Source organism: Lithobates pipiens, unplaced genomic scaffold (assembly GCF_037356315.1).
Source record: "Lithobates pipiens isolate NorthernLeopardFrog02 unplaced genomic scaffold, aLitPip1_a1.2 Scaffold_25, whole genome shotgun sequence".
Classification (NCBI taxonomy): Eukaryota; Metazoa; Chordata; class Amphibia; order Anura; family Ranidae; genus Lithobates; species Lithobates pipiens.
In genome coordinates, this window is record NW_027507787.1 from 144168611 (window position 1) to 144296223 (window position 127613).

The following is a 127613-nucleotide window of genomic DNA, read 5'->3' on the forward strand; positions in this document are numbered from 1 at the left end:
CCCCCCTTACCCTTGAGGGCAACCCCACACCCTCAAAGCAGTTTGAATGCCCCCTTGCAAACCCAGGGACCATAAGTCGATGCCGACATCCGTGAGATGTACCCATCCCGTTTCAAATATAAGCCCACATTAGACTCCAGCTCCCTGTGTCTAATCACCAACCCTCCATTCTTGACCACGAACCTTCCCACCACCTTATTCACCCTGATCCGTGTCTTCTGGATACTTGCCACCGATCTAGCCCACCTCCACTTCGTCCGGGCCACAATGTCTGACCAGAGCAAAATCGTGTTCGGGAACCTCTCTCGGAGCCGCAGAAAATCCGCCTTTATGTCCACGAGCAGGTCCCGGACCTTACGCAACCCCAGGTCATTCCCCCCAGCATGGAGCACCAACACATCCGGGGGCCCGTCTAAAAGCACATACCTGTCCACCACACCCATCACCCCGTCCCACTGCATGCCCGGGATTCCCAACCAATGCAACTCCGCTGCTCTCCTGGAAATCCCCAGCTGCCTCCCATCCAGCCTCATGTCACCTCTCCTGGCCCCCCAACATACATAAGAATGGCCCACGATCCAAACGAGGCGTGGTGCACCTCCATCTGAAACGAAAAACCACACACACGGACACTGAAACGGAGAGAAAACAAAACAAAACACATCAACCACCCAACCGTGCCGTCCCACAAGACACCAATCCCTCTGTAACCAAGTTGTCGTTTTACCCTTTTTTTTTTATTTAGCTGTTATCCGCTCCCTGTATGGGGAACCCCACGCCAAACCAACCACCCCACCGCTATCACCCTACCGCCAACTGCGGCCTAATGTAGGACCTGAACCTACGTGACTCCCACCGACCTATCTTGCGCACAGATGCTTCGTCCAACCCGCACCGGGCCGCTTCCGTGGCCGCCCCGATGCGGAAGGAGTGTGAAGCATACTCCGCCTCCACTAAACCTCGATTCCGCAAACACCGCCGAAAAACCGACACAAACTGGAACCTCGACAAGAAGGACCCATCCTCGTGCATAAGGAACGGGCCCTCCCAGCCCGGCCTGACCCCCAGATACCCCTGAACAGCAGCAACCGGGCAAACCGGGGACCCAGGTAACTGAAACAACGAAACCTCCACACCCCGACCCCGCTGGTCAGTTTTCGATCGTCGGATAAGCAAACAAACCTTATCCCTTGCCACCTGCACGTCCTGATCCAACAGCCCTCCCGGTAGTTTTTTGGATGGGCTGACCAACTCACCCACCCTAAACGCCCTGTAAAACGCTAACGAAAAAGCCGCAGTAAACAGTCGCACCTCAAAACTAGACGTACAAACCGACCCCAATTCCGCGCATATGGCCACCAAAAGGTTGAACGTCACCGGACGCCGTCCGTCCCCCCGCTTAATCTGTTTACGAAAACACCGCAGCATCTGTCGCACCCAAAAGTCTTTAGTCCAATCCTCCGAACCCAACAGTTTAAAAAGAAACGACAAACCTGCCATTTTCTTGTCAATCGCGGCCGCTGAGCGCCCGCCCTCCATATTCCGGACCACAAACTACAGCACCAGTAAACGCCAGTCTCCGGCATCCCCGTCCGAGGACACCTCCTCCACCAACCCTTGCCATTCCCGCCATACCCTTTCGTATGCTGACCAGGTAGTCCCACTCACGGACCGCCGTATCCATCCCGCGGCGATTCCAAGGGCAGCGCCCACATCCACTCTGGGCAAGGGAGTCCGTCCACCGCCGCTCCAGGCGCCAGTTCCCTGAACTTGTCCCACTGGAAACGAGACAGTGAGTCAGCCAAGGAATTATCCACCCCTGGGATGTGAACGGCATATATGAACACGTTTAAACGCAGGCACCGAAAGACTAAATGACGCAAAACTCGAATAACCGGGGGGGAAGACGCCGACATGCGATTTACCACCTGCACCACCCCCATGTTATCACAGTTAATTCGCAATTTCAAATCCCTGCACCTCTCCCCCCACAGCTCCAATGCGAGCACTATCGGGAAGAGTTCCAGTAACACCAAATTGCCCAGGAAACCTGCCTCCTTCCAGGAGCTCGGCCAAGGTGCCGCGCTCCATTCGCCCCGAAAAAACGCACCATAACCCGTTGACCTGGCCGCGTCGGTGACCAACTCCAGGTCGAAATTGCTCACCGGCCCGGCCATCCAGACTGCCCGGCCATTGTAAGAGGACAGGAAGTCATGCCACGCGCCCAAATCGTCCCTGTGTTCCTTCGTCAATCGAATGAAGTGCGTCGGTGCTTTTGCCCCGGCCGTCGCAGCCGACAGCCGTCGGCAAAACACCCTCCCCATAGGGATAATATGGCACGCAAAATTCAGTTTTCCAAGCAAGGACTGCAAGCTCTTCAACTGCACTTTCCGGCGACCCTGAACCTCCCGAATCTCCCTCTGCAGGCCCTCTAGTTTGTCCAATGGCAGCCTGCATTCCATGGCCTCCGAATCGATCACTATGCCCAAAAAGCTCAACACCTGCACAGGACCCTCCGTTTTTTCAGCCGCCAAAGGCACCCCAAAAATGCTCGCGATGTGCTGCAACGTGGAAAGAAGAATCGCACACACAGCCGAAGCCCGGGGGCCAATGCAGAGAAAATCGTTCAAATAATGAATGATCGATTTGAGGCCAGAGACATCCCTCACCACCCATTCCAAAAACGAGCTAAACTGTTCGAACACCGCACACGAAACGGAGCAGCCCATGGGCAAACACTTGTCCACGTAAAACTGCTCCCTCCAATGACAACCCAACAGTGGAAAACTGTCCGGGTGCACCGGAAGCAACCGGAACGCCGACTCGACGTCCGCCTTCGCCATAAGCGCCCCCCCGGCCGTACTTCCGCACCCACCGGACCGCCGCGTCAAATGACGTATAAGACACCGTGCAGAACTCCGGATCAATGAAGTCATTGACTGAACCCCCCTTCGGGAAGGACAAGTGGTGAATGAGCCGGAACTTGTTCGGCTCCTTCTTGGGGACAACCCCCAGTGGAGACACCACAAGACACCCCCAAGGTTTTTTCTCAAAAGGACCCCCCATGCGACCCAGCGCAACCTCCTTACCCAACTTGTCATCCACTACCGACAGATGCAGTAGGGCCGACTTGAGGTTCCGTGCCAACGGCGGCACCACCTGCAGGTCACAAGGAATCCGGAAACCCACTCGGAAACCCCCTGCCAGCAGACGCGCCGCCTCCCCGTCCGGATACTTATTTAGGAAAGGAAGCATCCTTTCCACCTTCACCGGCGTCCTCCCTCTTGTTAGAAGCATCTCCGGCGCGTTTTCCTTTCTTAAAGCACCGAGACAACGCGTGGGCCCCCTCGCAACCAGAAAATTCGTGCTTGAATCTGCAGGCATCCCTGAACTTGCACGCACCCTCGTTGAACTGCCAGCAAACTCCCCACTTCTTTCCGGCCGACAGTCCTGAGGAGGTTGTACCCCCGGCCCCCCCCTGAAAAAACGAAGGCGGGGCCCGGGCCGAGGACATCAGCCGCATCCAGAGGCTGATGTCCTTGTGATCCCACCGCAGTTCCTGACGCACCGCCTTTCGCTGCCGGAACTGTTCATCATACCGCAGCCACGCAACACCCCCGTACACCCTGTGGGCCTCTCCGATGGCGTCCATGTAGCAAGACAACGCCGAGCAGTGCTCGGGGTTCTTTTCCCCAATGACGCTCGCCAATATCGCGAATGCCTGCAACCAATTTGCAAACGTCCGCGGTATCAACCGGTAACGCCTCTTTTCCTCGTCATCCTTCTTGGTGTCATTAGGCTTGACCCGATCCAAATTGAACTTCTCTAACGGGAGCAGCGAGAATATCTCCACGTACTCACCTTTTGTAATCTTCTCCCGGACCTCCGGCTTCAGGTGCGCTCCAAGCGGGCCCTCGAAGCAGACGTACACCTCGCACCGTGCCGCATCCCAAATTCTGGCCACGTCCGACCGACCCGTCGCCACCTCCGCGACCTTGTCACCACTGGCCCCCCCACTCGATGCCGGCCCCTCCACCCCGGGTACCGCGGGTTCAACCACCGCCGCAGGCATGGCCGCGGCCGCCCCCGGAATCGCACCCGACCCCCACGGTGCCGCCAGAGCAGGCGTGCCCGGAGCCCCCCCAAACCTCTCCACCAATGCCCGCAGGCCGTCCAGAAGCCCCTGCAGCTGCGGTGCGGGCGCCGGCATAGCCGAGCCAGGCCCCACCCCCCGCTGCTCCCCCCCCACCGGCACCATCGGTGCCGGAGACCCCGTTGGCACCCCTTGAACCACCCCCAGCAACCCCTGCAAAGCATCAGTCAAAACATTATGCATGGACTTACCGGGCCGACCAGGAACAGCTCCCACAGCCGCACTGCCGCTCTCCACCGCCGGATCTGCCACCTCGTCTTCCGTGGACAGCTCTCCTTCTGACCGCTCCGCCACGTCCGCTTCTGCTTGCGAAGGGAGCCCCCTGGGCGATCTCCCCCCAGAGGCCGCATCACTCCGGCGGCTGGAAAGGTGTGTCTCCACAGGGTGCGCACTCTGAGACCGGCGGTGAGGACCGGACCTGGGGTGCCCCCCCGTACCGCCCTTCGCCTCCACGTGTCCCCCGCGGCTCCCCGCTTGGCCATCCGCCGGTCTGCGTCCCTTCCCCCCTGTCTCCAGCTTCCTCGCGACACTCCTGACGCCGTCTTCCGCCCCTGGCACCTCTTCCACCCGAACTCCGCTCGTGCTGGGGCCCCCCCCGAGCTCCCCCACGCGACTGGTTGCCGGGCTGCGAGACGGGGAACCAGCGCAGGTACTGCCTGTGGCCCCGCTCCCCGGGGCGGGCCGGCGGCGTGTCGACCGCCCTGAGCCCCGACACTCCTGTTGTCTCTTCTTCGCCGGGGGGACCGAGCCGTCCCTCCCCGGGCTCCGCCGGTCACGAGGTGGCCGAGGGGCGGGGCCTGGCGAAAATCGCACCGGCGGCCGAGACCGCCGGGCCCGCTGTACAGTCCCTCCGCCGCCCCCGCCTCAGCACTATCCCCCAGCAGCTCCTGCACCTGCCTGGTCAGCCATTCCGGTCCCCTCACTGCTGCCTGCGCCCTCAATCTCGCCAGCGCCGCCTCGATCGCCGCCATTTTGAGTGTGGAGGAGCAGTGAGAAAAGCTGCCTCCTCCTGTGAACTCTCCACGTGTACTGGCCCAGTCTAAGCTCCGCCCCCTTTTTATATGGCTCCGCCCCCTCGCTTCTCTCAGTTAATTCCAAACTCCCTTGCTTCTGTTGGCTCCTAGGCACCAGGTCATGCCCGCCCCTCATTACCCCTCCCCTTGGGGGTCGGATCATTCCGTGGCTCCCTTTCTTTAAAGTTGTGAATGTGACTTTCACCACACATTAACTGGCAGTGGCTTAATCACTGCCATTTACAACACATGCATCTGGATGTGCCACCTGCAGTGAATGTCAGACTACCTGCTTTACAAATATACTTCTAGTGTCCGTACGCTAAACTGAGAAATAACTGACAGCAATCCTTAGCACACCATACACTATCCATCATAAAGCAATCCTATCACCTGCAAAGTCCATAGGGAGTTGTTTAATTGGTGTCTGGCATATTGTCCTGGTGCCACTCAGGCTTCAATTAGGGCAGGATGTTCTTTTTACAACCTTCAGTGCCTTTTGCAGATAGGTGCTGCAGTGAAACATTGACCCACAGCACCCCTCACTCCAGGTAAGAATAATAGACATGTCTTGTCCATCTAGAAAGTGGATAAAGTGGAAGTCCAGTCATATACTAACAATACTTAAACCCGCTCCCACCCCCATTTAGCCATTGCCGGTGATCTCCCCTCTTCACTGAAACTGACCTCTGGAAAGATCACATGACCAGACCAGAGCACCCTCAGAATAGGTAAATATAGATATCTTAGCTTTACAGGGTAGTTAGAATAGGTTTAGACTGGGGGTGAGAGCAGGTTTAAGTACAGTTAGTATTTGAGTGGACTTCTACTTTAAGTCAGGAAGTAGTACTTACTATCAGGGAGCTGTGTGGCATGTGGTCAATGGTAAGTACAATTTACATTTCTATTCCTAATGACTTTGTGATAATAGCATGGTATTTTATTTAGTATTGTAGATAGATTCGTTTAGGGGGCAGCAACTTATTGATCGCGGTCTACATGTTGACCATGGGCAGGTGACAGGTAGACCACCAACAGATTCCTGCGCCGCCGATCCCGCCTTCTAGGTGCCAGTCCTTTTCTCTCCACCCAGCCTCCAGCCTCCTCTGTCATGCCATCTATGTCCTGTTCTTTCTCTCTCCCTCTAGCCCCCTCCACTCCTGTCATCAGTGAATAGTGGAGACCAGGAGATGGCACAGCTCAGGATGGAGGGTGGGTGGAGGAGCTGGCCAAATTAAGTTTTTATGTTAAACCACAGGAGATTGGTTGCTAGGACACAGGGCGGTCTTAAGCAACCAATCACAGCTTGCTAATATGAGAAGTCACTCTGCCCGCTCCCGCTGCTGCCCTCTGTTCAGAAATGTGCTGCTTCCCGGACTCTGCTGTCTACACAGGTGGGGCACTACTATGGGAGGGAAGGGGGCCGGGGTTACTGCTATAGGGGAAAGGGGGGCAGAGGACACCACTGTGTGTGTGTGTGTGGGTGGGGTGATTTGAAGGGGGCAGAGGACACTGTTATGGGCAGAGTCACCCCCATAGCAGTGTCCTCTACCACCCTTCACATCACCCCCCACCCCCCTGAACCCTGCATTCTGAGCCTAACGCGCACCTTAACCTAGCATTCTGAGCCTAATGCACTCCTGATCCCTGCATTCTGAACATAGCACACTCCTGAACCCTGCATGCTGAGCACAACGCACTCCTGAACACTGCATCCTGAGTGCAACGCACTCCTAAACCCTGCATTCTGAGAGAATTGCACTCCTGATCCTTGCATTCTGAGCACAAAACACTCCTGATCCCTGCATTCTCTGCATAATGCACTCCGAAACCCTGCACTCTCTTGTAATACTTATTTTATTTTTGTTCTGAGTAAAAATATTTTATCTAGAAAAGAAATTCCCTGCCTATAGTCTCCTGAGATGTAAATCTGGCCCTGCCTGCAAATCACAGCAGACAGTGCGTGCACTACTTTAAAAAAGGCACTGTGCCAAACTGCATGATAGTGCAAAACCATGCGATCTTGTGTCCACAAATACACTGATTTTGCAATCTATGTTTGAGGTTAACAATGTATTATCACCCACAGTAGATCACAAAGGCAGTGCGTTTTGAACATGGTGTAGGAAACACACAGAACATGCCTTTCTGGCACCGTGTTCTGGTGTGAACCGTCCCTAACAATAGGACACTGTGCCCGGTGAGCTTTGACTTCATCAGTGTTGTTCAAGTAGATCTCCATCTCTCAAAGGTTACCTAACCCTGAATTCGTTTATTTAATTTTCTCACAGCAGCAGTAGCCTTGTCCAGATTATAAAGGACTCTCTTTTACTGTACAATTAATGTCTTACAATCCCTCTTATAAAATATATATGTGTTATAATAAACCATGTTCTTCAATGAGACACCCACCTTTCACCATAGCCACCAATCACTGTGGCACAATGGCACACTTTTTTCAGACCACCGGAAACTGTTCCTTCCATGGGTCAGCTGATTGTGTTTGCCCTCTGGGCCAAATGTCCAAGTCCTCCCCTGGTCTATTACCTTCTCTGTTTGCTTTGTTAAGATAGAAGTTTAATTTTCTTACATTTTGCCTTTTCTGGTTCCTCTTCACCTTCACTATCTAATAAAATGCTAATACACTTTTTAAATACAACCTTTGTGTATTCAATACACACCTTATTTGAACCTAATGATGTCATCAATGGGTCTCTGTGCTTTTCTATGCAATGTGGGCAGACCAAGGCTGGTAGAAGGGGCCAACAGGGTGCTGTCCAAATGTCTTCCTGAAATCATCACAGCAGCACTTTGCCTCATTACTCCTCTCAAGAGTCCTCAGCCCTAATACAAGTTGTGGGCTGACTCTTTGGAAGGTTTAAGTAAATATCTGATTTCCCTGATTGGATACATACCAATCTGAAGGACTGGGCATTCCTAAGAAGGCTGTGTTTTTGCTTGAAAACTGTACCCATTTAGTGTTTAAATGAATAGAGGTGTGTATCTATCACAGGGTGGTGTCTGTGGATACACTAAAAAAATTAATCAAATGCCACGTCCTGGTTATCACTTTACAGATATAAACACTTTTTAGGAAATAGGGAATTGGGGATAAAAAACAAAAAATGCAAATAAGAGAACCTTCACATAAAAGACCTCAAAAGAAAAAATGTGGGTTCAATTGGACTTTTTAGGCATAAAAGGAGTTGTAGAGACAACCGATATATTCAAGAGAAATTATCTCTATTTATTATCAAAACAGATTATGTATAAAATATAAACAATCAAAATTTAAAATACAAACAAAAAAGTTTTTTCCCCTTATAAAGGCACATTTAAGTCCTAATTGATATCCTATCAAAGATAGTATAATCCACTTAAAATTTCCAAAAAGGAAAAAAGAAATACACATTTATATAAATATAAAGTAGAGGATATCAGGTATACAGTCGAAACTTAAATATGTTCTGGTGCTCTACATGTTTCGCGTTTATTGAGTAAGGCCCCTTTCACACTGACGTCCCGTTCAGGCCCGCCTGTCAGTTTTTCAGGCGGACCTGAACGGGTGCTCCATAGAGCTCTATGGAGCGTCGGATGTCAGCGGTGACATGTCCGCTGACATCCGACCCGCTCCGATCCGAAAAAGTGTAACGGAGGAAAAAGCTATTTTTCCATCCATCTGCGGATCGGATCGGGTGACGACGGGCACTGCGGTCCGTCGTCATCCGATCTCCCATAGGGGAGAGCGGCGCTGTGACAGGTCCGTCCTTGCGCAGTGTGCAGAGACAGACCTGTCATCTCCCTGCTCAGCGGGGATCGGCGGAGTGATCCCCGCTGAGCAAGCGGATATCCACGGGGCAGATCAGAACTGATCCGCCCCGTGTGAAAGGACCCTAACGCTTCTTCAGGAGCTGATAACAGTATTCTATATTGTAAGGAGAAAACAAAAGGAAAAGATATATGTATATATATGCAATACTAAAAGACAAAAACATAAATTATATATATCTAGGTAAACATTACATATTTCGTTCTGCCACCTGTCAAAATGCTAAGGTGTTTCATAGGGTTGGAGGGAGAGGGAAAGAGGGGGAAAAAAAAAAAAACCCACACGTAATGGGAGGAACACAGTGTGGGAACGGATATAACATTCTTATTTTGTTTCTTCTATTGTTCGTATGCAATTACTTACATTCCTTCGTTAGTGTGTCCCAGGCGGGGAAACCAAGCCACAGAAAAAAGCAGGAAGGTTGACGAAGTTTCAAAAGGTAATTTTTTCCAAAAGAAGGTAAAAATTAAAAAATAAATAAAAATGTAGGTTTAAAGTTGGTGGGATCACTTCACATTGTGCTGAGCCCTAGGGCTTCAAACATACGATTTTGGTAGGTATTAGTATATGTGGGTGGCCGAGAGGCGTATGGTGGTAGATACTCTAGGTATCCCCTGAACTGTGTGGAAAAGCATAGTAAAAATGTTTTAGAATTTGATATTGGAAAAATCCAAGTGAAGAATTGTATATAAAGTGAAACGGGATTACACTTATTTGGTCAAGTGAAACGTTAATTATTTAAACATAACCAAGAGGGAGGAAAGGGAGAGCTTAGGTGGAGCATATATAAAAGTAATCAGAAGTAAAGATACCAGCACAAATCGGACATTCAGTGAAACTATAGAACACTTTTTTTGGGAACCAGTGACATTAATACTGTGATCAGTGCTAAAAATTATGCACTATCATTGTGCTAATGACACTGGCAGGGAAGGGGTTAACCTCAGGGGGCGATCAAGGGGTGAAATGTGTTCCTGGGAGTGCTTACTAACTGTGAGTGGGCTTTGACATGGGGAAGACAGAGATCCGTGTTCCTGCTTAGCAGAAACACAGGATCTCCATCTTCCCCTCTGACAGCCTGCCGTTCTGCCTCTCTCGGGAACGACTGCGGGGTCCCGGCAAACATTGGGTCCTTCTGACCCTTTGATTGGCTCTTGCTGTGTCCATCGCAGTGGGTGTGGGTCGCTAGCCAGCATCCCAGACCCGGAAAAGGAAATTACATATAGGTATTTATATGTATCTATATATATATATATATATATATATATATATATATATAGGTACGTGGGGCAGTCCAAAAGCAGTTAAAAGATCCAGAAATCCATGGCTATGAAAAGCTCACAGTGTGCAGTGAAATCAGTGTAAGTAGAGGAGAGAGCATGTACAACTGTGCAAGAGTGAAAGTAAGGCTGAAGTTCCGCTTTAAAGATTCCACAAAAAACTATCACTTTCCTGAGATGTGCAGCACAGGGCAGTCAGCTGACATACAATGGACTTGCGTAATCCTTTTATATAAATCATTAGCTGTTTCTGGTCAAGTTATGTTTATACTGAAGCTGCGAACAGGTTGAGCAGACACCATGCAGAGCATAGTCATTATTTCTATTGCACTTATTTACTTCCAAGCAACACTCAATGCTGCAAGTAAGTGTTAATCTGTATGCTTTTCTAATGTTTTAATAGTTCATTGATGTAAGAAATGATCTGTAAAATACAAATGAAATGTGTATTTACTATCTTGCATTTGTATTCTGAATAGTCTAAAAGATTAAATGTAATCTTTAATTTAAGATTAAAGATGAAAGATTTAAGATTAAAGTGGGAGTCTGCCGGGAGTTCCGCCGTTTTTTTTTTTTTTTTAAAGTCAGCAGCTACAAATACTGCAGCTGCTGACTTTTAAAATAATGACACTTACCCGCCCAGCGCGTCTGTGTCTCTCGATCGTCTCTCGGGTGCTGCCGCCCCTATCTTGGGTATGGGAATCAGGAAGTGGAGCCTTTCGGCTTCATTTCCCGATTCCCTACTGCGCATGTGCGATTCGCGCTGCGCAATAAGGATGGTCCCCGCTGTCTCTGGGATCCATGTGTTTACCAGCAGGCAGCGGGGGACTTTCGGAAAGGGGCGTAGATTCTGCGGAAAGGGGCGTATCTTCTGCAGAATCTACGCCGGAAGTGGGTGCAGATACCTGTACTGTACAGGTACCTGCACCCCCTCCCCCCTGAAAGGTGCCAATTGTGGCACCGGAGGGGGGAGGATTCCAATGAGCGGAAGGTCCACTTTAGGGTGGACCTCCGCTTTAAGTCTAAAAGAAAAAGATTACTTTTACAACAGACAAACATTTATCAAGGCAGCGCTACTTACACAAACAGATTTGTGCTATCCCGGGTATGTTAACATAGTTGCAACTATTATTCTGTGGACTTTACTCTTATATGTGTTCTATCTTAACATACCTGGGATAGCTGGAATCTGTGTATGTAGCGCTGCCTTGATAAATGTTTTTTGTTGTGAACTGAATCTGCTTGCCATCGGCAGGCATATGTGGTTGCAGCTTCAGCCTCAAATGGGATATTTTTGTGTGTGTGTGCGAGCGCGTGCGTGTGCATGCGTTTGTGTGCGCGTTCGTGTGTCAGACTTTCATCTAACCCATAAGTGGTGAATTTGTTGGAGAGGGTCAGTTTGTCTTTCAAGTAACTGATGATGATGATGATGACGACGACGTCCAAAGCTTTTACACTACATAGAAGGTAATATACCAAAACGTGCGGATTGTTCCCGATTGGTGTGCTATTACTTTGAGGAACGTTTTGCCGAATGGTTCACGAAATATCGTCGTTTTTTTAAATTTGTCCCATATGAATTTATGGCGAAATGTTCAAAACTAGAGTGGGAGGTGACAAAAGTTGACAACCCCATGATCAGCCAAAACATTATGACCCCCACCCCCCCAGTTACTCCGCCAACTCCAGTAGGTGGAGGCAACAACACTTCACACAATTTCCCCAGAAATTGTAGCTTTTCTAGTTACTATTATACTTTTAAAAGAAGTTCTTATTTTACAAATTAGTGTACTTAGTATTAAAGTGTTACTAAACCCACAACATTAAAATCAGCCTGTATATGCAGTAAAGCATGCTTGTTATACTCACTGTGGAACCTAAGGGGTTAATTTTCTGCCTTGTGTTAAAAAAAGGCTATTTGATCATGTCTTCTCTGATCCTCCCCTTCTTTTACTGTCCCCAATCCATCTGCTGCTAGTATAGAACCTCGGAGGCATTCTGCACATGCTCAGTATAGTGTGTATTGCGAAAGAGGTTTTTGTTTTGTTTTTGTTTTTTGGGGAGTGTGCATGTGATCAGCACTGTCTAGACAGAGGGTCAGGGGTCCTGCAGCTTCATAGAACAGTCAGAGGAGAATGAAAAATCCTTCTACAAGCTTTAACCAGGCACTGATGGAAGTCATAAAACTGCTATATGCTGTTGATGAGAGAAAAGGCATTTCGACGTTTATTTACTAAAATAATTGTATGTTCTGCATACCGTGGGAGACCAGATATAGTGAATGCAGGGTCCTGGGTTTTGTAACACTTTAAAGAGGATGTAAACCCTGATGGGTTTACTTCCTCTTTTTTTCCCTGCAAAGGTAAAGCATAATGGACTACTATGCATCGCATAGTAGCTCATTATGTGTCACTTACCTGACACAGGAGCCAGCGAAGTCGCCGCTGTCCCCTGTAGTCCGCCGCATCCATGTTGCTTGTGGCGTCTCGCAGCTCCGACGAATCACAGCGGCGCAACCGCGATGACGTCACTCCCGCGCATGCGCACGGGAGTCGCGCCTCGCAGCTCCGCCGCTGTCATACAGCGAAGCCGCGATGACGTCACTCCCGCGCATGCGCACGGGAGTCGACAAATTTGGCAAATCCATTCTTGGATTTGCCGCATTTAGTGCGCATGCGCGCCGCTGTCTACGGCGCATGCGCCGTAGACAGCGGTGCCCATTTTCGGGCAAATATCTCCTAAACCATATAGGTTTAGGAGATATTGCTTGGACCTACAGGTAAGCCTTAATTTAGGCTTACCTATAGGTCCAAGTTGTTTGGAAGGGTTTACTTCCTCTTTAAGATGAACAGACATGACAACACAATTTAATGAAATTGTATGTAGCAAGGTCTCTGGCCTCCTTCAGTCTAATGAGAACTTTAGATAGCTGACATCCTTCTGTATGTCGTGGGTTGTAAGGTATAGTGGGTGCAAGGTGGACAAAGTTATTGGGTGCCAGACACTACTTGGATATAAAAGAGGTTTTATTTCTCTTAACTAGGGATGGCCGAACAGTTCGCCCGGCGGTCATTTCGTGGCGAATTTCGGCTGTTCGCCATCCGCCCGATCGGCGGACTATTGCCGCCGTTCGCCCGGCGGACTTCCGTGTTTACTGTGTAAAAGAACTTTGACCTATGATGACACATTCATCATGGGGTACAGGACAGCCAATTGAGACATTACAGCACATGGACACTTGGACATTCCCCCTAACTTATAAATAGACCCGATCCGGCGGCCATTTTACATCCTTTCTTCTGTCACTATAGGGAGAGGTTGCTGTGTGGAGCAGGGAGAGATTGCAGTGACCCAAATCGCTAGCTATTTGGCCCACAAAAGTTCTTTTCAGGACTGGTATAGGTGTTAGGTGTAGCTCAGGATATAGGTTTGAGGCACTGCTGTGCTACTGATTGTTGCAGCAGCCTGTCTCTTGTCAGTGTAGAGAAAGGGACAGGACGCTGTGTGCTGCAGGGACAGTCAGTTTAATCATTAGCTGTTACTATTAGGTCCACAAAAGTGCTATTCAAGTTATTGTTCCAGCAGCCTCTGTTTTGTCAGTTTAAATAGGGACAGGCAGGAAGCTGTGTGTGAGGCAGTGAGGGACAGTCTGTTTAATCAGTAGCTGTTACTATTAGGTCCACAAAGATTCTTTTCAGGACTGGTATGGTAATAGGCTTGTACACGTATAAAATTCTTTCTTCCAAATATAGAAAAAATATTATACTTGACTGCTGCCCTTCTGCTGCAGTAGTCCTTTATGAGTATAGGGACTGAGGTACAGTCTGCTAATCATTCACAACCTACTTGTTCCAGAAAGGTCCTTATAAGGACTGGTAAGGTCTAGGGTGCTACAGTACATAGGGTTGAGTGAGGTACAGTCTGCTATTCCTTAAGGACTGGTATAGGTCCACAATACATAGGGTTGAGGTGCACTACTGCTGAGTCCATGGGCGTCCGCAGGTAGGGGCAAGGGGGGTCAAGTGCCCCCCCCCCCGGAATCAGGGATGAGATCTTAAATTCAACACAGTTCCATCCCTATCGGGGTGCGGGCAGCCCACACCCATGTGCAACCCGCCAGTGGGGTGACACCATCAAGGTTCTGTCAAGCCCCCCTATCAGTGTAGCGTGACTGCAGGCTCTTTTCCATGCTCAGTCCAGCAGAGAACTCAGCAGCGGTGCTATCAGGTTTACCCTGGTCACCCCCTCCTTTCTCCTGTCAGGGAGAAGAGACGACGGCTCTCACCAGGTTCCTCGCCCAGGTTCCTGCCCGCTCTGTTCCTTCCCTATTGGCCATAACTGTTCCTGCCCGCTCTGTTCCTTCCCTATTGGCCATAACTGAGGGCCAATCAAAAGAGACTAGGAGAGGAAAGAATCATAGGACATGTAGTCCCAAAGATTGGTGGCCCCATTTTCCACAGGGAGGAGGATACAGCTTGATCGAGAGATTGAGAGACTCTAGCCTGGGAAAAAAGCTGAGGGAGAGGGTGCTACAGGAAAAAGAACAAGGATTGTGCTGGGCAGAAGCCAGAGAGAGAGAGCCACGCTGCCCAGCACCACCAGAGAGAGAACTACACTGCCCCATGCCACCAGAGAGAGCCATGCTGTCCAGCACCACCAGAGAGAGCCATGCTGCCCAGCACCACCAGAGAGAGAAAGACTGAGTCACTGCCAGGGTACATACATGCTACACTACTGACCAGAGTCGCCACCGGGGCGCGTGAGCGATCTTCCAGCCGGGGGGATCACTGGTGTTGTTTCGCTGGGTCTGGTAAGAGGGCCTGTTGGCCATTATCCATTACCTATCCTAGGGATTGTTCTAAGTCTGCAGTCTCTGACCATGATAATCTGATAATGACATTGTCGAAAAGGGGCGGCGCATGGGTGACCCTAAAATTATGCCCCCCCCGAAAAAAGTTCTGTGGACGCCCATGGCTGCTGCCCTATACTGCAGCAGTCCTTTATGAGTATAGGGACTGAGGTACAGTCTTCTAATCATTCACAATCTACTTGTTCCACAAAGGTCCTTATAAGGACTGGTAAGGTCTAGGGTGCTACAGTACATAGGGTTGAGTGAGGTACAGTCTGCTATTCCTTAAGGACTGGTATAGGTCCACAACACATAGGGTTGAGGTGCACTACTACTGAGTCTGACTGCTGCCCTATACTGCAGCAGTCCTTTATGAGTATAGGGACTGAGGTACAGTCTGCTAATCATTCACAACCTACTTGTACAAAAAAGGTCTTTATAAGGACTGGTAAGGTCTAGGGTGCTACAGTACATAGGGTTGAGTGAGGTACAGTCTGCTATTCCTTAAGGACTGGTATAGGTCCACAACACATAGGGTTGAGGTGCACTACTGCTGAGTCTGACTGCTGCCCTATACTGCAGCAGTCCTTTATGAGTATAGGGACTGAGGTACAGTCTGCTAATCATTCACAACCTACTTGTTCCACAAAGGTCCTTATAAGGACTGGTAAGGTCTAGGGTGCTACAGTATATAGAGTTGAGTGAGGTACAGTCTGCTATTCCTTAAGGACTGGTATAGGTCCACAATACATAGGGTTGAGGCGCACTACATTTGAGTCTGACTGCTGCCCTATACTGCAGCAGTCCTTTATCAGTATAGGGACTGAGAGTTTTGTCACGGGGTCATTTAAAAAATGACAGGCAGAGGAAGAGGCATGCCCTTCCGCAGGGGTGGTAGGGGTAGGGCAGGAGCAACAGGCTTGAGCCAAAGTGGGAAGTTGCAGAAGGTGCGTTCAATTACTTTAAAGGACGCACCAGACTTGGTTGAGTGGCTCACTCAGCCTTACTCTTCTGCACCCTCCTCATCCTCTCGATCTGCACCCTCTTCTTCACTCACTGCTATGTGCACCCCCAAAGACACTACCACCAACAACACCAACACCACCACCAACAACACCACCACCGCCACCACCACCACATACCTTCCGCTTGAGTCACAGGAATTATTTTCCGATCCATATCAAGACATTTCTGATGCGCAGCCACTTTTGGTATTGGATCAGGAAGAGGAGGTAGCAACAACCGCTACTCAGCAGTCTGACGACAGTACCCAGATCGGCCCAAGGAGGAGGTTGGTCCCCGGTGTTGCTGCCTACTCCGAGATCTCTACTTATAGCGGTGGGGAAGGTGACGTCGATGATGACGTGTCTAGTGATGTCACGTGGGTGCCCACAAGAGAGGAAGAGGAGGGGAGTTCAGAGGGAGATATGGACCAGCAGATAGTGAGGAGACGCAGGAATAACTTACATTGCACAGGAGGGACAAAGCAGACTGCAAATGTATCAGGAGCGAGTCATCGACCATGTACGGTCACATCTGGTGCTCCCAGGACACCGGCACATGGCTCCGCAGTGTGGGCTTTTTTTAACGTGTCCGCTGCTGACAATAGCGTTGCCATCTGCAATCTTTGCAGTCAACGCATTAGTCGCGTTAAGCCCAACACTCACCTAGGGACGACTGCCTTAAGAAGGCACATGAGCAGCCATCACCGAGCCCAGCGGGAGCAACGGAACACACAAAGCCACACTCCAGGCTCTCACCGTCCAGCCTCGTCTTCTACTTCTCCTTCTCCTCTCTCCTCACAATTGTCCTCCACTCCACCTTCCATCACGCCAAGCTCACGTTTTTCTGCAAAAAGGCAGGCTTCCGTGGGTCTAATGTTCGAGCGTAAAAAAATGATGACGCCGGATAACCCTCTTGCCCAACGGTTGACGGCTGGACGTCAGAACTGATAGCCCGCCAACTACTGCCATATAAACTGGTGGACTCAGAGGCCTTTCGAAAATTTGTGGCCATTGGAACACCACAATGGAAGGTTCCAGGAAGGAAGTATTTCTCAGAGAAGGGCATCCCAGAGCTATATGGCCATGTTCAGCGGCAAGTGAATGTATCTCTGGCACACAGTGTCGGTGCCAAGATACATCTGACCACAGACACGTGGTCTAGCAAACACGGGCAGGGAAGGTATATCACTTTTACTGCCCACTGGGTGAACCTTCTGACGGCCGTCAAGCATGTAACCCATGGCAACCGTGTAGATTTGGTTTTACCGCCACGGATTGAATGCAGGCCTGGCTCTTCTTCTCCTCCTCCTCCTCCTACTCCATCCTCCTCCCTCTCCTCCTCGGCTGACTCCTCCTTTTCCGCTGCTAGCGTCTCTTCCGCTGCGCCGCCCAAGCTCCCCAGAACCTATTCGACATGCCAGGTGAGACGTTTCCATGCCGTGCTGCGTCTGTTGTGCCTTGAAGCCAAGAACCACACTGGCCCGGCATTCCTTTCAGCTTTGCGTTCACAGGCAGATCAGTGGCTAACACCGCTCAATTTGACAGTTGGTAAAGTGGTGTGTGACAACGGTGCCAATCTGCTTAGCGCATTGAAACAGGGCAAAATCATGCACGTGCCATGCATGGCACACGTCTTAAACTTGGTCGTGCAGCGATTCATTGTCAAATACCCTGGGGTCCAGGACATCTTGCGGCAGGCAAGGAAAATCTCGGCCCATTTCAGAAGATCTTACACGGCCCTTTGCTCGCCTTGCTGACATTCAGCAGCGACACAATCTGCCGGTCAGACGTCTTATTTGCGATTGCCCGACGCGATGGAACTCAACCTTCTATATGCTTGATAGGCTGCTCCAGCAGAAACGTGCAGTTAACGTCTACCTGTATGAACTCTGCGGCAGAACAGGTTCTGGGGAGCTGGGATTTTTTTCACTGCGCCAATGGCTGCTCATGCGCGACGCATGCAGACTTCTGCGCCCATTTGAGGAGATCACCAAACTGGTCAGTCGCAGCCATGGCGCCATCAGAGATATGGTACCTTATGCCTTTGCATTGCGTCGTGTCATTGATCAAGCTGTGGAGGAGCAGGAGCAGGAAGATGAGGAAGTCGCAATGCTGGATGAATTCCCAGGGGGGGCTACTCTATCTGAGACAAGTCAACAACAGGAGTCTGAAGAGGAGTCAGAGGAGGATGGTGCCGGGGCGGATGAGGAGGAGCAAGAAGAGCATGCTTTAAACCTTTCTGGGACCCCTGTTGTTGTGCGTGGATGGGGAGAGGAGAATGAAGAGGACGACATTATCCTGGATGATGAGCAGGAGCCAGGCCACCACACCGCTTCCAGTTTAGTGCAAATGGGGGCCTTCATGCTCCAGTGTTTTAATAGGGACCCCCGTATAAAAAGCATAAGGGTCAAGGACCAGTACTGGGTGGCAACGTACTTAGACCCCCGGTACAAACACAAAATGGCGGAAATGTTACCGCCGTCACAGAGGGCTGGCAGAATGGAGCACTTCCAGGCCTTGCTTCGAGAAATGCTGCATTCTGCTTTTGCGTGCGCTGGCAGAGGAGCAATTCCCACTCCCAGAGAAGGAGTTGCGGGTAACAATCCAACAGCGCCTGCAAGAATAGGCCGGTTTGAAGATGTGTTGGTGACTTCGGATATGAGGTCATTCTTTCAGCCGACCCATCGACAGGTGTCATCCGGATCCAGCATCAGGGAACGCCTAGACCGTCAGGTGTCCGACTACATCGGGTTAACGGTCGATGTGGATGCTCTGAGGAGTGATGAACCCCTGGACTACTGGGTGGGCAGGCTTGACCTCTGGCCAGAGCTTGCCCAATTTTGCAATCGAACTGTTGGCTTGCCCCTTGTCCAGTGTCCTGTCCGAAAGGACGTTCAGCGCAGCAGGGGGGATTGTGACCGATAAGCGTACTCGCCTAGCTCACGACAGTGTTAACTACCTCACATTTCTAAAAATGAATGAGGCATGGATCTCGGAGGAATTCAACACATGTGACCAGTAGACCATGTATATGTCTAGAAACTATGTTTTTAATCGAGCACACAGACCTTCTTTCTTCTTTTGGCTCACTTCCTTGTCCAAAAAAAGCACACCGTACTATATGCCCGTACCCTCCTGTTTGAAGAGGTTGAGCGGTGTCCTATTTCTACTGGGGCTGCTTATTATGAGGGGCTCCCACCATCCCTGTGCTGTGCTGACATCTTCCTGGGGCTGCTTATTATGAGGGGCTCCCACCATCCCTGTGCTGTGCTGACTTCCTCCTGGGGCTTTACCTCTGCTGTGCATATTATGAGGGGCTCCCACCATCCCTGTGCTGTGCTGACTTCCTCCTGGGGCTGCTTATTATGAGGGGCTCCCACCATCCCTGTGCTGTGCTGACTTCCTCTTGGGGCTGGTACCTCTGCTGTGCATATTATGAGGGGCTCCCACCATCCCTGTGCTATGCTCATTATGAGGGGCTCCCACCATCCCTGTGCTATGCTCATTATGAGGGGCTCCCACCATCCCTGTGCTATGCTGACATCCTCCTGGGGCTGCTTATTATGAGGGGCTCCCACCATCCCTGTGCTGTGCTGACTTCCTCCTGGGGCTGTGCCGTTGCTGTGCATATTATGAGGGGCTCCCACCATCCCTGTGCTATGCTCATTATGAGGGGCTCCCACCATCCCTGTGCTATGCTGACTTCCTCCTGGGGCTGCTTACGGTGCAGGTGTCAGTGCTCTCTATCACGGTGCTGGTGTCAGATCACTCTATCACGGTGCAGGTGTCATTGCTGTATGTCACGCTGCTGATGTCAGTGCTCTCTATCACGGTGCTGGTGTCAGTGCTGTATATCACATTGCTGGTGTCAGTGCTTTATGTCACGCTGCTGATGTCAGTGCTCTCTATCACGGTGCTGGTGTCAGATCACTCTATCACGGTGCAGGTGTCATTGCTGTATGTCACGCTGCTGATGTCAGTGCTCTCTATCACGGTGCTGCTGTCAGTGCTGTATATCACGGTGCAGGTGTTAGTGCTTTATGTCACGCTGCTGATGTCAGTGCTCTCTATCACGGTGCATGTGTCATTGCTGTATTTCACGCTGCTGATGTCAGTGCTCTCTATCATGGTGCTGCTGTCAGTGCTGTATATCACGGTGCTGGTGTTAGTGCTTTATGTCACGCTGCTGATGTCAGTGCTCTCTATCACGGTGCAGGTGTCATTGCTGTATGTCACGCTGCTGATGTCAGTGCTCTCTATCACGGTGCTGCTGTCAGTGCTGTATATCACGGTGCTGGTGTCAGTGCTTTATGTCACGCTGCTGATGTCAGTGCTCTCTATCACAGTGCTGGTGTCAGATCACTCTATCACGGTGCAGGTGTCATTGCTGTATGTCACGCTGCTGATGTCAGTGCTCTCTATCACGGTGCTGGTGTCAGATGACTCTATCACGGTGCAGGTGTCATTGATGTATGTCACGCTGCTGGTGATCACCCTCTTCTTTGCCTACCCTGACCTTCCCTCTCCTCCATTGCCTTCATGCGCTCCACAGTCCTGAATTGTAACAACAATTTCCCATATAAAGAAAAAATGTTTGTAGTTGTCAATCCCAGATTCACCTCATACATGTGTTATGTCATTGGCCATGTGGTGGGACTATGTTTGCACAGCTATTAATTATTTTGTGGCTGCAAATTTGACCTGTAGGTTTGCAAAGTTCGCCTCCCATTGAAGTCAATGGGGCCCACCGCGAACGTTATGGTTCGCGAACTATCGGCCGCGTTCGTGGTCCGCGTTCGCAAAACGTCCCGTGGGAAGTTCGTCCATCACTACTCTTAACAGTCATTTTTGTATTTTTTGAGGAATGAGGGTTAGGGCCAGGACACCCTTAAGCAGTTGTAAATTTAATTGGCAGACTCCAACTTCAATAGGAAGATAGCTGTGCAGGGAAAGGTGCCACATCTGCACATGCAGAAATGCTGTCTACTATGGCAACAGTCTTTAACAGTTCCTAACTCAAACGTAACAGTTCCTTCAGCTTCTACAACTGCCTGTTGTAGTTCTCTAACACTGAGCTACTGGTCTTTTACTAGACCCTCTGATTCACTGACTCTGAATCCCTTGAGCTCCTCTAATCTTTGCAGTGGTTAGGGATGAGCTTCGTGTTCGAGTCGAACGTACGTTCGACTCGAACATTGGCTGTTCGGCCGTTCGGCGAATTCCGAACGTTTGGGCCGTTCACGTCAAAATTCGAGTGACGCGCGCGCGGACCACAATGCACTGCGGTGGCGCAGTGCATTGCTGCCCCATGATTGGCCAAGCATGCACTGTGACCCCGCATGCTTGGCCAATCGCAGCGCCGGCAGCGAGGAGAGCCATGATTGGCCACAGGCATCCTGCCTGTGGCCAATCATAGCTCAGGCTGTGTAGTGCACGCCCCACGCTATATAAGGCCGCCTTTGAGGCGGCCTCGTGTAGTGTGTTACTTAGCATCTGAAGCAGTGGGTGTTCTGTGTACCTTCAACACAGTACACACCAATAGTTTTTGGCTGATTTCCTATCTTGCTGCTGTGTAGTGGTTGTTGTCTGTGCCCTGACTGCAGTATACACCACTATATTCACCTCACCTATATAGCTAGTGATCTAGCTTTAACCACTTAACAACTGCCCATTGCCGATTAACGGCTTCAGGGGGGTTGTTTAACTCTGAGAGGCCGTTAATTAACGGCCTCCCAGAATTCTGCTCTCGTGTGCCCCGAGGTGTGCGCACTCGAGAGCATCCGTGACCGCCGGGTCGCATCGCGGATCACGGTAAACGGCCGCTCATAGTGGCCGTTTACCACGTGATTGCTCCGTCAAATGACGGAGTGATCACTTGGAAACAAACCGGCGTCATGTTATGACGCCTGTTCCTCCCTCCCCTCTCTGTACCGATCGGTACAGCGGAGGGGAAAGAGATCGGTGTCAGCAGCGATGTGGGCTGCATCTGCAGTGCCCACATCGCTGCTCACCGAATTTAACCCCTCAATTCCCTGCCAATACTCTGCAATACCAGTGCATACTCTGCAGTACCCTGCCATTACTCTGCAGTACCCCGCCATTACTCTGCAGTGCAGTACCCTGCCATTACTCTGCAGTGCAGTACCCTGCCATTACTCTGCAGTACCCCCCATTACTCTGCAGTAACCCCCATTACTCTGCAGTACCCCCCAATACTCTGCAGTACCCGCCATTACTCTGCAGTACCCGCCATTACTCTGCAGTACCCCCAATACTCTGCAGTACCCCCAATACTCTGCAGTACCCTGCCATTACTCTGTAGTACCCCCCAATACTCTGCAGTACCCTGCTATTACTCTGTAGTACCCCGCCAATACCCCGCCAATACTCTGTAATACCCTGCCATAAATTGCCATACCCAGCCATACTCAGAGATACCCAGCCATACTCGGTGATACCCTGAAATACCCAGCCATAGACGCCCCCCACCCCTCACCGCCCTCCGGTGCTTCTACCAACTCGCCAGTACGATCAAAGCCAGAATCTTTTTTTTATTTTTTATTTCAGGCTTCCCAGCCTAGAGGTGAGATGTGGGGTCATATTGACCCCCCAGATTTCACTGTAAAGAGGACCTGTCACCCCATATTCCTATTACAAGGGATGTTTACATTTCTTGTAATAGGAATAAAAGTGATCAAAAATATATTTTTGGGGAAAAAAATGTCAAACTAACATAAATAAAGTAAAATGAACAATAAAAAAATAAAATAAAAATTAAAGCGCCCATGTCCCCATGTGCTCGCATGAGCCACACATGTGAGGTATCGCCGAGAATGTTAGAGCGAGAGCAATAATTCTAGTCCTAGACCTCCTCTGCAACTCAAAACATGTAACCAGTAAAAAAAAAATTAAAGCGTCGCCTATGGGGATTTTTTAAGTAGCGACGTTTGGCGACATTCCACGGGCATGTGCAATTTTGAAGAGTGACATGTTTGATATCTATTTACTCAGCATAACTTTATCTTTCACTTTATGCAAACATTGGGCTAACAAGTGGTTAATAATAGAGCTTGCAGTCAGTAGTGTTAGGAGATAGTGCGTGCTGTCTGCGTGCTCTGTACCCAGTACATACCGCTATAATATAGGGCAGGCCCCTACTTTCAAACATCCAACTTACAAACATCTCCTACTTGCAAACGCAAGGAGACAGCAGCAAGTGAGATGAAAAAAGATGGACAACAAAACAAATTATACAGGGGTGATAACCCTTCCCTATGTTTTCCAAAAAGCTTAAAGATAGTTTTTTTGACTGGAGCTACACTTTAAAAATGTACCGGTTGAAAATGACAAACAGATTCAACTTAACACAACAAACCTACACAGTCCCTGTCTTGTTTGCACCGCCTGTATACTGCTGTTCTGAGTATATAGGGCCTGGGGGCCACACGCATTTCCTTTTTTTAATATGGGTGCGGGGTTCCCCTTAATATGCGTACAAGACCCAAATAGGCTGGTAATGGGCAGGGAGGGCTACCCATGCCATGTTTCTCAATGATTTTCAACCATATTGCAGGAACCAGATATAACATTAAAACCGCAAGCAGTTTTAAATGGTGTTATTTCCGTTTAATGTCATTTTGTGCAGGGACTGTTCTAAACACGGGAAACACGTGGCACTTCACAGGCATACTACAGACACCCCCCAGGCACCATATTTAAAGGAATATTTCACTTTTTTTTTTTCACTTTAATCGTCATTAAAATCAGTGCTCCCGCGAAAACGGTAGTTTTTAAAACTTTTTTTTGCAGTGACCCATGTCCCCTGAGGCAGGAGGCAGGTCCCCAAACCCTTTTTAGGACATTATCTTGCATATTAGCCGTTAAAATTAGCACTTTTCAATTCGAACGTTCGAGTCCCATAGACTTCAATGGGGTTCTAACGTTCGTACCGAACGCGGGGGTCGTTCGCAAGTTCTGGTGCGAACCGAACCGGGGGGTGTTCGGCTCATCCCTAGCAGTGGTATCTCCCTCGAGCGTCACCCCCGCTTCGTTGCTGAGTCCCTAGCTTGGCACAAGATACTTCTCAAGTTTCCCTGCTGACCGACTCAGTCCTTGGCTTGACATACAAGGCTGTTCTGCAAGCGTCTCACCTCCGCTGGTTGGGTCAGTGACTTGATCACTGCCTGAAGTTTCTCGATTCTCCACCGTGCCTGTTTGGTGAGAATGTTGCTCTGGTACTTGCTTCAGTTACTCACTGGTAATAAGGTGGTTGGTCCCCGACAGCTGTGGCCACAGCTTTCCTTCTATCTCCGACCACTGACTGGTTCTCTGGCCGGCAGAACCGTCACTTCTAGTTGGACTGCAAGCCGCAATCCCAACCCTGCACTGCTCTCTTACTTCTGGATAGGTCCTCACACAGCCTAGCAGCCAGATGCCCCTGGGAGAGGCCCAATCTCCGGCCTAGCAGCCCAGGGCACATGACACACATCCACCCAGACAGCCGTCTAGGTGGCACAGAACATAGATATCCTGAATATATTGTTTTTTCCAGCAGGCCAAGGGATTCAAGAAAACCCCTGCCCATTGGCTGAGATACCCCATATACCCATAACCTGACCTTGGGTTGCCCTTCTCATATCTAGTACCACCAAGTATCTCGCCACCTAGTGGTAGAAATTAAAAGTGCAACAAGGCCAAACTTAGGGAGAAATCAATAGATCTCTATCAATCAACCAGGATAACTACTCCTTGCAAGAAAATTTGTGAGGAGCTCCCTGTCTAAACTACAGGGTGCCACATGTATATTTCTTGAAAAATAATAAAATTAGGGTTGCACTGATACAGAGTGCGAGTACCAATACTTTCTATCAAGTACTCACTGATACAGAGTACCGATACATTTTTGGTATGATTTGAGCCCATACAAATTGAATGGGTCTTAATTGCATACGATATGAACAGGAATGCGGTGCGATTTATGTCTGAATCGCATGCATTTTTCCCCACTGCTTCTTTGTGAACCTGTGTTTAAATCCCTATGACAAACCTGGGTTCACACATGAGCAGTGGAGGAAACTGCATGCGATTCGGATAGGAATTGCACCATTTTCCTGTTCAAATGCTATTCTTTGACGTGCGATTTGGGCCCATTCATTTTGTATGGTATCAGTTCTGGGTATCAAAACATTTTCACGAGTATAAGTGCTCATGAAAATACTCGGTATCGGTGCAACCTTAAATAAAATAGATTTTTACAGACAACTAGCATATGTCTTGATATGGGCCTCTTGCTCTGCTCGACACATCAGGCCTAAGACTCGGAAAGGGAGGGGTAGTTCTACTGATGGCAGAGGCTGATGCTGATGGCAGAAGAGAGCTGACTTATCTACTTTTTTTTTTTCCTAAAAACTTTATTTGCTGCATCAACAAAAACCATACAGATGGGCGCATGCGCAGCTTCTGAGCATGGCGGATGTGTAGGCTTGGCGCTCCTTCCCCCGCTGCCTCTCTGGGACTACCGCTGACCAATCCGTAGCTTTGCCAGCCACGGGAGTCACCTCCATAAGCCCCTGAGATGGTCGCGCACCCCATGGGAAAGATTGGAGACCAGAGGAAGAACTACGCAGCAGTCTTTAACCCTCAGGCTTCCTGCACAGGCCCTCATCCACGGCCTTGAGTGATAGGGACAGCATGCTGGACCATCCAGAGCGCTCTGAACATGAGACAGATATGCTCACTGATCTCACCCACACTCCGGTACAGGGGACAGGTGCAATATGTCCAAGTCCTAGAAGAAGACAATGCTGCCATTGAACACTCCGTCACTCAGCTTCAGGCACAAGAGGATCTTGAAAACCGAGAACGCTGGCAGAACCTGTGGATCAGAGGCATCCCTGAGGCAGTAGAAGACAGAGACCTCCGTTCCTACCTCCTGAGCCTGTTTAATATGATTGCACTTAAAATCCCTTATATTGACTGGTTCTTAGACAGGGCTCACAGATCCTTGGTCCCCAAACCCCCAGCTGAAGCTAACCCAAGAGAAGTAATTGTCAGATTTCACTACTATGACAGCAAAGAGGCTTTAACTATCGCCACCCGCAATCAATTTAGGCTTGACTTCAAAGGGGCCAGGATTCAGATTTTCAGCGACCTCTCGCTTATCACCCTGGCAAGACGCAAAAACCATCTCCCGCTGACACTGCACCTCCAGATGCACAAAGTCACGTACCAATGGGGGTTTCCTTTCCGCCTCTCTGCTTCTCGAGAAGTCTTATCTACGCAACTTGGGCCTACCACCTCTCCCTGATGTGGACCCTGTGCCACTCCCCTCCACTCCCAAACCTTCAACAGCTTCAGGCCGTATTTGGACCCCAGTGAGGCAGAAATCTTTCAAGTCCAACTTCACTCCTCAGAGATTATCCAAATTTCCAACCTGAAGACCCCTCCACCTGGCCACATCTTTGATTACCTTCTCTCGTTTGGCCTCCTAATGTTCCTGTTTGGCCAACTACCCCTTAGGGGGCCTGTTAATGCACCTACTTTCCTTATGGGGTGCGATGCCTGGTGCTCTTTAAAGTTACCCTGGTTCGCTAGTTCTGTTTTTTAGTATGGTTTCTAAATTTTGTCACTCAGGCCTTTCCATTCCGGAAGACGGTGGGGGGCCCCTCGCCTCCCCCTATATCTGGTGGTCCTCATGCTCCCCTTCCTAGACCGAAGTTTAGACCTGGGCTTCCTGGAGGCACCCGGCCTTCCAGGTTTCTCTATGGATGACTTTTGGACTCTCCTTTTTACTTTTTTCTTCTTTTTGATATTTTTTATTTTTATTTGTGCCCCTACTTTCAATCCCATTTGCATTTTTATTTTTACACCGTTTTTTTTCCTCTGGTCTTTTCTTGACCTGAGGTTGCTACACCCTATGGATGGTTATGCTCATGCCACAATGCTGCTACTGTTTTATATGTTGATATATTGTCTTTTCTTCAATATACAACCCTTGCACCATGGAATCCTCCACCTACTATATACTATGCTACTCCTATCACTGGTGCCTGAATTCCCTTTAAATATCTAGGAATCAATCTAACCTCCTCATGTTCAACCCTTTACCAGGCCAACTTCCCTCCTCTTTTCTGTGACGTTGACCGTCTCTCTTGCAACAGTGGGATACCTATCCCATCTCTCTCCTGGGCCGCATCAATGTCCTGAAGATGCCTATTATGACTCCTTTATCTTTTCGAAACCTTACCGATCTCCATCCCAATGTCACAGCTCAAAGCTACTCAGAGGTCTCTCCTTAACTTTATCTGGCACTATAAGGCACATCGTATAGCTAGCTTGGTTGTATTATTACCTAGGTCCAGAGGTGGGTTGGGAGCCCCAGATCTTATTAAATATTTCCCTACCCATCTAAAACCAATCATTGTTTGGTGTTCCAGAATGGCATCCAGCATTTGGTTGGAAATTAAAATGAGCATTACTAGTCTGGACCACACCTGTTCTATGATTTGGACAGATCTAAACACCTCCATAACCCAGCGTAGGAGCCTTTGCTTACACCCTATGATATTCACTCTTTCAATATGGAGGAAATGCTCTCAACAATTATCCCTCTCATCCCCATGTCCACCTTTGTTAAATGTGCTATTTAATCCTGATATGCCGGATAGTTTAGCCTACATCCAAATGCTCCCTTGGACACAAGCTGGAATCTTCCAGTTCCGAAGCCTTGTACACCCACTCACCCATACACTCCTGCCTTTTGATTAACTTCAGCGAAAACATCAGATTCCTAAACAAATATTTGACTCCTATCTTCAAATCAAACACTACTTCCACTCCAAATCTCCCACTCACCCTGGATAAGCCCACCCCTTTGAACTCCTTTGTTCTCAGGGCCCGTACCAAACCCACCTTATTTAAAACATCTATCGATACTTACATGAAGCCTCCTCACTCACTGACATGTACCACTCCCACATGGAAAAATGGTCCCGGATTGTCGATTGTCTATATATGTCCCTCAATAGCAAAAGATATGGGAAACTGCCTCCAAATCTTCATGCTGCATGGAGCAAAGGGGGAGAACCTATAAAATACTGATGTTTTGGCACAGAACCCCAGAGATATTGCACAAATATGATCCCAAGGTTCCTTGGGTGTGCTGGAGATGCTGGAAGGACATTGGATCCCATTTTCATATATCTTGGGAATGTCCCACTATTCAACTTTTTTGGTCCTTTCTTACAAAATAAAATAAACCCAATTCAAATTCTCCTAGGCCTCCCATTTTCCGGCATCTCCAAGCATACTCAGACTGGCTAGTTTTATTTTTTTGGCTGCAAAACAGGCTATACCCCTAAGATGGTTGTCTCCCTCTCTACCCACCCTTTCACAGGTATTACAAATATTGGAACAGATCCGCAGAATGGACCACCTTTCAGCAACTGCTCATGACACGCTTCCTCAATTTTCGAAAGTTTGTGGAGTGACTGACTGGTCTGGGAATTAGGCATAGTCTGTCCAGTCGTGGGTCTAAAACATTATTGAAGTCCCCCAGAGTGAGGGCTGGTACATTGGGGTATAGGGCCATGAACTGGGCCAGTTTCTTAAGGGGGTCTGAGGAGTATGGGGGAGGGACATGCATGGCAGAAATAATAGACAAAAAATTGTTGAGCTTACATAATAAAAACACATCTGCCTTCCCTATCTTCTGTTGCAAGCACTCAAAAGAGATCCTTCCAGAGACCAGCACACTAACTCCCCTAGAGTAGGAGTGCATTGAATGGAATTACGAGGGATATTTGCGTGACCGCAACAGACGGATTGAATCAGGCCATAAGTGTGTCTCCTGGAGACAGATTAAATGGAGTTGCAGCCTAGAAAAATATTTAAACATTGCACAACTCTTGGTTTTGTCCCCTTATATTCCAGGAGAGGAGCATTAGCTCCTTATCACCACTATTCCCCATTTGCATGCATATTAAATGTAGAGAAGAGGGCCGGGGGCCCCAACATAAGCTATTATCATCATGTCATTTCAGGTATATAATAGTAGCCTTTGTACATAGTATGGATCCCAGCCTGGCCATTTAATCTTGGATATAAATCCCAGCTCTATATGCCATCTTGTGGAAGTACGGGTAATAGCATCAGTAAGTATTCACATAAATGTCCCACTGTAGGAAGAAGAGGGTTATACTTGGAGAAGGAAAAAGAAAACGTGTATCCTTAATGTTAGCAGAGTGTCTGGCCAACTGAGCTGCACATAACCAAAGTAATCCCCAACAAACAGGGGGATTCAGTCCTTTCAGGACTCTTTTCAGAGGGCTCGTGTGTAGCCCTGGGGCATGAAGCCCTTTCAAACTTTGTACTTGTAGAAGGAACATCAGCATCTCCTTGATGTCAGGGTACAGGAGTGCAAAGGTGATGTGCAGGGGGATAAACGAATAGTATGGAAAACCATCCCTACATGGTGAAAAGAGATTTTATCTCAACAAGGCACCAGTGAATCAAAGTGTAGTAAAGGAAGCAGAATATTTTGCCTGCACAGGGCGTTGAGCTAGGGCTCTCTCCTCTCTATCCAGCCAATGCATAGCCGCAGAAACATTTTCAAAGAAATGCGAGGTGCCATTGGCAATCACTTTCAGCTTTGCATGAAATATTGAACATTAAGGGCCCTCAGCCTTTTCTTGATATTGCTGCACCCCTGCAGAAAAATCCAGAAATAATGATACCTTGGCATTGTCCACCTTTAGGGTTCGAGCTGTCCTAGTTTTACTTAGGATGACATCCCAGTCTTTGTAGTTCAGCAGGCGGAATAAGAAAGGTCACGGTGGGTCACCCTGTTATGGTGGCCGTGAGGGGACTCGATGCACCCTTTCCACCGCGAACATAGGGGAGAATACATCATTGCCAAATGTGTCAATTAGCCAGGCATCAATGAAAGCCACCGGATTTTTACCCTCTGCTCTTTCAGGGATGCCCACTGTCCGCACATTATTTCTGCGCAGGCGATACTCCGTGTCCTCTAAACGGGCTGTGTTAGTGGATGCCACCGAATTTACATGCCTGACATCTCTCTGAAGGGGCTGCCATCCGTCCTCCCAAGGTACTTAATTGGCCTTCTAGGGCAGAAGTACGCTTCTGCAGCTTCTGCATGTCATTTCATATGAGAGACATCTCTCCTTTCATGCCCTTCACTTCCCCAGTCAGTGCTGCTATGGAGGAGCTGCATGATGTAACTGCAGCAAGAATGTCTCTCAGTGTGGGCTTAGGGTCAGTGTCATGCTGCTGTGATATGGCCGCCATATTAGTGGTATGTGGGAGATTACTCACGTTTGAGGAGGCCGCAGTACCTGCCAGCTGAGGGGGAATCCCATCCAGTGATCCCTTGGCTTCCTCCATTAGTGTTTCATCCAGGTCAGGCATCAGGGGTGGTGGGGGATCCTTTTGGGATAGATTCTTGCCAAAGAGGAGTTGCGCTGCCTCTTTTGCTGTGTGGGTGGGCAAGCAGCCATCATGGCCGGGGGTGCCCAGTGCCATTTCTGGAGCTGGCCTGTGCCTAGACATCGTGGGTCTGGAAATATCCTCCACTGGGGATGGTCGGTAAGTATGAGAATGCAATGCCCTCGGTCCCGGGTCTCGGCGAGGCAGCATGGCGGTACTGTGAGCAGGATTATGCAGGCTAGCTGCTGCACGTCTTACTCCATGCCTTGCTTGGCCACGCCCCACTTATCTGCAATTTGCCGCTCCTACATTGTCCAATTAGCAGGCAGGCATCTCTAACAGAGAAAGTGGTAGTTGTGCTGTCCAGCTAAGGTGTATTAGTAAAATTAGTTGGACAAAATTACAAATCCTTTGCTGTACAAGACAGTCCACACATATGTTTTGCAACTGTGTGTGTGTGTGGCTGTTTGGCCAGAGTTCAGATTTAAATTCCAACTGAACTTTCAAAGGTAAGTTCATCTTTACCAAAAAAAACTAACTATGCAGGTAACGGGTGCCTGTAGGTAACAAACACTGTATGGATATGACCAAAGTTGAATAATGCCCTTCCCATAGGTGTAGGCCATCTACATACCTCCTAAATCTGGCAAAAGAAAACTGCCAGAGATGGCATCAATGTGTCCTGCCTTGTTTCTAGGACGTTGCTAAGATACTTCCAACCATTACTGCTCACCCCCACCATCACTGGAGCAGGCTCTTTTTCTGATTCAAACCCCCTTATATGCACTCCCTTTTCCCTCTCGCAGTAGCTCTGAGCTCAGCAATGCTCCAATGGAGGAGATAGTGAACTGTGCAAGGTAGACATGTGTACTGCCGAGAAATGCGTTATTTTTCATTTCAGATTTTTTTTCCTTTTTTGGGCCATTCGTTATGATCGAAAATTAAAAAATCTGAAAATTGAAAAAAAAAATAAGAACGAAAATTCAAAATAACTGATGTTTAAATTAGAGATATTGGATTTTCCTTTCAAATTTGTCTGTTAGTGAACGTAACGAATACAAATTAATTTGGTTACAAATTATCCAAAATGACAAATTCTGCATCTAAATGAATGAAATATAACTAATTTTAATTATTTTTTATTAATTTGTTATGTTCCATTCATTTTATTGCGGCATTTTGTTATTTTATAATTCTTAACTTCGGATAAATTTGTATTAGTTTTGTTCACTAACAGCCAAATTTGAAAGAAAATTCCAATACCTATAATTTAATAGTTAGTAATAGTTATTAAATCAGATTTTCGTTCTTTAGAATTTTCGGATTTTCATTCTATTGGGATTTTCGAATTTCCGAATTTATGAAATTTCCAAAAAAATTTGTTAAACGGGTTTTTGTTAATTCAAATATTTACAAATTAACAAATTTGTCGAATCTTGTCAAAACGAATTGCGCATGTCTAGTGATAGGGTTTGAGAGCTCACTCCTGTGAGGTGAGCAGTAACAGTTGGGAGTGCCTTAGCAACATCCTAGCAACAAGACAGGACAAGGAGGGAGTCATCTCTGGGATTCTTTAAAGCCAGGCTTTGGGAAGTAGGTGGATGGCCTACACCTATAGCACAGACTTTATTCAACCTTGGTCAAAGCTGCACAGTTTGTTTTTATCCACAGACTCCCCTTACTTGCATAGGTAGCTTTATGGTAATGCTAATCTAACCCTTTAAATTAACTAAATACATCTCAGGTACATAAACTGCAAAAGATGTTTGAAGGCTTACAATATTTTTTTTTTTTTTCAGGAAGCAGACATGTAGAAAATCCTGTCCCCTGCCAGCATGTTGCAGGGAAGAACCCACTGTGGGAGCAATGGTCCCACTGCAGGGGTCAGACACATCACCTGTTAAGTCAGAGATAAGGTTTTTTTTCAATAAGCAAAATTGTTTAGATGAGATGACAATTTTGTCTCCGCTCTAAAGCCAGACCTGCCCTTTTGCTTTAGCTCTAACTCAGCAGGAAGTATGATGGACCTCTGCAGAAAGACAACCTTGTCTACACAGAGAGCAAGGTTTCTTTCCTGCAGCATGCTTTCAGGGGACAAGATTTTTCCCACTAAGGCTGTGGCTACTTTCTACAGAAAACAAACTAATTTTGCAAACCTTTTGTTTTTGATGCTCCTGTAATGTTTTTAGCTGATTTAAACTTAAAGTTAAGTGTAGTCAGTTCTAATTAGGTTACTATAGTCATTATATCATGATTGCATTAACCGCTATCTTATTAATAAATTCAGGGTATTTGCATTAAATGTTGTGTCTAGTGATGGCAGAACGGTTCGCCCGGCGGTCGTTTTGCGGCGAATTTCGGCTGTTCGCGGTCCGCCCGATCGGCGGACTATTGCCGCCGTTCACCCGGCGGACTTCCTTGCTTACTGTGTAAAAGAACTTTGACCTATGATGACACATCCATCATGGGGTACAGGACAGCCAATTGAGACATTACAGCACATGGACACTTGGACATTCCTCCTAACTTATAAATACACCCGATCCGGCGGCCATTTTACATTCTTTCTTCTGTCACTATAGGGAGAGGTTGCTGTGTGGAGCAGGGAGAGATTGCAGTGACCCAAATCGCTAGCTATTTGGTACACAAAAGTTCTTTTCAGGACTGGTATAGGTGTTAGGTGTAGTTCAGGATATAGGTTTGAGGCAGTGCTGTGCTAGTGATTGTTGCAGCAGCCTGAGTGTCTTTTGTCAGTGTAGAGAAAGGGACAGGACAGTGTGTGCTGCAGGGACAGTCAGTTTAATCATTAGCTGTTACTATCAGGTCCACAAAAGTGCTATTCCAGTTATTGTTCCAGCAGCCTCTGTTTTGTCAGTTTATATAGGGACAGGCAGGAAGCAGTGTGTGAGGCAGTGAGGGTCAGTTTAATCAGTAGCTGTTACTATATTAGGTCCACAAAGGTTCTTTTCAGGACTGGTATCAGTGGTATGGTAATAGGCTTGTACAAGTATAATATTCTTTCTTCCAAATATAGAAAGAATATTATACTTGACTACTGCCCTTCTGCTGCAGTCTGCTAATCAGTCACAACCTACTTGTTCCACAAAGGTCCCTATAAGGACTGGTAACCTGGTGTAGGGTGCTACAGTACATAGGGTTGAGTGAGGTAAAGTCTGCTATTCCGTAAGGACTGGTATAGGTCCACAATACATAGGGTTGAGGTGCAGTACTGCTGACCGCTGCCCTATACTGCAGCAGTCCTTCATCAGTATAGGGACTGACGTACAGTCTGCTAATCAGTCACACACAACCTACTTGTTCCACAAAGGTCCTTATAAGGACTGGTAACCTGGTGTAGGGTGCTACAGTACATAGGGTTGAGTGAGGTACAGTCTGCTATTCTGTAAGGACTGGTATAGGTCCACAATACATAGGGTTGAGATGCACTACTGCTGACCGCTGCCCTATACTGCAGCAGTCCTTCATCAGTATAGGGACTGACGTACAGTCTGCTAATCAGTCACACACAACCTACTTGTTCCACAAAGGTCCTTATAAGGACTGGTAACCTGGTGTAGGGTGCTACAGTACATAGGGTTGAGTGAGGTACAGTCTGCTATTCTGTAAGGACTGGTATAGGTCCACAATACATAGGGTTGAGGTGCACTACTGCTGACCGCTGCCCTATACTGCAGCAGTCCTTCATCAGTATAGGGACTGACGTACAGTCTGCTAATCAGTCACAACCTACTTGTTCCACAAAGGTCCTTATAAGGACTGGTAACTTGGTCTAGGGTGCTACAGTACATAGGGTTGAGTGAGGTACAGTCTGCTATTCTATAAGGACTGGTATAGGTCCACAATACATAGAGTTGAGGTGCACTACTGCTGACCGCTGCCCTATACTGCAGCAGTCCTTCATCAGTATAGGGACTGACGTACAGTCTGCTAATCAGTCACAACCTACTTGTTCCACAAAGGTCCTTATAAGGACTGGTAACTTGGTCTAGGGTGCTACAGTACATAGGGTTGAGTGAGGTACAGTCTGCTATTCTATAAGGACTGGTATAGGTCCACAATACATAGGGTTGAGGTGCACTACTGCTGACTGCTGCCCTATACTGCAGCAGTCCTTCATCAGTATAGGGACTGATGTACAGTCTGCTAATCAGTCACACACAACCTACTTGTTCCACAAAGGTCCTTATAAGGACTGGTAACTTGGTCTAGGGTGCTACAGTACATAGGGTTGAGTGAGGTACAGTCTGCTATTCTATAAGGACTGGTATAGGTCCACAATACATATAGTTGAGGTGCACTACTGCTGACCGCTGCCCTATACTGCAGCAGTCCTTCATCAGTATAGGGACTGACGTACAGTCTGCTAATCAGTCACAACCTACTTGTTCCACAAAGGTCCTTATAAGGACTGGTAAGGTATAGGGTACTACAGTACATAGGGTTGAGTGAGGTACAGTCTGCTATTCCTTAAGGACTGGTATAGGTCCACAAAATATAGGGTTGAGGTTATCCTGGCTGACATTATCCTGGATGATGAGCAGGAGCCAGGCCACCACACCGCTTTCAGTTTAGTGCAAATGGGGGCCTTCATGCTCCAGTGTTTTAGGGACCCCCGTATAAAAAGCATAAGGGTTAAGGACCAGTACTGGGTGGCAATGTACTTAGACCCCCGGTACAAACACAAAATGGCAGAAATGTTACCGCCGTCACAGAGGGCTGTCAGAATGCAGCACTTCCAGGCCTTGCTTCGAGAAATGCTGCATTCTGCTTTTGCGTGCGCTGGCAGAGGAGCAATTCCCACTCCCAGAGAAGGAGTTGCGGGTACCAATCCAACAGCGCCTGCAAGAAGAGGCCGGTTTGAAGATGTGTTGGTGACTTCGGATATGAGGTCATTCTTTCAGCCGACCCATCGACAGGTGTCACCCGGATCCAGCATCAGGGAATGCCTAGACCGTCAGGTGTCCGACTACATCGGGTTAATGGCCGATGTGGACGCTCTGAGGAGTGATGAACCCCTGGACTACTGGGTGGGCAGGCTTGACCTCTGGCCAGAGCTTGCCCAATTTGCAATCGAACTGTTGGCTTTACCCTCGTCCAGTGTCCTGTCCGAAAGGACGTTCAGCGCAGCAGGGGGGATCGTGACCGATAAGCGTACTCGCCTAGCTCACGACAGTGTTAACTACCTCACATTTCTAAAAATGAATGAGGCATGGATCTCGGAGGAATTCAACACATGTGACCAGTAGACCATGTATATGTCTATAAACAATTTTTTAAATCGAGCACACAGACCTTCTTTCTTCATTTGGCTCACTTCCTTGTCCAAAAAAAGCACACCGTACTATATGCCCGTACCCTCCTCTTTGAAGAGGTTGAGCGGTGTCATATTTCTACTGGGGCAGCTTAATATGAGGGGCTCGCACCATCCCTGTGCTGTGCTGACTTCCTCCTGGGGCTGCTTATTATAAGGGGCTCCCACCATCCCTGTGCTGTGCTGACTTCCTCCTGGGGCTGTACCTCTGCTGTGCATATTATGAGGGGCTCCCACCATCCCTGTGCTATGCTTATTATGAGGGGCTCCCACAATCCCTGTGCTGACTTCCTCCTGGGGCTGTACCTCTGCTGTGCATATTATGAGGGGCTCCCACCATCCCTGTGCTATGCTTATTATGAGGGGCTCCCACCATCCCTGTGCTGTGCTGACTTCCTCCTGGGGCTGCCTATTATGAGGGGCTCCCACCATCCCTGTGCTGTGCTGACTTCCTCCTGGGGCTGCTTATTATGAGGGGCTCCCACCATCCCTGTGCTATGCTGACATCCTCCTGGGGCTGCTTATTATGAGGGGCTCCCACCATCCCTGTGCTATGCTGACATCCTCCTGGGGCTGCTTATTATGAGGGGCTCCCACCATCCCTGTGCTGTGCTGACTTCCTCCTGGGGCTGTACCTCTGCTGTGCATATTATGAGGGGCTCCCACCATCCCTGTGCTATGCTCATTATGAGGGGCTCCCACCATCCCTGTGCTATGCTCATTATGAGGGGCTCCCACCATCCCTGTGCTATGCTGACTTCCTCCTGGGGCTGCTTACGGTGCAGGTGTCAGTGCTGATTATCATGGTGCTGATGTCAGTACTCTCTATAACGGTGCTGCTGCCAGTGCTGTATATCACGATGCTGGTGTTAGTGCTTTATGTCACGCTGCTGATGTCAGTGCTCTCTATCACGGTGCTGGTGTCAGATGACTCTATCATGGTGCAGGTGTCATTGCTGTATGTCACGCTGCTGATGTCAGTGCTCTCTATCACTGTGCTGCTGTCAGTGCTGTATATCACGGTGCTGGTGTTAGTGCTTTATGTCACGCTGCTGATGTCAGTGCTCTCTATCACGGTGCTGGTGTCAGATGACTCTATCACGGTGCAGGTATCATTGCTGTATGTCACGCTTCTGATGTCAGTGCTCTCTATCATGGTGCTGCTGTCAGTGCTGTATATCACGGTGCTGGTGTTAGTGCTTTAGGTCACGCTGCTGATGTCAGTGCTCTCTATCACGGTGCTGTTGTCAGATCACTCTATCACGGTGCAGGTGTCATTGCTGTATGTCACGCTGCTGATGTCAGTGCTCTCTATCACGGTGCTGCTGTCAGTGCTGTATATCACGGTGCTGGTGTTAGTGCTTTATGTCACGCTGCTGATGTCAGTGCTCTCTGTCACGGTGCTGGTGTCAGATGACTCTATCACGGTGCAGGTGTCATTGCTGTATGTCACGCTGCTGGTGATCATCTCCTGCACCCTCTTCTTTGCCTACCCTGACCTTCCCTCTCCTCCATTGCCTTCATGCGCTCCACAGTCCTGAATTGTCACAACATTTTCCCATATAAAAAAAGAATGCTTGTAGTTGTCGATCCAAGATTCACCTCATACATGTGTTATGTCATTGGCCATGTAGTTCGACTATGTTTGCACAGCTATTAATTATTTTGTGGCTGCAAATTTGACCTGTAGGTTTGAAAAGTTCACCTCCCATTGAAGTCAATGGGGCCCGCCGCGAACGTTTCCGGTTCGCGAACTATCGGCCGCGTTCGCGGTCCGCGTTCGCGAAACGTCCCGTCGGAAGTTCGTCCATCACTAGTTGTGTCTAAAGAAAAGTGTTTTCCTTTGTGAACATGACTTACATTTCCCTTGCCATTGTACAAATTGCTGGCTGGGACCAGCACATTTATTCTGTATGCTCATATGTTATTATAATAACTTATTTTCTGTCAAATAATCATACGTGTAGGAGTTCTAGGATGTTTAAAAAGCTGTATAAATTAACATGCATAAATGGGGAGATCTGGAAAATTATACCAAATCTTTAAAAAACATTACAAGTGTTCCTTAAAATTGAACTCCAAATTAATTCAACGCTGTATTCATTAATGTACGCAAAATTTACAGTTGTCACCAAAACAGAAGGGGAGGATAAATCACCCAATGTGATCATCTGTTTTGCAAGATATAAAATCTCTCCAAAGTGAAGTGAATTTCTTTTCTTTTTTTTTTCACAATAAGGTTTATTGAAAATATGAAACAAGAACAGGACGATAGTATTCAGTATTTAAGATACATACACTGAAAATTGTTAGACAAAAAATATATCCACATGAACTATCAGAAATGAAATAGTGAAATATGATATACAAGATGCACTCAAAGTCATTTATCGTAACATATTTAGAGCTAGAAATCTCTTTATGTCAATTTATATGTTCGTAGACTGGGTTATAATTTCTCTTATTCATGTAAAATAAGCTTTGAATTGAACCTTGCCATGAGAGGTGATCAATCACTTATATAGCCTCCCATTGTTCTTTAAACATTTAATGTTTTAAATATTTCTGAGTTTATGAAGGTAAACCAAGGCTTCCACCTTTGTTGAAATTGTTCAGTATTTTCCCCTTTGGTAGCAATAATTTCTTCCATACAGTAAATGTAATGTAATGTAACTTTTGCAAGCCAATCCTTGATTGACAGAACTACCTGTGAGTTCCAGTAAAGAGGGATAAAGCTCTTTGCTGCGTTGAGCAAGTGTCTGATAAGGGATCTTTTGTAGGCTCTATATGATAGGTTGTTTATGTGAAGGAGACACCATGCAACTCCGAGCTCTTTTTTGTAGCCAGTAATGTGTTGTGTCCAGTGCCTCACCTGGGACCAAAAAGATTGAATTTGTGGGCAGCTCCACCATATGTGTAAAAAGGAACCAACCTCCGATCTACATCTCCAGCATATGTCAGACCCCCCAGATGACCAATTTCTCTTCCTTGTTGGAGTGATATACCATTGTGAGCGAATTTTATATGCTGTCTCCTGCATGCGAGTACTCAAGGAGCATTTGTGGGCAAAAACATTTGCCTTTTCCCAGTGTGTCTCCGAGATCTGCTCTCCCAGGTCTCTTTCCCAAATCAGCTTGTATCTATCCGGGGTGTCTGACAATGGCCGGTTTAACCAGCTATATATCAGAGATGTGGTTTTCCTGAGCGTCTTTCCAGTAGCACAAATTCGTTCAAAGTGTGTTAGAGGCCTAAAGAGGGTGTCTCTATTTTTGTTATGTAAAATAAAGTTTCTTATCTGTAGATAAGACCAATAATCTAATGAATGCAATTCTGACTCACCACTCAGTTCCGAGAATAGTTTGAAACTATTGTTTTGTATGCAGTTAAGGACCAAGATAGGATCTGTAGGATAGGTTTTAAACATTTTTCTATTCTTAAGGCCTGGGGTCACGGATATCCCATGTCTGGATGCTATTTTGTGAAAGATTTTCAATGTTGTATTAATAATGGGGTGTTTTTTTATATTAAATGGTAAGGCAGTGTAACTGGTCCAGGGAAGGTGCGTGATGTTAAGGTCTGAACTTGCTCTCTCTAAGCCAACCCAGTCCTTGCAAGATTCATGACAATGCCAGTCTAAGATTCTAGATATGTGCGATGCTTAATAATACTTCCTGAAGTCTGGTAGGCCTATACCTTTTCTGCTTAGGTCTGTGTAGATAATTGAGTCGCATGCGCGGGTTTCTTGTTTGCCCACAGGAAGTTCCTTTGTAGTATGGTTAGTCGCTTAAAAAAGGGATCTGGGATGTCTATAGGCAGGGTGTGAAACAGATACAGCAGCCTTGGCAATAGGGCCATCTTTAGAATGGCCGCCCTGCCAAACCAAGAGAACCTCGCCTTGGTCCAGCTTTGTATGTCCGCCTCAATTTTTTTGAGCAAGGGTTGAAAGTTGAGTGAGTATAAAGAATCTAGATTAGATGAGATGTGTACCCCCAGGTAACTTAATGATATGTGTTCCCATTTGAATGGACAATTGGAGCGGGTTAGTCGTTCTGTATTTTGTGTAAGGTGAAGTCCCATGGCTTCACATTTCTTCTGATTGATTTTAAAATTTGATAAATGATGGAATTCTTGGAATGCTTTAATAAGATTGGGAATCGATATGTGTGGTTGGGTAATACAGAAAAGCAAGTCATCAGCATATGCAGCTGTCTTAAATTTCCGCCCACCCACCTCGAAGCCATGAATTGCTTTTTGTAAGTTAATTGATCTGATCAGTGGTTCAATGGATAATATAAAAAGTAGAGGCGACAAAGGACAACCTTATCTTGTTCCGTTTTTAATCGTTACTGGGTTAGAGAGAGTCCCATTTATCTTAATTCTAGTGCTTGGGTTTGCATAGATTGATTTGATCCATTTCGTTAAGTTTGGCCCAAAACCCACATGCTCGCAAACTCCGAACATGTAATCCCATGCGACCCGGTCGAAAGGCCTTCTCTGCGTCAGTTGACAGCAGGAGGCCCTCGACCCCGTCCTGGGCGATTCTGTGGATGAAATTAAGAGTTTTAGTGGTATTGTGTCATGGTTATGCAGTGATCTTCCTGTGTTTGCTTACCTTCCCTCATGTCTTCAGACTAAGAAGCCAGCTACTTCCACCTGGTGGTTTTTATAACCTCTCCTCTAAGCATGGCTCCACCCCAGGCCCTATCAGGGAGCCCTATATAAACCTGTGCACTGCAGGCCTCAGTGCTGATCAACCATTGTGTATTCTTTGTGTGTTAGCTTCCTGTTTCCTGCCGTGTGCTCTGCTACTGTTTTACGCTACCGACTTTGGCGTGTCTCGACTATCCTTGTTTGCCTGTGATCCTGACCTTTTGGCGTGTACCCGACTATTCTCTTGTCTGCTTGTGGCCCCGACCTTGGCTTTGTCCCTCATCCCTATCCTCCTGTTGCCTACTGTGGGTGTGAGCTGGGGGACCCTGGGGGTCGCGACCTGGAGCCAGTTGCAGCCAAGTCCATCCTCACCACTGGAGGCTCTGGTGAACACCTGCTGGCTCTTAGACTCCGTGCCCCGGGGAATCTTACGCTCTATCCCCAGTGGGATCTGTCCCCCATCTGCAGCAGTCAGCCGTAGGGTCCACAACCTTGCGGTGCACTCCTGATCCTTCGGTGTGCACCTGTCACCTCGCCTCAAGGTGACCTGACAGTTTGATCAGCCATGGACCCGGCTGACGTGCCGCTTCCTGCAGATGATCCATTGCAGAGCTTAGTTCGGCGACTTGAGACCCAAGAATCGCATCAGACCCAGGTGATGCGATTCCTTCAGGATTTGGCATCCCGTTTTGAACAGGTTCAGGCCTCATTAGGACCCCCGGTCCAACAACCTTAACCGCTATCTGCCACTGCACCTATTGCATCAGTCGCAGCCACACATTCATTACAACTACCAGCTCCGGTCCGTTTCTCTGGGGACTCCGAGGCTTGCAGAGGGTTCCTTAGCCAGTGCACAATTCATTTTGAACTTCTGCCCCAAAACTTCCTGTCCGATCGGGCAAAAGTCGCATATATCATATCCCTCCTGTCTGGCGAGGCGTTAGCCTGGGCCGCTCCTCTGTGGGAACTGAATGATCCAGTGGTTTCTAACCTGTCTGATTTCTTGAAACTTTTTCAGAATATCTTTGAGGAACCGGGTCGCGTCTCCTCAGCGGCTAGCGCTCTTTTACGTCTCCATCAAGAGTCCACGTCTGTGGCACAGTATGCTCTTCAGTTCCGTATCCTCTCAGCTGAATTGAGCTGGAATAATGAGGCCCTAGTTGCAACCTTTTTACATGGCCTCTCTGATAGAGTGAAGGATGAATTAGCAGGAAGATCCCTTCCTGCTGATCTGGACAGTGTCATCACCTTGTGTAACCAGATCGATATTCGCTTTCAGGAGAGGGCCCTGGAAAAAAGACGCCAGCACTCCCCGTTCTTTAGGCAGCCTGAGTCCCCAGTCCCTTCTCCTTGATCCGAGGAGCACCCCCTGCCTACCGAGGAACCTATGCAGTTGGGCTGGACTAAGTTATCTCCCGAAGAACGCGCTAGGCGCAGAACTCTGGGCCTATGCCTCTATTGTGGGGCCAAAGGTCATTTCCGTGACACTTGTTCTCTTCGTCTGGAAAAACGCTCAGGGCTAATACATCTGGAAGGTGGAGTATTAGACCCTGAAATATCACCTTCACCTTCTCGTCTTCTCCTTTCTGTGTTGCTTCATGACGGTGCTTCCTCTCGTTCGGTCTCAGCACATCTGGATTCCGGAGCCGCTGCCAATTTCATGGATTGGGAAACTGCATCCTCCATGAGACTTACCCTTTTGCCCCTTACAACACCATTGGTGGTCTTGGTGATTGATGGCACGGTTCTCCCAGAGGGCCCTATCCGCTTCCAGACTATTCCTGTTAAGATGTCAGTAGGGACACTCCACCAGGAGTGGATATCCTTCCTTGTCTTACCTAAGGCTTCATCTCCTATCATATTAGGTCTTCCTTGGTTTCGGCTCCATTCTCCCCACGTTGAATGGTCTGCTGGACAGATCCTGGCTTGGGGTTCCTCCTGTTCCTCTTCCTGCCTACTCAAGGGTACCCCAAAGGAGAAACGTCCTGTTTCCACCATCCCAGTATCTTCTGCTTTTCCTGCTGTATATAGCGATCCCTGCGATACGTCCTGCAATAGTCGGACTGGTGCAGTCTCTGGGTCATGTGGTACTCTGAATGAGGAGCCCACCTATGAACCTGAGTCGATCATTCACTCCAGTTCGCATAACCATTTACCTTTGCCTGTCCCTAATCTCCCTTGGACACACAGCCAGGCTAACTTGTCTGCACGTTCCAGAGTCGCTATGCCTTGTGATGCGATTGAGATGGTCGCTACATCTGACTATACTATTCAGTCGGCCTCTGCACCACTTATGCCAGTCCAGCCCATGCCCAATGAGCTTCCTGCTTCTTGTTCAGGACCTTCTGTGATCTAGCCTCACCCTACTGCTACTATGTCCGTTCAAACCCATTTAAGAGGCTCAATCCATCCTTTAAATAGAATACCTCATTCGGCCAGGAGGGGTTTTCAATCTCTTTCTCAGGGTTCTCTGCATTCTGTTTCTGTTTCAGCTACCCAGCTTGACTCTTGTGCCATGTCACTTTCTAACCAACCTGACCTCAGGGATCCACTGACCTCTGCCCAGTCTGGTGGTCTGGTTATGGATGCCCAACTCATCTTTAAGGGTCTGGGGGACCCTGCTCAGACTCCTGACCTTCTCTTGCCCCTACCCATTCCTAAAAAGCCTTTAGTCCTCAAGTCCCCTCGTCCTCTCCCTACCTCTGTTTCGGTCTCTGAGGATAATCTAAAATACAAGGTTAGTCAAGTTTTGGATTCCCGGCTCCGTAAAGGCATTCTTCAATACCTCGTACTTTGGAAAGGGTTGGGTCCTGAGGAGAGGTCTTGGATCACTGCATCTGAGGTCTTTGCTCCCTGTCTGTTAAGGAGGTTCCATCTGGAGTTTCCCTTTAAGCCTGGACCCAGGCAGGGAAGGGGGAGGCCTCGTAAGAGGGAGGGTACTGTCATGGTTATGCAGTGATCTTCCTGTGTTTGCTTACCTTCCCTCATGTCTTCAGACTAAGAAGCCAGCTACTTCCACCTGGTGGTTTTTATAACCTCTCCTCTAAGCATGGCTCCACCCCAGGCCCTATCAGGGAGCCCTATATAAACCTGTGCACTGCAGGCCTCAGTGCTGATCAACCATTGTGTATTATTTGTGTGTTAGCTTCCTGTTTCCTGCCGTGTGCTCTGCTACTGTTTTCCGTTACCGACTTTGGCGTGTCTTGACTATCCTTGTTTGCCTGTGATCCTGACCTTTTGGTGTGTACCCGACTATTCTCTTGTCTGCTTGTGGCCCCGACCTTGGCTTTGTCCCTCATCCCTATCCTCCTGTTGCCTACTGTGGGTGTGAGCTGGGGGACCCTGGGGGTCGCGACCTGGAGCCAGTTGCAGCCAAGTCCATCCTCACCACTGGAGGCTCTGGTGAACACCTGCTGGCTCTTAGACTCCGCGCCCCGGGAAATCTTACGCTCTATCTCCAGTGGGATCTGTCCCCCGTCTGCAGCAGTCAGCCGTAGGGTCCACAACCTTGCGGTGCACTCCTGATCCTTCGGTGTGCACCTGTCACCTCGCCTCAAGGTGACCTGACATATTGTTCTTTGCCTCGGGGTTTGGCATAAAGCCGATCTGTTCCGGGCCAATACGTTTTTCCAATAGAGGTCTAATTCTGTTAGCTATTATCTTTGCTAAAATTTTTAAATCTAAATTGAGAAGCGAAATAGGTCTGTAATTTGAGCAATCTGTGGGATGTTTGTATGGTTTGGGTAGAACAGTTACATATGCCACTAGGAATTCCGTGGAGGCCTTGTGTCCTAGTGTAATAGTGTTTAAGGCTTTAGTTAGGGGTTCTGACAAGATGCCTGTGTAGAATTTGTAGTATTGTGATGTTAGCCCATCTGGGCCCGGACTTTTTCCATTGGCCATTTCTGAAATAGCTTTTGTGACCTTCTGTGTGGAAATTGGATGATCTAAGAGAGTGAAATCACCTTGTGAGAGTGAAGGCATGTTGCAATTAGATAAATAATAATAATAATTTTTGATCCCTTATGCCTTGCGGTAGCCTATGCTGTTGGGTAATGTTATATAACGATGTGTAAAAGGAATGGAAAGTTTCAGTGATTTTTGAGGAGTCATGTGTTATTACCCCATCCTTGGAACGTATTCCATGTATCTTATTAGAGAGAATGGTTTCTTTGAGTGCCTTAGCTAATAACTTTCCTCCCTTGTCTCCTTGTTCATAGTAAATGGATTTTTTTTTAAAACAACAATCTCTTAGTTTTGTTGTTAAGGTATTCTTATAATGTCTTTCTGGTGTCTGTAAGCTCGGTGAGATTCTCCTGGGCCTGGGAGTGCTCATGTATCGACTCTAATTTAGTGATTTTCTGTACTAATTCGTTGATGTAGCTTTCTTTTTCTCTTTTTTTCTTGGCACCCCATCTAATCAATTCCCCCCCTAATCACGCTTTTAATGCGCTTCCTACACCGTCAGTGGGGAAACATCTGGTGTGCTGTTTGTAGCGAAGTAATTTGTAAGTGCGTTATGTATATGGGCCTGAATGTTGGGGTCCAGTAACAGCGAGGCATTAAGTCTCCAGCAAAAAGTGTTGTTCTGAGTATTTTTAGAGAGTAATTTGATAGATATAGGGGCATGGTCTGATAGGGAGATAGATCCTATCTCTGCCCTCTCTAGGTCTTGCAGGTCCTTCTGAGTGATGAAAATATGGTCTATTCTTGTGTAACGGTTGTGGACATTTGAGTAGAATGTAAAATCTCTACCAGTGGGATTTAGCGTTCGCCAAGTATCCAAAAGGGTCAAAGATTTCAACAATGTCTTTATTTTCTTTAGAATGTTATAGGCGATACTAGATTTACCTGTAGAGGTGTCTTGGCTTGGTTCTAGGGGGACATTAAAATCTCCCCCAAGGATGATACATCCTTCAGCAAAGCTCTTCAGTTCGTCAATGATCAGTTGGCAGAAACTCGCATGGGATTTGTTTGGAAAATAGACATTAGCCAATGTTACTGGTTTACCATTCATAGAACCTTTTAGGAAGATATATCTACCTTCTGGATCTGAAATATGGTGTTGGACATCAAAGGGTGCATTTTTGTTTAGAAGGTGGCTTGCTGGTCAACAAGTGAAGCATCAAAAGGAGGAAATGACAATACAACAATGAAGTCCCTAGACTCTTCTGTGATTAGCATCACATTCTCCCTTACCGTGACAGTGTCCGGTTTCTTTCCCGGCATTTAAAGTTGCATATCTAAATCAGGTGCGGTCTGAATCCCGCTTTAAGTCTAGGAAAACTGGTATCAACCATAGACATAAAACTGATAATGGATGCACTTTTTCAGATGCCACCAGAATCTGAGGGAGCGTCGCCAAGAAGATTTTTAGACGGTCATCAGCTGCGATTGATCTAATAATACCCTCTGAGTGTGTATGGGTGTATCCTAAGACTGATACCCGTAGTGGTAAGTCATAATTTACCTTTAGCCTATACGACTTCTACCCTGGGTGTCCAGCTGCATCCGCATCTGTAATACACACTATGGAGTACCAATCTTATGGGAACTCCGATTTTAACTTATTGAATAAACTGATTTAACCTTTACCGTCTATCGGACAGACCGAAGTCCCCACACGGCTTAAACCTCCTTAATGTCCCTGCGGGTCCATGCCTATATGGAAAGTAATTGCCCCATAACTTTACTCTAAAGATATAAAACCTGGGTACAAGCTGAGATCGCTGTCCCGACCCAGACTATGTCAATCTGGACCAGTGACATCCGGTCCCATCTGTCCAGGAGAATCCTTAGCCATTGGCCCAAGAATACAATAGAGAGTTATTTGCACACCTTTATAAGTAGTTGTGAGATTGAGAAAAAAAAAAACAATTGGGCCATATAAAATAAGCTCCTTTGGTGGATGTCTGTTACTTAGCCAGTTGCAATCCAGTTACCAACTGTTCTTCTATGAAAGTTAATGTCCCATAGAGACCGATATAAATAGCAGATATAACCAGTGTGGAGAGTTCACATGTTCCATGTCTCACGTATAATAAAATATCTGCTGCAGTTCTGTATTCTTATGGGGAATTGGTCTCCTAGCAGCTGATCTGTATTGATCTATATAAGGGAGGTGTAGAATGAATGGAGTCATTTGATCTGCACATCTGCTCCATCTAGTGGTAGTTAGAGAGTAGTAGCTATTAGTCAGCTCCAAGTGTATGCTTCAAAAGCACAGCCTATTTGTAGTCTGAAGGACAGGAAAGAAGCCTATTAATTCACCAAGAGTGGATGCGCTAATGAGCTTCTGAAGTAATGATCAGTTTTTATATTAAAGGAAGCTTCCATGTTATCACTATCCATTGTTAGTGTATCACTGCTGTTCTATCTATTATCTTTTGTTTTGCTTGATTTATGCGGTGGAGTGGCTGGGTGAAAGTTCTCATATAGCTTCTGATTTTTCCCACCAACTCCCTTGGCATATGGCGACTTACAGGGCGAAATACATGGGGATGAGGAGGCGGTATTCACTGGAGGAGGTAGTCTGAACTCCTGATACCACTCCGGTAGTTCCACCCGTTCAATCTGTATATTATTGCAGAACACAGGTAGCTCATCTGGAGTACGTAAGAGCTGTTGCTTCCCGTTGTGAGTCACCTGTAGAGCGAAAGGGAACTTCCACCTGTACTGTATCCCCTTTTCCCTCAGGGCGTCTAGGAGAGGTTTAAGGACTCTTCTGTTCCTGAGGGTGATGGGGGAAAGGTCCTGGAACAGCTGGATGGTGGTCTCATTAAACAGGATCTGATCTTTTTGCCTTGCTTTTTGGAGGATTTCCTCCTTGAGAGTGAAGCTGGATAGGCAGCAGATGATGTCCCGAGGGGGGGCTGGATCAGGGGCTCTAGGTCTGAGAGATCTGTGTGCTCTATCGAAATCAATGGGTGATTCCTGGGGTCTTTCCAGTAATTTGTTGAAAACTGTACAAAGCACGTGTCTTATCTGGTCTGCAGGTATTGCTTCTGACCCTTATATTGCACTTTCTGCCCCTGTTAGTCTTTTAAATGTCTATTTACCTGGATCAAGTGCTGTGAGTGGTTAAATGAGACCTCCTCCAGCCTTTGTATGGCTTTGTCCCTGTGTCTGCCTGCCCTCTCCCCTGCCACCATTTGCTCAGTCAGCATCAGGATGTTTGCTATTAAGTCAGTGATTGCTGTAGAAAGCGACGTTTTAATATCTGCAGCTATATCCATCATAGCTGCATGAGTGAGCGGTTGGTCAGGTGGTAATGTGTTTCTTACCAGGTCCTCAGAGTTCGCCAGTGATTCATTATCGAAGTCCTCCTCCTCCTCCCTCGTGCTGGAGCGTGCCATCTTGTCCTCAGCTGAGCCTCTCCTTCCCTGGCCCTGAGACAGGAAAATCTTGGGAATCTGCTTATGTTTTGAGGTTCCTGGTGTGCCGGGGTGGTTGTGGTGTGCCCCTCCCTTGTTAAGTCTGCCCATTCTGCAGAAGATTGATCTCTAGCCGGTGAGAACTGTTACACCGCTCCGGATCTCTGTCCTCAGGCGTCCATCTCTCTCGCGCGCCAGGCCACGCCCCTAATTTATTTCACTTCATCTTGTTTCTAAGGGACATGAAGGGAAAGTCTGAGAAACAGACAGAAAAAAATGACAGAAACAAAAACTAAAAATAAGTTTTGGGTATACATACTTTAGTCAATATTATGCATGTACAGTAGCCGGTGTAGCACCCCTTACCGCTTGGCAGATAAGGAGAACAAAAGGTGGTTTGGTGAGCTAGTATTTCAAACCTCAGGGTGCAATTCTTACGTTTTTGAGGGGTAGAAGGAATTAGTCAGTCGCTTTAGGAACCTTTAAAAAAGTTTATAAGAACACAAACTTAAGAAGGGTTAGGGCACGGGATACCCAAAATAACCAGACGTTTCTCCTTGCAAAAGTCAATACTGGCTATGAACCTTTAAGCCAAGACTGACAATCTGTACTCTTCAGACTATTGAGCATCTTCAAGCAGGACTTGCTGTACCTTTACAGGATACTGTACATTTACAGTTGAACCACCAGATGTCCTGCAATGTCCACTTGCAGCAGCTCTCCGAAAAGGTGTAGCAGTGACCCCAGTGAAGAAGAAGGCATCCAAGAGATGCTAAGACTTTGATTTGAATGTATACAAAGTCACTACTGGCTCAGGTTAGGCTGCTCATACCAGTCAAGGCTACCCTTCATGGGGTACTTCAGCAGATCAATGGAACAAAACATCTACAAATTGAATGAGTTCCAGACCAAAGGATAAGAGTCCAAATGAATGTAATAAGAAACGTAAGAGTGAAATCAGGGTGGCTAAGATAGGACACGAAAGGCACAAAGTGTAAGAAAAATCCTAAGAATTGTTTTCAATGCATTAACAGTAAGAATGGTCCGGTGTGGTAAGTGGGGTCCCCCAGGGGCCATTCTGTTTAATTTATTCATTAATGATATGGAGGATGGGATAAACAGCTCAATATCAGTATTTGCAGATGATACAATGCTAAGCAGGGCTATAACTTCTGTGCTGGATGTGGTAACCTTACAGGGAGACTAAAATAAAATAACAGGATAAGCAACTACATGGCAAATGAGGGTTAATGTTGAAAAATGCAAGGTGATGCATTTGGGTGCCAAAAATATGAAAAAAAAAGTCACTCGATAGGTGGAGAACCTCAGGGGGAATCCAGGATGGAGAAAGCTCTAAGGGTCCTAGAAGATGACAGGCTCAGCAGCATGCAATGCCAAGCTGCTGCATGCAAAGCCAACAGAATACTAGCATGCAACCAAAGGGGGATTTACTCAAGGGATAAAATTATAATTCTCCCACTCTACAAGACTCTAGTCCAGCCGCATCTTGTAATGCCATCCAGTTCCGGACACCAGTACTCAAGAAGGATGTGCTGGAAATGGAAAGAGTATGGGGGAAGACCAAAGGCATTGAATGTATTCTCTCTGGAGCGGAGATGCTTGAGGGGCTAGGATAGTGATCCACAAATATCTTACTGGTGACCCTAGCATAAGGAAAACTGTTCAGCGAAAGAGAGTTTAAAAAGACACGCTGCCATTCACTGATATTGGAAGAGAAGTGGTTGAATTAAAAGCACCATAAAGATTTCTTTACTGTTAGAGCAATAAGTATGTGGAATTCTCTTCCACAAGCAGTGGTATCAGCAGGGAGCATCAATAGTTTCAAAAAACTATTAGCAGGGCACCTTAACCACTTCAATACCAGGCACTTAAACACCTTCCTGCCCAGACCAATTTTGAGCTTTCAGCGCTGTCGCACTTTGAATGACAATTGCGCGGTCATGCTACACTGTACCCAAATGAAATTTTTATAATTTTTTTCCCACAAATAGAGCTTTCTTTTAGTGGTATTTGTGGGAAAAAAATTATAAAAATTTCATTTGGCATTGTGTGCGGTTTTTATTTTTTGCTAAACAAATAAAAAAATAACGAAAATTTTGAAAAAAAATAAGGTTTTTTTTTGTTTCAGTTTCAAAACTTTGCAAATAAGTAAGTTTACTCCTTCACTGATGGGCACTGATGGGGTTACACTGATGGGCAATGATAAGGCGGCACTGATGGGCACCGATGAGGTGGCACCAATGAAGTGGCACTGATGAGGTGGCATTGATGGACACCGATATGTGGCACTGATAGGCGGCACTGATGGGTGGCACTGATGGGCGACACGGATGGGCACTGATAGGTGGCACAAATTGGCACGGATTGGCATGGATGGGCATGGATAGGTGGCACAGGTGGGCATGGGTTAGGAGGCACAGGTGGGCATGGGTTAGGCGGCACAGGTGGGCATGGGTAGGCGGCACAGGTGGGCATGGGTAGGCGGCACAGATGGGAACTGATAGGCGGCATTGTATTATAATATATTGTACTAATGGATGCCAATCAGTGCCAATCAATAATGCATGCCAATCAGTGATGCCCATTGTGGGCACTGATTGGCATCCATTATGGGCACTGATTGGCATCCATTGTGGCACTGACTGGAATCCCTGGTGGTCTAGGGTGGCATACCTTGTCCTTGGCATCCCTGGTGGTCTGGTGGCATCCCTGGTGGTCCAGTGTGGGCAGCCTCGGGGGGGGGCTGTGCTGATAATCGATCAGCACAGACCCCCCCTGTCAGAGGAGCAGCCGATCGGCTCTCCTCTACTCGCGTCTGACAGATTACACTGTGACTCTTTACTGAGATCGTAGTTGCCGGGTGTCAGACTGACACCCCGCAACAACGATCGCCGCGATGCGCGCCCCCGGGGGCGCGCAGCGGTTCATAATCCTGATCACGTCATATGACGTCCGGTCAGGATTATGCAACCACTTTTCCGCCGTCTATTTGCTATAGGGCGGGCGGCAAGTGGTTAATGATCACAACATACAGGGATATATAGGTTTTACTATTGAAATAAGCACATTCTCACACACACCCACACAGGTTGGACTGGTGTGTGTTGTTTTTTTTTTTTCCCAACATTACCAACTATATGTAGTTAGTTTGTACTAGAAAAATTGCTCTTCAGAGGTCATAACTACTCCCCCTTCATTAGGGCTTCAGTCTGATTGAGCAGCCAAGATAATCTCCTCTCCTGATCCAGCAGTTAGCTTCCCTGAATAGATTCACCCAAGAGAGCTCTATTTTCAATCTATTCGAGATTCTTATTTTATCTGAAGCCCTGATGAAGGGGAAGTTGGCTGTTTTTCTAGTACAAACTAATAAATTAATATGGACTCTTTTATCCTTTGGTCTGGCTCTGCTTTTATGCATGTTTTCTATTTTTCAGCTGCAAAGCTACTTCATCTGGTGCTGCTGCACCCCTCCTGTAACCTTCAGCACAGTAGCACAAACCTTTCAGGTCCCAGACTTAGTTGTAGGCCCACTCTTGGTTTAGTCCTCTCCTCCAGGCAGCAGGCCTGGGATGTAGAGGCCTCTAAAACAGACTCCTTTCCAAGCAACTGCCCAGAAGGCAAGGACAAAAATATATTTTTGGAAAGTTGTCCCAAATCTGTTTATCCTTCCCAGCGTGCACCATGGGGGAAAAAAACCTCCTTATGGTTAGCCAGAGAGACATAAATATTAATGGCTCAGAATTATTGTATCTTTCTACTATATTGCCTGGGCCACTCTCCAATAATAGGCAAAATCACCCAGTAATCTGGGTTTAGGAATGACCCATTGAAAGCAGACCTAAAGCAATTCAGAGCTCAAGCTGACTACAACCCAGCAACGACACTAAAGTGCTTAGGACAAGGTCCCTACATCTGCAAAGTGGGATAAAAAGTATATTTTTGTCACCCATCACAGTTTTATTAATAAAGCAATCTTAATGTATTATGAATTTTTATCACAGTATATACAGTAAACGTGCTGTAAAAATTAGCTTAATGAAGTGAGAGACAATAAATGATTAGGAAAGATGGTGAGTTTGATGCAAGATACATTTAAATGTGTTTGTGTTTTATTGACTTACAATTTGCTTTTCTTTGTAGGCTGCTCTGAGTTGAAAGATGCCATTAACTCCAACCCTGGTATGAAAAGTTGTTTTGTCTTACGGCAAATAGGTGATGGGGTAAAGGTATCCCTAACATTTAGCTAATGACTATCTAATACCTAGTTCTCTAAAGGAATAAAGGACATCGACTGTGTTAATATTTATTTGAAAAAACAAGAGGGCATTGGTTGGCAGATGAACTTAAGTGCAAAAAAAAAAAAACTCAGTATGTTAAAGTGTTTAAGGTCAAAAGATTTCTTCTATAGTTCCCTCTGGTATATAACCCTAAATTACACTCAAAAGGTGGGACTTTGATGGACCAAGGACGCTCAAAAAGTAAGGGTTTATAAAATTATAAATTTATTACAAAAGAGTGAATGACATATTGAAAAAATGATAAAACTAGAACACATGATCAAAAGAGAAAACAGAGGACAAACCACTAGGAAAAAAAACAAATCAATTGTTGGAATGACAGGGGAAATCCAGCGTTTTGATGAATGAGGTAGAAGTCTTCAGGGAAAATGGGCTGAGGATTTCCAGATGAATACATGCAATCTACAATAGCAATATACACATAATTACAAACAGAATTCATAATGTGACACAATTTTATAAATTGATCATATATTTAAGATTACTTACAGGAAAACCAAGACAAGGAAAAAGAAAACAGATCTAAGTATCCATACTGACCTTATGTGTTATGTCAATCGGGAGAAGTCCTAGCTCAACAAGTGGAAGCAAACTAAAACGCCAGAATAACGTCATGAAGCCAGAGCAGAATGGAACTAAACTGTGTCCAAATCAAAATCCTGCATCTGAATATGCCTCCCAAAAAGGGGGCTGGAGCAGTGTTGAGGTACAAACCAACAGGGATCTACATTAAAAAAAGAGGGGGGAGGTATACCGATAGTGAATGGATTATATTATAGGATGTAAACAAATGCATAAGGGAATGGACATTCAATAATGTCGTCCAAGTATGTGATGATAAACATACCTATCACGTGCAGGTGTATGGGGTATGGGGTATGGGATAGATCTATCAATACAGGAGTAAATTCTATAAATATACTTGTCCATAGACCCAATCCAGATAGCAATGGCCACGGAAGTTAAGGCATGGTTGTACCACAGATGAAACAATGAGAGCATGTCTTGGTTTTCCTGTAAACAATCTTAACTATGATCAGTTTATAAATTGTTGCATAATGAATCTTTATTTCTGTTTGTAATTACGTGTATATTGATATTGTAGATTGTATGTATTCATCTGGAAATCCTCAGCCCATTTTCCCTGAAGACATCGGCCTCATTCGTTGGATTTCCTTTGTCCTTCTGATTTTGAGTCAATTTGGGCTTTTTCTAGTTTGTCCTTTTTTGTGTGTGGGTTTATTTTTTTTATTTTTTCCATCATTATACTTTATTGAAAAAAATACCTTGCACATAGCCCTAACCTATGTAAACCTTTTAAATTGTGAAAATACTACAAATCTAGTTTATATACAGTAATATCTGGGCAGACCATGATAAGTGGAAGCTGGATTGAAAACAAAGGAAGATACCAGAGTCCTAGTGCTATTGGACAGTAGCAGTTGGTCACATTCAAATGGACTTGTTCTGTAATTTTGAGGATGTATCGCCACTCATCCAAGTAACCTTTGCAGGTCTAATGAAAATTGTCAGAGATAACCCAGCATTTATAGTCACACAGGTCACTTTCATCACACCACCATGGTGTCAAGGATGATTTTGATTTTCAAGTGTAGCACTACTCTTGTAGAATCCTCAGGCAGTTTGCCCAGATCTTCCCAATTTCAGCCCCGCAGCCAGGCACACTGTAGTTGTTGTTGTGTGGTGTTTTTTTTTTTTTTTTTTTTTTTCAGCCAGTTGCACAAAACACTTTCGCTCATTTTTTTCAATGACCAGTCTAAGGAATTTTTTTTTTTTTTTTTTTTTTTTTTTTTTGAACGTGGATAGGAATGAAGGATGTGGTTGGATACTCCATGAATACAAACTATGTACATTGAGGACTTAAAGGTTAACTCCACATTCATGGGGGAAAAAACAAACAAATGCAGCATATACAATTGCGACACAAGTCATATTGTAATTAAATGTTATTAACCACTTCAGCACCGGCGTATTGTAATATGACGCCCGCAGATGGGATCTCCCATCCTGGGCGGGCGTCATATGACGTCCTCTCCTTTCCGGGCCATCTAGGGAGTGCTCGTGCGCCCGCGGCGTCGCTCGGGACCTGGTGCGCATACCCGGCGGCCGCGATTTCCGCTGGGAACACAGCAGGACCGTGGATCTGTGTGTGCGTAAACACGCAGATCCACGTCCTGTCAGCGGAGAGGTGACCGATGGTGTGTTCAGAGGAACACCAATAGGTCTCCTCCCTTTGTGAGTCCCCTCCCACCACAGTTAGAATCACTCCCAGGGAACATAATTGACCCCTGAAGCGCCCCCTAGTGTTAACCCCTTCCCTGCCAGTCACATTTACATAGTAATCAGTGCAATTTTATAGCACTGATCGCTGTGTAAACGTGAATGGTCCCAAAAATGTGTCAAAAGTGTCCAATGTGTCCACCATACTGTTGCAGTCATGAAAAAAATCGCAGATCACCGCCATTACTAGTAAAAAACAAAAAACAATAAAAAAAAAAACATAAATCTATCCCCTATTGTGTAGACGCTGTAACTTTTTTGCACAAACCAATCAATATACGCTTATTGCAAATTTTTTTTATTGTTTTTTTTTATTTTTTTCCAAAAATGTCGAATATGTATCGGCCTAAACTGAGGAAAAAATTAGTTTTTTAAAAAATAAATGGGATATTTATTATAGCAAAAAGTAAAAAAATATTGTGTTTTTTCAAAATTGTCGCTCTTCTTTTGTTTATAGCGCAAAAAATAAAAACTGCAGAGGTGATCAAATACCACCAAATAATTTGGGGGGAAAAAAGGGCGTCAATTTTGTTTGTGTGCAACGTCACATGACCGTGCAATTGTCAGTTAAACGGCGCAGTGCCGAATCGCAAAAAATGCTCTGGTAAGGAAAGGGGTAAAAATGACCTTTCCTTTTCAGCTCTAACTTTCTGCAAAATGCAATATGGCTACCTGGAGGCTTTCTTTATACAGAGTGACGCAGAAAGTTACGCAGAAACATAATTTCATTTTTGTGATTGGCTCACTGATTTCCCTGAAATCTGCACTAAGGTACAAGTTAGATTTCAGGCATCCCCTGCAACAAAGTTCATTTTTGGTGAGATACTCCCCAATAGGAACTCACATCTAAAGGGGTGCAAACCCTGCCATTTTTCTCATTAGAGCCCTGCAGGTGCAGCAACTGCTTGGTAATTATTAAACCACTCCCATTAGATTCACTTTCCACAGAGACAAACATACAGGGGTTTCTTCAGAATAACAAAAGTTAGAAATCTGCAACAAAGTTTGTTAAAATCCCTGTAACGTACATAGATCACCCAGAGGGGGAATATTTTTTTTTTTCTCAACAAAAGTGGAGTAGAGCAAAGCCCTTTTTTCCTTAGTGGACAGTATTTGGACGGAGCTCTTTGGGACCACCAACCAGTATCCTCTTTAACCGGTTCCGTGCATGTCACTCAGATATACTGCGGCATAATGGCTCTCCTGGGTGAAATCCCTTATGGGTACATCCTACCCTTTTTCGGCCACGCACACGCTGCACACCGTAAACGCACAAATCTCTTTGCTGTCAGAGGAGAGGAGCCATATTGTATGTTCCTAATAAGTAGGAAAAACTTTATGGCTCCTCTCCCAGTCAATCCTATCCCCATACAGTTAGAACACACAATCAACCCCTTGATCGGTCTCTGGTGTTAACCCCTTCCCTGCCAGTGAGGTTTTCATAGTAATCAGTGCATTACTTCTAGCACTGATCAAGTCTCCGATCTGTCCATCACAAAGTCGGAGTACTGCTAAAAATCGCAGATCACTGTCATTACTAGTAAAATAAAAAAACTTTTCCAAAAATAAATCAATATACGCTTCTTTTTTTTTCCCCCCATGTTTGATTATATAAAAATTTCAAGCATGGGAGTCAGTTCCTTTGACAGTGACATCCTGAAAACAATAGGAACAATCTTTTGACTACCACTCCTAATACTTGAACAAGCCTGTGTTCACTTTTGAGATCAAGGGACCATACATACTTCATGGGCACCTTTTACACTCCATTTGTTAATAAGAGTTCTTACTTTTTAAATTATTTTTGTTTTTATTTGATAATTTTGTTGTGTAACTAAAACCAAGAAAGAAAATGTAAAATGTTGCAACTTGCCAGTAGTTTGATGTTGTGGTTGCATTTAGATTTGTTTTAAGGCGGTAAAGTTTTCTAGTAATACAGAAAAGTCTGCTATCATCTTAATAATCTATTTCAACTTCTTTTTAGAAACTGAGGGGGACGTAAAGCATAAAGCTTGCGGTGTGTATAATTAAGATTTGCTCTTGGGTTTCTGTTAAAAGGCCTTAGCGATATTTTCACACCTAGTAACATGACATTTCATAGAAACATGTAGATTCAGGAGAACTAGCTAATTTTATTTTGTTAAAAACAAAATGCTTCTTTGAACTGCAACTTTTCTCCTGTTAAAGGCCATCAGTGTTATATTGGTTAAACACAGTATTTTGTCTGCTTGCAAATTGCATATTTTGACATACAATGCCTTGAAAGAGTATTCATACCCCTTGACATTTTCCACATTTTGCCATGGTACAACCAAAAATGTAAATGTGTTTTTTGCCACGTACACATGATCAAACAATTCGGTGTAGGCCCATGTGTAGGCTCCGGTGGACTTTTTTTTTTTTTTTTTTTTTTACCCAAAAGTCCGGCGGACTAAGATTGGAGTTTTTTGCACGCCAATCTGTCCGCCGGACTCTCATTTCAGCGGACAGTACGGCCGTGTGTGTGCCAGTCCGCCCTACTTTTGAAATGAACGGACTTTTCCCGCCCGGAGAAAAGTCTGCTCATTTTGAGCGCGTCTCCAGGAAGCTGGGACCAGCGAAGGAGGCGTCGCTGGCCCCGTCACCTGGTATGGACTTAAAGGGGAATACCTACGCTGAAAAACAGTGTGGGGGTCCCCCCTAGGTCCACATCAGACCCTTATCTGAGCATGCTACCCCGCTGGCCAGGAAAGGGGGTGGGAACGAGCAAGCGCCCCCCCCTGAGCCGTACTAGGCCGCGTGCCCTCAACATGGGGGGTGCCTTGGGGAAGGGGGGTCCGGGCGGCCCCCCCACCCCAAAGCACCTTGTCCCCATGTTGATGAGGACAAGGGCCTCTTCCCGACAACCCTAGCCGTTGGTTGTCGGGTCTGTGGGCGGGGGGCTTATCGGAATCCGTGAGCCCCCTTTAATAAGGGGGCCCCCGGATCCCGGCCCCCCACCCTATGTGATTATGGGGTACAATGTACCCCTACCCATTTACCTGTGAAAAAAATGTAAAAAAAACACAACACACAAGGGTTAAAATAGTTTATTGCACAGCTCCAGGGGTCTTCTTGCCGGACTCCTCCACTATCTTCTGCTAGCTCTTTTACTAGCGGAGGAGCCCGGCTTTCTTCTTCGCCACCGCCGCCCTCTTCTTCTGACTTCGGGGGTCTTGTCCCCCTCTTCGGTTCTTCTTGCCGGGTAATCGCGCCTTCTAGCTCTTTTACAAGCGGTGGCCCGGTCTTCTGCCGCTGGCGCCATCTTTTGTTCTTCTTCTTCTTTCTGGAGATGTTGCCTCGTCGCTGTCTCCGGTCACTATGACAGGACGTGCGGCGACTTATATAGGGACATCACCGGATGATGTCCCCACCCATTATGATGTCACAGTCCCAGCATCCTCTGGGGCTGTGATATCATAATGGGTGGGGATATCATCCGGTGAAGTCCCTGTATAAGTCGCCGCATGACGCGTGTCCTGTCATAGTGACCGGAGACAGCGACTAGGTAACATCTCCAGAAGAGAAGAACAGAAGACAGCGGCAGCGGTGACAGAAGACCAGGCCACCGCTTGTAAAAGAGCTAGAAGCGCGGTGGCCCAGCAAGAAGAACCAAAGAGGGAGACAAAACCCCCAAAGTCGGAAGAAGAGGGTGGCGGCGAAGAAGAAAGCCGGGCTCCTCCGCTAGTAAAAGAGCTAGCAGAAGATAGCAGAGGAGTCCGGCAAGAAGACCCCTGGAGCTGTGCAATAAACTATTTTAACCCTTTGTGTGTTTTTTTTGGTTTTGTTTTGTTTTTTTGTTTTGTTTTCCATTTTTTTTCACAGGTGAATGGGTAGGGGTACCCCTAACTAAAATCTTGTGGAAACAATTGCCTTCAGAAGTCACCCAATTGGTAAATGGAGTCCACCTGTGTGTAAATTAATCTCAGTATAAATACAGCTGTTCTGTGAAGCCCTCAGAGGTTTGTTAGAGAACCTTGATAAACAAACATCACGAAGGCCAAGAGAGACACCAGACTGGTCAGTGATAAAGCTATGGAGAAGTTTTAAAAGCAGGGTTAGAGTATAATATTTCCCAAGCTTTGAGCATCATGGTGCACTGTTCAATCCATCATCGAAATGGAAAGAATATGGCACAACTGAAAACCTACCAAGACATGACCATCTGCCGGTCAAGGAGAGCATTAATCAGAAAAGCTGAGCCAAGAGACCCTCTATTATGGCTTCTACTGTACAGCCTTCATTTTTATGTCTAAATGTAAAATGGCTACAATGCCTTGAAAAAGTATTCATACCCCTTAATTTTACACATTTTGTCATGTTGCAACCAAAAACTTAAATGTATTTTATTGGGATTTTATGTGATAGACCAACACAAAGATTAAAACCATTTATCATTTTCCTTCCACTTCACAATTATGTGCCAAATTTTTGAGTCTATACGTTGTGGAACCATCTTTCACTGCAATTACAGCTGCAAGTCTTTTTAGGGCTGTCTCTACCAGCTTTGCACATCTAGAGAATTTTCTTGCCACAGATTCACAATTGGATTTAGGTCTAGACTCTAACTGGGCCTTTCTAACACATGAATATGCTTACTGCTCAATGCCGCGTACACATGAGCAGATTTTCTGTCAGAAAAATCTTGTGTGGTTTTTCCGAAGGAATTCCACTCAAGCTTGGCTTGCATACACACGGTCACACAAGTTCTATGAACATTCAAACGTCAAGAACCCGGTGATGTACAACACTACAACGAGCTCGAAAAATGAAGTTCATTGCTTCCGAGCATGTGTAGGAATTTTGAGTGTCAGATTTGCTACAGTCTATCGGAATTTCCGATTGGAACTTTTTCCGACCGAAAAAATTTAGACCATGCTCTCAATCTTTTGCTGGCTGAACTCTAGCCAGCAAAAGTCCGATGGAGCATACACGGTCGGAGTTTCCAACCAAAAGCTCTCATCGGTCTTTTGCTGGCCAAATTTCAGATCGTGTGTACACAGCATTACAGGTTTTCTTTTAAGATTGCCTTGTGTTTGGCTCCATCCATCTTCCTATCAACTTTCTCACCAGTTTCCCTGTCCCTGCTGAAGAGCATCCCCACAACATGATGCTGCTGGTGTGTTCAGGGTGATGTGAAATGTTAGTTTTCTCCACACATAACATTTTGCTTTTATGCCAGAGCACCTTCTTCCACATGTTTGCTGTGTCCTCCACTTGGCTTTTTGCAAACTGCAAACAGGACTTCTTACGGCTTTCTTTCAACAATGGCTTTCTTCTTGCCACACTTCCACAAAGGCCAGTTTTGTGGAGTGCACAACTAATAGTTGTTTTGTGGACAAATTCTCCCACCTGAACTGTGGATCTCTGCAGCTCCTCCAGTGTTACCATGGGCCTCTTGGCTGCTTCTCTGATTAATGCTCTCGGTGGACGTCAATGTCTTGGTAGGTTTGCAGTTGTACCATACCCTTTCCATTTTCTATGATGGATTGAACAGTGCTCCATGAGATTTTGAAAGCTTGGGATATTTTTTTTTAGAACCTAACCCTGCTGTAATCTTCTCCAACTTTATCCCTGACCTGTCTGGTGTGTTCCTTGGCCTTCATGATGCTGTTCTCTAACAAACCTCCTGAGGGCTTCACAGAACAGCTGTATTTATACTAAGATCAAATTACACAGGTGGACTGTATTTACTAATTGGGTGACTTTTGAAGGATATTTGTTCCACTAGATTTTAGTTGGGGGTATCAGAGTAAAGGGGGCTGAATACAAATGCATGCCACACTTTTCAGATAGCTATTTGTAAAAAAGTTTGCAAAACCATTTTTCTTTATTGTGCATCATAGGACACAGAGCCATAGTAATTACTATGTGGGTTATATGCCAACTTTAGGTGATGGACACTGGCACACCCTAAGACAGGAAGTCCACTCCCTATATAGCCACTCACACTACTGGGATTACCTCAGTTGTTTGCCAGTGTCTTAGGTGTTGGTCATGAGTAAAGATGTGCTATGCTGAGTTCCACTGGAATATTCCATTGCTGGGGCAAGCTATGAAACTGGATCCATTCAAAGTGTCTTTTCAGGCCGAATTGAATGGTACCAGGGCCTTGTGGTTTAGCCTGTAACACTTCTCTTTTTAGAGAGCTGGATCCTGGGAATCCGGGTCCAGGGGTTTGGATCCCCTGTTAAAAAGGGGCCCCGGTCCCTGAAGGTTTTTTAACAGAGCCCACCACGAGGGGTGAAGGTTGGGTCTGGCGTTTTTTACCACAGAATCCCTGCGGCGGGATATGGTAAGTGGAGATTCCCAAGGAATTTTACATTTTCTTATGGATTGTCTCCTTTAAAAGTAAATGTTGTCATGCCTAAAGTCACCACTGTGGGCTGTATAGAGCACCTACCTTGTCATGCTTTCCTTAGATCACTGTCAGCAGAAGCTGCAGACTTTCTTCCGGCTAGCAGTCCCAGGCTTCCGGTAAGATGTTGAGGGGGATTTTTTTATTTATTTTTTTTAAAACCCCACCTGGGTAAAAGTGCTCCCCCCCCCCTCTCTGGATAGATAGGGGAATCTAGAATGATCAGCGGATGCCGCTACATCGTCCACTGCCCTGCACGGCGGTTTGTCACTAGCTCTCCTTCTCGCCGCCCCTTCCCCCACACATGCCAATCTTGTCGGATTGGAAGCCCACGCTCGCATGGGAAAACTTTCTTTTTGAAAAGAGGTAGGGGAGCGTGGTGGCAAGACGAAGTGGGGCATGGCTTGACGCGGTGTTGGTGTGCGGCAACACCCAGCGCAGGAGTACATTTAAAAAGCTCCATTTTGCTGACAGCAGCTGAAGGAGGGACACAAGCAGAAGGGGGCATGCAGGTGGTGACAGAGGCATTGCCTTGGCACATTTACTGAAGCATCAGGCTGAGCATTGATAGCAGCGGCAGTTGCTGGACTATTTGCTAAATCAGTGGGTGCAACTTCTTCTAGTATTACCTCTGCATTTGTGTATCTGGCTATGGTAAGAAGGGGAGGTAGAAACACCCCAAAAAGGGCTCAAAAGTGTCTCCCTCATGCTCTAAGAAGCTTAGTCTCATCTCTACAATGTCATCCTCCCCTGAGAGATCGGAGGTGGGTGGTTAGAGTGAGCCATCAAGGCCGGAAAATGTTTCAACTGTTTCCAACACTGCAGCCCATGTCTATTACTGAAGAGGTTTTCCTCAGCCATGATGGGATTGAAGAAAAGGCTAGTGGCTTTAATCACATATTCCCAGAGTGGTACAAAATGCGACAGGTCCCCTTCCACCACTCAGGACCCTCAAACAGAGGAACTGGTGGCGGGAGAAGACACATTTCCCACAGGGAACCATGAAGAGGCTTATTCCTCTTCTGAGGGGTCAAATGCGGAAGGACCTCCTTCAGCTTCACAATCTGAGAGACTGATGGTGCAATCTCTTACTGAGTTGGTCTGCTCCACTTTTATGCTACCCTTAACTGAGTCGGTTGATAAGCCCACTTCTTGTTTGGGTTGTTAAAGCCTCCTCAAGCTGTGTATGTATTTCCTGTCCATTCATTGCTGGAACCGCTTATGTATTCAGAGTGGGATCACCCAGATAAGCTTTTTTTTTTTTTTTTTTTTTTTTCGAAAAGTTTTCCACACTTTATCCTTTTGGAGGAAAAATTTGCTAAAGTGGGAGATACCAGCAATTGATGCTGCTATATCCTCTGTGAATACGTTTTACTTGTCTGGTAGAAAATTCTCAAATGCTTGGGGATCCAACGGATAAAAATTTGGATTTCCTGTTTAAACGCATTTTCTCTGGTAGGTTCAGTAACTCAACCTGCGGTGGCAGCAATTGGTGTATGTCAATCCTTGAAAGACCAGTTTAAACAGGTGCTCAAGGTTATGCCTGATCAGCAGGCCCAGGATTTAGCCGAGCTACCAGGTGTCTTATGGTTTGCAATAGACGCTATGAGAGATTCTATTCTTCAGGCCTCGTGCCTTACTCTTGGGCTGGTACATATGCGCAGAAGACTATGATTGAAACATTGGTCAGCCGAAGAGCCTTACAAAAAGCTCATGGCTAGTTTCCCTTTGTGCAGTGAACGGCTGTTTGGGGAAGATTTGAATAAATACATCCAAAAAATTTCTAGTGGGAAAAGTACCCTTTTGCCGGTTAGGAAAAAGAGTAAACGTATTTAATTTAAACAAGCTCCTTCTTCAGTGCCGGGGTATCGGCCTCCACGCAGTCACGATTACCTCTGCCATCAGGTTCAAGAAGTAAACCTCAGGGACAGAAGTTCTGAGGGAGAAAACCTACAAAACAAAATACTAAAGCCTCCTTATGAATGGCGCCCCCACTCGCTTGAGTGGGGGAAGACTTCTGCAGTTCTCAAGGGTCTGGCAGGAAGAGCGTCGGGACAAATGGGTGACTTCCTCAATAGCTGTAGGCCCCGTCTCCTTGTTTTTCTCAGATCAAATGTCCCCAAGGATCCAGAGAAAAGTCTTTCAAGCATCGGATCGTCTTTTTTCTCAAAGTGATCTCGGTGGTCCCCATGCAAGAGCAAGGATTGGGGTTTTATTCAAACCTTTTCACTGTGCCAAAACCAAATGGAGATGTCAGACCCATTCTAGATCTCAAAATATCTGCTCTTTTTGCATTTCTTTGTTTTTTTTCAGAACCTGGTTCTATAGAAGAAAACATTACATTCTCTTGATGTAGTGAGAGTAGTCCAAGTCTACTTGAAGGTGACTGCTCAGATTCGAAAAACTGATGTTTTGTTTGTGTTGCCTGAATGTCATAAAAAAAGACAGGTAGCATCGAAATCTACCATTTCTAAATGGATTTGGCAAGTAATTGTAAGTGCCCTACTTTTAGTGTCTCCCTCCCCTCGGTTTATATTGCTCTGGGACATCCTACATAGTAATTACTATGGCTCTGTGTCCCGTGATGTACTATAAAGAAAATTGGATTTTTTATAACACCTTACCTGTAAAATCCTTTTCTTGAAGTACATCATGGGACACAGAGTTCTCACCCCTATTTTTAATACACATATACTGCTTTGCTACAAGAACTGAGATACTCCCAGTAGTGAAAGGGGTTATATAGGGGCTGGACTTCCTGTCTTAGGGTGTGCCAGTGTCCATCACCTAAAGGTGGCCTATAACCCACATAGTAATTACTATGGCTCTGTGTCTTGTGATGTATAATAAAGAAAAAATGGTTTTACAAAAAAAGGATTTTACAGGTAAGCTGTTGTAAAAATCCTATTCTCATTTTCCTGCCACTTTGTTTTGGTCTATCACAGAAAATCCCAATAAAATACGTTAAAATACAAAATTTGGAAAACTTCAATGGGTATGAATACTTTGTCAAGGCACTGTATATGGCAGCATATCACTAATCTTATAAGGGTTCTTGTATCCTTAAGAACCATTGACATAATCAAGAATCCCCTCCTTTTTTTTTTTTTTTTAGCATAGGGGTGGGATAGCAGTGACATCACTGACATTGAGCAAAATGGGCATGGCCATATTTGTTCATCGATGCTACCACTACCCCCACCCTTCCCTTATGTCATTTGACTAGTGGTACCATCAGGATCTTGACAAGTCAACATAATGATGGAATTGTTGATGAGAAATATATTTTGGTGATTTTTATTTCTTATTGCGGGCATTTGGGTGTCTATTTCTAGTTTTTTTTTTTTGTTTTTTTTTTTGTGAAGGAGTAGGTGTACTATGTACCTTATACACATTCAAATGGGGGTTATCTGAGTGCCTCCTTATTAAAGTTGGATATTAGATTCTGATAAGCTCCCTGCCCGCAGTCCCCCACAACCACCAGCCAAAGTTTTGGGGATGAGGTCCCCATTGTCCTCATCAACATGGGACATGGCAGGCACACCCATGTTGAGGGAATATGGTTCAGATAAAGAGGGAGGCCATGTGCTTGCCCCTCCTTTTCCTGGCCAGCCAGGCTGCATGCTCAGATTCAGGGTCTGGCATGGCTTTATATGGGGGGCCTCACAATTGGAAAAGTCAAATACTGCTCCCATTTTAGCGCTTCAATATTATGAGACCATTTCAGGACTCTTGTGGTCAGTAACCAGCTCTCCCAGCAGTCACAGGTTCTCATTATTGTGCTGAGAATTGTTTGTGTGGCTAGTTTATACATCCCTATGCAAAATAATGAAAACCAGGACTGTTTTACTGGCAATGCTAAATAAGTATAACATAAGTCGTAGCAGACTGATCTTTTGAAAATGAGCAAGAAGAAGTTCACTTATCGCTAGCCATATAATGCAAACACTGAATCTGCAGAGATTCTTATGAAAATATGAAGTTTTACTGACAACCATATTGTATTGTGTACACAATTACTGTAATTTCCCTTTTAACATTTGATGCTATTCCCTTATGCATGCTACTGGAATCATACAGCTGTTCCCCAGTGGACACTGAGATGCATACTTTGGCCATATGGCACTCAACTAAATATTTTAGCAAACTTTTATTTTGCCACATTTAGCCTTACTACACTTCTGGGAAACCCCATGCTTTCAGGCTAGGAATCCCTGAGCACATTCAATTGGTGGACATCCAGCAAATTTTGATCTTTAAAAATATCTGTTATGACACACCAATCTCACCTAACCAAATTACCATTATCTATTCCCAATGCATTACAAATGAACAACCACACAAAAAAATTACAGGAAAATTGTATTTGTTTTAAATACATTCTTAAAGTGTTTTTTGAAGTTAATGGTAGTTTTTATTTTTTTATTTTAGAAAATGTTACAGAACTGTCCATCAATGGAACTGCAGGTAAACCAGTATAATTAAGGAGTACCGTGATGGTGAAGTGCAAGTTTTCCTAGAAGCAGAAGAGCATTAAAGCGTTTAACTCCAAAAAAATAAAAAATCCTGTTTCTATAAAGCATGTTAAACAGCACAGTGGTAAAATAGTAAATGTAGAATTTCACGTAAAAGTGAAATCCCTCAAAATTCACGTGCCTAAGGAAGTGATACTAGATGAGAAAGTGATTGATTCAAAAGGTGATTGAGAAAGAAAAAAAATTTAAATAGACTAGGGACTAACTCAAGTGGAAAGTATATAAATATGAAGAGAATTCCTGAAGATAATCTTAATTAATATATCACACAGGGCTTGGTGAATAAATTACTGGACAATAAATAAAGATCCAATAATAAATAAAATAAGACATTAAATCAATTCATAAAATAAATAGAATAAAGTGCTGAAGTAAATTGTGATCTGATATAAAAATGTGAATAATCAAATTAGTCAATAAAGTCCACACACCAATTTCACCTAACCAAATTACCATTATCTATTCCCAATGCAGTACAAATGAACAACCACAAGAAAAAATGAAAGGGAACTTGTCTTTGTTTTAATATACATTCTTCTTTAAAGTGTTTTTTTTTTTTTTAAGTTAATGGTAGTTTTTTTTTTTTTCTTTTCCTTTCTTTTTCTTTTAGAAAATGTTACGGAACTGTCCATCAATCAAACTGCAGGTATCCAGTATAATTGGGGAATGCTGTGATGGTGGAGTGCACGTTTTCCTAGATGCAGAAGTTCATTAAGCACCTCTGCTGTTAAAAATATCTTATGAAACTTGTCTGTTTTAATATACATTCATCTTTAAAGTTAATGGTAGTTTTATTTTTTATTTTAGAAAATGTTACGAAACTGTCCATCAATCAAACTGCAGGTAAACCTGTATACTGTATAATTAAGGAATGCTGTGATGGTGAAGTGCAAGTTTTCCTAGAGGCAGAAGGGCGTTAAAGTGTTTGTAACCTCCCCCCAAGCATGTAAAGCATGTTATTGTCAGAAACCATGAATCAGACTGAGACAGAAGTTCAATCAAATCACACTTGTTTATTAATAAAAATAAAAAGGTAAAAGGAAAAAGTGTAGTCAAGCATAGGTAGAGTCCAGTAACCAGATTGGGTAGTCAGCCAGTCCAAAGTTCATTAACCAGATCGGGTAGTCAGCCAGGCCTGAAGTCAGGGATCCAAGGAGAGCAACTGCAAGCAGGATAAGGAGCCAGGAGGGATGTCAGCAAGTAAGTCTTGAAACAAACTGCAGGAGATGGTTCCTTGTGATGTGACCAACGTGAAGGCAGAGAAGTGAGCTGGAAGGCTTTAAATAGGCAGGTCAGACGAGCATCATCGGGAACAGCTGGTAACTGTAGAGAAAGAAGAGAGCTGGCAATTAGCCGACAGCTGAGCGGCCAGCCCAGAGGAGGAAGGGCTAAGCCAGCCCTGACAGTTATACAGCACAGTGATTGTGCTGTGGCATTTGGCCCCTCGTAACTGATCCTGCCTGGCTATGCTCTCCCCTTTGTAAACTGACCACAGGTTATCATGGCTGCTGAGCCCTGACACTGGTCAGTTTACAGGCCTCCATCATCCGCAGCCCTGCTATCTGTCTCCTCTGTGCTCTCTCACCTCCCTGCCTGTCTGCTCATGACAGTGCTCACCCCCACAACTCCTGCTGCTCAAATAACTTTCACATCTTCATACCATCCTCTCTGTAAGTGGTTTATAAAAAAAAAAACCTGCTTTACTTAATTTCACAGCTCTTCTCAGCAGTCACATGATCGGCCAACTCTCCCTCTCCTCCTCCTCCTCCTCCTCCTCCTCCTCTCCCGGGTGACATCAGCGGGGAGTTGTGGCCCCGTTTGCTGCATCTGTCAGACAGGGAGAGGAGAAAGCCAGCTGATCATGTGATAACTGAGAAGAGCCTTGAAATTAGGTATAGCAGGCTTTTTTTTTTTTTTTTATTATAAATCACTCACACAAGGGGGACACAGGATTCAAAGACAGAGGGGGTGGTATTTAGATGTGAAAGTGGTTTAACCACTTTAGGCACCCCTCTTGTAACCCTTATCTTCTGAAAGCCCTTTTGGGGGAAGCAATTGCGCTTCCTTTTTTTGACATTTCCTCTGGTTCTCTAGAATCACCAAACGCACAATACTGAAAACTAAAACGCTCAATATCCACTCAAAATAGTGTTTACAAAAATATTAACTACCCTCCATAAGACGTAAACTATCTCAAAGTGTTAACCCGGATCGCCCACAATCAAGGCAGACAACGCTATAACAAACGTAAAATAATCATCTAGAAAAAACACTTCTAAACACATAAGTCCCACTTATATTAAAGTCCAAAGAGTTCTAGTGTCTAGTGGCATTATAGGATATACTTGTTCCAAGCTGTATGATTCTAGATTGAAGACCTTTTGTTGTTGAAATGCGTCGGACTTGCATTTTTTGCACCCCACATTTGCACAACATCTGAGACCAGTCAGGATTCCAAGCGTTTGACACCCTGTCATATGACAGGTGTGTCCAACCTTTTCAGAAATTGATGTAACTACAGACAAGCTGTGGTTTGATTTGTGTGGTCATCCATATTGTTGCTGGGAAGATCTTCATTCAAACTTTACCATCTAACATATGTGGATTATACATTGGGACATTTTTTTTGTTTTTTCCAGCATATATCAGGATTTATGTATCTTCGTTATTCAAAATACTTAGTGTATTGTTGAATCCAATTTGAATTTTATTTACATTTGTTTATTTCTCATCTCTTTCACATGGGCACATCATTTTATATGTGCGCTTTATTGCTATTCCCTCTACTTAGTCACAGATTTTTTACACTAATCTATTTACTAGCGCTACACAAATTTTTGTATAAATATTTTAGCAAACTTATTTTTCCACATTAAGCCTTACTTCCACTTCTGGGGAACCCCATGCTTGGAATCTGAGCACATTCAATTGGTGGACATCCAGCAAATTTTGACCTTTAAAAATATCTGTTATGACACACCAAACTCACCTAACCAAATTACCATTATCTATTCCCAATGCATTACAAATGAACAACCACACAAAAAAATGCAGGAAAGTTGTCTTTGTTTTAATATACATTCTTAACCACTTACAGACCGGACCATTTTGCTGGTCAAAGACCAGACCACTTTTTGCGATTCCGCACTGCGTCGCTTTAACTGAAAATTGCCCGGTCGTGCGACGTGGCTCCCAAACAATATTGACGTCCTTTTTTTCCCACAAATAGAGCTTTCTTTTGGTGGTATTTGATAACCCCTGCGGTTTTTATTTTTTTGCGCTTTAAACAAAAATAGAGCGACAATTTTGAAAAAAGCGCATTATTTTTTACTTTTTGTTATAATATCCCCCAAAAATATATAACAAAACTTTTTATTTTTTTTCCCTCAGTTTAGGCTGATATGTATTCTTCTACATATTTTTGGTAAAAAATTGCAATAAGCCATTATTCATTGGTTTGTGCAAAAGTTATAGCATTTACAAAACAGGGATAGTTTTATGGCATTTTTATAATTTTTTTTTTTACTAGTAATGACAGCGATCAGCGTTTTTTTTTTTTTTATATTGTGACTGCGACATTATGGCGGACACATCGGACATTTTTGGGACCATTGTCAGTTATACAGCAATCACTGCTATACAAATGCAGTGATTGCTGTGTAAATTACACTGGCAGTGTAGGGGTTAAGTGTTCCTAGGGGTGTGTTACTAACTGTGGGGAATTGGGCTTTCATTTAGTGAACACTGATCTCTGCTCCAATCACATGGAGCAGAGATCAGCGTCACTAGTTGCTAGGCAGAATGGAGAAATGCTGTTTACAACGGCACTTCTCCAATCAGCCGTCCCGTGAGACGATCGCAGGTATGCCCGTGGCGATCGAGTCCGCGGGACCCGCGGCCGGACTCCTGGGGGTCCCGACCAGCACGTGAGCGTGCCGGCACGCTTGCGATGGCAGGGCGGCATTGAAGATTGGACGTACCTGTACGCCTATATGCGTGCCCGTGCCATTCTGCCGACATACATTGGCATGCGCTGGCCGGAAACCGGTTAAAGTGTTTTTTTGAAGTTAATGGTGTTTTTTTTTTTTTTTTTTTAGAAAATGTTACGGAACTGTCCATCAATGAAGCTGCAGGTAAACCAGTATAATTAAGGAATACTGTGATGGTGAAGTGCAAGTTTTCCTATAGGCAGAAGCAGTGGCGTAACTAGAACCTTCAGGGCCCCGATGCAAGAAACCATGAAGGGCCCCCCTGAACCCCAGCCAGGGCCCTTCCCTCCGAGTCCGGCAGTGGAACTCCAGGGCGTGGTCACAGGTATGACCTTTGTGAGCCCTGTAGTTCCACCACTGGTATCAGTCGTTTTTTTTATTTTTTATTTTATTTTTAGGTGCCCCATTGGGGGACTGTCCCTAGGCAGGATGGGGTCCCTGTCCCCAGAAGAGATGAGGTCCTTTTCTCCAGGGCAGATGAAGTTACTGCCCCCAGATGAGAAGGGGTCCCTGTACCCAGGGGAGGTGGGGGTCCCTGTCCCCACGTGAGAAGGGGTCCCTGTCCCCAGGGGGAGATGGAGGGGGTATGTAATGGTGTGTGGGGGATGGGGTCCTCTCACTCACCATGACCAAGCTGTAGGCCTTGCACTCATCCATGTTGGCCTGGGCTCCATCCAGTGTGCTGGACGGGCGATCAGCATATCTCCCAGAAAGACTTTTCATCATCTGTGTATGACGTGGGAGGAGGGGGGCTGGCAGAAAAGCCTGCAGTGTCCTCCGGGGAGCCGTCTCTCATAGGGCTGCATTGCATCTGTGTGCTTAAAGTTTGTTTACCCGGGAGAAGTATGCAGTGCAGTGTGGGCCGGACTCGGGGGGGCGGGACTCTGGCTGGGGAGAACAGACATTGGACTGAGCGGCAATGCATGGAGCAGGAGAGTGGTACTCTGAGGAGCCGGCCGACGACACAGGTCATGCGGGGAATGCACAACTAAAGAGCAGCCAGTGCGATAGTCAAGCATGGAGCTCTGCTAGTCACCCTTCACCTCCAGCCACCCGTGTGCATGGTGCACTGGTACCCCAGCTGCCTATGCTGCTGCCGGCCATATGTAGAGGGGGCTGCATGGGCCCCCTGCATCACAGGGCCCGGTTGCGGCCGCAACTGCTGCACCCCCTATAGTTACGCCCCTGGGCAGAAGAGCATTAAAGCGTTTAACCACCAAAAAAAATAAAAAAATCCTGTTTCTATAAAGCATGTTATACAGCACAGTGGTAAAATAGTAAATGTAGAATTTCGCGCAAAAGTGAAATCCTTCAAAATTCACGTGCCTAAGTTATACTAGATGAGAAAGTGATTTGATTCAAAAGTGATTGAGGGAAAAAAAAAAATGAAAATAGACTAGGGACTAACTCAAGTGGAAAGTGTATAAATATGAAGAGAATTCATAAAGATAATCTTAATTAATAAATGTATAACACAGGGCTTAGTGAATAAATTACTGGACAATAAAGATCCAATAATAAATAAAATAAGGCACTAAATCAATTCATAAAATAGAATAAAGTACTGAATTAAATTGTGATCTGATATAAAAATTTCAATAATCCAATTGGTCAATAATAAAGTCCATGTGCAATTCAAAAGGTGTATATAAATAAAAGTTCATATGAAGCAAAAATTCATCAGGTGTAAATATGCAATCTTCCAATCATATGGTCTGTTGGACTCTCAACTTCGTTCTTTAACCACTTTCAGACCGGAACAATTTGCTGGTCAAAGACCAGACCACTTTTTGCGATTCGGCACTGCGTCGCTTTAACTGACAATTGCGCGGTCGTGCGACGTGGCTCCCAAACAAAATTGACGTCCTTTTTTTCCCACAAATAGAGCTTTCTTTTGGTGGTATTTGATCACCCCTGTGGTTTTTATTTTTTGCACTATAAACAAAAATAGAGCGATAATTTTGAAAAAAACGCATTATTTTTTACTTTTTGTAATAATAAATATCCCCCAAAAATATATAAAAAAACATTTTTTTCCCTCAGTTTAGGCTGATACGTATTCTTCTACATATTTTTGGTAAAAAAAATCGCAATAAGCGATTATTGATTGGTTTGCGCAAAAGTTATAGCGTTTACAAAATAGGAATAGTTTTATAGCATTTTTATTAATTTTTTTTTTTTTTTTTTTACTAGTAATGGCGGCGATCTGCGATTTTTATTGTGACTGCGACATTGTCGGGGACCCATCGGACATTTTTGACACATTTTTGGGACCATTGTCATTTATACACTAATCACTGCTATATAAATGCAGTGATTCCTGTGTAAATGACACTGGCAGTGAAGGGGTTAACCAGTGGGTGGCAGTGTAGGGGTTAAGTGTTCCTAGGGGTGTGTTACTAACTGTGGGGGGGTTGGGCTTTCATTTAGTGTACACTGATCTCTGCTCCAATCACATGGAGCAGAGATCAGCGTCACTAGTTGCTAGACAGAATGGAAAAATGTTGTTTACACAGCATTTCCTCCATTCGGCCGCTCCGTGAGACGATCGCGGGGATGCCCGCGGCGATCGAGTCCGCGGGTCCCGCGACCGGACTCACGGGGGTTCCGACCAGCGCGGGAGCGTGCCGCCGGCGGCGCGCTCCCGATGGCACGGCGGCATCGAATATTGGACGTACATGTACGCCAATATGCCTGCCCGTGCCATTCTGTCGACGTACATCGTCGTGCGCTGGTCGGGAAGTGGTTAGATAAAGTGCATATATTCATCTAGTGGGTGAACGTTTCCATATACAGTGTTGTATCTCTGGGCTATGGTCAATCACTGGATGGCTCTCCTCTCTCTATTCCTCCACACATTAGCTCTCCATCTCTCCGCAGTGTGTCAAAAGAAAAAAAGGGGGCGAGAAAGAAAGCCTCCACTAGTGTAATAAGTTCAGACCAACGGGGTGTGTTTATTAATTAGCTAAGGATGGTCTCTTACATTGTATCCATATAAAAACAGCAGAGTAAAACAGCAAAGTAAATAGCAGTAACAGGTCGCATCAGATACGCCTTCTCACATGTCTTGTGACTGACGTATGTCTCGGCCAATCCCTACTAGGGGTGAGCCGAACACCCCCCGGTTCGGTTCGCACCAGAACTTTCGAACGGACCACAAATTCGTGCAAACTTTAGAACCCCATTGAAGCTATGGGACTTGAACGTTTGAAATAAAAAGTGCTCATTTTAATGGCTAATATGCAAGATGTTGTCCTAAAAAGGGTTTGGGGACCTGGCTCCTGCCCCAGGAGACCAGGGTCAATGCCTAAAATGTTTTTAAAAACAGCTATTTTTTTGGGAGTACTGATTTTAATGACGATTAAAGTGAAAAAAAAGTGAAACATTCCTTTAAATATCGTGCCTGGGGGTGTCTATAGTATGCCTGTGAAGAGCCACGTGTTTCCCGTGCTTTGAACAGTCCCTGCACAAAATGACATCTAACGGGGAAAAAAAGTCATTTAAAACTGCTTGCAGTTTTAATGTAATATCTGGTTCCTGCAATATGGATGAAAATCATTGAGAAAAATGACATGGGTAGCCCCCCCTGCCCATTACAAGCCCCTTTTAAGTCTTGTACGTATATTAAGGGTAACCCCATACCCATATTAAAAAAAGGAAAGACATGGGGCCCCCAGGCCCTATATACTCAGAACAGCAGTATACAGGCGGTGCAAACAAGACAGGGACTGTGTAGATTTGTTGTGTTAAGTAGAATCTGTGTGTAATTTTGAACTGGTACATTTTTAAAGTGTAGCTTCAGTCAATAAAATCTATTTTTAAGCTTTTTGGGAAAACATAGGGAAGGGTTATCACCCCTGTATAATTTATTTTGCCGTCCGTCTTTTTTCACCTCACTTCCTGTTGTCTCCTTCCATTTGCAAGTAGGAGACATTTGTAAGTTGGATGTTTGAAAGTAGGGGCCTGCCCTATATGCTCTGCAGAAATGGCAGAACAAGGTGTTGGTTTTGCCACAACATTGTAAGCCCTAAAAGTGACTCTTGGTTGGCGCTGGAGCACCCTACTGTGAACGATTATATCAAGAATTGTAATTACATGCCATTGTTGAATAGTGGTAGAAAAATTGGGCCTTTGGTGGTTGTGGTGCTGGTGCCACAACACTATAAGTCCTCACAGTTACTCTCGGGGGGCAGAGGAATGGGCCCTGTTGTGAAATATATCAATAATTGTAATTACATGCAAAAAAATTGGGCCTTAGGCAATGGTGCTGGTGCCACGACACTGCAACCTATCCCATATACTCTAGTTGTAGTGCAGGAATGAGCCCTCCTGCAAAGCATTGCATCAAAAATTGTAATTAAACGCCCCTGTTAAACAGTGGCTTAAAAATTGGGCTGGTGGCATCACCCAGAACCAAAAATGTTCTTCCAAGATATCGGCGGAGGAGGAAGAGGATAGACAATCAACATAACAGGACAGTCAGTCAGCATCAGCAAAGGCAGTCTTGAAGGGATGTGATATTTCAAAAAAAATTATTCAGTTACATCAGCTTCAGGTGCTTGGTAGCTGTGGGAGATCCAAGACTGATTCATCTTTATGAAGGTCAGTCAAGCAACAGAGTCGGTGGACAGGCGCACCCTGTGATCGGTAACAAAGCCACCAGCAGCACTGAAGGTGTGTTCCGAAAGAACGCTGGATGCAGGACAGGCCAGCAGCTCAATTGCATACTGTGCAAGCTCTGGCCAGTGATCCATCCTCAAGACCCAGTAAGCCAGAGGATTTTCGGTGGGAAAGGTGTCCAAGTCTGACCTTGTCCCTAGGTATTCCTGCACCATGTAAATCAGATGCTGGCGATGGTTGCTGGAACCGATCATACCTTGGGGCTGCGGACTAAAAAATTGTCTGAATGCATGGGTCAGAAGGCCACCTTCTCCACCGCTCCTTCTGACCGATGCCTCAGCAACACGTTGTCCAGGACCAGGAGTTTGCAACGCGTTCCCAGAGACTGGGAGGTTACACAGACCTTTGCGACGGCAAGATAAGGTCGGCAACCTTACCCTTGTACCGTGGATCAAAGAGAGTGGCCAGCCAGTAATGGTCTCTCTCATTGATCCGAAGAATACAAGGATCCTTCCGCAGGCTTTGCAGGATCAGGGAGGCCATGCAGCATAGGTTAGCTGAGGCATTCGGTCCGGAGTCCTCTGGGTCACTAAGGACAACATGATCTGCAGCTACCTCCTCCCAGCCATGTACAAGTCCACGGGTTTCTTGGGACTGTAAATCATCCCTACAAGACTGCTGCTGATGAGTGCCAGCCTCCACCTCCATGCTGACACAATTATCCTCGTCCTCATCCTGTGTGATGGGTGGGACTGCAGGAACACTGTCTGGATAAAGGGGGCTTTGAGAGGCAAGGAAGTCCTCCTCTTCTTGCCTCTGTTCTGCCTCAAGTGCCCTGTCCATTATTCCACGCAGCATATGCTCCAACAGGTGGACAGAGGTACAGCGTCACTGATGCATACACTGTCACTGCTCACCATCCTTGTGGCCTCCTCAAACGGCGAAAGGACAGTGCATGCATCCCTGATCATGCCCCACTGGCGTGGTGAGAAAAAACTAGCTCCCCTGACCCTGTCCTGGTGCCGTAGTCACACAGGTACTCATTGATTGCCCTCTGCTGCAGGTGCAGCCGCTGCAGCATTGCCAATGTTGAATTCCACCTGGTGGGCATGTCACATATAAGGTGGCTCTTGGGCAGGTTCAACTTCTTTTGGAGCTCAGCTAGCTGAGCACAGGCATTAAATGATCAGCGGAAATGCACACAGACTTTCCTGGCCTGCTTCAGGACATCCTGTAAGCCTGGATACCTGCCCAAGAACCGCTGCACCACCAGTTTAAGGACGTGAGCCACACAGAGCACATGGGTCAGTTGTCCCTGTCGGAGGGTGAAGAGGAGGTTGGTGCCATTGTCGCAAACCACCAATCCTGGCTTAAGCTGGTGTGGCGTCAACCACCTCTCGGCCTGCCCCTGCAGAGGTGACAAAATATCTGCCCCAGTGTGGCTCCTGTCCCCCAAACAAACCAGCACAAGCACGGCATGGCCTTGTTTTGCCTGCATACTTGCGTAGCCCCTTGAATGTCTACGGAGCACCACTGGTTCCGAGGAAGAGGCCATGGAGGAAGAAGAGGATGGGGTGGAGGAGAGAGGTGTGTCACAACCAGTAGTAGCATTTTGGAGGCGTGGTGGCGGAACAACCTCCAACACTACTGCACCTTGTCCTGCATCCTTCCCAGCTGCCAGAAGAGCGACCCAATGGGCCTGTCCCTGTCCATGCCTTCTGGACCATGAGTCAGTGGTAATATGCACCTTACCGCTGACCGCCCTGTCCAGCAAGGTAAGGACATTGCCTTCCACATGCCGGTAGAGAGACGGAATCGCCTTCCGTGAGAAAGTGGCGTTTGGGGACCTGCCACTGAGGAACTGCACATTGCACAAACTCACGGAAGGGGGCCGAATCTACCAACTGAAAAGGCAGCAGCTGAAGTGCTAGCAATTTAGCCAAGCTAGCATTCAACCGCTGGGCATGTGGATGGCTGGGAGTGAACTTCTTTCGCCGGTCCAACAGCTGGGGCAGGGACATTTGCCTGCTATAATCAGACGTGGGTGTACTGCTAGCAGAATGCCCGCAAGCACTTGTCTGTGACACATCTAATTCTACACCTTCATTCCTCTCAGTGCAGGTTTCAGAGAGGACTGAAGGCCTACTGGGGTTGGAGATCCCAGCTGAGGAGGAGCAAGGAGAGGTCCGGTTTGTTCTTTGGTGTGGATCTTTGAGGTACGCTTGCCAAGGAGCTGCATGGCAGGTCAATATGTCTGGTCAAGCATGTGGTGCCCAAGCGGCTGATGTTTTGTCTCAAAAAAGGACCATACCAAAGAACTTTTAGAATAGCGCGCAGAGGCAGCGCCCTGCACAAACGGAGCTATGCGGTGTGATTCAGTCGGTGTGCTGACCCTAAGCTGGCCCCCGGAGGGCATCCTGCCTCATTGGAGATGTGCCGCCTCCTCCTCCTCTCTCCTACCAGGCACCCACGTGGAGTCAGTGCCCTCATCATCCCCTCCCTCTTCACCGCTGGAGATAACCTGGCAGTATGCTGCAGCTTGCGGAACATGACTGCCAGATTGCTGTCCTTCCTGAGCATCCCCTCTCTCTGCACTCACGCTACTGCCTTCCTCTGGTTGAGCATCATCAGAGCCTACAAAACACTGGGCATCCCCATGGAGCATGTACCCAACACTGTGCTCAAAGAGTTCAGGGGACTCCTCAGGAGGACATATTGGGTCTAGGGAAGGAGTCACTGATGATGACATTGAGAGGAGGGACGAGGATGCGTTGGCAGCTGCTTTACTAGTACCCTGAGCCTGCGTGAGAGAGGATGAGGAGGATGAAGAGGGCTACCAAGTTTTCGCCATGATGCGGCTCAACACGTCCAGCTGCCGAAAATAAGGACAAGCGTGTCCCATGGCCACGTGCTGATGACGATGCACCGCATCCACGACCAGCACTGTTGTCTCTAGACACAGAACCTGCTTGCCCTCGTTTATCATCTCGGGCCTGTCTGCCTCTCCTTGTTGGCCTTCCAGACATGGTAATGGCCTGAAGGGAGATGGGAAAACCAGCAATTGGGTAGTGTATATTGTGCTGGAGGCACACAACACCCACTAACTCCTGCAGATGCCTTTATTATAGAACAGGAATTAAAGGGTAGATACCAGTGTATACTGTGCTGTGCTGGAGGCACACAACACCAACTAACTCCTGCAGATGGCTCAATTAGAGAAGACCTATATAGGTGGATAATGGTGTATACTGCCGTCAGGGCACGCAGACAACACTCACAAACTCCTACAGCTGACTGAAAGCTCAATTACAGAAGAGCAATATAGCTAGCTATATAGGTGGATAATGGTGTATACTGCGGTCAGGGCAAGCAGACAACACCCACAAACTCCTGCAGATTGCTGAAAGCTCAATTACAGAGAGCAAGAATGCTAAATCGGTTGATAACGAACGGTGTATACTATGTTGAAGGTACACAGAGAACACCCACTAACTCCTACAGACACCAACACATTACACAAGGCCGCCGCGCTGACAGCCTTATATAGTGTGGGGCGTGTACTACACAGCCTGAGCTATGATTGGCCACAGGCAGAATCATGGCTCTCCTCACTGCTGGCGCTGTGATTGGCCAAGGATGCTGGGTCACAGTGCATGCTTGGCCAATCATGAGCCAGCAATGCACTGCAACGGCGCAGTGCATTGTGGGCCGTGAGCGCTGCACGAATTTGGCACGAATGGCCCATAACATTTGGTATTCGCCGAACGTGCGAACAGCCGATGTTCGAGTCGAACGTATGTTTGACTCGAACACCAAGTTCATCCCTACTCATAAATATAAATGACAACAAGTCCCACATCGGGTGATGGCATAAATACAAGTGTCTTCCACCCCAGTATACCAAAATCCTCACACCACACCCCTATCAGATTCTTTGAAGTAATAAGAGTCCAATAACGCCATGATAAAAAATAATCCATTGGTAGGTCTCCCACTGGCCCCCTATTGACACTAGCATTACTTCCTCAAGTAATGAGTAGAGGTGCTTTCTTATGTCTTCAAGTGGAAGAGCGATCTTAGAAATACCATATTAACGGCCGATTAGCCACAAATGTGGTCCAAATTTACCTCCTTGTTCTATCAGTATGGTGTCTACTGAATCTGCTATGAAGATACTCACCCATTGGTGTGTGGTTCCTACCAGACTTGCCCACCTCCACCCTTCACACTCCCTATTATGCTTCCAAGGCTGTTATGGCATATGATATGTTATGCACGTCTGGTGGACTTGCTCTGTCGGGCTTTACAATCTATTCCACAGTTGCATCCAGAAAGACCCTTGGCTTGCACCTCTTCATTTAACCCCCCTGACGGTATTCCCGAGTCTGGCTCGGGGTGGAATTTTCATACCAAAAGCGGTATCCCCGAGCCAGACTCGGGACTGCATCGCTGGATCCAGGAGGACGTTTACTCACCTTCTCCCTCGGATCCAGCGTTGTCTCCCCGCTGTACGAGGGAGCCGTGTCTCGCTCGATCTATCACATCGCCGATCTCCGTGCCCTGCGAGCGTTGCGACGCACGGGGACGGAGATCGGCGCCAAATTCAAAAAGTGAAACAAACAGTAAACATACAGTATAATGTAATCTTACAGATTACATTGCTGTATGTAAATATTTCACATCCCCATTGTCCCTAGTGGTCTGCCCAGTGTCCTGCATGCAGTTTTATGTAATAAAAACTGTTCTTTATGCATGGAAACTGGAGATTGTCCATAGCAACCAAAACTGTCCTTTTACATCAAAAATGGTTTTAGACCAGCTAGAAAACAGCGATAATAAATTGGAATCACTCGCAGAATTGAGCGATAGCGATTTGTGGGGAGATCCGTCCTCAAATACTGAAAAGTAATGACAGCAACAATTCTGCAACTGAGCAAATTTCAGTGTTTTTGATTTGATTACATTATTGAATAATTTTTATTATTGTTATGTTATTATTTGGTACAATTATTTATAATTATTTATTATATTATAATTTATGATTTCATTTTTCAAACTTTATTATACCTGGGATGTCTGCTAGACTCTGGTTTGGACAGATTTAAGTGAGTTATTCCTAAGAATTGCAGGACTACAATATAAAACGCCAAATTTTCATGCAAAATAATGGTACCGCTTTTAGCACCTAAAATCCGAAATGATCGTACCGCCAGGGAGGTTAAAACATTTAACAACTCCCCTATGGTAATACTGTACATCATAACACAGCATATATTTAACATTGTACAAATGTTCTCCTGCAGCGCACTGTTTACATACTAGCTAGGTTGTCTCCTTAAGTTGGGTTTATGTCTGAGCGTGGTCTCCTGAAACCCAGCCTACATATACCACTTCCAAGATGGCCCCTAGAATTGCCTTAAGAAGGATGCATGCTCCAAACGCAAAGCCGCCTCCTACACTGGAAGCCACATCACCCTCCGAGCTCCCAGCAATCTCCATACTGACAGAGTAGCCAGTGCGGGACACCATTGCACCTCATACATTAGAGATGCACGCACAGCTGGACCTTCCTTGGGCATTCAGAGTGAGACTGTCATGTCTTTCAAGTGCTGTTTTTACTTTCCCTTGTGACAACCTATTTTTAAACTGCATCCATACTACTGCACTTAGGGATGCTGTGTTTTCCCCTCTTAGATTCTAGACCAACGTCTTCAATGTGCTCTACAATCTATTCCACTGTTGCATCAAGAAAGACCCTTGGCTTGCACCTCTTCATTTAAAACATTCCATCCTTACAAAATTCCAATTTATTCTAGCCATGTTTGTGCTCTTGGCAACCAAAAAAACCATTGCTAGAGCTTGGACGAAACAATTTGCATATGTCACGGAAATCAGACAACACATAGACTCATTCGTTCTTTATTAATGAGAAACTCAGCATTATACTTACCAATATTCATAAAAATTCTTTAAAGCGGTTCTTCACCCTAAAGGGGAAGTTTCGCTAATCTGATCCCTCCTCCCCCTCCGGTGCCACAATTGGCACCTTTCAGAGGGGAGGGGGGTGCAATTACCTGGATAATCCAGGTATCTGCACCCACTTCCGGGCAGACCGCCGCAGACCCCCGCAGACGCCCTGCCCCCCATTGTGTTCTGGGAAACACACAGTTCCCAGGACACAGCGGGGGACCAGAAGAGACGCGCAGCGCGACTCGCGCATGCGCAGTAGGGAACCGGGCAGTTAAGCCGCAATGCTTCACTTCCCGATTTCCCTGACAGAGGATGGCGGCGGGGGCAGCAGCGAGACGAACTTCCCCTTTAGGGTGAAGAACTGCTTTAAGTTCTCTATTGATCTGAATTGGAGGGGGAAGCCAGGAAAACAATTAAACCCCTTCTCTCTGTGAAAGGGAAACCTTTTTGGTTTATTCCTTTAGATACCCTAGAGCTGTCCCCCCCCCCCTTCTTTTTTTTTTTTTTTTTTCTCCACCTTTTCTTACTTCTGTCCTTTTAGCCCCTCACTTTTCCATTTTCCTTATCCTCATCCTCATCTGTTTCTCTTTCCTAACCATCAATCTGCTCCTGATTTACAAACTGTGAACCATACACCCATTTTCAAAGTTTGCACTGTATATTTGACTTGAAATATTCATTTGAATGTTCTTGTGTATCTTGTCTGGAGCTCAATTTTCTTGACCATCCATCCTTATACAGTCAGTATGGCCTGAACAAGCTCAGACCATGTGAACCAACTAACATGGTTTTGGTGTTTATAATTCACAATTCTAATGCATATCTGATATCCTTTGTACTTTTTCCAAAATCTACATTTATTGTTATTATTCGTATTTGCTTGTCTGCTGCCTATCCCAATTCCTGACCTGTACTTTGGTTCTCTGTTCCCTTTTAGCACTGTTCCTGCCTGTTTTGATATGGCCTGTAGTCCTGCTGCCTAATCTGGTATGCTCCAGAATTGTATTCTGGCTGACTTCAGAGACTTCTGCAGTCATGCTGCCTGTGTCAGGATTAGCGGCTATGGAGACCAGACACATAGCTACACAAGGGAACTGAGACCAAACAAAGAATATGTATATTAAAGTGATATTTATTTATAATGAAACACAGCAGAACCATTAACACAGCAAACACATGTGAACATAAACAAACCCCAAAAGACAAATAACAAAGGAACCTAACACTAACTATATACAAAAATCATCTAACAAGGGTAAGGGAATGCAAGGAAGGGGTATCTCCAGGGTACTCTAATAGAAACAAGGCAGATCAGTACAGACTGGATCAAGCTAGGCACAGCTGGCAAGGAAGGGACCAGAATCGTGGGATGCACCTGGGGAAGGGAGGAAAAGCCTTAAGTAGCCCCCAGGCAGCTAAACATTAATTAGCCTGATTACACTAGCCTGCTGGCTCCTGGGTGACACCTGCTGGTGGACACTAGTACTGCAGCAAACAGCCCAGAGTGGGATAGTGCCACCAGCAGGTAAACTTAATCCTAACAGCCTGATCCACTATGCTCCACTTTATGCTCCTTTTTGTTCTGGGGTGGTCCACAATCCTTAGTTTCTGTCTCTCACACAGCTCTTGTCCCCTACTCTGCCACTGGTGTGCTTCTGTGCCCTAACTTTCCAACTTGGGTGGGTTAACCTTCACACGTTAAAGCAGGATGAGCCTAGGGGTCAGGACCCAGGGCATAAAAAATAAATGGTGTTGCGCTCCACGCCAAATTAAATCTAATAACACAGTGAATAAATAATCGCATAAAATCTTAAAGGCGCACTCATGCGATTAAAATTCCTATTAATTATAACTACTCACTTTAGTGCAAGAAATTATTGCCAAGTGATTAATACAGTGCTCGGAGTAAGACTAGTTCCTACTATTATTCATAAATGAAGGAACTAAAATGATCTATACAATCGTAATAAAGTGCCAGATAAAAACGCAACTCTTAATACAAATACTTCAAAAGAATCGTGACATCAAACAAATCTGTGTCAGTCCATGAAAGTGCATCCAAGTGCCAACATGTGTGCAAAACTTATATATAAAAAAAACACAAAAAAAAATTAATATATATGGAGCGGTGTGTGAAAAATATATATCACAGAGTACAAAGACAATAGTCCAACAAACGTGATTGCTAAAAGTGTCTCTAAATTAACATAAAAGACTTTGTAATAAAGTTCATGCAGGAAATGAAATAAATCCGCGCTGTGCTATGTGAAGAAATTAATCCTGTGAACAACCCCGGGATAATTCCACCAGTGGTCTTGCAGCTCCTTAACCGTGGGTGCTCACACACTGAGTGCAGTGGGTACCTTACCTCACTGCTGTCAGTCAGACAGCAATATGCTCCAATATAGCGGTTGTGTCCTCAAATGGGATGTGTGTCCTCAATGGGTGTAGAGGTACTCCAATACTTTGCGGTGTATGTCCTAGATGCAGTCTGGGCGCCCCCAAAACTTTTCCGCCAGATACTCCGCAAAGGATCGCAAGTCAGACCCAAGAAAGAAAAGAAGGGGGGCTCCAATAGTGAAGTACGTCACACAAAAACTTTATTATAAAAGGACCAAGTCCTGGGTACTCACATTTATGCAGTAAAATTCAAACGTTTTTACATCTAACAAACAATGAACGGCTTCCTCGTTCGTACCCCGGACGTCACTTCCGGTATCCTCCTAGGCCAATCCTACGCGTATCGTCATTGATCACGTGACTTCATCAGGGACTAAATGCAAACCTCTTTAAGAGGTGTGTGTATAATTTAATCTGTTTTTGGGATAGGATAGGGGACAAGTGGATAACAGTTTTCAGCACCATTCTTAATAGGCATTAAGAATACCTCGTGATGCCCCAAAGGTTATGCAATGGCTTGACAGTCTTTCAAAATGATGCCAGCAAGGTCTTCATGACGTCTTTTGCACTTAGCCTATACAAGTAAGACATTGTTCTCTTCTCTCCAGACCTGTGCAACAATTTTTCTTCATGTAAGAACCATCTTGCAGCAGCTTATTGTAATGGCAATCTCTATGCCAAGCTGAAGAACATAACAAACATAGCTACCCTTTCTTGGTTACTTTGTCCTGGATCCAGGTGTTCTTGTATAGCCCGTCAAACAAAGTGCTATCTCTTGGTCCCTTGACTCAGGCCTATAGGCAACACAATGCTTACCGAGGTTCACCAACTACTATCATCAGCTTATTTGTGACTATTCTTGACCTCCCTGAACCATACCCTACTGACCTCCCTGCACTCCTAGCCCTTTAGTACTGTACCTTCCTGGCCCCCTGTATTCTGCTATCATGAGCCCCCAGTACCATGCCATCCTAGTACTCCAATATCATACCCTCCTAACCCCTTGTACTTTTCCTCCGGACCCTCCAATACCATATCCTGCTGACCCCTCTGCCCTACTGATCCCCATACACTGCTCTTCTTATTGCTGGCCTCTGTACACTTCTTTTAACCCTACTGACCTCTATATACTGCCCTACTGGCCCCTGTACACTGCCCTACCCACTACTGAGGCCTAAAACTAGTCAAAGAAATCAGCCTGCAGCACCAGATGCTCTGCTTTTATGATGAATTTCAGAATCAGCCTTGTGGGGTGACCAATTGCTCCTCAGACATTAAAAAATAGTGATTACTGAGTTTCTCACTGTGGCTAAATAAGGTAGGCTAAGTTTATATTTCCGCAGTGACATTAGTTTTATAAGATTTCTCCAAGTTTTCTTTATGCCGCCTTCACTTTTCATTGGGGGCTTGCTAGTTAATTTATTTATTTTTGGGCATGGCACCCAGTCATCTTTTGATTTCTTCCATTGCATCATTATATTTTATATTATATTTTCAGATCATAAAAATCTGCTTTAATCAGCTGCAGGGGATGAGGGTATCAAGATTGATGGGTACTCTCTTTTGCCAGATTTAAGTTTGATACTAGCAGGTCCAAAAATACATATGCTGATGCTCTTTGGGTCATTTGATGGTGCTGACTGAGTCATCTCAAGCTGTAATCTATTATTACTTCCAACTGGATTTTGGTCGCTACTCATTTCTCGCATGCCCACATTCCCAGATTACAGATGGGCACGGTTATCTAACATTTCTGGACATGACCTATAATTCAATTTTCTTCTCTTGCTGTTTATAGCTTTTGAACAGATTGTGAAATTGACCAACTGCCCTGTACCTCGGATACCGAAAAATGGAGGATTGGTGTGTGTTTATTTTGACAACTATTACTGCAAACCAATGTGTAATCAGGTATTTTTTTTTTTTTACTTTTATTAATTTTTTTTTTTTAGTGCTGTCAAATGGTTATTTTGAATACTTATACAAGATGTTACTTTCTGTCTTTTAGTTCACATTTTTGTTGTAATTATTTTAAGTTATAGGATATACATATACAGTATTTCCTATGCAGGTTCGTCACTAGTGGCTATCTGTATTTTAGACAGTGTAAATGGCTTCTTTACTGACAGTTTTGAGATGAAAATTACAGGATAAGCCACCTAGAGATAGTGTTCATTAGTTCATTGTAGGTCAGAGCTGACATAGTTCTGCACTGTGATAAGAGGAACTGCAATGCAATGTCACTGTACTGCAGGTACATAGATAATTACTAACTATACATAGAAACAAAAGTCTTTAAAACAATAGCACATATTGATAAGATTTTATATTAACAATGTATTTTCAGCTGATCAGTTTTTCATATATAGCTTCACTTTGAGGGATTTTTTTTTTCTTCTCATTTTCTGTTGCTTCATGGGGGAGGAAGTGGATTTTGTCCAATGATACACTGACAAAATTAAATAAATGTACCCATCCCTACTCTGTGCAAAACTAAACTGGAGCATAGAAAAGTCAGCTCACCAACCTAGCTATGATGTCGGGGCAGAGCTATTTAAATCTCAGGATCAGATAGACAGATACAAATTATTTGACAGGTAAACCAGCTTCCATATTACAACTGAGCTCCAATAATATTGGCTAATGCTTTTTTAAATGTTGTATAACCCCCCCCCCCCAAAACCATGGAGAAGTCTTGTCTTCATGTTATGAACATAGATAAAATCTAGACTAACACTTAAGCTGGACCATAGATGGATCAATATTCTGCTGTAGCTGGACCATAGATCAATATTCTGCTGTAGCTGGACCATAGATGGATCAATATTCTGCTAGTTCAGCAGAACTGTGATCATCTGTGGCCATTCCTGCTAGAAAGAAGTCAATCTAATCGTCTACTCTTACATAGGAATGTTGCAAATATTTCAATCAATGCATGCAGCCAATCTGCTGCAATGCTGATCAATGTATTCTGACAGTGGCAGAGTCCCTGCTGTCAGAATACAGTAGTGCAACAGGGAGGGTTCCTTCAAATGTGTGGAAGGGAAATCCTGTTTTTTGTTTGTTTTTGTTTTGGTTTGTTGACTCATGACATTTTTAATTTTTTTACTCAAGGGCTATGATTTTGCCTTTTTGAGAAGGAGTAGGCTGTATGAGGAATGTGGAACTAAAACTGCCTTCACTTGGACAACTCAGTATATCGGAGGTTCTCGGCTAGCAGAATGCATTGGTAAGTTGGGGAAATGTATTGTTGCGCATGTGGAATATGAAAAGATCTTTAAATTGGGAAAGCATCTGATTACACCAATTTAAAGATGCCTCTGTCTATATCTGGAGAAACCAAAGTGGTAAAATGCTCATAGCTCCTGTTTTTTTTAGGCTATAGCGATGATTGGAGCTCTTCTGGTCTTTGATCAGCTCTATGGTCACCTGGTGGAACCACTGGCTGCATTCTCGGATTACCCGGTTGGACAGGAGAGCATGAGAAAACCATGGAAGGAGGTGGGGGGGGGGGGAAATGTCCCCTCCTACTGCTTATAAAAGCAGTTTAGCAGCTAATTGAGAGCTAGGATTGCTTTTATATGAAAGCTGAATGCTGGCTGAAAGAAACAATACCAAGATGATGCCTAAACCTGCAGGTATCATCCTAGTATAACCACTCAAGTTCCAGCAACATACCAATACGTTGCTGGTCCTTGTGGGAATATATTCAGCCTGGGGCCTGAACGAAAAAAGAGAACCTAAAAGATTCCACCATGAACATCGATCGATGTAGATGAAGAAATATCTGCCAAGAAAAGTGAAAAAAAAATACTGCATGCCAAAGTATACAGGAAATTTGCACAAATTTTAACAATAAAACACCATAAGAATAAATCATTAACTCAATGAAACAACAACTTTTTTTTATTGATATCTGTGCCAAAAAAGAGTAACAAAATACAAGGCAAAGCATCCGCCCTCTTTCCACCCCAGCCTCTATGCTTCATCATATATGCTCTTTTTTTTTTTTTTCACTGCGGTGGTAAAACTGACTACTGCAGCGCTGTAGTCAATGAAAGGGCTATTTGAAGGAATTTGGGGGCCCCAAGCAAAATGGACATGGTGGCCCCCTTAACCCCCTGCACGCAAAGCCTACAGGAATCACAGCATGGTGATGCAGTTTAAGTTCACCAACACTTTATATAAATGTTTACAGTGCAAATACTGCTGGTGCATATAATGTGCATAAAATGTTAACATTTTCAACAATTGAATATTTGCAAAAAAAAACACTGTACCATAAAATCAAATATACATTAAAGTGCACAATAACTAAATCCAACATACTTAAAACACACACACACTCGCATTAACATTTTATAGTTTTCACAAACGTGCAAATTATCTAAAACTGCTGTTTGCGAGCCTTGTTTTCTGCTAAGGCAATCACAATGTACTCCATGTCCAAAGACTGGCGAACATCACGCTCAGTTGACTTAAGTGCCAGTCCTGTGAGCCTTTCTTGGCCCATGGTGGACCTCCATGTAATTTTTTATCAGCTTCAAAGCTGAAAAGCTCCTCTTACCAGAGCCCACTGACACACGGAGTGTCTGGAGTAGATGCAAAGCAATGCTTAAATCACTGTACAAATCCAGTAGCTTCTCACTGCATATGTAATTTCATATACAAGCATGTCAAATGGGGACAGTGGCTGGGGCCCCAGGCCAGCTCGGGGGCCCCAAGCAATTGCTTGTTTCGCCTGTCCTGGTCAATGATTTACGTATGCTAAGAGCGCACCCTATTGCTGTCAGAATAAACAGATCTGTGCTGTACCTGAATGGCGTACCGGCAAAGCAAACAATGGTTAACAATAGAACCTAGTAATGATAAAACATTACAATATAGCAGTATAGTATACAGTACAGTAAAACAGTAAGAACAGAACTCACTAAAATGACGACTATTTATTTATTTTTATATTTTTGTTTATTTATTTTTTACACTTTTTTTGTAACTATAAAAAAAACTTTTTTTTGCGTTCCAGTCTCTCAAAATAAGATAGCCATCTAACATCTTTGGCTACCCTATGTGAATGTGTGCCATGCTGTACCCTATACTAATAATCCACTAGTGTGTGGTACGACGGAAACAGTCCTGAATGCAGAAAACAGGTTGGTCAGGACAGGAGGGACAAAATAAGGTGTCACACCTATATCTGCATTTGCTACTGACACAACTAAGTATACAGACACTTTTTTTTGTATCAGCGTCTGGCCTTACAGGCAGCTATGTATGGCCCCATCATCTGGTCGTTGAAGTGCACCCTGCCATGTTAAGGTTGTAGTTCTGCGCACAGGGGGGCGTGACCGGATGTCAGGGTGAGAGGTCGCGGCGGGCTCAGACCTACCGCTCGCTCCAGAGACTAATGCTGCCAAGGTAGTGTGGAGGAGGAGGAGGGAAGGAGAAGCCGAGCGTTGAGGTGCCGAAACGAGGGGACGCTGCGAAGCTGTGACGCCACCAAAGCGAGAGTAACGGTACATTCGGTTGACCGAACGGCGCAACAGTGGAGATATGTGGAGGTCGCCACAGGAAGCTCTCCCATAGAGGAACACCGATCCCCACGTAAGAAACCCTGTGAGAGAGGGAATCAAAGCGAAGGGAGGGATTGAGCGATACCCCCCCCCCCCCCCGGTGGAAGAGACGTAAGACCTGAAGGTATGACTAGGAAAAGGGGGGTGGAGGAGGCGACCACACATAATGGATCACAAACATTACGTAGTTCCAAAGATAAGGCTGGTCACTCGACCGGGCTGACAGGCGTTGCTGCTGCTGCCGCCGCTTCTAAACTGGAGCGATATGCCCATACGCCTAATCAGACTCCAAACCAAACACCTAAAAAGAACGTGCAAGTCGGAGAGGGGCGGCCGCAGAGTACTGCAGCCGTGCAAACGGTCGGAAGGAAAAGCCAGGGCTTGACGACCGAAATAGAGCCGACAAGTTTAAATAAAGCAATATGTGTGGCAGTCCGGTCGGACACTACGGGTGTAATGGGTGGAATATCGGAAGCACAAGCGTCCGTGAGTAATCTCTCCTTGGAGAGGGGGACTGGACGGGACACTGAGATAAGTACAGAAGGAGAAATTTGGGTAAAAGGTAAAGAACCATCACTAAAAGAAATTCTTTCTGCGGTGAATACACGTAAATTATCATTGGATGATGTATCAGACCAATTAAAGCAGATAAGAGAAGATGGGATAAATCTTAAAAATGAAGTACAGAAAACTGCGGCCCGTATATCAGATATGGAGGAGAGAGTCAGCCAGGTGGAGGATGATGTACTCCCGCTGAAACAGGAGATGCAAATGATGAAGGGCCAGTTAAATTTGTGTATGGCTAAAATGGACAATATGGAAAATATTATACGCAGGAAAAATATCAGAGTTTTAGGTGTCCCGGAGAAAAGTGAAGGCAATAATCTTGCTGAATTTATGGAAATAGGGATAAAGGATAAAGTAGGGAGTGAGAAGCTATCAAGATTTTTTGCAATTGAAAGGGCGTATAGAATTCCGTTTAGGATGGTGGAAGGAAGAAGTCATCCTAGACCCATAATCATCCAATTGCTGTCCTATAGAGATAAAGTTGTTATCCTTCAAAGAGCAAGAGAACTGCGTAACCTTGAATATAATGGGATAAAGATTTCATTGTATCCGGATTTTTCCCCAGAGCTGCAAGGACAGAGAGCCAAGTTTATAGAGTGCAAAAAGAAATTGCAGAGTCTTAAAGTGAACTATGCATTGTTTTATCCGGCAAAGTTGAGGGTATCAGCATTTGGGGAAAACACATTTTTTAATAGTCCAGAAGAAGTTAAGTCGTGGTTGGAGGAAAATAAATGTCTGCTGCAACAGAGAGGAATGCTGTAATATGAAAACAGAAAGAAAATGGACATTTTTTTCCTTTTTTTTTTTTTTTCTGGACTAAGAGGGAATGCCCCCATATTGCTCTGTTTGTCTCCCTCCCTCTCTTCTTCCCCCCTTCCCCCCTTTTTTTTTTTTTTTCCTCGGCAGTAATGTGGACTATTTTTTGTTATAGAAATAAGAGTTTTGGGAGTGGGTGGGTAGGGCGAGTAGGTGGGGAGGATATATCACCCTGGGAGGTAAAAACGGTCATGTTGGAAGCCCCTTAGAAGGGCCCCAAGTGGGGCATGGGAGGGTTGGGGAGGGGAAAGAAAAAAGGGATGGGGAGTATGAATGGATGAATGATAGCGAGAGAAAGGAGGTTGAAAGGATAGGAAAGGATATAGGTAGGCATGGTAAAGGATTATTAATTGCACAAAAAAAAAATATTTAAGTATAAAGTTGATGATTGAATACGGTGGTCAGGGAAAAAGGGCACAAGAAAATGAAATTAAGAGAGGCACAAGGAAATAATATTGTTCAATTTATATAAAATGTGTGTAAAATGTGCATAAGAAATATGGTAAATTTGAGATACAAAATATGTGTGGGATTAAAATTTTGGAGCACAGGGAAAAAAGAAAAAAGCAAGGGGGAGATCACGTGTGAAAACACAGAGAAAGCACGTAGAATGGAGAATAAAAGTATGATATTGTGATTTAGGTTTTAAATATGGGAGTAAGCAGTAAGGTAGGGAACTTCACTAAAAAGGTTAAAATTTGTTCTTGGAATATACGGGGGGTGAAGGAACAGCTGAAGAGACGTGCGTTATTTTCCATGGGGAATATGGGTAATTATGGGATGCTCTGTTTGCAGGAGACCCACCTGGACCGTGATACAATCAGTGTGCTAAGACACAGAAAATATAGGATACAATATCATTCTACATACACTTCCTACTCAAGGGGAGTGAGTGTCTTAATAGATCCTGGGTCGGGCCTAACCTGCAGGCAGAGCATCGTAGATGTTAAAGGGAGATATGTGTTCCTTTTTTGTGGTATAGAAGGTAGAGTATGTGTGATTGCAACTGTGTATATCCCACCACCATTTAATGCAGAAATATTATATGAACTGCTGAAGTTTATAAAGGATAAGCCTGGAATCCCAGTTATAATAGCAGGGGACTTTAATATGATAATGGATCAAAAAATAGATAGGTTCCCACAGAAGGTCGGTAGTAGGGAGGGACCTAATGGGTTGTTATTTCAATTCTGTGAAGAAACGGGTTTTGTGGATATATGGAGAAGGTGGAACCCCTTAAAAAAACAGTATTCTTGTCACTCTAAGACGTACTCCACCTTGTCCAGGATCGATATGGTGCTGTGAATGTAATGAAGAGGCGCTGGGGATGGTGGAGAAAGTGGAGTACGAGCCAAGGGGAATTTCGGACCATTCACCGGTAATGTTTTTAATGACAATAGGGAGAGGATGTAGTAGAAGGGAATGGAAGATAAACCCATTTTGGTTAGAACTAATGGATAACATGGAGGGGGTAAAAGAAAATCTAAAAGAATTTTTGAGCATAAATGTGGGATCTACGTCCCTGGGAATAATGTGGGATACCTTGAAAGCCTTCTTAAGGGGGGAACTAATAAAAAAGATATCGCAGATTAAGAAGAATGGGTTAGCAAAGGAAATAGAAGCAAAAGAAAGGGTAAGGAGGTCAGAAGAGAGGTATATAAGGGCCCCCTCAGAAGAAAGTTCCAAGGAATGGGAGAAAAATCAGGTAGAATATAAAAGACTTATATGGGAGAAAGAAGAGAAGAAAAGGCAGTTCCAGAGGCAGTCCTTCTTTGGCGAAGGGGAACAAGTGGGGAGGGTATTGTCAATGATTGCTAAATCAAATAGCTCGTCCCCAATAATACCGGCGATATTGGACAGGGAGGGAGGTATGAGGAAGTCAACACCTGAAATAGTGGAAGAGTTTAGAAAATATTATGAGGAACTATATAAAGTTTCAAACTCTGAAGTAGAGGGGGAGATGCAGGAATTTTTTGGGAAAATAACATTACCCAGGCTGTCGGAGGAAGATAGGGAGGGCTTGGAAGCACCATTGACCCTGGAGGAGCTGCAAAAAGTAACAGCAGAAATGACAAATCAGAAAGCACCAGGTCCGGATGGACTGCCGATAGAGATTTATAAAAAATTTGGGGAGATACTTTTACCGGCTCTCCTACAGGTGTTCAATGGCGCTTTTGAAGCGGGACAGTTGCCGCAATCAATGATGGAGGCCACAGTGGTGGTCCTAGCAAAAGAAGGGAAAAACCAATTGGAGACTGCATCATATAGACCTATATCGTTACTGTGTTCAGATGTTAAAATTTTGGCAAAAGTACTTGCAACAAGGGTAAAAAATATAATACCAAAACTAATACATTAGGACCAAACTGGGTTTATCCCAGGGCGGTCCACAAATATGAATGTGAGACGCACCTATTTAAACATTCAGATTCCTTCAGAAAACAAAGGGAATAGAGCAGTTATGTCCTTAGATGCAAAAAAAGCCTTCGATAGTGTGGAGTGGCATTATTTGAGGAGGGTGTTGGCGGAATTTCAATTTGGTCCGAGATTTATGCAATGGATAAGAGTACTGTATACAGGTCCTAGGGCGAAAGTGAGAATAAATGGGGAATGTTCAGAGGGGTTCCATTTGGAGAGGGGGACAAGACAGGGGTGCCCTTTGTCACCCCTGCTTTTCGCCCTCTCGATGGAGCCTCTGGCTATAGCCTTAAGAGAGGCGCAGGATATCCGGGGGTTTAAAAGAGGGAACGAAGAGGAAAAGGTTGCTTTGTATGCAGACGATGTATTGCTGTTATTAGGGGACACGGGGCCCTCATTGGTGGCGGCAATGACCCTGATAAAAGAATTCGGGTATTTCTCTGGACTTGAAATTAACTGGGAAAAATCTGCCCTCCTACCAGTGGATCCCCTCGATACCTCACTGCCAGTACAGGTATCCCAAATAGAAACAGTTAAACAAATGAAGTACTTGGGAGTGAATATGATGGCAGACCCAAGGCAGTATATAGCAGGGAATTTAGTTCCACTTATGTCAAAATTAAAGCGTAAAATTAGAATATGGAAGAACCTCCCCTTGTCAGTAGCCGGTAGGTGCAACTTAATTAAGATGGTGTGGATGCCTCAAATATTATATGTTATACAAAACTCACCGGTTTGGATTCCAAAATATTGGTTTAAAAAAATGGAAAGTTTGTTTAGAGAGGTGATATGGAAGAACAGTGTGGCAAGAATTAGCTTACAAGTACTACAGAGACCAAGGGAAATGGGTGGGATGGCACTACCTAATATGAGATACTACTTTCTGGCTGCCCAATTACAGTATATGAGGGGAGGTAACCTGGTGGCAGTGACAGGAAGGGGGGGTGGTCCCCTGGGGAGGGATACTCCACATAATACGGTCGCGGAAGCCGTGGAAGCCGACTCATTTAGGACCAGCTGCCCCACAGTCCAACTGATGGTAAAGTGTTGGGAGGAGGTAAAAGTAATATTGGGGTACAGAGGATATACAGAATTCTCACCAATATGGGAAAATAAAAACTTAGAGGAAATTAAGAAAATGGGGAGATTAGTAGAATGGGATCGGAGGGGCATACACTTCTTAGTACAACTATATAAGGACGGGAGACTGAAAACATTTCAGGAACTAAGGGATGAATATGGGTTACCGGCTTATTACCTCCTTAATTATATACAAATTAAACATGCGTTAGAGGCACAATTTAGAAACAGGAAGTTGGAATGGAGTAAGATGCCTGCACTCAGGAGAATCATAAGCTATAATATATTGAAAGGAGGTATTTCTGAGATCTATAGGTATCTAAAGGGAACAGAACAAGAAGGGGTAATAGAGGAGAAAAAAAAGGCAAAATGGGAAAGAGAGGTGGGCCCAATATCGGTAGAACAGTGGGAAAAGGTTCTGGCATTGGGGGCGAAAGTTTCCTTATCTCCATCAAATAGTATATCTCAAATGTATTTAATCCATAGGGTATATTACACTCCTCTTAAATTGTTTAGATTTGGGAGTAGACAGGATGCAGAATGCCAAAGGTGTGGGGACCGAAGAGGAGATTTAATGCATATGATTTGGCGATGCCCAAGATTATATAGATATTGGGTAGGAATAATAGGGAAAATTAATAAAGTGTTTGGGTTATCATTGGAAGTAGAAGCTAAAATCTGTATAATGGGATTGATAGAAGAAGAGGAGGTACGAAGGGATATCCACACAGCTGTCATTAGATGCCTTTTTCAGGGGAGGAAATTAATTGCGTTTAAATGGCAGAGGAGGGAAGCGCCTACAGTAAAGGAATGGATGGAAAGGGTGAAAGATAACATAAAAAAGGAGGAATACATATATAGGAAAAGAGGTAATTATGGGAAGTTTGTTAAAATATGGGGAAAGTGGGGTGAGCAATGAGAAAGGGTGAGTAAGTTGCAAGAGTGATGGATGAAGGAGGGAATGAATGAGAGGTGGGGAGGGGGATGGGAGAAGGGAATGAGTAATTTGTTTAAGTTTGATGTTATTTAAAATTTTCTTTTGTATAAATTGTGAATTGAATATTATCGGCGGAGGGAATGGGAGGGGGAGAGGGTTGATAGGGGGAGGGAGGATGGGAGGGGGGGATAAGGGAAATTTGTTTGTAAGGGGAATTATTGTATGTGATTATTCTGTGGCAATATTTGTAAATTTGAATATAAAGCAAATAAAATAAAAAAATTTAAAGATTAAAAAAAAAAAAGGTTGTAGTTCTGGACACAGAGGGGCTTCTCAACACCAGTCCCCGTTGTAGTTTGGACTGACGTATCTAACATGCACCCTGCCATGTTAAGGTTGTAGTTCTGGACACAGAGGGACTTCTCAACAACACCAGTCGCCGTTGTAGTTTGAACTGACATATCTGCGTGAATAGAAGGAAAAAAAACCCTTCTGTTTTTCCTTCCACCTCCCTATTAGCAATTCATTACTTCTCAAGCAGGCTCTCTCCCCCCTTCTATTTTCAGAATTTAAAAGCCATTGGAGGAAGCCCCAGCGATTAGGTCGCATGGCGTCACATGCGCCAATTCTGAATGCAAAAAGGTGTCTAAAGAGGCATGCTTGTGTAATAATTGTATGTACAAGTGGTACACCTTTCTGAATAAGGGGGACACCAATTCCCAAACAATCTTGACTCTGCTCCCTATGTAGTCTGGGCAGTCACAAGGCTCCACACTGCTATCTTTTCCCTCGTAAACCAAAAAAAGTCCATGTATAGCCTGTTGCCCTGCCACAGAGCTTATACATTTTGACCTCATATCTGGCACGCTTGCTGGGGAGGAACTGTTTGAAAACAAGGTGGCCAGAAAATGTAATCAGGGACTCCTCTACATAGACAGCTTGTTAGGGGTATATCCAGGCTGCAAATTTTTGGTTGAAATGGTTTGAGGGGCCACATTTTGTGGAGCTGGTAATATTCAGTGTTCCCTTGAGGGCAACAGTTCATTGTCGTTGAAGAGCATAAACAGCAAGATTTGCTAATAGCTAGTCCTGGCCATGGCAGCAGAGAACACAGGCATATGATGAATTGGGTCTGTGGACCAATATGACCAACTCGTATATATTATTTTTTTTTTTTTTTAGTAATGCCCATGTTGAGGGCTAGGCCCAAAAAAGTCTTGCATTCGGATATCGTTTCCATGCAAATTGTCTGGCAAGGGTCAAATGTGGGTTTGCAGCGATAAAATGATTGGCATATTAATTTCTTTGGTACACAATAGATCCAAACAGATCTTCCATGAAAAACCGCTAAAAACAAAGGGCTTAGTCAGTTAATGGTGGAAGTATGGGAGCTGCAGAATCTATGGGCTGCCAATCAGGATTTGCAAGCTTATCAGGAAGTGAACTATGGGCTCTACGGGCCTATGTTTGAATTCTTAGTGGCTGCGGGACACTGTTTGTGCTAGCCACCTTACCAGTTTGAACTGCAATTATGGTACTCTCCACATCACCAAGTTTTACTGCAGTGCTGGTTTGTCTAGGACCAGGATGTATTAGGCCACTGGTGCTCACCAGTTCACCAGAAGGTAGAGCGGCACTAGTACTGGCACTCTGCTGCATACAAGCATCATGTGGTTGTAGCACCTCAGCAGCCTGGGAACTGGGTTGAGTATGCCTGACCTTAGCAGGGACCACTACTCCATTGTCAGAGCCATCTGTGAGGGTGCCACTGCTCTCTACGGGTTTGTATACCGAGCCTTATTCTGACAGTGAGGATTACCCATCGCTCTCACCTGTCATGCTCAGTACCCTGTAGGCCTCTTTACTAGTGCATCTTTCATCTGTCATTTTGGCCAATACATTTCTAGGTACCTAGTGTGACTCGCAGGTAAAAAAAAGCACCTGGCTGTCAAGGACAGTTTAAACCACTACAATAAAATGTACCTGCTAGCACTAGCAGGGTTCAGGCCAGACTCTGCTAACACTGCAGTTTTGTGTGCTGTGTATTGGAAGTGACAGTGATCTACTGACACTGCACTTCTTTGGGGGGAGGCGGGGGTTTGGCTAAATGCAAGTGCTGGCAGGAGTTGGGGCTGATCCTGCTATTCATTAGTGAATATGTGGCGGACAATCTAACGCTGTCTGGTATCACCCGTGACACTAATACAGTGATCAGAAACAAGATCTGTAGACTGTACTAATGACACTGTGACAGGGAGTGAAAGGGTTAACTGGGGGAGTGATCAAGGGGTTAAATGTGCCTAACTATGTTATCTGGTGCCAGTGAAGTGCTTATACTCAATGTTGATGCTCTCTTCTCTTACGCTGGCTCCAAAAAGGACTCCAGAATAGAATATTATATTATTGCCATTCGTCAGAACCGATCAGCAGATCCAGGCCATAAATCATTGGTCTGGACCTGATTGATCGGTTCTGAATCGAATGCGATCACTGCAGAGCTAGCCGGTGGGTGTGAATCGCATACAGGTACGTGATTTCACACACAGAGGTCACTCTGCTGCAGTAAACGTATGCGGGCGGTCCAGAACTGGTTAAAGGAACTTATTCTCATCTGGTTCTTCCCCCTCGCTCTTATAGAACTTTAGAAAATTGGTATTTTTCTGTATGGTATAGCACTTCCTTCTTTCCGGCCTAGGTCACAATTGTAAAGACCCCTGCCCCCCTGTGCCTCTTGGGATTGCCAAGTTACACACCCCAGAAAGCAGCATATTAATGGGTATTAGTAAATACAATTCTCTGCGCAACACTAAAATGTGTTAAACCACTACAAATAAAAATGTGTAATGTGTAAATTCTCCAAATCTACTAAATGTTGCTGCAAAACACTGGACTGTTTTCACACATCAACCCATAAATATATATCTCAAATAATGCTGCACAACATTATTCCATCATAAAACCAATAAACTTAAAATGAGTAAATACTCCAATATCATAACCAATGAATAATATCCTACCAATACACCATATATGCATGTGTTTTTGGGGTCGTTATCGTGTGGGAATACTGCCCTGCAACCCAGTCTCCAAAGGGGGGGGGGTTCATGCTCTGTTTCAGTATGTCACAGTACATGTTTGCATTCATGGTTCCCTCAATGAACTGTAGCTCCCCAGTGCCAGCAGAATTCATGCAGCCCCAGACCATAACACGCCCACTACCATGCTTGACTGTAGGCAAGACACACTTGACTTTGTAGTCCTTACATGGCTGCTGCCACACACTCTTGACACCATCTGAACCAAATAAGTTTACCTTGGTCTCATCAGACCACAGGACATGGTTCCAGTAATCCATGTCTAAGGCCGCGTACACACGGGCGGATTGTCAATCCGCTCGTGTGTGGGCTTCAGCGGACTTTTTCAGCGGACTGTCTGACGAACAAAGTCTTACGGAATTTCCGTAATTTTGTCCGTTCAAACTTGGTTTTGTCCGTCCAAACTTGGTTTCAGCGGACAGTCCGCTCGTGTGTAGGCAAGTTGGACGGACTAAGTATGGCGCATGCTCAGAAAGGATTTACACGGCCGAAGGTTGCATTGCAGTGTATAGGACGTCGTTTTTCTAGTCCGTCGTACGTGCTGTACACGTCATCACGCACGCTTTCAGCGGACTGTCTGCTCATCGTGTGTGGTCAAGTCTGTTCATTCAAATTTTGAGCGGACTGTCTGTCGGATTGTCTGACGAACTTAGTTGGGCAGACAATCCGCCCGTGTGTACGCGGCCTTAGTCTGCTTGTCTTCAGCAAACTTTTTGCTTGCTTTTTTGTGATCATCTTTGGAGGAGGCTTCCTTCCGGGATAACAGCCATGCAGACCAATGTTATGCAGTGTGTATATGTATGATCTGAGCACAGACAGGCTGACCACACACACCTTCAACCTCTGCAATGCTGGCAGCACTGATATGGACTATTAACCAAAAACAACCTCTGGATATGATGCTGAGCACGTGCACTCAGCTTCTTTGGTCGACCATGGTGAGGCCTGTTCTGAGTGGAACCTGTCCCGTTAAACCGCTGAATGGTCTTGGCCACTGTGCTGCAATATGCCCAAGAAGATTAAGGCAGTGCTGGAAAATAATGGTGGCCTCACAAAATATTGGCACTTTGGGCCCAAATTGGACATTTTCACTTGTACTCACTTTTGTTGCCAGTGGTTTAGACAAAATAATGGCTGTGTTAAGTTATTGACATTGTTTTTCTCATGTCTGTTAAGCTTTCTGTTAGGTAGACCACTGGGTGCTCCTTCCTGATCTCTGACTTGGGACAGTTCAGCACTCAGTCCCACATCAGAGGTGTCTGTCTGTACCACAAACTCCTTTGTGAAATCTGGGGTCATGAGCACAGGTTGTGCACAAAGCTTGCTTCAACATTTGAAATGCCTTCTCTGACTCAGGATTCCACTTAATCATGACCGAGCCTCTACCCTTAAGATCTGTCAGTGGAGCTGCAATGGTAGCAAAATTGGGTATAAAACTTCTAAAGTACCCTGTGATCCCAAGAAATGCACAAATTTTGCTTTTTATTTATAGCTTGGGGCCACTTTTGAACCGTTTTTATCTTATTGATCTGAGGCTTGATCAGCCCTTGACCAATAATGTAACCAAGGTATTTGGTCTCCTCCAAGCCGTTGAGTGAGTGAGTCCTGCTTTTCTAAGGGAATATACTACTGCTTGAACCAGGGGGTAAAAGTTTTCCAATCTAGGCCATGGATGACAACATCGTCCAAATAGGTGGATGCGTATTGGCGATGTGGTCGCAATGTCTTGTTCATCTTTCTCTGGAATGAGGCAGGAGCACCATGCAAACCAAAAGGTATCTGCAGGAGCCACTGTAGCAACAAAATTTAAAAAGGGCCCAAAATACATCCCTAGGAATCACAGACCAGTTAGCCTAACATCAATAGTATGCAAGTTTTTGGAAGGGATGATAAGGGACTATATACAAGATTTTCGTAATGAAAACGGTATCATTAGCAGTAATCGTCATGAATTTATGAGGAATCGTTCTTGCCAGACCAATCTCTTAACCTTCTATGAGGAGGTGAGTTGCCATTTAGATAAAGGAAGGCCCACAGACGTGGTGTATCTGGATTTCGCAAAAGCATTTGACACAGTTCCCCATAAACGTTTACTGTACAAAATAAGGTCCGTTAGCATGGACCATAGGGTGAGTACATGGATTAAAATCTGGCTATAAGGGTGAGTTCAGGGGGTGGTGATAAATGGAGAATACTCGGAATGGTCAGGGTGGGTAGTGGGGTCCCACAGGGTTCTGTGGTCCACTCCTATTTAATTTGTTCATAAACAACCTGGAGAATGGGGTAAGCAGTTCAATCTCTGTATTTGCAGACGATACTAAGCTAAGCAGGGCAATAGGGTGTGGAAACCTTGCAAGAGGATCTGAATAAATTAATTGGGTGGGCAACTACATGGCAAATGAGGTTTAATGTAGAAAAGTTTAAAATAATGCATTTGGGTGGCAAAAATATCAATGCAATCTATACACTAGAGAGAAAACCTCTGGGGGAATCTAGGATGCCGAGGGACCTGGGGATCCTAGTAAGCCTGCTAACAAAGCAAACAGAATATTGGCATGCATTAAAAAAGGGATTAACTGCAGTGATAAAGCGATAATTCTACCATTCTACAAGACTCTGGGCACCAGTCCTCAGGAAGGATGTACTGGAAATGGAGCGAGTACAAAAAATGGAAACAAAGCTAATAAAGGGTCTGGAGGATATTGGTTATGAATGTATTTTCTCTGGAGAAGAGATGCTTGAGAGGCGATATGATTTCAGTTTTCAAATACCGTACTGGTGACCCCACAAGAGGTTTAACCTTAAACTACATAGAGGGTTCTTTACTGTAAGAGCAGAAAGGATGTGGAATTCCCTTCCACAGGTGGTGATTTTAGCAGGTGGGGACCGGACCGATTAGTTTAAAAAAACTTTTAGATAAGCACCTGAATGACCACAACATACAAGATAATACTGACATATAATCACACACATAGGTTGGACCATGCAAACCAAAAGGCATCCGCCAATACTGGAATGACCCCCCAGGAGTAGAAAAGGCCATCTTCTCTTTTGCCAATTCTAAAGTAGCTATGTACCTGACACTTTCCAATCTGTTAACAAGCTCGTCGACCCGAGGCATTGGGTAAGCATCGTATTTGAATATGCTATTCAACTTCCTAAAATCAATACAAAACCTTTATAGTGCCATCTGGCTTTGGGACTAACACTATGAGACTTAACCAGTCACTGTGGGACACCTCTATCACGTCCAACTTTAACATGTTTATTTCATTTGCAACTGCTTCTTGCCTAGCCTTGGGTATTCTATGGGCCCTTTCATACAGAAGTTCCATCCATACCCGCTGAGCAGGCAGATGACAGGTCCGTCTCTGCACACTGTGCAGGAACGGACCTGTCAGAGCGCCGCTCTCCTCTATGGGGGATCTGATGAAGACGGACCGTAGAGTCGAAGTGGGTCGGATGTCAGCGGACATGTTACTGCTGACATCCATCGCTCCATAGACCCGTATGGAGCATCCGTTCAGGTCCTCCTAAAAAAAAGTCCGCCTGTGTGAAAGGGTCCTAAATGGCTTTACATTTATGTGGACACCTGGTTCTGTAATTATGTCATGCTGTATAACTGTGATTAGTCCGGTTAGGTGAGAGAGTCTCTATTCTTACTCACAAACTCTTTAATGTCCTTCTGCTGGGCCACTAACACGGTTTCAGTTACGGGTACCTTGGGATATCTTGAGGGCCATGTCCTTTTGGGGGGTTGGCAAACCTTCCAAGGTTTCAAGAGATTAAGGTGATATATTTGCTCTGGTTGCCTTTTCCCTGCCTGGTAAAATTGATAGTTTATTTCCTCTACTCTTTCCATAATTTCAAAGGGACCTTGCCACTTTGCTAGGAACTTACTCTCAACTGTGGGGACTAGTACCAGGACTCTATCACGAGGGTTTTGGCACACCGATTATAAACCCTACTGGGGGGGGGGCTCTGGGGCTTGCTCCATATGTTCCTGTACAAGTGGCATAACTACACTTCTATCTTGCATTAATGATATGCTCAGTGACTCTTCTATAAGGTAATTTCTTTTGCAACATCTAGTAATCCCCTGGAATGTATACATACAGTAGTTCAAAAGGGAATAGCCTGTAAATGCCTGAGGTACTTCTTGCATAGGAAACATGAGGTATGGCAGCAAAAAATCCCAGTTTCTCCCGTCTTTATCCACCTTTTTTAACATTTTTTTTTTTTTTTTTTGAGCATTTTGTTAAATCTCTCCAGACAGAGTTAGAAATGGGTGATTTTAAACAACCTACACAATAATTTAGTGACTCTGGACATAAATGGTGTGCCTTGATCCGTTAAGATCTAATTTGGAATACCCACATGACTAAATACCGGGACAAGCTTTGGCAATAGCCTTAGCTGAGGTATTAAGCAACGGAATTGCTTCAGGATACCGTGTGGCATAGTCCAGTATTACCAGTATGAGCTGATGGCCCCGGGCAGACTTTACCACTGGTCCCATCAGATCCATTCCAATTCTTTCAAAAGGCACCTCATTTATCGTGAACAGTACCAGCGGACTGCGAAAATGGGGCATGGCGCTGAATACTGGCACTCTAGGCATACATCGCAATATTCTTTCACATCCACATGTAACCCAGGCCAAAAGAATCTCTGGGTTATTCTGTTTTCTCTATACCCAAATGTCCATCCAATATATGACCATGGGCTAAATCTAATACCATCCGACAAAAGGGTTTGGGAACCACTAGTTGCTCTACCTCCTCCTCCCCTTGCTTTACCACTTGATACAGCACGTTTCAATAGGTTCTCAATCAATAATTTTTAATGTGTTTTTTTTTTTTTCTTGCTCTATTGAGTGTGGAGTCTTAGTAGTTCCATACAAAAAAATCATCTTTCCTGACTTGAGTCAGGCACCACATTCTATCCACTCTCACTATTAGCCCAGGTTCACACTGAGCTGTGGGAATGAAGTCATGCAAGTTCTGCACAGATATCAATGGAAATCGCAAGCTGAAATTGCAAAAAGTAGCACAAACGACTTTTTGAAATTGATGCAGTGTCGCATTGATTTGGACCGTTCCATTGCCGTCGATTTGACATGTCAAATCACCCCAGTGTGAACCAGGGCTCACCAGAGTCAAAGATAATTTCTTGTTCATTAACCTCAAGCTGGGGGTTGGATTCCAGCTCTTCCTGCTCCCCATCCATTACAGAAAAAGGAAAAGGATCTACCCCTTTGGACACACCAACAATTTCCCTTTCATTTTTGCAATCATCAAAAGGGTTTCGGTGTTCCTCCAGCAGGGGGAGCTCTGTCCTCCCGACTCCTTTTTTCCCATGAACTAAGTGTGGAAAATCTCTCCCCACTAGGACTTCATGTAGTAGTGAGGGGTACCACCCCCACTGAATATGTCAGTGTCCCAAGGGGTATCTGTCTCATACATGGCAGTCTGCGTACATGGTGACACACGTGACTACCAAATAACCCCAATAGTGCTAGGGTGTAACTTTGTAGGATGATTTCCTGCTGGGTTGCAATGGCATGGAAATTGGCCTCCTGCTGCGATGCAGTGGCCTTGTCGACCTGGCAGTTAGTTTCCTGCTGCTGGCGATTGGCCTCCTGTTGGGCTGCGGTGGCCTCTGCAACTTTGTTGGTATTCTGCTGGGTTGCAGTAGCATGCTGCAGGGCTTTTAACACATCCCCCATCTTTTCACTTGTTCAGGAAGATACCAGATTCCTCCACCATATGTAGGGGGTTAGTTCAAATGGGGATCACCTTCCCTGGGGAAAAAGGTAGTTCAAACAGCAGGCCTTTCTTAAAAGATGCCTTGTAGCCAGTTTTATTTAAAAGATTGTGTGGAATATTAAACAAAATGAAAAAAAAATCCTTGCCCTCCAGGCACTAACTAAGTAGTTTCGGTTCCTAACTCACAGATGAAGGGCTGCTCCCAATCGCCCACAGAACAAAGATAATGGAAACTGTTTCTCACAAAGCAAACTTCACATCAGTAGCTCTCAGGTTTTTGCTTTGCGAGTCCCAGGTCAAGAGCCATTCTTTGCTTCAGTCCTGCTTTATTTATACCACCTGTTGGTGAACACAAGTGGACCATAAAATCTGGTCTGGAACCAACCCCGCTAAGGTAGATGGTAAAACCCGAACTGGTTTTCATACCACATTTCACGCTTTGAACCAGGGCTCAAGTCCTGCGGGAATGCATGGGGACGGAGTTCCTGTACTTTTTCCACAACAGTAACTCAGTTCCCATTAGCAGTCGTGTCCTGCAAGACTTTGAAGTATGGCAGGTGCTACACCAGCACCTGCCGACACAGCTCGCAATAGTAAGTGCCGCACACCTGACCATTCAGGCATTGCCAGTAGGGGGCCCCATAAAAGCTTCCGCTTTGATCTACCTGTCAATCAGTTAGATGACAGGTAGATCAGGTCTAGGTCTAGCTGATGTGTAAATCAGCTATTCTGCTCACAGGACATGCAGGAAGAGAGGTGAGCTGAGGGAGGAACATCAGTTTGGGGTGGTAAGCTGAACACAATACCTGGCAAAGTTTAATGCCAGGAGGGAAGTTTATGTGGAAATATGTGAAGGGTTGGAATAGCAGCGAGTGTGTGTTGGTGCCCTGCAGAGGTTGCAGCCCCCCAAGCTTGCATACATCTCCTAAGCAGGAACACATCACTATCTCCCCAAGCATTCTGTCCAGATAATGTGCAGTTAATTTATGACCTTTCCGTTTAACCCTGTGTTATCCAAACTTTGTTCAATGAAAATTGTAAACTCACCACATAAACACTCTATATACAAAATAACATTCCCTAATAAAGATCAGAACATGATGTTCACATTTGCATGGAAGCACAATTGAATGCTGACTATTCAGAGAATTACCATATTTATGTTTATTGAGGATTGTTTTTTTTTTATGTACTAACAGTTAAGCTTCATGCACACAATATGAAAATTGGATGAAAAATACCACTTTTGAAGCGTTTGTGCATATGAGCGTATCTTTTTTTTGGTGGGGGAGTGGATCTTGGCTGGAAGTTCCCACACTTTTTTTCCCAGGACTTGACCCCTGCTTTGAACACTCTTTAGTGAATACCACCACCATTCACTATGCACATTCACCTTAACACATTGGTTTATTTGGTACTAGAAGTCGCAATGCTGTTTTCCCTTTAAGAGGTCTTAATTGGCTGCTTCAGGTATTCAGACACCAACTCTAGACTCCTCCAGTATATCTAACGATGTTTTACTGCTTATAGTATTTTTTAAAACAAATTAAAATGCACTCACAAAATCGGTGCAGTAAAAAACAGTGCACCACCTTAACGGATTTTCCATACATCGGTACATGCTCCCTTTAACCACTTCAGCCCTGGAAGATTTTACCCCCTTCCTGACCAGAGCATTTTTTGCAATACGGCACTGCATCACTTTAGCTGACAATTGCGTGGTCATGCAATGTTGTACCCCAAAAAAATAGTTTTTTCTTTAGCCAACCCCCCCTCCCCCCAAATAGAGCTGTCTTTTTTGGTGGTATTTGATCACCTCCTGCTTTTGTTTATAGCGCAAAAAAGCTATAATACCCCCCCAAAAAAAAAATTTAAAAAAAAAAAAATTATATATATATATACACATTTCTTTCTCGGTTTAGGCTGATATGTATTCTTCATATTTTTGGTAAAAAAAAATCGCAATAAGAGTATATTGATTTCGGCAAAAGTTATAGCATCTACAAAATAGGGGATAGATTTATGTCATTTTTTATTTTTTTTCTTAGTAATGGCAGCGATTTACAATTTTTAGCATTACTGCGACATTATGGTGAGCACATCAAACACTTTGGACACTATTTTGGGACCATTGTTAGTTATACAGCAATCACTGCTATAAAAATGCACTGATGTATAAATTACACTGACAGGGAAGGGGTTAATCACTACAGGGAGATCAAGTGTGTCCTAGGGAGGTGTTCTAACTGTAGGTGGGATGGGCGATAGCTGCTCCCAATGACAGGGAGTAGTGGATCTCTGTCATGTTGCTAGGCAGAACAGGGAAATGCCTTGTTTACATAGACATCTCCTCTTTCTGCCTCTTCTCACCTCCTGGGACCCACTGGCATGGTCCCGTGGCGCGCGTGCCCAATAGGCAGCAAATTCAATGGGACGTACAGGTGCCATTCTGCCAACGTACATCTGTGTGCAGTGATTAAGGATAAGATTACAGCATTCCCAGTCTATTGTATCCAGCAGCTACTGTACTTTCCGGGTGGCATGATGACATTGGGCTCCACCCTCATGTGTTTTGTCACTTCCTGTAAGACTTATTTGAAGAATATACACCAGAAGATTTGTGTATGCACACAAGACATGGGTTAACAAAGTGTTTGAATGTGTTGGGACTCCAATATCACAAAACTGACAGCATCTGTGTGGATGCCTTGGGACCCCCAGAACTCCCAAACACCTGGCAGAGCACTGCGTCACATCTACACACTTGCTATATTTTAAACATGGTGTGGACAAGGGGTGGAGTGATGCCCTGGTGGAGTTCTGCTTTAATTTAAATTCACCAGTTTTCTGAATATTTTAAATCTTCGCAGTAAAAATATCTGGCTGAAGAGCTATGCTCTGAGCATTGATGTACTTGCCCTGTGCCCTTTTTATGTCTGTAGTGCTTCATATGCATTCTATGATGGCCAACTCCTAGGAGGCTTTCAATATACAGTGGTGTGAAAGTGTTTGCCCCCTTCCTCATTTCCTGTTCCTTTGCATGTTTGTCACACTTAAGTGTTTCGGAACATCAAACCAATTTAAACAATAGTCAAGGACAACACAAGTAAACACAAAATGCAATTTGTAAATGAAGGTGTTTATTATTAAAGGTGAAAAAAAATCCAAACCATCATGGCCCTGTGTGAAAAAGTGATTGCCCCCTAAACCTAATAACTGGTTGGGCCACCCTTGGCAGCAACAACTGCAACCAAGCGTTTGCGATAACATGCAATGAGGCTTTTACAGCGTCCTGGAGGAATTTTGGCCCACTCATCTTTGCAGAATTGTCCTAATTCAGTTACATTAGAGGGTTTTCGAGCATGAACGGCCTTTTTAAGGTCATACCACAACATCTCAATAGGATTCAGTTCAGGACTTTGGCTAGGCCACTCCAAAGTCTTCATTTTGTTTTTCTTCAGCCATTCGGTGGTGGACTTGCTGGTGTGTTTAGGATCATTGTCCTGCTGCAGAACCCAAGTTCGTTTCAGCTTGAGTACACGAACAGATGGTCGGACATTCTCCTTCAGGATCTCTTGGTAGACAGCAGAATTCATAGTTCCTTTTATCACAGCAAGTCTTCCAGGTCCTGAAGCAGCAAAACAGCCCCAGACCATCACACTACCATCACCATATTTTACTGTTGGTATAATGTTCTTTTTATGAAATGCAGTGTTCCTTCTACACCAGATATACTTGGACACACACCTTCCAAAGAGTTCCACTTTTGTCTCATCGGTCCACAGAATGTTGTCCCAAAAGTCTTGGGGATCATCAAGATGTGTTGTGGAGAAATTGAGACGAGCTTTGCTGTTTTGCTCAGCAGTGGCTTTCTCCTTGGAACTCTGCCATGCAGGCCATTTTTGCCCAGTCTTTTCCTGATGGTGGAGGCATGAACGCTGACCTTAACTGAGGCAAGTGAGGCCTGCAGTTCCTTGGACGTTGTTGTGGGGTCTTTTGTGACCTCTTGGATGAGTCGTCGCTGCGCTCTTGGGGTAATTTGGGCGGCCGGCCACTCCTGGGAAGGTTCACCACTGTTCCATGTCTTCGCCATTTGTGGATAATGGCTCTCACTGTGGTTCGCTGGATTCCCAAAGCTTTGGAAATGGCTTTATAACCCTTTCCAGACTGATAGATCTCAATTACCTTCTCAATTGTTCCTGAATTTCTTTGGGTCTCGGCATGATGTGTAGCTTTTAAGGATCTTCTGGTGGACCTTATTGTGTCAAGCAGCTCCTATTTTTAAGTGATGCCTTGATTGTGAACAGGTGTGGCAATAATCAGGCCTGGGTGTGGCTAGAGAAATTGAACTCGGGTGTGGACAACCACAGTTATAGTATGTTTTAACAAGGGGGGCAATCACTTTTTCACACAGGGCCATGATGGTTTGGATTTTTTTTCACCTTTAATAATAAACACCTTCATTTACAAATTGCATTTTGTGTTTACTTGTGTTGTCCTTGACTATTGTTTTAAATTGGTTTGATGTTCCGAAACACTTAAGTGTGACAAACATGCAAAGGAACACCACTGTATTTATATATTATAGTGAGGTGTAAGGGTGGCTAAATCTCCAAAAAAGAGGCCGACTTTTTATCTTTTTGACCACTTGCCTGCTGGGCACTTTCATCCCCTTCCTGATTAGGCCGAATTTTAGCTTTCAGCGCTGTCACACTTTGAATGCCAATTCATGCAACACTGTACCCAAACATAGTTACGTACTTATTGGCAGCACTGGTGGGCAATTTAGGGACTGCACTGATAATCGGGTACACTGATAATTAGTTCCTTGATTATCAGTGCAGATGTCCCTTTTTAGTGAAATCGGCTATCGGTTCTCTTCTCTTTTCCTCATGCTGACAGCATGATGAACAGAGTGCCGATAACCAGCTTCTATTTACATCAGTGATCAGCTGTGACACAGCTGATTATGTGGTAAAGAGCTACTGATTGGCTTGTTACCCCAATCAGTGACCAGCAGTGTCCTGGTCAGTGTTCTGATCACAGAGCGCACCACTCACACCACACAGTAGGCACAATCGTGACTATAGTCATTCGGCTAAAGCATGGTCAGCAAGTGGTTAAAGTATATCTAAAGTGCACCCTATGTGGTGCAAATTCCCCCTGTTTAGACCCGTAATATTTCACCAAAGCTTCCTAATGGGGCTCCTAAAAATATTGTAAAAAATGTTTTAAAAACTGTATTACACTGCTTCTGGTTGCATTAACCATTGAGAACTTACTCAGAAGGTCCTGGCGAGGTGGTATTGAACTCCATACCAACTAGCCAAAATGTTTCCTTCCCATTTAACATTTATGTTGGAGAGATTGTGGTATCCCTTGCACAATCCTTCACATATTCTGGCAATGCATACAAGAACCTGTCTAACTTCTGGAGAAAAATCTTCTGCGTTATAGCAGATATCACTGGAATTCTGTAAACCCCAGAGCCAGCGCTGGCAATTCTGACATTCCGCACAGTAGTTATCCATATCCTAATTACTGCAAAACTAGTTATAGCCAGGCACTGGAGAAGTTCTTCGTCTTCGTCTTCTTCGTCTTCGTCTTCTTCGTCTTCTTCGTCTTCGTCTTCTTCGTCTTCTTCGTCTTCTTCTTCGTCTTCTTCGTCTTCTTCGTCTTCTTCTTCGTCTTCTTCTTCGTCTTCTTCGTCTTCTTCTTCGTCTTCTTCGTCTTCTTCTTCGTCTTCTTCGTCTTCTTCGTCTTCTTCTTCTTCGTCTTCTTCTTCTTCGTCTTCTTCTTCTTCGTCTTCTTCTTCTTCTCGGTGTTTACATGTAAATAGCAGCAACATTCATATGTATATCATGCCCCCCTGCAGTGAGGAGAAGATGTGATGTAACCTATAGCCAGGGCCGGATTAACATAGGGGCTGATGGAGCTGCAGCTCCAAGCCCCTGTCTTAAAATCAGCCCGCACAGCCTGCAGCATAAGCCCGATTTTCTTCTGTCCATAAACTTCTATGGGACAGGAGAACTGTGTGTAAATGTAGGGGTGTCTGGCTGCATCTGTGTTTGCTCACTGTGGTTATTACAATGTCACAGTGCACAGTTCCCCCCCTACACAAATGGGAGAGGCTGAGTTGGCTCTGCCTTTCCCCTCCCCTCTCCCTCTGTGAAGTCTGTGCAGTGAAGGAGCCGTGTGGGTGGGAAATTATGAACACAACACCGGCAGATAGAAGGTAAACTGGATATCTGTGAGTGATGAGCCTCCAGGGACCATCCAAATGTGAGCTCCGTGACTGGACTCTTATATCCCTTACCCTTGTTTTTTAACTTTTTTTCTCCAGCAGTAGCTGTTATAACTGCAGCCAAAGTGTTTAGAACTGTGTCATCAGCCTGTGGCAGTGCTTGGCCCCTTGTGCTTTTAGGTGGGTTCGCACTGATTTTCTGTGTTTTGGCCCATTGCTAGTGTATCCACAGTTTTCCTGCGTTTTACCCACAGTCCTATAGATTTCTATTAGGCTGTTTGTTTTTTCTGCATTTTCTGAAAGCGCACCAAAATTCCTGCATGCTGCATCTTTGGCGCTTTGTCAGAAAATGCAGAAAAAACCTGCAACCTGATATAAATCAATAGGACTGCAGATAAAACTGCAGATACATAAGCAGTGCAACCGACTGCAGCACACCAGTGTGACCCCAAAGGCTTGCACACACAACCCCCCTTTTACAACATGGTCTGATCAATACTCCTGGCATACATACACACAGCCATACCATCCCAGCTCAGGAGGGGTGGGGGCTCCAGGGATTTGATTGACTATGCAGGCCCTCTCTATTCTATCCATCCGGGCAGAGTCCTGGAGGGAGTGGCAGGCTGCTAGTGGCAAGTGGCACACTGTATATGGTGACAGGCTGTGGGTGGCGAGTGGCACACTGTATCTGGTGGCTTGCTGCTGATGGCAAGTGGCACACCATATCTGGTGGCTTGCTGCTGATGGCAAGTGGCACACTGTATCTGGTGACAGGCTGTTTGTGGCAAGTGCCACACTGTATCTGGTGGCAGGCTGCTTGTGTCAACTGGCACACTGTATCTGGTGGCAGACTGCTGTTGGCAAGTGGCACACCATATCTGGTGGCAAGTTGCTGGTGGCAAGTGGCACACCGTATCTGGTGGCATGCTGCCGGTGGCAAGTGGCACACTGTATCTGGTGGCAAGTGGCACACTGTATCTGGTGGCATGCTGCTTGTGGTAAGTGGCAACTGTATCTGGTGACATGCTGCTGGTGGCAAGTGGCACACTGTATCTGGTGACATGCTGCTGGTGGCAAGTGGCACACTGTATCTGGTGACATGCTGCTGGTGGCAAGTGGCACACTGTATCTGGTGACATGCTGTTGGTGGCAAGTGGCACACTGTATCTGGTGGCAAGTGACACACTATCTGGCATGCCGCTTGTGGCAAGTGGCACACTGTATCTGGCATGCTGCTTGTGGCAAGTGGCACACTGTATCTGGTGGCAGACTGATGTTGGCAAGTGGTACACCATATCTGGTGGCATGCTGCTGATGGCAAGTGGCACACTGTATCTGGCGGCAAGTGGCACACTGTATCTGGTGGCAGGCTGCTGGCGGCAAGTGGCACACTGTATCTGGTGGCAGGCTGCGGGTGGCAAGTGGCACTGTATCAGGTGGCTGGCTGCTGGTGGCAAGTGGCACACTGTATCTGGCAGGCTGCTGTTGGCAAGTGGCACACTGTATCTGGTGGCATGCTGCTTGTGGCAAGTGGCACACTGTATCTGGTGACATGCTGCTTGTGGCAAGTGGCACACTGTATCTGGTGGCAGCCTGCTGGTGGCAAGTGGCACAATGTATCTGGTGGTAGGCTGCGGGTGGCATCTGGCATGCTGCATCTGGCAGCAGGCAATGGTGGCAAGTGACACGCTGCATCTGGTGGGAAGTGACAAGCTCAGGTTCCAACTGATTCTGCATCATGGTGAGCTATTTCACTATATATTAAAAATGTAGTAATAGAAATAATGGAATTTGATCATCCTGACGCCATATCAAGCATAGTGTCAGGATGATTTTAAGTGCTAACACCAGCCATTTGCCCGAAAAATCACCCCCGCCACCTATTTTCCCATCAACCCCGAGACTGCATCCCCCTCTCATCTATTTTTGTAAAGGGGGGTGTCCCTGAATGGCAGCTTGGAAATGTGGTCGCCCTATGTTGCTGTTGTTGAAGCAGCACGGCTGATATTACTGGTGAGAGTATATTCAATTTGTTTTAGCAAAACATTTTTGCATTTTCATTTTGTTTCCGGAAAAAGGCCCACCAAAATCCTCAGCACCAGGCCTATGATGCGCTTAATCTGGCCCTGCCTATAGCAACCAGTGAGCAGTATTACTGTACAGTAATCTCTAGCAAACAAGCATAAATCATGTGCTGTAACATTTAGTAACTAATCAGGGAGCTTTAATGTGTGCAGTAAGCGGTAAAGATATGTTGTAACCTCTGACAACCAATCGCAATTGCTGCCTGATCTGATACTGTAAACTGATTTTAAGTTTAGCTGCTATTTACTGTATGTCTCAGAGAAGGTCGAACGAAATTGCATGGGGGGAGGGGGGCCCCCAAGAAAATATTTGCCCCGGGTCCAATCAATATTAAAGACGGCCCTGGAGACTAGGTAGGGAACCTACTTGCGCTACCTGGTATAATTCATACTGTTCACTTTGTCTGTCTTATCAATGTGTTCATAACATAACAATTGTTTAATGTCATTTCTTTGCAAAATCTTCAAAGAATGCATAAATAAAACTGTAAAAAAATGTAGCACCCTTGTTCTAAACAGGGCTGCCAATAAATTTTGTTGAGATAGGTGGTAACTAGCCTGGCTGCAGCCTGGATGGGTGGGTGTGTGTGTGGAGCAGCAGCTGAGGTGTAGGTGTGAAGCCTGAGACCTAGCCATGTGTGAAAAGGCTCAGCCCAAGGGCAGCTTGATTGTTGCCGGAGGCAAAGGAGAAGCCGTTGCCAGAGGGACAACCACTCTTGTTGCCAGAGGCAAGTGTAGAAGGGATGGAGTTCTGAAGGGGTGAAGTAGTTGGGATGGTGAATTAGTTGGGAAAGCTTCAGGAGAGAACTAATCCAAGAATACACTGGGTAGCTGTGAGTAAAGCTTGAGGGATTCAGCGAGTAGCTGTGAGTAAACCTTGAAAGAGTACAGCGGGTAGCTGTAAGTAAAGCTTGAGAGATCCATCGGGTAGTGTGGATGAAGCTTGAGAAGTCCAGCAGGTAGTTGGGAGCTAAGCTTGAGGATCTACATTGAGATACTGTGAGTGAAGCTGTTGCCATAGGAGACAGCAGTTGCTACAAGATACAGATCACTGCATGCAGCTTAAAGGCCCTTTTTTTTCTGTGATATCTGCCTAGTTCTATTTTTGGTCTGTGGAGTCTTCCAAGTTGCTATTGCAGTTGTCTAAGGGTGTCCTGTGCCCTAACCCTCTCTCCCCTGTTCCAATTAAGAGAAATAAAGCTCTGCTTGGCTCCCATCTTTCCGTCTTGCACTACACCACCTGTGCTTGGTAACCTGCAGGTTGGAAATCGGGCAAACTGATAACAGGGTCATGGGTGGCCAAGGCTCATTGATGCAAGCAGAGAGTGAAGATTGGCCTGTGTATTCTGCTCCAATAGAAGAGCTACTGTAGCTCAGGTTGCTGAAAACATTAATGCTGGTTGCAATAGAAAGGTGTATCTTAGTTCATTGCGTATGGGGCTGTGTTGCTGCTGGCCAGACCAGGTGCCCATGCTGACAGCCAAAATCCCCTACAATGGACAAGCGAGAATCAGAATTGGAACCCTAAGCAATGGAAGAAGGTATCTTTGAAGAGTTGACTTGGCCTCCAAATTCTCCAGATCTCAGTCCAATTGAGCATCTGTTGGATGTGCTGGAGAAACAAGTCCGATCCATGGAGGGCCCACCTCACACCTGAAAGGGTCTGCTACTGATGGCAAGGTGCCAGATATCATAGCTTAACTTCAGAGATCTAGTGGAGTCCATTACTTGATGGCTAGGGCTGTTTTAGACAAAAGGGGACCTACTCAATATTAGGTTGGTGGCCGTAATATTATGGATGGTTTATGCATATATCCTTAACATGCAGTAAAAGTTTTAAAAGAAGCCATCATTGACCCCAGTAGCTGCAGGAACTGTGGACTAATTCAACAAAAATTCCAAAACCACCTTGTGTTTTTAGAAAGCTGCAGCATGCTTGCTGCCAGAGGAAGCATGGGGGGAAGAGCTGCCATTTAAATGCCTCTGTAGTGAAATTTTAGGAAGAATTTCTCCAGAATGCCTGCATCAAACCATGTACTGCTTCTTAAAGCGGAGTTCCATCCAAAAATTGAACTTCTGCTTTGAGAGGTGACCACCTGACATGCCACATTTGGCATGCCGTTTTTTTTTTTTTTTTTTTTTTTTTTTAGGGGTCCCAGCTCCCACTTGTTCCCGGCGCACTGCGGCACCAAAAGGGAGTTCACCTCTCCCCCTCCCTCTCGGCAATAATCTGGGACACGTCGCAGGTCCCAGATGATTGCCCGGGCCAATTACGGCACGCAGGGAAGCTCGTGCATGCGCATTGGGTGCCCGGCTGCGAAGCCACAGCTGGGCGCCCACACTTACAATGCTGGCGCTGCAGAGAGGGGGGGGGGACGAGCAGGGCTTCGCTCTCCCGCCCCATTGCTGGACCCTTTCAGGTTATTAAAAGTCAGCAGCTACATTATTTGTAGCTGCTGACTTTTTTTTTTTTTAATAGAACTCAGCTCTTAAGAATCATCTGTAAATATTTGAATGAACATAGTTTGGCCACTTTGTGGCATTTTTGCTTTGCCACTGTACATGACCCAGAAGAAGGTAGGAAGGGAGTCTTGGCAGTGTCCACAATGAAATGAAAATTCAGGACAGCAGGCAGTGTTTGTCCATAGTAGAAAAATATTTTTTTTTATTAGAGACAATAGCGCACCGTGGTAAAACACATTTATTTTGTTTCAGTTTCAGATGTCTTGGTGAGTGGACAGCCATCGGCCTACTTCAACAAGAAAACGTGTCGAGAAGTTGTTTCTGACATGAAAAGAAAACGGGAACATCTAGATGAGTTCATAAGCGAACTGAAAATAAGAGGGATACAAAATAATCAAAAGAAAGAGCTGGATTTTGTCACTTGTGGAGAATGATGAACAGATAAAAAAGTGATTTTTGTAATGCCTTTTCACTTTCTGACTTTTGACTGCCCTCCACTTAAATTCACAATAAATTTCTGCTTGCTAACAATGCTGTGCTTACTGAAGTTTGCATTTACTAATCTTGAATATCATTAGCTCTGCAAACACCACTTACAGCAATCAAATATCTAATAGTATAAATTTAAAACCTAACACTAACCATTTATTATAGCCTGGAAAGAGATTCCATTGCTCTCAGGTGATGCAATGACAAGCTGCTGCAAGCAAATCAAACAGGATATTGGCATGCATTAAAAAGGGGATTCATTCCAGAGATAAAACAATGATTCTCTTGCTCTACAAGACTCTGGTCCAGTTCTGGGCACCAGTCCTCAGGAAGGATGTACTGGAAATGGAGCAAGTTCAGAGAAGGACAACAATACTAATAAAGGGTCTGGAGGATATTAGTTATGAAGAAAGGTTGCAAGCACTGAACTTATTCTCTCTGCAGAAGAGATGCTTGAGAGGGGATATGATTTCAATTTACAAATATCGTACTGGTGACCCTACAATAGGGATAACACTTTAAAAAGGGAGTTTAACCACTTCAGCCCCTTGCTGGCCAAAGACCAGACCACTTTTTGTGATTCGGCACTGCGTCGCTTTAACTGACAATTGCGCGGTCATGCGATGTGGCTCCCAAACAAAATTTACGTCCTTTTTTTCCCACAAATAGAGCTTTCTTTTGGTGGCATTTGATCACCCCTGCGGTTTTTATTTTTTGCGCTATAAACAAAAATAGAGCGACAATTTTGAAAAAAACGCATTATTTTTTACTTTTTGTTATAATAAATATCCCCCAAAAATATATAGAAAAACATTTTTTTCCCTCAGTTTAGACCGATACGTATTCTTCTACATATTTTGGTAAAAAAAATTGCAATAAGCGATTATTGATTGGTTTGTGCAAAAGTTATAGCGTTTACAAAATAGAGGATAGTTTTATGGCATTTTTATTAATATATATTTTTTTTTACTAGTAATAGCGGCGATCAGCAATTTTTATTGTGACTGCGACATTATGGTGGACACATCGGACATTTTTGAAACATTTTTGGGACCATTGTCTTTTATACAGCAATCACTGCTATACAAATGCAGTGATTCTAGTGTAAATGACACTGGCAGTGAAGGGGTTAACCAGTGGGTGGCAGTGTAGGGGTTAAGTGTTCCTAGGGGTGTGTTACTAACTGTGTGGGGGCTGGGCTTTCATTTAGTGAACACTGATCTCTGCTCCAATCACATGGAGCAGAGATCAGCGTCACTTGTTGCTAGGCAGAACGTGGAGATGCTGTTTACAATGGCATCTCTCCATTCAGCCGCCCCATGAGACGATCGCGGGGGAATGCCCGCGGGGATAGAGTCCACAGGACCCGCGACCGGACTTACGGGGGCCCCGACTAGCACGTGAGTGTGCCGCCGGTGGTGCGCTTGCGATGGTAGGGCGGCATTAAAGATTGGACGTACCTGTACGCCAATATGCCTGCCCGTGCCATTCTGCCAACGTACATCGGTGTGCGCTGGTCGGGAACTGGTTAATAAGACATGTGGCCAGTCATTAAAATTAGAATAAAATAGCTAACAGTGCAGCGCTTACCACTAAGTGAATTTACATATAATTAAATATAAATAAATAAACTTACATAAGAATGAAAAAAACTTAAATATTTGGTGGATCCAAAAAGAATTTGAACCTCAATTAGAAAACGTGTTTGCAAAAGAATTTGGTTAATTACCAAAAAAAGTTGCCTAAAAAAATTATTATATTTGCCAAAAAAATGACATCCAACAGCAATTCAAAAAAAACCCATGCAGTTAAACATGTGAAAACAAATTTTCAAGTCCCATACAAAACATGTGAAGATAAATTTTCAAAGGTGTAAAGTGGCATCCAATGTAAGTGAACAAAAGTATAATTGATCCTGTGTATTCAGGAAAGAGTGCTTGACCATGTGTGCTTTTCCCAGCTACAAATCAAGTAAGTAATGAAGGCTTATAAGATCGCCAATTAGTGTACACAGATACGAATTTCCAAACGATTCGAAGCGGACAGTCGGACGACGACCCAGGCCTTCAGACGCTCCACAGTCACCGGAGCGATTCGAATCCTCTCTCTGAACGGTCCACACAGCCGCGTAGAGTTTTCAATGTGGGAAGCTGAAAGCCAGCCCACACCTTCGGGTGTTACGTAGTCCGGGTCCGTTCCGGTCTTTTCGAATGTCTCAGGATATCATATCACCATATAGACAAAAAGATAAAAAAGTGCGCCCAATCGTGTAATAAAGTTTTTTAAACACATGGAGTTTATTATTCAACCGAATAATGTTAAGTACTACAAAAGACTCGACCGAGTCGTATAAAAGTAGTCGTAACGTAAAAAAATGAACAATTTTGTTAGCAAAGTATAAAAATAAACGAATGCTAATAGCACAAAGGGTGAGCGTATCTACCCGACGATCGTTTCGTCACAATCTGACGTCATCAGGGGTATGCCCACACCCCTGTGCTAAACCCTTTTATAGCCTATGGGTAAGGTGAGGAGCCCTGCCATAGGTGCAGATAAAAACGTCTATTCGTAGATTCAATTAATTTAACCACCGAATGACCAATTCATTCGAACAAGGTCGGAGCCCTGATTCCCACCCGTTAGAAGAGATAGAAAGAATGTACAGAAGTTTTGTCGGGTACATCCCGATCAGCATATATATTCGAACAAAGTCTTTGTTCGAACAAGATCTAATTCCCTCCCGTTAACAGCAGTAGAGAAAATTATAAAAGTTTACAAAGTACCCACTGAACGACATAAACATTCAATAGATCGAATACCCCCAATCTATCCAATGGCAGCATACATGTATAGTGACATTTACCACTCAATGTATCCACACAAAAATATCACCAATACTGGAGAAAAACCAAAACGAAAAACTTGTGAATGTGTATAAACTTAAATACAACCATCCACAAATTTGTAAGAATTTGGATATATACACGTGATGATATGATGAAAATATCTTACCCAACCAGCATTGACTACCCAACCTTACCCATAGTCCATTCACAAAAATAGCTTCATGGGTGAAATATATACGTTAGGCTTGAAAACCACACTTTTTGACAAAAGATGTACACCTGGTGTCACAGAGGTTATATGAGGATACAGACAACAATGAAGTCCCAAATCATATAATATAGTCATCAAAATGAATGTCAATTCTAAATAATGAAGAATAAAACGGACAAAAGAGGGGGACATCAACTATTGTTGATGAAACAGTTGATGTCCCACTCGATATTGAGTCCCCCAGGAATGTGCGTACCTAATTTGTGTATCCAATTGGTTTCAGCTCTCGAGATGGTGCACTTAGCATTACTGCCGCGCCAATGTGGTACATATTTCTCAATAGCTAAAAAAGTGGTACCCCTTGGATCACGGTTATGTTTCAAATCATAATGTTTACTAACATTGTGCTTGTCAAAACCTTTGGATATGTTGGTTATATGCTCCCCCAGACGCACATGTAACATGCGGACTGTGCGACCCACATATTCCAGACCGCATGGACACCTAAGCAAGTATACGACGCACTTAGTAGAACATGTGATAAAAGTTCGAATGGGGTATGTGAGTCCCGTCCCTTGTGAGGTAAAGTTAGTGAATCTCCTACCCCTTAACGCATTTAGCTTACAAGCTCTACATTTACCACATGGGAAAAAAACCTTGTAGGGGGATCTGGGACATTAAGAGCGATCATATTCCTCAAGCTAGTGGCACCTCTAAAGATTACATTTGGTCTATCGGGTAACTCAGGACCCAAGACACGATCATTCTTTAAAACTGGCCAGTGTTTCCTTAGAATTCTCTTAACAGCCCAGTGTTGGCTAGAGAAAGTTGTGACCAAAGATAAACCATAGTTGTCAGTGTTTCCGGTCCTAGGTTGTTTATCGGCTAACAGTGATTGACGGTCTCTACCGTTGACCTCCATTATAATGGAGTCAAGAGATTCACTATTATAGCCCTTGACCATAAATAAATAAAAATTAGACTAAAAGAGGTTTAACTGTAATCTGCGTAAAATGTTCTTTACTGTCGGAGCGGTAAGGATGTGGGATTCCCTTCCACAGGTGGTGGTTTCAGCGGGTGCAGCGATAGCTTTTTGAAACTTAAATAAGCACCTGAACGACTGCAACATACAGGGATATACAATATAATACTGACATGTAATCACACACATGGACTTTGTGTCTTTTGTTTTTTTCAACCTCACCTACTATGTAATCCAATGGGGAGTTTTTCCATTATTTTCTGGCACTAGAACACACCCACTTGTCCATTTAAAAAAAATGAATGTATATGAAGCAGGGGGTGTCAATTTTGTAATACGATTTTTGATTTGCATATTCACTTTGCCAAGCTTTTTCATTAATATTGATTTAAGATATGTATATGTCAATACATTTTGTAAGGAGTTTTGCAACTTTAATGGTGTTTATTGTCTGTTTGTTTTTTGTTTTTCTTTATGCATAGAAGGTGGTTGTTTAGTCAGAATCCAGTTTGTATTTCTTTGTATAGTGCAGTGATTTATTACCAGTGAATCCTTCGCTCTTTTTATTGAAAGCAGCTTGGATTATAAAAAAAAGGATTTTTCTTTGTTTTCTTCCTTATTTGTGGGGGTCCTTGAGACTTTTTTTTTGTTTTCACTAAAAAATTTGTGTCATTGAAAAAAATGTATAACACAAGAAAGCAAATATCGAACAAAGAGTCCAATTCCACATCTATAGGCAAAAAAAAACACGGAAGACGGTCATAAAAAAAGTACAATTCAGGCACTATAGTATAGAGGTCAACCATAAAACAGTCTAATCAAAATAACATGTACGTCTATGAATCAGTGTATTGAACCATATCTATTTCCATACGAAGTAAGCCAGTGGTGCCAATTGGCCAACATTGAGAGTTGGCTTCCTCTACTAGACGCCAATGTTAGATCATAAACGTATGATCATACAACGTTAGATCATACACGTATGATCATACATGAGTGTGCACTATGCGATCACCTCTGAGCAAAGGGATATATCAGAAGTTTTCCAATGGCGCACTATAGTAAGTCTAGCTGGTAACAGAATGTGGGTAAGAAGGTACTTAAAAGGTGGAGGGATGTCCTCAATACCAAAGTTCAATAGAGCCAATTCTGGCGAGGGAGTTATTTGAATATTAATGTCTGAGGCTAATTGGAAAATATATATCTAGAATTGTGTCACTTTATTGCACAGCCACAGAACATGATATTTCCAATGTGCCAGCAGTTCCTAGGTAGAAATGGAGGGATTCTTTTTATGCAATCTATAGGGGGTGATATACCACCTGAGAAAAATGTTGTGGAATGACTCTGATAGGTTTGTATCATGCCGCATACACACTACCGGACATCCGGTAGAAAAGGTCAGACTGAATAATTTCATCGGATATTCCGAACTTTTTTTTTTTTTCAAAAATTCTGACGGACCTAGAAATGGAACATGTTTTAAATCTTTCTGACGGAATCAATTTCTATCGGGAAAACCGTTCATCTGTATGCTATTCCAATGGACCAAAAACGAAGCATGGGCAGCTATTGGCTACTGGCTATTGAACTTCCTTTTTCTAGTCCCGTCGTACGTCATTGCGTTCTAAATGAACGGAATTTGGTGTGATAGTGTGTAGGCAAGTCTGTTTCAGCGGAACGCCGTTGGAAAGATCGCCAGAGTTTATTCTGATGGAAAAACCGGTCGTGTGTATGCGGCATTACAAGTAGCTTTAAACTTTGGTTCTTCCTTTACAAATTCCCAATGGTTATTGGCCTTAAGAGCAATGTTAGTTTCCCATCTCTTTGTAAATGTCTGCTTTTTTTTTTTTTTTTACAGCTAAAAGTGCTGTTTGAACTGCAAGGTTTTCTTTTGGCTTGCCGTTGCAGCGTGGCCATATTTATTATAACAAATTGCGTTCGCTAGTGGTGCTGCCCACCAGATGTGGAGAAGATCATTTATGTTGCATGGCAAAGCATTGTGGCTGCGGCATGTCTACATCCCTGTCCAGCTGCCTTTTGCAGATAAAATGCAGCTCAGTTGTCTATTTTTACCACCCATCCAACTGCAAGTTTAAACTAATCCTTACTTAAATGTAATAAATTTCACTTCCTCAGAGATGTACCCTGGGAAGGCTACATCGCCAGTATCTTCCATGAGAGCAAGAGAGCTTGAGATTTCACAAAATCTTGCAAAAACTTCTGGCAAAGGCATTTTTATCTCTGTGCCAGATCTCACATTGCACATGTGCAATATCCGGCACAGACGTTATCGGTGGGCCAATGCAGTTAAAACAGAAGAAGAATCTGGCCACAGATAATGGTATTTTTAAATATAGCAGTCAGTGGCGGCTGTTTTTTTTTTTTTTTTTTTGGGAGGGGGCGGCAAACAACCACCCCCCCCTCGTTAGCCATCGGCACCTCAAGTCCCCCCACCCGCTCATTGTCTTACTCTATCTAGACATGTGCACACTGAAATATTTAGTTTCGGAATGCAATTTTCGTCCGCAAAATACATTTATTTAGTTACTCCCCAAAAATCGTTTTTATTTATTTAGTTTTTCGTAAAAATTGCATTCATCCAAAAATCCAAATTAATTAAGGTTGAATCTTTCATTGAAGGCTTATGGTGTCTGTCGAATGTTCAAAGAAGATTTGACGGAGCAGCTAAACTGTATGACTCCATATACAGTAGTTTAGCTGCTCCGTCGAATCTTCTTAGAACTTTCGACACACACCATAAGCCAAAGATTCAACGTTTGTATGTTTTTCGCTGCTTTGTCGAATCTTTGTGGTTCATGTTGAATGTATATAGTTAAAACAGAAAATGGACTGGTGATAGTGATCACTGATCAGACAGGTAACAAGATAGGGTAAAAAGGATATATATAGAATCTCAATCTATAATATAGAATCTATAATAATAAATCCCCCCCCCCCCCCAACAACACAGGCAGCCTCTGAGGCTATCACAACACTAGCAACACTACTATCACTATCAAGTTCACAACACAAACACAATAGCAGCATATTATTTTGAAAAAGTTAAGTTGAACTGTAGCTTGCTTCACTATTGTTCTGCTGCTGTGCTTATGCTTAATTGCTAAATAACTCAGGTTCTCTGACAAACGGACCAGCTAAGATTGACTGTCTTCTGAAATGATACCGTATGTGTGTCTTTCTCTGATAGCAATCGTAAATGAAAGTAAGTTGGCTGTACGTGTGTACTTAGTTCTAGTTATTTTACTGCTCCTCCTCTTACAATCAGCCAATAACATTCATCATCATTCTTTTTATTTTACTTCCCCCACCCAATTCCAGCAGCGATCTCTCCTCTCTCTGTCAAATCTTTTCTCTCTATGTAGAATAATCCTGGACTAATAGAGTTAAGGTTAGGCACATTCGACCACAGGTTCGATAGACACAGGTTGTCAGCATCATGTCGAATCTCCTATCTGTATCGAACTGCTGTCACAAGGAAAACGAAAATAAAGCATTTGTTTATGTCGGATCTTTCTTTTTTCGGATTCTGCACTTTCGTTATCATTTGTTAAAACGATAACGAAAATACATGAAATTCGGACGAAAATGCATTCAGACAAAAACAAATGCACATGTCTAACCCTATCTAGGTGACAGGTGGCGGGCAACAGCCTGCAACCCCGTGTATTTTCACCTTAATGCATCCTAAGGTGACAAAACTTATGTCACTTTTTTCCAGGGATTTCCAGGCATCCCCTCACACTGCATTAACAACACATATAAACTATATGTTTATATGCTAGTGGATAGTAATCATATATATTTTTTAAACTTATGATTTAGCTGATCCTCTTCTGGCCATTGCCATGATGAGTGTGGGCATTTGAAGCCCAATTGCAATCTCTTCCTGGATAACCGATCGAGAGACGCATGCTGAGTAACCATGTTTCGGCGGCCGTATAATGGTGGGTGGCGACGGGCAGAGGAAGGTCCGGCCCCGTTGTTATAGTAACATAGGTAAATAGATCCACCTTACATGGCATAATTTCATGGAAATAACGCAATTTTTGCACACAGTCCTGGCCACTGACTCCAGGAAAATGACTCACATTTCCCATGAGCACAGGCGAGGGAGGAAGTAATGCAGAGCGCCACTGAGCCAGAAGTGGCAGACTAGGAGCCACCACGTAGCAACAGGCATTTCTGGTAAGTAAAACATATTTTTCACTCCAAATGTTTCTCATTAGCCCTGGAAGATTCTACCCCCTTCCTGACCAGAGCCCTTTTTGCAATTCGGCACTGCAGCGATTTAACTGACAATTGCGCGCTCATGCGGCGTTGCACCCAAACAAAATTGATGTCCATTTTTTCCACAAATAGAGCTTTCTTTTGGTGAATTTGATCACCTCTGCATTTTTTTGCGCTACAAACAAAAAACAGTGACAATTTTGAAAAAAAAAAACGCATTATTTTTTACTTTTTGCTATAATAAATATCTCCCAAAAATATATAAAAAAAACTATTTTTTTCCTCAGTTTAGGCCAATATGTATTCTTCTACATATTTTTGGTAAAAAAAATCGCAATAAGCGTATATTGATTGGTTTGCGCAAAAGTTATAGCGTCTACAAAATAGGGGATCGTTTTATAACATTTTTATTATAATTTTTTTTTTACTAGTAATGGCGGTGATCTACGATTTTTATCATGACTGCAACATTATGGCAGACACGTCAGACAATTTTGACACATTTTTGAGACCATTGGCATTAATACCGTGATCAGTGTGATTAAAAATACATTAATTACTGTAAAAATGTCACTGTCAGTGAAGGGGTTAAAACTAGGGGGCAGTGAAGGGGTTAAGTGTGTCCTAGTTTGTGTTCTAAGTGAAAGGGAATGGGCACTGTGCAGGGAAGATAACAGATCGCTGTTCATACTCTGTATGAATAGACAATATGTCACTTCTCCTCTCAGAAAACCGGAAACTGAGTGTTTACACACACAGTTTCGGGTTCTCCATGTCTCAGCGGCAATGGCGGGTGCCCGATGGTGATGGAGACCACCGGGCAGTCGCATTGACTGGGGGGCGAGCGCCCCTTAGTGGCCACAGGGTGAAGCGACGTTACATAACGCTGTTTCGCCCAGCTGAGCCATTCTGCTGCAGTACAACTGCGGCGGTTGGTCGGCATTTGATTAATCAAGGACTTGGAAAATGTGAAAACAAATTTCAGGGTGGAACCCCCGCTTTAACAGGTGCATTTGACCTGCAGTTGACCTTCTAACTTGCAATGCTCCAACCGGACACCATTGTCAACCAGCGTCCGCTCCTGCAGTTCAGGCAACCAGGTCAGTGCGGGTAGCATGCGTCCACTCTCCACCATCTTGCTCCTTTGCCTCGTGGTGTCTGCTGCCAGCGGGGAATGCTGGGTCTCCTCAAGGGCATGGCACCGCTCCCTCGCTTCCAGATCTCTGACGTATGAAGAACTGATAGGCAGGCCCCTCCCCAAGCATGCTGTTGTAACCCCTTGATGGCAAAACTAAAGGTTGCAGGCATGCTGTAACTAGCAGAACTTGTCCAGTCATGTCGCTTGGCACCAACTGTCTCCAAGAAACTAAGAATAGATATCCACTGACCTCTCCGGTAGTTGCCGGTAGCAACAATAGCATTTGTAACACATGCCTCACTGAAGGGAATGCTTTTAGCACAGTCCCGTCCACAAGAACCCGCAGGCTTACCCTGATCACCTCAGGCAACAGTAGACAGTTCCAGGCACACTTTACTGTTCAAAGCAGGAATTTGAAGTAAAAGTTCAGAGTGTCCAGCAATAGCAGATCGCTGGACATATGTGTAATCCATGGGTGCTGTCGCCCACCACGGTTGTCATGAGTAACGGCACATGGCAACAGTTCCTGAGATGCAGCATTAGTACAAGTGTCTGCCCCAGAATATAGTGGTTCACCTGTCACCCTGCCCAGCCATACATCCATCTCTCAAACACTCAGAGACATAGAACAGCTTTGTTTTTGTTTTTTTATTGAGGGGATTGAACTTGGATAGGAAATGGGTAATTATGGGATGCCCAGGAATATTCAGTGCAACTTGCCTGGGACTTCTATATACACTCCAGTATATACACTCTTAAGCCGCGTACACACGGGCGGACTGTATGGCCAACTAAGTCCGTCAGACAATCCGACGGACAGTCCGTCCTACTTTCGAATGAACGGACTTGACCACACACGATGAACAGACAGTCCGTCGAAAGCTTGCGCGATGACGTGTTCAGCACGTACGACGGGACTAGAAATAGGACGTCCAATACACAGCAATGCAACCTTTCGCCGTGTAAATCCTTTCTGAGCATGCGCCATACTTAGTCCGTCCAACTAGCCTACTCACGAGCGGACTGTCCGCTGAAACCAAAGTTGGACGGACAATATTTCGGAAATTCCGAAATACTTAGTCCGCCAGACTGCACGCTGAAAAAGTCAGCTGAAGCCCACACACGAGCGGACTGTCCGCTGAAATGTGTTTCAGCGGACTAAGTTGGACAGACAGTCCGCCCGTGTGTACGCGCCTTTATCCTTCACTCCTCCAGCACTTCACTTGCTACAGACTATTATTTCTCCAGTCTAGCTAGCACCGCATGGTTGGGCCTGACACTAACTCAGCCAGTCCTCAGTGAACTGCCTTTTGTGGGCATGGACCTTGGGTCCCTGTGGTGTAGAAATAGTTTAGGTGCTAACTGTCTTCTGCTTAGCTACCACTCCCAGATAGCTCTCTTCAGGCCCTGCCAGCCAGCCTGGCTGCAAAGACCTTTTTCCACTGCCTTTCTCACAGTCCTCTCCTCAGGTTCTGCACCTCCTAGTCCTCTCATCTCAGGCGTGCCTCCCCAGTATTCCCGACCACCACTCCTCCCTGGAGCCTCTTAGCAGTGTTCTCTCTCGCTGTCCTCTCTTTGCTCTCTCATGTGCCTCTCCTTCCAGGATCTCTTCACTCCTCCTGGATACACCTGAGCTCTGGTCTAGGGTCAACCCCCCCCTCAAGACTGGAGAGCTCCCCAGGGGCCCCAACAGCCTCCACACTTTCTCACTCCAGTTCTTCCACCTAACAACTCCTCCCCAGCTGGGTTGACCCCAGCTATTTGAGGAGGCCTGCCCCCCTGCCAATCCAAGTTTGGGATTGGTCAAGGCTCCTCAAGTTACCCCAGGCTGCCCCACCTCTTCTCCCCAGAGAGAGGTAACTGTGATGCTACCCATGAGTCGCCCATCCCTGCTCTAGGCCACTCCCAGCCCAGAATGAAAACAAACAGGCCTAGCCACCAGCTAGACCTGCCTAAATTTTCCTACTCTCCAGAAAACAATCCTCACTCTAGCACCTACCTAACTAGAGGGTGCTACACATATAATGATTATAAAGTCAAACTTGTAGCTGCGCTCTTTGCCTTTGTGCAATAAAAATGGTGCAATGATATATCAGAATCTTTTATTCCAGCTGTAGGTAGTTCCCCAATACACACCACACTCACCAAAGAATAGTGACTCCTTGTGTTAGCAGAGTCAAAAAAGTGCATAAGGTGTCCACTGGAGGGTATGCACCCAAACTTTCAGGATATGCTGTTTTGCTGTTTGATCTGCAGCTGTCCCCTGTGCCTGTATTCTGATCCAGTACTGACCTGGCTTCCTGACCACCAGTGGCGTCGCTAGGGGGTGGCTTTTGTGGCTATAGCCCCAAATCTGGGGCCCATAGACCTGAGTCTCTGCAGGGGTCCCCAAGGGGAGGGGAGGTTCTTTGGGGACCCTGATGTAAGGAGGAGGCTCTCTGGGGACCCTGATTTAAGGGAGAGGGTCTCTGGGGACCCTGAAGTAAGGAGGGGCTCCCTGGGGACCCTGATGTAAGTGGGGGGCTCTCTGGGGATATATGCACACACATATATTACTGTATATACATGTGTATGCCTGCCCAAACATATGACTTTCTTTACTACACAGCTATGGGCTCTAGCCCCTGATCTTTTGTAGACCTAGCAACACCCCTGCTGACCACGCTGCTATCTCCAGTCCTGACCTTTGGCTTGTTTGACCATGCTACTTCCTGCTTGTTCGTCTGATTCCCTGTTGCCAAACCCGGCCTGAACTTTGACCATTCTCTGCCTGCTGTTTGTGGTGATTTATCTTTTGTGTATTACCCAGCTTGTCCTGCATCCACAGCACCCCTGAACCTGCTGCCCTGCATCCACAGCACACCTGTACCTGCTGACCTGCATCCATAGCACACCTGCATCCACTGCCCTAAATCCATAGCATACCTGAACTGTTCCTGCTTCTTGTCAGCTAATACCACTTCCAGGAAAAAGAACCTTGCAGGCACTTTTACCTTACCATGCTCTTGCGGCCACTGTCATAACTCCAGTGGTCCCTGAGCCAGAGCTGTATGGGAGGTCTTCCTCTGCACGTCAGGCTCATCTCCAAGGTATGTGACATAAACATATGAAGTGAAGAGCGAAAAGGCCTATCACAGTGAAAACACCAATTTTTATAAGAAGAAAATATAATCCAATGCATGTATAAATAGGAGAGTGTACACAAACTAGGAAATGCCGCTGTGTTTAACCACTGTGCGCTCCACCAGGCACAGAAGTCCCGCCCTATGCGTTTCATCATTACAATGCAATGTCCTCAGGAGCAGGCCACAACTGGCTTCACTGTGTTCTTCACTATTTATATAAACCCCCACCTACTACACCCTACTAGGAATCACTGCCTTCTTATCAAAAATACCTAATGAGCATATAATTTGCTTATTATTATTATTAACCCTTTCCCGCCGAGCGTACGCAGATATGCGTACTCGGCTTCCGGGGGTTATACCGGGATGATGCCCGCACCTGCATTGGCTATCCACGTATAACAACCGATGCGGCTAAAAGCCGTTCGGCTGTTATGCCGGAGGAGCGGGAGGGGACGTCCCCCCCTCCCGCCACCTCTCGCCGCTGCTACCGGTGCTCCCGCTCGATCGGGAGCACCGATCAGTGATCCGTTGCCTCCGGCTGCTGCGGAGGAACTGGAAACGAAGCCGTAATCGGCTTCGTTCCAGTCTCCTCATCGTAAACACGGAAGCGACGTCATGACGTCACCTCCCATTTACTCGGCTGCCAATGGCGCCGGTTTTAAAAATTATCCGGTATTTAGAATCGCCGTTTTCAGCGATCTGAATACATTGAAGTGTAAAGGAGGGGTGGGGGGTCTTTTAGACCCCCGATCCCTCCATAAAGAGGACCTGTCACCACCTATTACTGTCACAAGGGATGTTTACATTCCTTGTGACAGCAATAAAAGTGATCATTTTTTTTTATTTTTTAAACAATTTAGTTATTTTAAAATAAATAAAATAAATAAAAAAATAAAAATTTTTTTTTAAAGGGCCCGCCGTCCCCGCGAGCTCGCGAAGCAAAGAAAACGCATACGGAAGTCGCGCCCGCGTATGTAAACGGTGTTCAAATCACACATGTGAGGTATCGCCGCGATCGTCAGAGCGAGAGCAATCATTCTAGCACTAGACCTCCTCTGTAACGCTAACCTGGTAACCGTAAA

General features: G+C 45.1%; 1 protein-coding gene across 9 annotated transcripts; it reads left to right on the forward strand.

The window, feature by feature from the left end:
- The first annotated feature begins 10481 nt into the window (after positions 1-10481).
- LOC143930540 (uncharacterized) lies at positions 10482-114017 on the forward strand. 9 transcript variants are annotated; one of them, XM_077454913.1, is made up of 10 exons: positions 10485-10639; positions 52090-52128; positions 56533-56565; positions 65356-65391; positions 66070-66105; positions 66267-66302; positions 69557-69592; positions 84237-84349; positions 85553-85667; positions 113739-114017. In XM_077454913.1, the coding sequence occupies exons 1-10, from the start codon at positions 10576-10578 to the stop codon at positions 113918-113920; spliced, it is 690 nt and encodes a 229-aa protein (XP_077311039.1). In that variant the 5' UTR covers positions 10485-10575; the 3' UTR covers positions 113921-114017. The 9 variants fall into 9 exon arrangements, with proteins under 9 accessions (XP_077311047.1, XP_077311039.1, XP_077311040.1 ...); XM_077454921.1 differs by lacking the exon at positions 85553-85667 and having other exon boundaries at positions 10482-10639; XM_077454914.1 differs by lacking the exon at positions 69557-69592.
- The last annotated feature ends 13596 nt before the right edge of the window (positions 114018-127613 follow it).

Coding starts and splice junctions, on each gene's coding strand:
- LOC143930540 (XM_077454913.1), top strand. CDS start 10,576: ATGCAGAGCATAGTCATTATTTCTATTGCACTTATTTACTTCCAAGCA. Junction 66,106..66,266: donor GTCCATCAATCAAACTGCAG/GTATCCAGTATA, acceptor TTTTTATTTTAG/AAAATGTTACGAAACTGTCC. Junction 85,668..113,738: donor TCGGCTAGCAGAATGCATTG/GTAAGTTGGGGA, acceptor ATTTTGTTTCAG/TTTCAGATGTCTTGGTGAGT.